The sequence below is a fragment of the Podarcis pityusensis genome, assembly GCF_964106645.2.
Source record: "Podarcis pityusensis genome assembly, chromosome: 9".
In the NCBI taxonomy this organism is placed as follows: domain Eukaryota; kingdom Metazoa; phylum Chordata; class Lepidosauria; order Squamata; family Lacertidae; genus Podarcis; species Podarcis pityusensis.
The window spans coordinates 64,374,384-64,504,091 of record NC_138034.1 but is presented as its reverse complement, the minus strand read 5'-3'; the positions used below and the strand labels follow the sequence as shown (position 1 = coordinate 64,504,091).

The 129,708-nt window shown below is 44.2% G+C and overlaps 6 protein-coding genes across 9 annotated transcripts in view; 2 read left to right on the top strand and 4 right to left on the bottom strand.

The window, feature by feature from the left end:
• The window catches only part of COQ2 (coenzyme Q2, polyprenyltransferase), a 12,743-nt gene extending 1,377 nt beyond the window's left edge, over nt 1–11,366 (bottom strand). The window contains exons 1-6 of the mRNA XM_081021250.1: nt 11,090–11,366; nt 8,026–8,192; nt 7,281–7,402; nt 6,165–6,250; nt 2,204–2,337; nt 302–490 (exon numbers count right to left, since the gene is read on the bottom strand). Coding sequence (XP_080877376.1) covers nt 302–490; nt 2,204–2,337; nt 6,165–6,250; nt 7,281–7,402; nt 8,026–8,192; nt 11,090–11,315 — 924 coding nt within the window. The 5' untranslated portion in view covers nt 11,316–11,366. The remainder of the gene's footprint in view (nt 1–301; nt 491–2,203; nt 2,338–6,164; nt 6,251–7,280; nt 7,403–8,025; nt 8,193–11,089) is intronic.
• A 2,077-nt stretch (nt 11,367–13,443) lies between these two features.
• Nucleotides 13,444–41,662, bottom strand: HPSE (heparanase). The gene is made up of 12 exons (XM_081020916.1): nt 41,396–41,662; nt 33,608–33,753; nt 30,959–31,093; nt 28,450–28,620; nt 27,116–27,287; nt 26,647–26,694; nt 25,459–25,552; nt 25,226–25,332; nt 22,221–22,335; nt 19,722–19,840; nt 18,134–18,280; nt 13,444–16,176 (listed from the first exon to the last, which is right to left on the bottom strand). Exons 1-12 carry the CDS (start codon nt 41,599–41,601, stop codon nt 16,017–16,019), a joined length of 1,620 nt encoding a protein of 539 aa, XP_080877042.1. The 5' UTR covers nt 41,602–41,662; the 3' UTR covers nt 13,444–16,016.
• An 8,195-nt stretch (nt 41,663–49,857) lies between these two features.
• On the bottom strand, nt 49,858–69,562 carry HELQ (helicase, POLQ like). 2 transcript variants are annotated; one of them, XM_081020722.1, is made up of 18 exons: nt 68,953–69,557; nt 65,836–66,586; nt 65,376–65,554; nt 64,305–64,505; nt 63,816–63,888; nt 61,720–61,817; nt 61,082–61,180; nt 60,486–60,631; nt 59,505–59,744; nt 58,252–58,393; nt 56,989–57,093; nt 56,624–56,834; nt 55,419–55,576; nt 54,465–54,563; nt 53,857–54,030; nt 52,940–53,053; nt 51,212–51,346; nt 49,858–50,476 (listed from the first exon to the last, which is right to left on the bottom strand). In XM_081020722.1, exons 1-18 carry the CDS (start codon nt 69,112–69,114, stop codon nt 50,399–50,401), a joined length of 3,165 nt encoding a protein of 1,054 aa, XP_080876848.1. In that variant the 5' UTR covers nt 69,115–69,557; the 3' UTR covers nt 49,858–50,398. The 2 variants fall into 2 exon arrangements, with proteins under 2 accessions (XP_080876848.1, XP_080876849.1); XM_081020723.1 differs by lacking the exons at nt 49,858–50,476; nt 51,212–51,346; nt 52,940–53,053 and having other exon boundaries at nt 53,863–54,030; nt 54,465–54,558; nt 68,953–69,562.
• Nucleotides 69,563–69,803: 241 nt separating this feature from the next.
• Nucleotides 69,804–75,750, top strand: MRPS18C (mitochondrial ribosomal protein S18C). Its single transcript, XM_081021291.1, has 6 exons — nt 69,804–69,961; nt 72,528–72,589; nt 74,169–74,252; nt 75,168–75,225; nt 75,488–75,547; nt 75,633–75,750. Exons 1-6 carry the CDS (start codon nt 69,871–69,873, stop codon nt 75,707–75,709), a joined length of 432 nt encoding a protein of 143 aa, XP_080877417.1. The 5' UTR covers nt 69,804–69,870; the 3' UTR covers nt 75,710–75,750.
• A 1,274-nt stretch (nt 75,751–77,024) lies between these two features.
• ABRAXAS1 (abraxas 1, BRCA1 A complex subunit) lies at nt 77,025–89,561 on the bottom strand. 3 transcript variants are annotated; one of them, XM_081020989.1, is made up of 9 exons: nt 89,328–89,561; nt 87,151–87,241; nt 86,296–86,332; nt 85,340–85,406; nt 83,676–83,869; nt 82,336–82,455; nt 80,284–80,368; nt 79,489–79,600; nt 77,025–77,496 (listed from the first exon to the last, which is right to left on the bottom strand). In XM_081020989.1, exons 1-9 carry the CDS (start codon nt 89,427–89,429, stop codon nt 77,066–77,068), a joined length of 1,239 nt encoding a protein of 412 aa, XP_080877115.1. In that variant the 5' UTR covers nt 89,430–89,561; the 3' UTR covers nt 77,025–77,065. The 3 variants fall into 3 exon arrangements, with proteins under 3 accessions (XP_080877115.1, XP_080877116.1, XP_080877117.1); XM_081020990.1 differs by having other exon boundaries at nt 89,340–89,561; XM_081020991.1 differs by having other exon boundaries at nt 87,151–87,237; nt 89,340–89,537.
• Nucleotides 89,562–98,204: 8,643 nt separating this feature from the next.
• On the top strand, nt 98,205–128,902 carry GPAT3 (glycerol-3-phosphate acyltransferase 3). Its single transcript, XM_081020884.1, has 12 exons — nt 98,205–98,790; nt 105,048–105,105; nt 108,565–108,835; nt 112,271–112,345; nt 113,049–113,138; nt 116,679–116,772; nt 118,114–118,229; nt 120,651–120,706; nt 124,024–124,109; nt 125,932–126,060; nt 126,667–126,746; nt 127,819–128,902. Exons 1-12 carry the CDS (start codon nt 98,227–98,229, stop codon nt 127,937–127,939), a joined length of 1,740 nt encoding a protein of 579 aa, XP_080877010.1. The 5' UTR covers nt 98,205–98,226; the 3' UTR covers nt 127,940–128,902.
• Nucleotides 128,903–129,708: the final 806 nt, after the last annotated feature.

The following is a 129,708-nucleotide window of genomic DNA, read 5'->3' as shown; positions in this document are numbered from 1 at the left end:
TTCAGCAGCAAGATCTTAAGGTCGCGAATATAAGTCGTACTTTAACTTTTCAGAGTCGGAATTTGGAAAAAAAAGTGTGGCTTATATTTGGGCCAATACGGTATTATCGCCATCATCATCATCACCATCACCATCCCCTCCCTGTTAAAAACGTCATTGTATACCTAGCAAGGCAAGAAATATCTTTAGTGGATACAAGACAGAGCGGGTGCTTCAGCAGGTTAAGAACTGAAGCCAAGCTGCTAAAGCATCCATCTATTTCAAGCTTCCACATAAAGAGCAACACAATATGGGATCTAACCTGCTGAGCCAAGTGGATGCCTGCCACAGTCACAGCGACATAGTATGGAAAAGTCTGATCACAATGCATTCCTGCGGCAGTAAGTCCCGAAAGCATGATGGTGCTGAAAGCACTGAGCCATGGCTTTGTGTTTTCATTGAACCGGAGTGCTGTAGATTTCACACCTATGGCAAGATCATCTCTTTTATCCTACAAGGGAAGGAGTTGTTAATGAAAAGACCAGTCATGTGGCATTTCATAGACTTAGACAGGGAAGGATGGTGATTTTACGTGGAAGTGGTCTTTGTAAGAAGAGCCTGTGAGCATGTTGATCCTGGTTAGAGACCTAACCCAGCAATAAGAAGGCCAGAGAGCTGGAGAGAAAACACCAACCAAACCACAACCCCTTGGCACAAATGGGAAGGTGTTTATCAGTTGCTGAATCAGGTTCAAGGTTTTGAGGTTGATAATAAGAACTTTGGTCAAAGGTACTTAACAGACCGCCTCCCCTCGTACAGACCAAGTTTCATGGCTGCCTCTTGGTGATTGCACGGAAATGGACTTTATCAGTGGTACTTTATCCATCCTTTGGAATATCTTCCCCTGGATGGTTCATGTGGTAGAGAAAGTAGTCAGCTCTGAATGCCTCTTCAGGTATATATGGCTACACAAAGTTTCCTGGAGTCTTATTCCTAAATCCTGAAACTTTTCTCTTTGTGTGCACTGCTCAGTTTTATCTATGGCACCAAGTTTTACTCTGTTTTCTGTAGGACAATGTACTCTGTTTTCTGTACTCTGTTTACTCTGTAGGACAATGAAAACACGAACCACACGCCTTCTGAATAGTTTCTATACAAGAGCTCTGATTGCACTAAATAATGATCTCAGGGCCAGTTGCAAGAAATAGCAAGCAGGGAGTAGGAAGGAATGAGACAGGGTTTTAGGTTATGTTATGCCTTTAATAGGTTATGTTACATTCTGGAGTATGATATGTTTTTATAGATTATGTCTGAATAGGATGAGAGTGTTGGAGATACGTGCAAATGTGTATGTGAACCCGGTCTTTGGGTGGGTGTTTGATTTTCGTTGTTGTGTATACTGTGTATATACGGACAATGACAATAAATTTATCTTATCTTATCTTTCATTTAGCTTTTAAAGAGTTTTATTTAATTCTTGCTGTATAAGAATTTCTATTGATTTCCCTCGATTTGATGTAGAGGGAGATGTTAACCCACACATTTTGAACCAAATGAGAGTAAAATATTTCCTGAAAGACAACAGAGTGTAGAGGAAAAGGATATACGAGAATGCTAGAACATGAGCCACTACCAAGTAGTTAAGAGCATGAGCTACAAATTAAGGTGTTCCCCATTCAAAGCTCAGAACTACTTGCTGAGCAGCCTTATGCAAGTAGCCCTCTCTCAACCTTAGCCTCTCATATGTAATATGGAAATAATAGTAATACAAGACTGACTTCTTTTATCAAGGTTGCTGAAGATAAATGCACCTGAAGCCTTGGTGTTATTATTTTTGGATATTCTGATCATTTTTGGATATTCTGATTAATCATTCCTAAACTGTGGAATCAGCAGCTGCCTAGCTATTATGAAAACCAAAAACAAGCATGTAAATTTATAAGCAAATATTCCAAACCTCCATGGACACTGAAATCGTTCATTTTGTTCATTTACAACCTGCTTTTGTACCCCAACAGGGTTGATAAGGGCAAGTCACAATAACCGCCATAAAAACATCAACAATGAGAACAAAGAAACTATTAACAAATAAGGAGTTGTTCAAACAAGCATGCACAGTTTAAAACCTGCTTTGGTATCCATCACCCCATAATCCATCAAAACCACTCAGCACCAGTCCCTAATTTCCAAAGCCTCCTTATTAAGGAACAGGAAGGGTATATACCTGATGAGCATAAATAGTGTCGTACATTAATGTCCAGCAAACTCCTGAGAAATACAGGGGCAAGCAAACTGACCAGTCACAAGAGCCTTGGACAGCTGACCACCCAAGTAAGGCTCCCCAGTTGAAGGTCAGGCCTGAAAGAGATATGACAAAAACTAAAACAAAGAGTCTCAAATGCAGCAATAGTCTCTATCTATTTTTCAGAAATATCTTGCTCGTTCATTTGCAATGAGATTCAACATTCTTGTGAGGCACCCCGATAGGACTTTGTTTTCAGAATGATTCAACACTCGGCCAAACAGTTTTATTTTACTTACAAAAGTATTTCTACACTGCCAATTCATACAATGTAACATGGTGATGTACAGCAATGTATACAATAAAATATAAAATGCAATAAAAGCAGTACAAAAACCACCATGAAAATGACTGGCTGATCAAAAAGAAATCACAATCCCAGAATAGTAGCCGTGTTAGTCTGGAGCAAGAAAAAAGTAACAAGTTCTGTAGGCGACTTAAGAGAAACTGGCTGACTGCAGATGGAGCATGAGCTTTGTTGGAAATGATTATGGCTTTTGCCAAAATAAGCCAGCTAGCCCCAGACTTTACTGGCATCAGAGTTTTCAACCCAAAGAGAGTCAATTGACCACAAAGTGTGCGCACTAATACTAATGCAAGGGAGAAAACCAGGCACCGTCCCCCTGACCGTGTAAGATCTGCATCGCCATCAACAGTGAGAGAATGGGTGGGAACACGAACCTGCCAGAAAGGTGGCACATTCTTGTGGGTTCTTCAGCCCATCCTGGCTAATACCATAGGCTCTGATCCCCTCCTTACAAAGAGTAGACAAAAAGATAAACAGATTTCAAGCGAAACGGATTGGTTTTGTTTATCTTTGTTTTGATGTGGAGGAATAGGAACGCAGGGCTTCCCATGTTTCCAGCACAAGATTATATTTTCGTACAAAATACACTGACTTGGCAGGAAGAAAGGGACTCCAGTTCATAAACAGATTAAACAACGAGACTCTGTGAAAGAATAGTACTATTTCTTTTATTGTATTCTACGGAAGTGAGTCAGGCAGCTCCCAAGGAAAAAAAGTATCGCTTAAAGTCTGCCCGTCCCATTGGTCAACACTGTTTTTATTCATGGCAGAAAGCTAATCTCATTCCATCTGTTCTATTCACTGTTAGTGGCCACACAAAAAGGAGGGCAGGGTGGTTATGCAGCACTGGAAATTTTGGCAATGACACCTGGCTCATTATACAAGCCATAACGATGGAAAAATTGCACTTGCCAAACACTCCCTCTTCCAGAGAGACAGGAGTCCTGCCTTCGCTCGCATCTGATCAACCTGCTGGCATAATGTTTATTAAAAGACATATGCAGGGAATATAAATGAAATGGGGGGAGGGAACTGTGATAGAAGAGTGAATAGATTAGAAAAATGAAATCCTATACTCAGAAGTAAGTATGACAGGCTTCAATGGGCTTTACTCCCAGATCTTAAGTACTGCAGCCTTAAGTTCAGCATCTTACCCAAAGACATTAGCTGGGTTTTTGGAAAAATTAAAAGACATTAGCTGGGCAAGAAGACTCGGGCTCAAAGTATATACTGAATTTATTGAACAATGCATAACCTGAGAATACCTCGTAACAAAAGGTAGGCGCCACAGTATTTCTTTCAGCTGTTATTTATATATCACTAAGATTTATAGACTGCCACTCAAGCATATTATCAGGTTTAGAATAAAATATTTTAAACTACATAAACATAAGGTAAAACACATCAGCTCTAGGGCTACAGGCCCTATCCTCACTTACCTGGGAGAAAGTCCCATTGAATTAAATTGGTCTTACTTCTAAGCAGACAGTGTTAGGATTGTGCTGGTAGTCGTACACAGAATAGACCTACTGATATCAATGAACTTAAGTCAGTCAACTTAAGACTTCAGGGGGTTCACTGCAAGTATGACTTGGTTAGAGGCAACTAAAATGCCAGTATAAAACAGATTAAAATAAAATAAAATAAAATAAAAGGCTTCAGAAAAGAAAAAAGGTATTTGCCTGGCTCCAGAAAAACATTGGACTGGGCACCAGGAAAGCTTTTGGGGTAGAGCATTCTAAGGCCAGGGCATCAATACTGCAAAAGCTCCTCCCTGGTAGCCCCCTGATAAATCAGACAGAAGGAAAACCCCAGAGAAGGGATTCTGAGGAGGATCTCAAATGCCAAGATTCAAATAACTCCTCTTGTAATTCTGGGAGCCAAGACATCCTTCAAACGTCTGCTTCTTAAACAGTATTTCGCCAACCCGCAATACTGCCTTTGAATGACCAGAATTTCAAAACAGGTTTCCAGTGTAGCATAGTGACCTGCTGTTCAAATTAAAAAGAATTCAGAAATCCAACTGGATGCGCCTTACAAGTTTGGCATGCCGCACTAGTTCCTTTGTTTCCAGCCCTTTAAATCAAATGCCAGTAAAGAAATTAAGAAGGGAAATAATTAAAATATTTCAATTATATTGATTCACATTGCAGCTTCCCATCTTTCCAGTGTTCATTTGAAACATCTGAACTCATTAGGTATTACTATCAAATTACCATACTGTTTTCACATGCTAGGTCAGGTGGAGACTAATAACACAATACTCAGAAGCGAGCCCTTTTTAATTAAATAGGGCTTATTCATAGATAAGTGGGGCTAATACTTCAATACTAATATTTCAATACTAGTAAATAGTAATAGTAAATACTAATATAGTAAATACTAATATTTCAATACTATTAAAAAATACTAATATTTCAATACTTCAATACTTACTCATAGATAAGTGGGGCTAATACTTCAATACTAATACTACTAAGCCTTAGTTGTGCTTAGAGTAGATCCACTGGAAGCAATGGGAGAAGTCAGACTAACTCAACTCCAATTACTTTCAGTAGGTCTATCTACTCAAAGCACAACTGGTTTCCACCCATTCATTTGAACTTTGCTAGCCAAACTAAACATGCAAATATTAGCTTCCCTCCTTACAAAAGACTCTCTCCATGTATGGCTACCCAGACTTTTAAGATCTTACTTTGAGGTCCTTTCTGGAATGCTCCTATCAGGTGAACTGTGGTGGGAGGGAGCTGTTTTTGTAGTGGCTCCTCAGCTGTGGAATACTGCCCCCAGACCAGCTCACTTGGCACCTACTTTGATATCATTTTAGTGCAGAGACTTCAGCATTATATTTTTATCCCCACCAGGTTATGTTATACCGCTTTTATTGTAATAGCTGTTTTATTTGATATATGTATTTTAATCATTTTGACATTCTGATTTTGTAAGCCACACTGAGAATGTTGTTAAAGGGCCAAATATCAATACTTACATTATTATGAATAAAAAAAAATTCCTTCCAATAGCACCTTAAAGACCAACTAAGTTTGTTATTGGTATGAGCTTTCGTGTACATGCACACTTCTTCAGATACCCTGCATGCACACGAAAGCTCATACCAATAACAAACTTAGTTGGTCTCTAAGGGGCTACTGGAAGGAATTTTGTTTGTTTGTTTCGACTACGGCAGACCAACACGGCTACCTACCTATAACTATTATTATGAATGAAACTGTGTCTTCACAATTGTTATAAATCAGTAAGAGCTAATAAACATACAGAAACAAAGCTTGTTATTTGGCTAACGTTTAAGTATTGCCCACGGCAAAGTTTTTTTAAATCAGGTAATTCAGACTTTGAACACTTCAGAACTGGACAGAGAGCAGGGAAAAGTTATACAAGAGGCTGGTGCTCATTAACTCTCATGTTGCGATGAAGGAAAATGAAGAATGCTTGCTCAGAACAAATCTAGTCAATTCTGGCAAACAATACGATACACTGAACAGTCTGACCACAATCCAGTGTAGAGTTAAGCCAGTACAAACCCCATCTGAAAGAAAAAGCAACTTGTGAGCTCACCCAAGAACAGCTGTGGCCAGTAAGTTATTCTCTTCATAAGTGGATAAGTCACCACAAGAGATAAAGAAGCAGCTCCCAGAGCAATACTGCAAAGGAATAATAATAAGAAGAAGAATAACAATAATAATAATAATAATAATAATAATAATAATAATAATAAATTTTATTTATATCCCGCCCTCCCCAGCCGAAGCCAGGCTCAGGACGGCTAACAACAATAAATTAGTACAACATTCTAAAATCATTTCATTACATTATAAAAGTAATTCAAATCAAATTGATGGCAACCATTGGGCCAACCATTGGAAGTGGAAAGAGCATTAAGAAGTTGCATTTGTATTCTACCCCAACCTACTTCTATCATTGCAACAATTCACATTTGAAATACACTGAAGTCAGGATTAATTAAGGCCATAGCAATTCCTTCTCAATTAATGGTTCTGAACAGAACATTTTCATTACTTACTCCTAGCCTCGTAACAACAGACGTCGTGAACCACGCCTCTCCATTAAAAAAACTACTTTATCAATTATTATGTAACACTTTCCATGTTTATGTCTCCATAAGAATGGCTCCAGAAAGCACATCCATGAAGGCAGCAAGAATATTATTGGCACAAAAATGGAAGCAAGAAGAATTACTGACGAAAGAAGAATGGAGGATGAAATTAATGGACCATGCAGAATTAGATAAACTAACAGGAAGGATTCGAAATCTGCGGGACCAGAAATTCACAGAAGACTGGTGTAAATTTACAGATTATTTGAAAAGTAATTGTGATGATCAGACTACGTTTGTAGGTTTGCAAGACGTTTTGTAAGGTGAATTATTGGAACTATTGCAAAAATGGATAAAGGGGAGGATGGTTAGTTAAGATAATTAAAGGCAATATGAATTTAAGGAATGCATAAGAAGTGGTTAAAACGGTGGATCATCAGAGGTGCTGATGGAAGTCTAAAAAACGATTGTATAAGTGGTGAAGTTTTGTGGTATGTATTCTAATTTATATGTTAAAATTAATAAAAATTATTATAAAAAAAGAAAAGAAAGCACATCCATGAAAGCAAGCTTTGTAAGAAATGGCCGAAGCAATCAACAGCTCCTGTCTAACTTACCTGTAATAATTTAAACATAATAGGATGCATAAAGCCAAGCTCAGCTGTCCTCCCAGAAAAACAAGGGACTGAAAATTTGAAATCTCTCCAGCGGCCAGTGGTCGGCTTGCTGTTCTTGTAACCTAAGCACAGAAGAGTATTTCAATGATTGAATTATATAATCATATATACATACTGTTCCCAAGCCAGAAAATTTAGGTTTTAGTCACGCACCATATTTAGTCATCGCCTTTGGTGCATCGCACCCTCCTATTCACCAGAGGGCGTGTATATGCCACGAAGGCCAGGGGGACTAAGTACCAGTGAACACAATGCGGTTCTAGGTGAAGAAGCATCATAGAGCCACCATGGTGTGCTGTGCATGTTTACTCACACTGAACCTCAATCTACCTGGCGCAGCCCATCAAGCTGGCTGACACATTGCTGGTGATATGCACTGACAACAGAGCAGAGACTGAGAGAGATCCTGGAGGTGAAGGCAATTTTTAAGTTTCTCTTCACAAGGGTGACATTAAGGGACAGTGCTTTCCAGTCTCAGCAACTCAGACCGGCCCCTTAATTTGAGATGCACTGTGCTAACATATTTCAGTACAAAATCAGGTGCATCTTAGGTATTTAAAGCCTAGGAAGCCCGCATACAGTCTTCAATGAGAATATCTTGCGGGTGGGACTTGCTTTACAAAAAGGCAATTTACTTACTTAGCAAACATTATGAGCCTGCCTGCTCTTTTCAAGTCCTCTCTACCTTTTTGTCATAGTCTTGATCCCACATGTCATTGATTGTGCAGCCTGCTCCACGCATCAGGACTGCGCCAGCGCCAAAGAGTAACAGCATGTCCCACGCCGGCAGACAGCCTGGTTCTGCTGCAAGGGCTATACTCCAAGTGCAGGGTAGGTACAGCAGCCACGTCCCTAAAAATATAAATTAGGGTAGGAATTAGTGATGGATAAATATACTGTACATATACTGTATGTTCTTCTTGATTGGCATTGACTCATCTGGGTGAATGCAAAGCTTCTGAAAACAATAACTAGGACAAATAAAATATGCAAAAGAATATAAACATAAATTGCAATACTGAAAAACCCATGAGGAAATTTTAATCTCACAGGACACACTATAACCTTAAGGTGGCCAAATGGGAACAGAGGAATTTTAAGGGGAGATTGCTTCACAAAACCGATGAATTGCAATACATCAACAGGTTCAGTGCTGACACTTACAGAATTAACACTACATGTGTTAATTGACTTACTGTGCCAGGATGCCTGTGTTAGCAGCATGTTTGTTACTGTACACCCACAGCTAAAAATCTAACTACCACATTGGTAATTTTCTACATTTCATTTTCCTGACCTCATTGTTTACTATGTGGTTTAACCCACAGCGCCACCCGTGTCCCTGTTCAGAGCATAAGGAACACCTTAAATACACATCTCTTATCATGACAAACCATCCTCATTCGTCTTAGCGGAGGAGCAGTTTCTTCCATGCATTGCTTTGGTGGGCATGTGCAGAACTGCCACTTTCGTTGAAGTAAACGTGGAAGCTTCTGAAGACAGGATAGCTCTGCATTTGCACTGAAGAAATTTCAACAACTTATGGAATTGCAGGATTGAAGAGATTACTTCTGCATTCTGTTTCTTTGTTCTGAAGGTTACATTCCCACATTTTAATAACATAATTTAGAGGTTTCACACCAAATCCAGGCCCCTTGAGCATTGTCATCTAGCTAGGGATGAACAAATCTATCTGCCATCAATGGCCCTTTAGAATTGCTGTTGTTGTTTACTTATAATTAAATTCCTATGTAATTATGGAAGCCTCATTCCTGACCACACATGATCACTGTGGAAATGCAAGAGGAAGTAAGGGGCACAGAACTGGGAAGTAAGGTATAAAGAGCCTTCTTATCTACAAGGGCTGAGAGCAGATCTCTTGCACCTTTCTTCTTGGTTTCCTGCGTTACAAATCGACAACAGTTTAATTTCCCCACAAGAAAAAAGGAGTTATCTCTAAGGTTGTCAGCTAAATAGGGGGGGGGGGGGAAACCCAGACTGCTCTTGTGCAAGCTTCTACAGTGTCTTGATGTGCACAAATAAAACTTTAACATCTCTCAACATGCAGCTAGACATTATCTGCTGCTAACATCTATACATCAAGCTACTGTCAAAGGCAGAGGCGCAGCTTTTTCAAGCAGACAATCCTAGATATACCTTCAAATCAGCTTTATGTATGGGGCATGTAAACATGTAACTAAAGAGAATCACAAACAGGGACATGTTAAATATGGATGGGCAATCAAGCAGAGTAGTATTTGCCAAAAAAAAAAGACACACACATTTAAGTTCTTACGCTTCTCTCAGGGCTGTAATTAAAGCAACAAGGGGAGAACCGAAAGGTTCAATGCAAAAACTGCTGCGCTAGTCACAGTTCACTTAAACGCAATGTTAAGAGAGGAGTGAGTTTGTATCTGCTCTCCCCATGTCCTATTTACTTCATTTGGTAATGTAAAAGAACATGTGCAGTTTGTAGGCATACGAACATACAGGGCAGTCAGCAGGCACAATCCCACTCCCTCTTGAATGTTCAGATTAACATATATACTATCAAACAGAGGGGTACAAAGCTGCCTTTTACCAAGTAAGACCATTGGTGTATTGAGCAGCAGCTCCCCAGTGTTTCAGACACAAGCCTTTCACAGCTTTATTTGGAGACACCAAGGACTGAACCTGGAATCTCAGGCATGCAAAACATGGTGCTCTATCCCTGAGCTACTACTGTACAGCCCTTACCCATTGCTGATTCCTAACCTTCCCTAACGCGAATCGCGAATCACGTGGCCACTCCGCTTACAAGAGAGGCAAGCGATCAAGGTTCATTCACAAAGAAAAGAGTAGAGCTCAACTCTGCAGCATAATTTGCAAGATAATAGTTGTGATAATTCACCCAAAGCCGTTTACTCTGAGAGGAAGTTAGAAAGGGGACTGTGGCAAGAAGAACCTCCTTTGTATAGCGACAGGATCCGCGCCCCTTGCAAAGATGCACAGCCCAGCACAATCCTGCACGTGTTTGCTCAGAAGGAAGCCCCTCTAAGTGCAACCGAATTTATTCTCATGCAAACGTGCCTAGACAGCATCTTAAAAAGCAGAGACATCACCTTGCCAGCAAAGGTCCATATAGTTAAAGCTACGGTTTTCCTAGTAGTGATGTATGGAAGTGAGAGCTGGACCATAAAGAAGGCTGGTCGCTGAAGAATTGATGCTTTTGAATTATGGTGCTGGAGGAGACTCTTGAGAGTCCCATGGACTGCAAGAAGATCAAACCTCTCCATTCTGAAGGAAATCAGCCCTGAGTGCTCACTGGAAGGACAGATCCTGAAGCTGAGGCTCCAATACTTTGGCCACCTCATGAGAAGAGAAGACTCCCTGGAAAAGACCCTGATGTTGGGAAAGATGGAGGGCACAAGGAGAAGGGGACGGCAGAGAATGAGATGGTTGGATAGTGTTCTTGAAGCTACCAGCATGAATCTGACCAAACTGCGGGAGGCAGTGGAAGACAGGAGGGCCTGGCGTGCTCTGGTCCATGGGGTCACGAAGAGTCGGACACGACTAAACGTCGTGCCTTCATCCGGATAGCAACAGGCCCCCCTCCTAGACACGTTTGCACTTGACAGCAAGTGAACCCAGGGAAGTTCAACAGGGTCAGAATCGGCCAATCAAAAGCGCCCCGCGACTTCCCGCCCTCTTCAAAACAAAAAGAGGGGCGGAGACTAAGAGGCTGCCCGATTATTGACAAGCAGACTCACCAATAGGCTTGTCCAGCCTCATGAGGCGCAGGTAGGGCTGAGCCGGCCCGGGGGCCGCTCGCACCAAACCCGCCGCCGATAAAGTCCCGAGGGGCCGCGTCTTCTGCCCGAGCGGCCTGGGAGGCTCATGGCTCCAAGTACAGCTAGCTAAGACGCGGAATGGGGAGAAGGGCCGCCTGAGGCAAAGCGGCCCGGCTAGGCGAGAGAGTAACCTCGCGGCCGACATAGCGGCTCCGCCTCCGCCTGACGTCGCGGTGACGTCCCGTTTCCATAGCGATAGAGTGTCGGCACGTTCGGCGGCTTTCCGTTTTAGCTCACGTTGTGCGTCACTTCCTGTTGCGGTTGGCTGTCGCAGAGATAAGAAACTGTAGAATAGCCCATCCAGGTGTCTGGTATGGGAAATTCCGGGTTCAGAACCGGAGTACTATTACACCTATTGCAAGCGATCTAGTGCACGTGTGACTAGGCAGCCACGTGTCTCCCCATCTACACACACGAGTCAACACCAAAGACAGGAGTTCCTGGTGTGTGTGGGTTTTTCTCCTGCCTCGTGTGAAGAAAAAAATGTAGTTTGGAAATTGTTAAAGTGAAACTTTAGTGGAGCAGAAGGTTTAAGCGTTTAACTGAGGGCAGGATTCGTGCTGGGAGCGGTTGGGAAGGGGACTATTCCAGCTGAATGCCCTTTGGTACCAACCGTGTTTCGTATGGGGGTTTTTTTGGTTGAAGCTCCAAACCAGCCTCAGTCCCCACCTCTGACCTGAAAATATTAATAGTGGACAGCCTACCTTCCAGGGGCAAATATGATTGTTTTCTAATTGTATTTTATTGAATGTGATTATCTGAACAAGACTCTATTATTAATATTGCTTTTAAGATGTCCATTTGATGCTCAGTCAGAAACTCCTGCTAGTGCAGAATGTGACCACCAAGATTTGGATGGTCGGGGACAACTTGGGTCCAGGGTACCTTAAAGATAAAGATAAAGGGACCCCTGACCATTAGGTCCAGTCGTGACCGACTCTGGGGTTGCGGCGCTCATCTCGCTTCATTGGCCGAGGGAGCCGGCGTACAGCTTCTGGGTCATGTGGCCAGCATGACTAAGCCGCTTCTGGCGAACCAGAGCAGCGCACAGAAACGCTGTTTACCTTCCCGCCGGAGCGCTACCTATTTATCTACATGCACTTTGACATGCTATCGGACTGCTAGGTTGGTAGGAGCAGGGACTGAGCAACGGGAGCTCACCCCGTCGCAGGGATTCGAACTGCCAGCCTTCTGATCGGCAAGCCCTAGGCTCAGTGGTTTAAACCACAGCGCCACCCCGTCCCCTCCAAGGTACCTTAGGGAGGGCCTAAACCCTTATATCCCAGCTCGATCACCGGCAGGAGTGTTGTTGGTTGGCCCTTGGGTTGGCGAGGCTCATTTGACATCAGTGTAAAACAGAGCCTTAGGGTCATTGGCCCAGTGCCGTGGAATGGTATGCTCTTCAAATAGACATTCAGAAGCTGCCTTCTGGTTCAACCTTTAAATGCTTGTGGAAAACATTATTCCACCTTTCATTGTGGAAGAGTGCTCCTCCATGCAGCAGACATGCAGGTGGCACTATGGTCTAAACCACTGAGCCTCTTGGGCTTGCCGATCAGAAGGTTGGCGGTTCAAATCCCTGGGATCTCCCATTGCTGTGTCCCAGCTCCTGCCACCTTAAGCAGTTTGAAAGCACACCAGTGCAAGTAGATAAATAGGTACCGCTGCAGTGGGAAGCTAAACGGCGTTTCCGTGCACTCTGGCTTCCATCACGGTCCTGTTGCACCAGAAGCGGTTTAGTCATGCTGTCCACATGACCCAGAAAGCTCTGTGGGCAAACGCCAGCTCCCTCAGCCTGAAAGCGAATGAGCGCCACACCCCATAGTCGCCTTTGACTGGACTTAACCATCTAGGGGTGCTATATCTTTACCTACCATGCAGTAACCATGAGGAAGCTAGGTTACTAGCTTTTGACACTGTTGTAGTGCACATGGGGGTCAAAACATTTGTTGTTTTTATTTTTTAAAAAGTTGGGATAATGACACCACCTGCTGGCTCTTATCTTAGCTGCAATCCCCACAGTAACTTCTTTTTCGGAGGTATGCCATCTGCTGTAAAAGGGAAAGTGATAGGATCCTGTCTTTGTGCTATGGGGGGGGGTATTAGTGTGCTCATGGGGTGGGAGTTCCTTTATGAACGTGTTCAAGATCAAGCTATATGGTTTTTAAATGTGGCACCTACATTCCTGTAGGAAACTCCTGAGCTTATTCAACAGCCCCTTTAGCACCAAGGAGGCTATGTGAAAACTAAAAAGCCAAACATTCACAACAGCAAACGCTTAATATAAATTAGTTTATTTCAAAAACGTGCAGGTACCAAAACACATGAACACACATCAAAGCGAAGTACAATAAAGTTGCCTAGAATTGCATGCCAAAATCTAGGAACATTATCCTGAGTTTGACCATTGTGCCGTCAGGTTCACTGAAGCCAACGTGTGGCCTCTAGATGTCGGTGGACTCCAGCTCCCATCAATCCCAGCCAGTGTGACCAAGGATTAGAGATGATGGAACCTGGAGACCAGCAACACCTAGAGGGCCACAGGTTTCCCCACATCTCTCCAGAGCTTCAGACAGGAGTTTCCAGCAGCTCCATGTGGGGGTGAGAGAGAATAAACTGGGCGCTGTTTGTATGCAAAGCATGGGTTCATAATCATGAGCTATAACCCTTTTGCCTTTGTTGCCTAATAGCAATCTCAATTCTCTTGACTGCAATCGCTTGTCAGGGATGGAACCACAGCTCCCATGATTCTTGCCTGTTGGCCATGCCGTCTAGGGCCAATGGGAGCTGCAGTCTGCAGTATCTGGAGGGCACCCTGTTGACTATCCCTGGCTTATATGCAGTCAAAATGACCCTACCCCCACACAAAAGGGAGTTACCTGCAGATGTGGAGGAACGCCAACATTTGCAGAAGTACAAAAAGGATTTTTCAGGCCCTCCAAAATGCCCAGGGACAACTGAGCATGCTCAAAGGGCATGAAATGTTTTGTGTGTGTGTTGTGTGTTGTGTGTTGTGTGTGTGGGGAGGGCTGGTGGGGCAAGGAAGAAATGAAAAGTTAGGAACTGGGAACAGAATGTCTGCAACCCAAGCAGGAATGTGTCACACTGTAAACATTTTGTTGTAGGTCGTATGTCTATAATGAAGGGGGGAAATGGTTTTACTCTGTGCATATTGGGGGGGGGGGGGGGAGGAAACTGGGTACCTTCCATAAAACAGCTTCCTTAGCAACAGTAGCTTCGAAGCCAGAAATACCCACAAAGTACTGTGTAAAGGGAACCTGCTGTCAATGGGATTTGTGGCTATGTTTCTCCCATGCTGATCTTGCTAGTATGTTTGACCCAGCAGATGTCAGCTAAGGGACTGGCCTGGATGAGGTCTAGTTTGCTGGTGGGCAGCATGCAAGTGTGCCAGACACATTTGCAAAAGTGCTACAACTGATTTATAAGAAATCACGAAGAGGAATCCTTCCTGATCGCTACCCTGTCATAGAATACAAGACTCCCTGAGAATGCTTGAGCTTGTCTGCTCTTTTTGGTGCTAGCCTAACAGAAGCCCCGTAAAAAATTTCCAGGCTGGCTGGCCAACAGCTCTTATATTCTGTTTCTCCTTGGCTGTGCCTGTAACCTGCTTGCTTATTCTTCTGGTGACTTCTGTTTCAGTGTATCTGAAGAAGTGTGCATGCACACAAAAGCTCATACCAATAACAAACTTAGTTGGTCTTTAAGGTGCTACTGGAAGGAATTTTTTTATTTTGCTTATTCTTCTGTTATCCTCAAGATTGCTTTTCCCTGATGTCACTCAAATGGTCCGTTTCCCTGTTTATCCTCAGATGCTCAAAGGGTTGTTGTTGGAATCCGTCTGCCTCTGGAGATAATGGAAGAGTCTCACCTTTGGGAAGAAAGTCAAACTGTTGGAGAATTACAGCACTTGGTAGGGCTGTGAAGACTGATATGGTCTTTTATTGCAGGTGGAGCAGATGAAGGCATCCGGTTGTCTTGCTGCAGGTGCACCATAGCATCTCTCTACTGGGAGCCAGTGTGGCGTAGTGGTTAAGAGCGGTGGACTCATAATCTGGTGAACCGGGTTCGCTTCCCCGCTCCTCCACATGCAGCTGCTGGGTGACTTTGGGCCAGTCACACTTCTTTGAAGTCTCTCAGCCCCACTAACCTCACAGAGTGTTTGTTGTGGGGGAGGAAGGGAAAGGAGACTGTTAGCCGCTTTGAGACTCCTTCGGGTAGTGATAAAGCGGGATATCAAATCCAAACTCCTCTTCTTCTTCTTCTTCTTCTTCATGCCTCCCAGAGGTCATTCCTTCTCTGACCACTGCTATGGATGCACAACCTGACTGTCTGTCTCCAGGCACTGCGATTGCCTGCAAAGTATTCCCACACGGTGGGGTTGATGTTGCCAGCCTTCGTGCCATGTTTGCAGACATCTTTGTGACACAGAGTTGGGCTGCCAACAGACCTAGTGCCTTAAGCCAGCTCCCTGTGCTGCACAATCCTGCCACCTTCCATTCTGTGTACATGACCAAGCCAGTGTAGACGTCGCTGAGAACCTACGCCACTAATTTTGCGACTTGATGTTTGACATCCATTCTCTTTGCATCTCTAACTGGAATCCCTCCTTAAGCAGAGCTTTCGTTCTTGGGAAACAGTGGCTGAAACAAAGTTCTTAGGTAAATGTTACAAGTGGAAAGTTAAAATAAAAATGGGGGCCAGGATGGAGGGATGTTCCCCTTCACTCTTGACTTGCTTTGTTTCTGCCACCAAACTATCTGGAGCAGCCGAATGTCTTGACACCATGTTGGCCACCAACTCCATTTTGGGAACGTGAGCTGAGTTGCTAAATGCAAGCCCGTACCTTGGCATTCCTTATTACATAGAATCCATATGAAAAAGCTGGAAGTGCAAGGCGGCTTCCTGGACTGAGCGGCTTTTCCCTGAGAGTGGGCAATATTTCATCATCCAACATTTTTAAGACATGACCGTTCAGCTGCACGGATCTGCGAGAGGAAAGAATGTATATTTTAGACACAAAATTTGTCCTCCTCAAACAATAAACCTGGTTAAGGTTTTGTTGCATTTGTTTTCAAGAGACCATTTTAAAACAAAGACAATTCTGTAATACAAAATGGTATCTCTAACTGATGAAGTTTTAAAATGTATTTTTTAATTATTTCATGAGAACGGCTTTAAATAACAGGGAACTCTACCATCTATGTATATTTCAGAGCATTAGGTTGCCTTTGTGTGTGTGTTACACAAAGAGCTTCAATCCCTTTTGAACCCTCATATGCTCTTTGTCTGTGTGCTTGTTTTTAATGCACAAGTATTTATAACGTGAATAAGCTTTCCGGCCAACGTAAGTTCATAGTGCACATGTAACACCATGTAAAGCAAGCCTTCTGCATGGAAACATCCTCACTGTTCAAGCTGAATGCTCTTTTCAAGAAAAGGAAAAATCCACATGTTTCCAGAAAGGTGGATCTGAATGCTAAAAATAAAGTTCGGCAGACACTGTCTGGCTGTCATTCCTGGCCAGCTGAAAGTTGGATCTGATCAGGGAACTGGAGCACACAAGGTTACAGGATGCAGCTTCACTTACGAGTTCATAGAGGGACAGATCATTATCATAAATTGAGGAAATCTCCATATGGATCAGGAAGAAATGTGGGCAGAATTCTTGGGAACTGGCTTCCCAGTTTTTGAGCTGAAACACAATTTCTGAGAAGTCACTTGACTTCCTTCCTAGCTGCAATGCTTTTAAGGTGGAAAGGATTTCCTTAGTACTTGGGACCTGAAACCTAAAAATGTAATCCTGATCCTGTTGTTTCTAAGAACAAAATAATAATAAGTTTATTGCATTAACAATGAACAGGAATGACAATCTTTTGTCAAATCTTGAACACTGTTTCAAGAAATAGAAGTCATTTTCAAGCTGAAGATTAAGGGCTGTGAATGTCCTAGAATCACAGAATTGTAGAGTTGGAAGGGACCCTGAGGGTCATCTAGTCCAACCCTCTGCGATACAGGAATCTTTTCCTGAATGTGGGGCTCGAACCCATAGCCCTGAGACTAAAAGTCAGAAATGTGGAGTGTGAACACATGACTGGTTGAAGCGCTTTGTTAATGTGTGGTTACAGAATGCAGTGCAAAGTAATTGCTATGCAAAATGATGTTACATAACACTTAGTGGTGGAAAGAGACATGAGCATCGCCTTGAGCTTCTTGGAATGATTGTTTCAGGAAACTCTGGATATGTACACACTATAGCTTTAAAGCACATCCTCTCCCTCAAAGAATTCTGGGTACTGCGGTGCGTTAAGGACTGCTGAGAACTATAACTTTGTGAGGGGCAAACTACAGTTCCCAGAATTCTTTGAAGCGTGTGTGTGCTTCAAAGGTATTATGCCAGGGGTAGGCTGGATGTGGCCCAATTGCCTTCTCAATCTGGCCCGTGGACAGTCCGGGAATCAGTGTGTTTTTGCATGAGTAGAATGTGTCCTTTTATTTAAAATGCATCTCTGGGTTATTTGTGGGGCCTGCCTGGTGTTTTTACATGAGTAGAATATGTGCTTTTATTTAAAATGCATCTCTGGGTTATTTGGAATTCATTCATTCCAAATAGGAATTCATTCATTTCCCCCCCCTTCAAAATATAGTCCGGCCCACCACATGGTCTGAGGGACAGTGGACCGGCCCATGGCTGAAAAAGGTTGCTGACCTCTGTATTATGAGGACACAGCCTAACAAAACTTTCCCAATCGAGGTACCTCATTTGTCCAGTATCTGCAAATCAAGAGTTGGGTACAGGGGGTTAAAAGAAATTGCTAACACCTTTTAGATCCCGCACAACATTTGAAAGTGAATGAAAAGGGTCTCCTCTGAAAATCCCAAGTTTTTAAAGCTCATATTAAACAAATAATATTTAGAAAGGCAAGAAAAGTTGGAATTGCTTACTTGGAAAGTATGCTGTCTTCTCCGTGAGGCCGTAAAAGATATTCATCTATTTGCCTGCTGGAGAAGGAAGAAGGTAACTGCAAGTGTTTTGTGCTGTTATAGAGGTTCAAGGCAAATAAGGTGATATCCCCTTCTCTGTACTTCGGGCTGGAAGGAAAACATGAAGCAGCCTGTTAAAAGGATATACTAGATAATATATAGTAGACACTCCAACATTCCTCAGATGAAAATAAGGGCATTCTGTTTGACATGAGCATTTCCTCCTGGTGAGGTACAAAAGTTGTTGTTTGTTTGTTTAATTTGTGTACCGCCCTATAGCCTGCAGGTCTCAGATGTTATCAGAGGAAATGCACAACTGCAGTATTTTAAGCACAGAAATCTTTGCATTTATGTTTTGCATTTAGAGAAGTCTGAAGGGGAAAGAAAACCCCCAATCAACAAATACAACCAGCCAGTTCCATTTTTCTAGAAAAAGAGGTGCCGGAAGTCACTGTAAACACCTCCCTTGTTCTCTTATAATGGCAACGGCACCCAATTTCGGCCTCGCACAAGGCACCGTATTGCAAAAGATTACAAAGTCCGCCCCTGCCAAGGGCCTGGGTTAGGAGGTGCCACACTCGGAGCAAAATGCATAGGGCAGGGCAAACTCCATTCTCCATCCATGGGGACACTCTGGGTGAGCAATATGTGGGGCCGTGCTTCACACACACGTTTCCTGCCTTAGTGACAGGCATTTTGCCAGCATCTGCTAAAAATTGCCCCGTGAGTTACCAGGATCCTAGCCTAGAAAATCATTTGCAAAGCGAGGATTCCTAACTCCTTTTGGAATTTGGGGGGGAGACTTCATGTGTCTTCACTGCCATCCTTCATAGCTGTCAATTTACAGATTTGAAAATAAGGGACCAGCAGCCAAAATAAGGGATTTTCCCAACACAGGTATGTTCAAGTTCTGAGGTCCTCCAAGCCAAAGGCAGAAAGCCCAGCCAGCAGCCAAACGAAGCCTCAAGCGGTGGTTCTCACAGCGCAGCAACCCGGCAAAGGGGATGCAGCAAGGAAAACCACCGTCACCTCTCCGCTGGGAAGTGCTGAGCAAAGGCGAGTCCCCAGGCAACGCGGCCGATTTGATCGGCACAAGGCATGCAGGCTCCACCCCCCAGTCGTTCTTAGACTCCTTATTGGGTGAGCAACACAGCCAAGCAACACAGTTGGAGCCTCCCTCCTCCCTGGCCGGCAGGGAGGGAGGGAGAGGAGCTGCTTCCTTTGAAACCCGGGAAATTTACGGGATATCATCAATCCGGGACAGTAGCAGGACATGGCACTGGGATAAGGGAGTTTCCCGCCAAATAAGGGACGGTTGACAGCTATGCATCCTTTCATTCTGCCCCACTTTTCTTTATCTACACTCGACATGTACAAAGCTTCAAATTCTTTGGTGCAATTGCACTAGCGTGTTTTGCTGCACCAGAGCTAGTGTACCAGGGCCCTTGCACCTTTTCCAAGCCGTCTCTCCCCTTAAGTGAAAGTACAATACTGGGTTACTTTCCCAAAAGGTCTTCAGAGTCTACTAGGCATTTGCCTGAATGCTTACTGGTGCTCATTTGTACAGTGAAGATACACTCGAAGCCTCCTTGGGTCTTCACCCGACAGGCTGACGTGCAGGACTTTGGCGCCCACTAGTTTCTTGTATACCAGAGAAAGCCAATAATCCTGTTTACATGGGAAAAGAAGACAGCTTTTATGCATAGCAAAAACATGTTAAAGAAACGTAACCAGCAAAGAGTTGGTGGATAAGCAGGAGCAAGATGGAATCAAAAGCACAGAAGGCAATTCGCCCCTATTAGGTACCCAGCCTTTTCCTTTTCCTATCATTTATTTTAAACTGCTTTGAATTTTGAATTTAAATTGCCATGACCTGACTGCCTCGAGAGCTTATGGTGAAAGGCAGTTAAGAAATTGAAAAAGTAATAATGGTAATAATCAGTGGGATTATTTTATTTTATTTTTTTGAAGCAAAATATGTGTTAGCATGCACCATGCCACCCAACCCTGCCGTCGCTGCTTGCCACCCACCCACCTACTCCCTCCTTGCACCTTTGCCGCTTCCTCTGCCGAGGTATACGAATTGCTATCGACATAAGATAGTATCACCAAGGCAACTATCTGTAAACAAACAATGAACGTCCATAAAAATGGCAAAAGTCCCATACGTTTCTGTGCATCAGATGAGGGTTTATTTTTTAAAAAAATTATGTTAAAAATTTGGGGTTGTCTTATACAGTGGTACCTCTGGATGCGAACGGAGCCCCGTTTGCATCCTGAGTAGAACGTAACACGCGACTGCACGTCGCGTTTCCCCGCTTCTGCGCATGCACGTGATGTCATTTTGAGCGTCTGCGCATGCGCGAGCGGCGAAACCCGGAAGTAACGCATTCCGTTACTTCTGGGTCGCCGCAGAGCGTAACCTGAAAACGTTCAACCTGAAGCATATTTAACCCGAGGTATGACTATACATGGATAGTGCATGTGGGGACGTGGGATTGGTTGCTGCCGCGAATCGGAGATTGTCAGCGGCTATTGGGCGTGTTATTGGTGGCTGCAGCAAGGGCTGGTGCTGATTAGCTGTTGCTGTGGCAATTTGGCGGGCGATTGGTGGCTTCTGCTGGCACCCCCCCCCCAAAAAAAACCCCTCACCAACTCTGGGCAATCTTCCCCAAAAAAGCTCAGCAACTCTGGGCAATCTCCCCCCTTTTCCTTACTTTTGGAGTCCTCCAAAATAGGGGGGCGTCTTATACATGAGGGCGTGTTATACACAGAAATATACAGTAATTTCTTTCCCAAATAGGTTTTATCTTAAACAACAGTAGATAAAGAGTTCACTTGTAATAAATATATCAGTGGCTCAGTGCTCATTTCTTCCCTTTCCAAAATAGATTTTATGTTGGAACAACTGCAAATGCAGTAATGAAGAGTCTACTTGTGATAAACAGTGGTACCTCTGGTTACGTACTTAATTCGTTCCGGAGGTCTGTTCTTAACCTGAAACTGTTCTTAACCTGAAGCACCACTTTAGCTAATGGGGCCTCCTGCTGCCGCCGCGCCACTAGAGCACGATTTCTGTTCTCATCCTGAAGCAAAGTTCTTAATCCGAGGTACTATTTCTGGATTAGCAGAGTCTGTAACCTGAAGCGTATGTAACCTGAAGCGTATGTAACCTGAGGTACTACTGTACCAGTGATTCAGTGCTTGGACGTTGTTCTGGTAATCCGACGTTTCGTCACTGAAGAGCTTAGTCATCAAGCTTTGTAGTAAAGAATATACAAGTGAAGACTGTATGTAAACAACTTAAAGCACAGAAAGAGGGATGAGCGTAGAAAGAGGATGATGTCCTCCATTTTGCTAAACCTCCTTGACGGATGCTTCTCCTGATGGAAAAATGCAGATGGGGACAGAGATGCTCCTGCTTTAAGTCGTTTACATGCTGTCTACATACTGTTACAAACGTATTTACTGTGTTTGCTATTGTTTAAGATAAAACCTATTTGGGAAAGAAGCTACTTTTGCCATTTTTATGGACGCTTATCGTTTGTTTACAGATACTTGCCATGGTGATATTATCTTGTGTCGATTGCAGGACTCATTGTATCACCACCCTGTTCATTGTTTTATTCACTGTTCATTGTTGGTGCTGACCTTTAAAGGCCTAAATGGCCTCAGTCCAGTATACCTGAAGGAGCATCTCCACCCCCATCGTTCTGCCCGGACACTGAGGTCCAGTGCCGAGGGCCTTCTGGCGGTTCCCTCATTGCGAGAAGCAAAGCTACAGGGAACTAGGCAGAGGGCCTTCTCGGTAGTGGCACCCGCCCTGTGGAATGCCCTCCCACCAGATGTCAAAGAGAACAACAACTACCAGACTTTTAGAAGACATCTGAAGGCAGCCCTGTTTAGGAAAGCTTTTAATGTTTAATAGGTTATTGTATTTTAATATTCTGTTGGAAGCCGCCCAGAGTGGCTGGGGAAACCCAGCCAGATGGGCGGGGTATAAATAATAAATTATTATTATTATATTTATTATTAGAGGTATACGTACTGGCAAAGGTTCAAAGCTGGCGTTCACCAGATGATAGCTTCCTGCTCCAAACAAAACCTGTCTCATCACCACGTCAATGCCCAGTTTGGCAGACAGACCAAGTTTGTCCAGCCACCTGTGTAACAAAAGTAGAGGGGGGGAGGAGCAAGAAATAAAGAAAACTTCAATTCAAGCAACCTGAAAAGAATTGGGAGTGGCATCTGTTCTAACTAAAGAGGTGTGATGTTTTGTTCTACGTGCAAGGCAGAAACAAGAGCTGATGCAAACATCAGAAGTGGTGCTTAAAAAAAAATTAATACATTCAATAGTTATAAGGTCAGAAAAGGCAGGTGTTTTTTCTGGCAGCATTGTAACCATGACCTTTAATAAGTAGTTGAGAGGAGCAGAGAGAACGCTGTAGAAAAGCATTCTCAGTTCTTGGCAGGGACATGAGAGGTCCTTAAATTGAAGTGCCTGTCCTTCAATACAGAATTTCACAGCAGTATGCAGACCCATAGCTCCCAAATTCCCTTAGTGTGGTTTTTTTCCCATAAGAGAAACAAAACAGATGATGAGATATCTAAGCAGACCAGCTTCTGTTACTGTCACCTTATGAAACTTTCTCAGTTGCACAGCAGTTCAACATGCTGCCATCATAGGTCCTGGGTAAAGGTAAAGGGACGCCTAACCATTAGTCCAGGTGTGACCGACTCTGGGGTTGCGGCGCTCATCTCGCTTTATTGGCCAAGGGAGCCGGCGTACAGCTTCCAGGTCATGTAGTCAGCATGACTAAGCCGCTTCTGGCGAACCAGAGCAGCGCACGGAAACGCCATTTACCTTCCCACCGGAGCTGTACCTATTTATCTACTTGCACTTTGACGTGCTTTCGAACTGCTAGGTGGGCAGGAGCAGGGACTGAGCAACGGGAGTTCACCCCGTCGCAGGGATTCGAACCACCGACCTTCTGATCAGCAAATCCTAGGCTCTGTGGTTTAACCCACAGCGCCACCCGCGTCCCTGTCAGGTACTGGGTAGGGTAACACAAAAAGCTTGATTCCTCATACAGGAGGATAAATGGGCTCCACAATAGGGGGGGGGGAGGATTTGGGTTTGGTCTTAAATAAAATGAGTCCTGGTATCTAATTCGTCTCCTTTCTGATTCGCCATATGGCATGGTGAGTTTCTAGAAGCCAGGTGTTGCTGGTCGATGCCAATGTTAGGGAACCTCCAGAATGTTAGCGTTTAATGGGAGAGATTCAAGCAATTGCTAGGAAACTTGGGTGAAAAGAAACTGACTTTTTGTGGTTAGGGAAATGATTGGGAAATATGAACAAATCTGGATGGATTCAGGATGAACGCTCATGGTTGTACAGGCAACAACCTATTGGCGCATAATTGTGCACATGCGCATGGCACCGGACCTGGAAAAGACCCTAAAACACCACTAAAGGGTGGAGCGGGGGAGAGGCAGAATGTTTTCTGTGGTTCCCACTGATGTGTTGGGGGGGTTGTGCAAGCAGATCAGGACGTAAGAGGAGCCTGCTGGCTTAGATCAGTGGCTCATCTGGTCTGGCATCCTGTTCTCACAATGGCCAACCGGATGCCTCTGGGAAGCCTAAAAGCAGAACCTGAGCACAAGAGCCCTCTTTCCTCCTGTGGTTTCTGTGGGACTCCTTTACTGCCCTTTCTACACGAACTGCTGTGCAATTCTGATTGATTGCTTTACTCTTGGCGTCCGGCACGCTCCCCTGCACTCCTCTGCAGGTCGTAAAGCAATTAGCAGAATTGCACAGCAGTTCGTGTAGAAAGGGCAGTAAAGGAGTCCCACACGTTTCTTCTTTCCTAATAGCACTTTATTTGCTCAAAAGTAGCATATTTACAATCCAGAAACACCATCTGATTGAAGCTGCATTTTGCGTCCTTCTCTCAGCTTGCAGCTGTGTAACAAAACTGCTTTCACTTTTCACTCACACTCACAGCATTCCAAGCTGCTTTCGTCACGTCCTGGCTTACTTCCCTTGTAAGCGCCTCCTCTCAGCCTCGAGACACAGAAGGTTAACCCTTCACTACACCCAACAGTTTCCAGCAACTGGTACTCAGAAACATTACTGCAGAATATAGCCACCATAGCTACTAGACATGAATAGCTTTATGGGCATCAATGATCACAACAGCTTCTCCTGTTTGATCAAAGGAAGGGCTTCTAGGGCATTGGTAGAGAAATCCGCTCCACTTCCCAGTGGGGAGGAGTTGCGGTGGACCACGTGGCCACCCACTCCCCACCGGGGGATCTCGGTCATGTCAGAGCCCGGCCAGCCAATCCGCTGGCCGGGGGTGTGTGGCTGGGACTGTTTAAATCAGAGGTGCGAGCCAGAGGGCTTCCTCTTTGGCTCTCTTCCTCAATCACCTGCCCTCCCTCCCTATTTTGCAGGTTTAGGCACTGGCCTTGTTGTGGACCTCGCTTGGTCGCCATTGAGGGGCCTGGTAGGAATTTTTCCACTTGGCAAATTGGCACTGGCCATGTGGTTTTTGCCTACCTCGTAGCAATCGTCACAACTTTGTTAGGGTTGCTGTTAGGCATTGTTTGACCTTGTGATGGGGGAGGGGAGGTGTGGCCATCACCTGCCCCTCCAAGCTTAAGGGTATTCCGTTAAAGGAATCTGGGGGTGTTGATCTTGTCCAAAGCCCGGGTCGGGGGCTAGGGCCATGACACAACCCCGACAGGAACACCAGGGGGAGCTTGAGTTGGTCTGCATCGACAGGGCTCTCCCTTCCGGTGGTTTACCCTTACCGGACTTCCTGCGCATCAGGCAGGAGTCAGATATAGTCGGGTCCATTCAATGCCTAAGCCAATACAGCTCACATTCTGTAATCAATAAAGTTGTGGCCAAATTTGCCCAGTAACATAAACCTAATATCCGTGTCCTTGTGCAAGGGGGTGGCTATGGGGTCTTGACACGCAACAAGATCCTGGTATTCCACAGAAGGAAAGCAGAGCTCGTGGGAACGTATATTATTTTACTTACATAAAACCAGCGAGATACGTATTGGACAGCTGAGGAGCACCCCCTCCATAGGCTGAACTAGTTTCTCCCAGCCAAACTTTCTTGCCTGGGACAGTGTCGTCAACAAGCTAGAGAATGTGAAATCAAAGCATAGAAAGGTGAGTCAATTCAGGGACTTGAGCCTGGGAGATTGGCAACTTTAAATTAGGAGGAATAGATGAGCTGCCCAGCCACCTACACAGACTCCCGATTACCTGGAGTTCTTCTTGTACGGCTGTAATGAAAGTGTCCAGCACATCAGGGCTCAGGAAATCCTCTCTGGTAGCAGTTCGGCCATTCAGATAATAGCTGCAAAATCGAGATATTTGACATAAGTCCACCCATAATTTACACCGGTGCTGGAAAAGGCTCTTGTGTTGATACAAGAAGTCCTGCACAATTTGGGTGCATAAGTCCTATTAGAGATCACCCGGAAGAGAGCTGATAGGTGTCCATTTTGTTACAGAAGCCCAAATTACCTCAACAAGAAGTCGGGCATTTAATGTCACGGTGGAACACTCTCCTAGCACAGAAGTGACAGCCACCCTTGCTTTCTGACTTTCAAGCATCTGTCATGGATGCTTTAGCTGAGATTCCTGCATTGCAGAGGGGTGGACAAGATGACCCGCAGGATCCCTTACAATTCTATGAGTCTATTCTATGATACATTCTTGAGTAGCCAGTCATTTCAATTATTGTTCTGTAGTGCTTTTAATGGTTTTTTTATGTTTTAATACACTAGCCTGATATTTTGTGAGGGCAGCATATACAGTATTTTTCGCTCTATAGGACGCACTTTTTCCCCTCCAAAAATGAAGCGGAAATGTGTGTGCTTCCTATGGAGCGAATGCAGGCTTTCGCTGAAGCCAAGAGAGCAAGAGGGGTCGGTGCGCACTGACCCCTCTCACTCTCCAGGCTTCAGGCAGCTATCCGCAAGCCTTTGGAGCCCAGTGGGAGTTCCCGCTGCACTCGGAAGGCTTGCGGATAGCTGCCTGTTCTGGGGGCTGGGGTTGGGGGAATATTTTTTTTTCTTTATTCCCCCCCCCCCTAAAAACTAGGTGCACCCTATGGTCCAGCGCGCCCTATGGAGCGAAAAATACAGTACATACTTTTAGAAACAAACAAAAACAAAATGGTTTTCCTCCTGGTTTTCTTCATATTTTCTCCGCAGTTATCATCGACTTAATATTTCTCTGAACTAGGCGTATGCTAAGAAAAGCCCTGCTGGATCAGGCAAAGCATCCATTTTGTTGAGCATCTTGCTTTCAAAATGGCAGGACAGTTCCCCCAAAAAGACCTGAGCACAACAGCACTGTTCCCTCCTGCAGTTTCTGGTAAATGTTTTGACACATGCTGCCGTAATGCCTGGGTAACGAGTTGCTGAATATGAACTCAGTACTTACTGATGCCATGTGACAGAATCAATTACTTTTCCTCCTGATTTCAGGAAGCTGCAAAACAACAAGGGTTAAATTTACTACCTCCTCTGCTTTTCCTCAAATTCTAAGGGAGCTACAAAACTGTGGGAACTGTAATCCAGCAAAACAGACGTTGGAACATATAAATTTAGGAAGCTGCCTTAGAATGATTAGCTATACTCCGTATTATACTTTTTAGACATCCAGATCAGTATTGGGTCTGTGGTTTTGCTGCTCTGCTCTACTGTAACCTTGTCCATTTTGTCTCAGAAACAACATTTTATCTAAACTGCAAAGAAAATTGCGCCCTGCCCAGGCCTAGCGATCTCAATCAGCATTAAGGCAACAAATCACGGCTAAAGCCAACAATGGTTATTTGTTATGTTCTGAAGTGGGGCAGAATATTGCATTGTTGATCTATCAAGTCAAATGATGCTGGTGATTTTATTTTTACCTCCTTAGCAACTTCTGAGTATGCTTCCGAGGTTGACCTACATCAGGCCCATAGAGCTTGGCATTTCTGTAGCTGCTGTAGCTGTCCAACAGCTGACGTAGTTGTATGAAGTCCTGTCCTAGCTGGGAGCCATCGATATAAATGCCAGACTTCTTCCTGAAGCTGTTGGGCTCTGTAGAAAGCGTAAACATCCTTAGATGGCTCTCAAAGCTGTGTGACTCATTCAGAATTTGCACAGTGGCAGTAATCAACCAGAAGTACAGAATGTTAAATATCAAACTTTACTATTCCAAAGGAACATTTGGAACTAAAGATATGTGAGACTCAGTTTTATCTAAGGGGTAAGGCGGTATCTCAGATTACCTGAGCATCTAAACTGTGATGGATTTTTTCCCTTTCTTTCACTGAATTGCTTTCCATTAAACCAGAGCTTTCCAAACTGTGTGTTGAGAGACATTAATGTGTCCTCCCAGGGCTAGAAATGGGTTAGTTTAACCTCCGGTTTGCTAATAAAACTGAATTACAGTGTCGCAAAATGATGCTGAGACCATATAATAGTGGTTCTGAAAGACCTACATTGGCTCCCAGTACATTTCCGAGCACAATTTAAAGTGTTGGTGCTGATCTTTAAACCCCTAAAAGGCCTTGGTCCAGTATACCTGAAGGAGTGTCTTCACCTCATCGTTCTGCCCGGACACTGAGGTCCAGCTCCGAGGGCCTTCTGGCAGTTCCCTCACTACGAGAAGTGAAGCTATAGGGAACCGGGCAGAGGGCCTTCTCGGTAGTGGCACCCACACTGTGGAACACCCTCCCATCAGATGTCAAGGAAATAAACAACTATCTGACTTTTAGAAGACATCTGAAGGCAGCCCTGCTTAGGGAAGTTTTTAATGTTTGATGTTTTATCGCTTTTTTAATTAATATTCTGCTGGGAGCTGCCCAGAGTGATTGGGGAAACCCACCCAGATGGGTGGAGTATAAATAAATAGATGATGATGATGATTATGCATGTCTAAAAAGTGTATCACCAACATGAAATGTTTGGAAAGCTCTGCATTAAACATTTCAAAGCGATGTAACAATTTATTTTGTTGTTGCTGCTGTCTTCTGTCCTGGAGGCATCACTTCACAAAGCTGTGAGGGGTGCATAAAATCATTGTGTTAAAAAAATAAAAATAAAAAAATAAAAAATAAATCCTTGACATGGCATGTAATTTTGCAGGGCTGAATTTAGGGAAGAGGAGCTTATGGGTTTTCTTCCCTCTCCCCCTTTGCCCCCCCAATATGTATTTGCGTACTGCCAACACAAGAGCACGCTCAAATCTGAAACCTACCATTCCCAAGTTCCCAATCCATGTCGTAATTCTGGGATTCAGTATAATTCAAAATCAGCTGGGCGTTTGAGCTGTCCCACTGGTTGCCTCTCCTCAGCAAAGCGTTGAGTCCAAAGATCAGGTGCAGATTGGCGCAGCGTGCAAAGTCGTACAGAATATCCACTGTACTTCCTGTGAGCAGGTGGGAAAATAAGGACAAAGGGTCATGTTACGAGGAGGAAATCCCAGGAAAAAACTCCTCCCCACCGGAATCCTAGGTCAGAAAAATCATCTCACTGGAGAAGGTCCACCAGCGAAGATGAATCACAAAATCATAAAAATGTAGAGTTGGAAGGGACCTACAGTGGCTGCTTAAAATAATAAAAAAAATTGCACGAACCACAGTTATACATTTTTCTTATCCTCTAGTTTGGCCCAAGTTCGCACAGTCTGAAACAGCATCTAACAAATGTGTGGATATTGGGGTGGAAGCAGCAACTGCGAAGTTCGTTATATACAGTTGTGAAAAGAAGATTAATGCATAGGGTTACATGTTGTAAAGTTTAATTGCAGTCCAGAGTCCAGAAAAAAAGTATTTGTAATTTTCTGCTTGTTATTCTTTTTTCTCTTAAAAAAGAATATCTTTTGTTGCAGATTGGGGGAGACCCAATTATTAATTAAATTAATAAATGGTAGGATTTCTGATTATGTGGAGTATTGAAGGGAAGATTGCAGGCCAATGGGAAAGCATAGGCTAAGCTTCCTTTTCAACCCAGGTCTTCTCCTGGGATTGAGGCGTTAACATGACAAAAGGTGTTGATTCCTGTAAGAGCAGGGTGGCCAACTCTCAAGAGACTGCGATCTACTTTCAGAATTAAAAACTACCCCTTACATTTACAGAGCAAAATATCCTCTTGAATTACGTATATATCCAGCACATGGAACCTTACAAAAGGACAATGTGAGTGGACTCTCCATGCCCTTATCACAGCAAAAAGACTGATACTGATGAATTGGAAAAATAAAAATGCGGCTCCCTTCTACGATTGGATTGAAGACTTATACAAACTCACAACATATGAACAACTTGCGAACAAAAGGCAGACTTGCCATGGACAAATTCAATGATATTTGGAATCCGTTCTTACAAATACTGTACAGTGGTGCCCTGCAAGACGAATGCCTCGCAAGATGAAAAACCCGCTAGACGAAAGGGTTTTCCGTTTTTCGATGCGCTTCGCAAGACGAATTTCCCTATGGGCTTGCTTCGCAAGACGAAAACGTCTTGCAAGTCTTGCGATTTTTTTCACTCCCCCCCTTTTTCTAAGCCGCTAAGCCTTTAATAGCCGCTAAACTGCTAATAGCGCTAATCCGCTAAGCCGCTAATAGGGTTGCTTTGCAAGACAAAAAAACCGCTAGACGAAGAGACTCGCGGAACAGATTATTTTCGTCTTGCGAGGCACCACTGTAATAGGCTAAGATCTGGCGAAGCACAACAACTTTGTAAAATATACAGTTTTGGGTTCCCACACCCCTCCCTTTATTTTCCCTTCTACACAGGTTCTGTTTCTCGTTTTATTTCTCTCTCTTTTATTTACGTCTCACCATGTTTAGTACACATATATTTATGTACTTTTTGAATTGTCAATAAAGATGGTAAACAATAATTAAAAAGAAAGATTCAGGAGACACCTACCCCAAATGAGCTGGTGCTATACACAAAGCTCCACAAGAAGATTGCCACAAGAAGGTTTCAAAGAGCAGCTATTTTGTGCTCAATAAACAGGTTCTCTGGAAGCCTCCAGATCCAGTTTTTTCCTTACACTCAACAGCTACTCATTGTCTTAGCCCTGTTCTTGCAGTTTTAGTACCATCGTCGACTTGCATACATAGATGGTGCCTCTTTTCCTCTCCATTAGGAGAGGGGCAAGAACCAGAGAACCCGCCATTGCTGCAGGAGGGTATTCAGCAAGGGAGGACATGACAAGGAGGCCCTTTGGAGCAGCAGTTATGCCAGGAGTCACATGTACTCCTCTTGTTATTGGTTTGCTTATCCCTAAAGGTAAAGGTGGGGTGGGTGGTGCTGTGGTCTAAACCACTGAGCCTAGGGCTTGCTGATCAGAAGGTCGGCAGTTTGAATCCCCACGATGGGGTGAGCTCCCGTTGCTCGGTCCCTGCTCCTGCCAACCTAGGAGTTCAAAAGCACGTCAAAGTGCAAGTAGATAAATAGGTACCACTCTGGTGGGAAAGTAAATGGCATTTCCGTGCGCTGCTCTGGTTCGCCAGAAGCGGCTTAGTCATGCTGGCCACATGACCCGGAAGTTGTACTCCGGCTCCCTTGGCCAATAAAGCGAGATCAGTGCCGCAACCCCAGAGTCATCCACGACTGGACCTAACGGTCAGGGGTCCCTTTACCTTTAAATGTAAAGGTAATTAGCAGAGCTCATTAAGTTTCCAGACCCCGTCATTTTCAGCAAACAGCGAAGAGAGAGACCTTCCAATTAGCGCGTGGTGATTGCAGGCGTCTTACGCGTAATGGTTGTGTTTCGGGGCCTCTTCCTGGATTCCTCCCAGAGGATGACCATTTCCTGGAAAGGCCACTGAGACTGCAGTTGCTCTATGACGTCCATAGGCGTCGATCTGAATCCACAGACATCTGCAGCATCTGTGGCAGCAGAGAGAGAAGGAGAGAGAAAGAAAGAAAACACACAACAGTGATCAGTGTTTCAGGGCGATAATCTCACCAGCAGGAACAGGGAACCTTTTGAAGTCCAAGGGGCGTATTCCCTTATGAGGAACCTCCCAGACACCCCAGAGCTTGGTGTTAAAAACACCAAGGTCACAGGTTCGATCCCTGTATGGCCCACTTGCATATTCCTGTATTGCAGGAGGCTGGAATAATGACCCTCAGGGTCCCTCCCAACTTTAATAATAATAATAATAATAATAATAATAATAATAATAATATAATATTTATTATTATTATTATTTATTATTATTTATACCCCTCCCATCTGGCTGGGTTTCACCAGCCATTCTGGGCGGCTTCCAACAGAATATTAAAATACAATAGTCTATTAAACATTAAAAGCTTCCCTAAAGAAATATATAATAATAAGCGTACGTTCATTTGTAAAAAAGGAATATACAACAGGATAGACAGGAAGTCTAGTGTGTTGGTATGTATATGATTTGGGGGGGATTGTTTTTGTTTTTTCTCTTTGTTCTTTCTTTTTTTTGTTTCATTTCCTTTCTAAGTATATAAAATTTGTATATAATTTTTGTATACATGTTGGAAATTATATTATAGTAAGTCCTGTAATGTAATATGACATTTACCAATGTAATAAAAGAATGTTAACAAATAAATAAAATGCAAATTCTAATTTTTTTTAAAAAAAAATAAACATTGAAAGCTTCCCTAAACAGGGCTGCCTTCAGATGTCTTCTAAAAGTCTGGTAGTTGTTTTTCTCTTTAATATCTTGTGGGTGTTTATTACTTATTTACAGTTCTATGAAATGCAATCGAGTATTGGAACGCTGCAATAATGTCAAAAAAATTGCAATTTAAAAAATCGATAGATCCATCGACTAAAATCTGACTCTAAACTCATCAAAACTTCTTTCAGTTCGCAGTCCTATCCAATATGGATTTTCCCGAATTCTTCGGGGCAAGACCATCCCCTAGCAAAGAGTATCAGTTGCCTGATAGTCTTGGAAAGAACCAGCAGCACTGTCAAGGATTGTGTTAATTTTGCTTTATCTCGTGTGCAGAGTGCCTGGGGGAGGCCCTTGCAAAAGACGCCAAGAGGCCCTGTGTAAGAATACAGCCTTGTCAGCAGCTCCCAGTGCCAGAAACTGGATGAAATTGACATTTACAGTTAGTATAATAGGACTGCTGACACCCATCTATGAAAAGCCTGTGCAGAGGTTCTAGAACAGATAATATTCCCCCCCCCCCCACTTGGCCTCACAGATTGATAGCAACCATTAATGCCACTAACAGAGGGAGCCTGGCTTTTGTTGTTTCAGCCAACTCAGGAGAGAGCAGGTTTTCCTGTGCTCAGTTTTCCTTGCGGAAAAGCTGCCTCCCTAATTTCCTAAAGCGAAAGGTGCCGGGTGTCGGGGTAACCTGAAAGCCAAGGCAGGCCTGAGGAGCCTATATCTGAGTCAGACAAATGGTCTCTCTAGTTCAGTGTTGTCTACTCTGACTGGCAACAGCTCTCCAGGGTTTTAGGTACTGTTAACGGAGAAATCTGAGGGCTCCCTTGGACAAAAAACAAGGACACCAGCCAGGAATACCAGAGCAAAACAGCAGCCAGTAGGCTTGGTCTTTATTGAAGACTGTCGCGACAGGACTCCCACCTGCCACCAGGTGAAACAAGATGGAAGCCCCGAACAAAAGAGAACCCAGAAGGTTGACGGTTCAAATCCCCGCAATGGGGTGAGCTCCCGTTGCTGGGTCCCAGCTCCTGCCAACCTAGCAGTTCGAAAGCACGTCGAAGTGCAAGTAGATAAATCCAGGTCCAGTCGTGGTCCAGTCGTGGTCGACTCTGGGGTTGCGGCGCTCATCTCGCTTTATTGGCCGAGGGAGCCGGCATACAGCTTCCGGGTCATGTGGCCAGCATGACTAAGCCGCTTCTGGCGAACCAGAGCAGTGCACGGAAACGCCATTTACCTTCCCGCCGGAGCAGTACCTATTTATCTACTTGCACTTTGACGTGCTTTCAAACTGCTAGGTTGGCAGGAGCAGGGACCGAGCAACGGGAGCTCACCCTGTCGCAGGGATTCGAACCGCTGACCTTCTGATCAGCAGGTCCTAGGCTCTGTGGTTTAACCCACAGCGCCACCCATGTCCCAACCCCCGCAACCTATACATACATTTTGATACCTACATGTATCTACATTTTGATACCTTCCTCTTGTGTAGAGGCAATACCATTGAGACTGCATAATGATCCACACTTGGAAAATGAATCTGCTTTTTGCATAGAGGATGGTGTCAACTAGTTTTTATGCTGAATATTCTTCATGATCTATCACTCTTTCATCTCTGAAAATCAAAGGCATTCATAATTGCTTTTGCCACCCAATGCCCATCTACTCTGACTCTGTGCTTGGGTGAGACTTGCTCATGTGTAAGTGTGCTGCAGCTTGCAACCTTTTGGCTCCAACCTACCTTGTTTAGCCAGCAAATTCTGACAAACCTCTTCCTCTGCCGTTGGTTTCTCTTCAGGATCAAAGATCAAGAAGTCTGTCTTGGTGCCGCCAAATCTCACGAAGCCAGGAGATAAACCTCGCGCCAATGTGCGCAGTTTCGTAGAGCTGGGAAAGTGAGAATGCAGAGAAATTGAAAGGAAACACCTTTTCATCCTGTTGGCTTTGATTTGTCATCATCCATTCAGCTCATTCAGTTCATATCAGGCGCTTCTAGACTGTGGCAATTTTGGGTGGGGTTCAATCACAACTTGGTAAATTAAGGCAGTGCAATTCAAGCTGATTTGGAGCTTTCGTGAAATGAACCTGCTTCCCCAAACAATTAGAGTTTTTGTGATAAGGAAAGCAATGGAAAAGCAAGCTGGAAAGTGTAGGATAACACCAAGTTTGACACAACATCATCTAACCTCCCCAGAAACAAATCAGAATAAATGCTCAATAAACAGGCCAACCAGAGGTGCCCTTATTCTCTGCTCAGTAGTTCCAGAAACTATGTGTGGTACCCAAGTATCAGCCTACCGCTCCACAGTCTTGGTGCTGCACGTGTAGAATTCAGCTGGGAGTAAGATGGGGACAAAACTGGAATGAGCTGTTTGCCATTAGCTCTGGCGCCATCTGCTGTTGGCCTCCCCACCTTCTGCCCTATCAGTCGCCTATGGGACCAGTTTCCTCTGTGTGTTAGAGAGCTGGGAGGGAAGATACGCCTGGAGATCCAGTCTTAGATCTCCCACATTGTGTGTGGTTTGGTGCTGAGCAATCTCCTCCAGTCTGAAGTGTTTAATTGAACACGGCTGTTGGAACAGAAAGCGAAGAGAACCACTAGGAGGATTTCCTTTGCCAAGCCTGACACAGCAGTGGCCTGTGACTCATCATGTGTTCAACTTTCTTTCTCTTTTGCCCATGTGCAATATTTGTAACTCTAAATATAAAGACGGCATACAGAAATTTTAAGAGTTTCAAAGCTTGCGCCAGCAATTTGAGCATCACATGAAAGGCTCTCTTCAAAGCAAACTTCTTGTGTCTGTTTAAGAAAGGAAGAGCAGCAAAATGCAGACAAAGTTTCAAGCTCTCCTGCCTGCTATATTTACTGACAATATACCACTATGGGTTTGATGTCTTTTAAACATCCCTGCTAAAGATATTTCCTCTCCCCAGGGCTTAATCTGGATCAGGATTCAGCAGAATTCAGCTCCAGAATCTGTTTCTATCACCAGCGTCCAGAGTATCTGAAAGAATAACAACAAGCAATGCCTCTGGGCATGTGTGGAGTGCACTTCCCTTCGCTGCCAGGTAACTGCAGCCTGGTCTACTCACTCGGGATTAAGAACCATGGAGCTAGGCCATTTATTTGAACTATATTAGAGATTCTCTAATACTTTGTCATATGGTAAAACTGTTACTGGACTGGAGTAGATTAGTGGTGGTGGTGCATTGCATCAGGCACAGCTGTCAACTTTTCCCTTTTCTTGTGAGGAATCCTATTCGGAATAAGGGAATTTCCCTTAAAAAAAGGGAAACGTTGACAGCTATGGCATCAGGTGAGATCTCTCCTGATCCCTACGTGATAGGAATTTTGAGGTCTTAGATATATGTTAAATGTTCATAAGTGTACCAACCAAGCATGTACATAGACCAGCACAGGAAGACCAACCTGAAACCATTTTTGATTCCCAAACTGACCAAATGTTTTCTCTGCAAGGTCAAAGGAAAATGGAAAAGCCTCCCCATTGTCTTTTCCTTCACAAATCCTGTCTTAAGATATGAACAGGGTGTGAGGCTGTGACCTGGACTCAGGAACTAAGACTGGCCAGGCTCCCCAGGCAATCCAATCAAGTGACCATTAAACAGGTAACCTGTCAGACGAGATAAACAAGTCACTTAGATTTCTGCTGTAGACCGCCTTTTCTGTGATGTAGGTATGATGTATCTGGGGGTTATGGTCTTGGGTTACACGCCTTCTGTGATGTATGTATGATGTTTGGAGGGGTGGTCTTGAGCTCCAGGGCAGGGAATTTAAAATGTCTATATAAGGCCTTGCGCACCATTGTTCTAGGTTCCTCCTCCCTCCTGCATGTGGTGAGGGGAGCACCCTGTTGCAACAAATCAATAAAGATGAGGCTTACTAGCTGCTTTGCTTCTCAATATTCTCTGGTTGGCCTCTGTTATTTTTTCCTACCAATAGGGAACCTACATAAAGGACTCTATATGGGCTCTTGGATACCCCATAAAGGAAAAAGGGCAGATTTTGTTTACAACACCTACACACAGAAAAAATAGCATATCAAGGACAAAGTTTTGCAAGAACCCTTTTTCTAGTTTTCCCTGTTATTTTGATGTTTGAATATTATGCTGAAAATGAATGAAATGCAGCTAAAATATTATGTTCGTTTTTCACATGGTGTAGTCCTTCCCCTGCCCACCCCACTAATATTCTTAAGAGGATCTCTTTTCCAGTCTTCAGAGAGCAGCTGGAAGTAGGGAGGCAGAAAAAGGGCCTCCTTTCCTTCCACTCTGCAGTTTTGATCTGAAATTTTCAGCGTAGTACTGCGCCCAGAGCTCAGAAACTGCTCTCGCTAATGAAATTCCCTGTCACAAAATGCGCCCAGAATAGTGGGAGTTTCAAACGCTGCTTGTAACGTTATAAATGAAATATATATATTTTCTTTCTTTTGTGGGATCAAGCACAAGGCATCAGATATGCGCCTCTCATCAGCTAAATGGCAAATATACAGCAGCTCAGCAGCCACCAACAACTTCCTGGTTGGAGCTGATAAAATACCAGAGTTAAATAAAGGACTCGCTTGATACAAGCGATAACAAGTTTGTTTCTTACTCCACTTTTCTTCTGCTTTTGAGAGCCAAGGTTCAAAGGGCGCCCAGCGAAAGAACATGGAAATGAAAACTATTTCCATTGTACACGAAGAAATGCTAGGAGGCTGTGTAAAATTGAGGAACAAAGATATAAGGAGTGTGCAGATTCATTACATAATATGAAATACAGTTTGACATATTTGGCATGTTTCTAGACCTCAGGATGGTAAATGGGAGCATAATAATCTGTAGCCGATGTTACAGAAAGGGGTGATCCCCAGAGTCAATACTCAGAGTAGACCCATTAAAATCAAGGAGTTCAAGTTATCAAAGTCCATTGATTGCAATGGGTATACTCTGGGTATTGACTCAGTTGCGTAGAACACAATACACGGATATTAGTGATTCTGCCAAAGTGGAAATAACAGACTTGGCATATGAATTCTCACAGTATTGAGCTGTATTCTGAGCTGAGATCCTGAAATTTGTACTCTGTAATTAAACTGGAGACATGTTAGCATATATGCCAGTTTTGTTCCTGTGTGGTTGGCTTTCATCAGGCTATGCTTCCAAAGCCAGTAGCCACTGTTAGCACATGCTCAGAAGCTAATCGTTTTAACTCCTTCCTTTTGAATGGGGGGAAAAAACTCCCTTTATTTACTTTCCAGAAGGGGAGCTGTGTTAAATCTCTTGCAGCAAAAACTAATAATAATAATAATAATAATAATAATAATAATAATAATTTATTTATACCCCGCCCATCTGGCTGGGTTTCCTCAGCCACTCTGGGTGGCTCCCAACAGAACATTAAAAACACAATAAGAGATCAAACATTAAAAACTTCCCTAAACAGGGCTGCCTTCAAATGTCATCTAAAACTCAGATAGTTGTTTATTTCCTTGACATCTGACGGGAGGGCGTTCCACATGGCGGGTGCCGGTGCCATTTCCCCATCACATCATCGACTGCAAAAATCCAGTTATAATGTTTCTAAGTGAATTTTTTTGTGCTAGAGTGACAGAGTGCTTGAATCTACTTCAGTTGTGCAAACCTAAATTCGCAGCATGTGTTCTTGAATCCCTCCTGCAAAAGAGTAACTGTCTGGAGGCACCCAGACAGATGCCACAAACCTTCTTCTAAATGTGCTTGAAATGTTAAAATTGGAATGTTTTTGGAGAGCAATACCTGGGTTCCTGTTGGAGAATCAATTGGCTTGGAAACGCCATGTCTTATCTGTGTTCAGCTAGCACAGCAGTGATCTGTCCAGTGTGGCACAGTGGTTAAAATGTCTGACATTTGAGACATAGGATGAAATCCCCATTCAGCAACAAAGCTCAGTGGGAGACCCTGGGCCAGCTGGTATCTCTCAGTCTAGCCTACCCCACAGGGTTGTTGAGAGGAAAACCATGTACACTACACCCTGAGTTCCATGAAGAAAAGCCAGGATAAAAAAAATAAAACAGAGTAAATAAATATCTTTGCTACCTCTGCCTCTTGTGAATCCTGCAGCCAGGAGATTTCTCTGGTGGTTACCAGTAATGTTTTTTAAAAAATAAAAACCATGGCTTATTTGGCTTTGCATGTATGAAAACCTCCTATCCTGTACTGCTCATGGCTTGAAACTCTGCTCTGGGAAATACAGTAGGGTTGCTATACCTCCGAAATTTCCCGGACATAGCCAGGATTTGGCCATCGGAAACAGTGTCCAGGCAGAAATCCCAGTAATGTCCGGGGAAATCTGGATGTATGGCAACCCATGTCGTAAGTGTAAAATTTGGTGGTTGTTGTTTTTTTTAAAGTGAAAAAGTATTTTCACTTTTTGAAATATGGCAACCCTAGAATACAGCGCCTCTGCTCCAACCACCCCTTTACCCCTTTACAATACCCAAATTGCACTGAAGAAGAAGAGGAGTTTGGATTTGATATCCCGCTTTATCACTACCCTAAGGAGTCTCAAGGGACGCGGGTGGCACTGTGGGTTAAACCACAGAGCCTAGGACTTGCTGATCAGAAGGTTGGTGGTTCGAATCCCCGCGACAGGGTGAGCTCCCATTGCTCGGTCCCTGCTCCTGCCAACCTAGCCGTTCAAAAGCACGTCAAAGTGCAAGTAGATAAATAGGTACTGTTCCGGCGGGAAGGTAAACGGCGTTTCCGTGCGCTGCTCTGGTTTGCCAGAAGCGGCTTAGTCATGCTGGCCACATGACCCGGAAGCTGTACGCTGGCTCCCTTGGCCAGTAAAGCGAGATGAGCGCCACAACCCCAGAGTCAGCCACGGCTGGACCTAATGGTTAGAGGTCCCTTTACCTTTAGCTTTAAGGAGTCTCAAAGCAGCTAACAATTCCCTTTCCCTTCCTCCCTCACAACAAACACTCTGTGAGGTGAGTGAGGCTGAGAGACTCCAGAGAGAAGTATGACTAGCCCAAGGTCACCCAGCAGCTGCATGTGGAGGAGCGGGGAAGCGAACCTGGTTCACCAGATTACGAGTATACTGCTCTTAACCACTACACCACATTGTATGAATTAATGTGCAAAAAATATTGCAAGTCAACTGAGGACTCTTCCTTTTGAGAGAAAAAAGAGCATGTGATCTTCCTTTTGAGCCTCCGACACTTTGGTGCTTTGCAAGCCAATGTTGACATCACCAACCCAAATCAGAGGCGGTTGAGCAAGTGGCCAGGCAGCCCCAAAATCTATACAGTGCTTTTAGCTGCTCCAAGGCTAACTACAAGAAGGTATATAGGCTGCACTTAACAAAAAACAACAACAACAACATATGTCTTGATGCATTTTAAAACTGCTGGAATGCAGCTACGTGTAGCAGAAAGAGATGTCAGCTATCTCAGCAGCAAGGGGAAACAGGATTCTCCCGGCATATCTCACCAGCCAAAGCACCCGGAGCGAACCACAGGAAACGTCAAAGCGAAAATGGTCAGATAATTAAAAGTGCATTTGAACTCCTTAATCCCATGGATGCCAACTCATTCATCCTTGCCACCCTACAGCCAGAGGGTAAAGTGGCAACTAGGAAAGGACGAAAGTGTCACAGGTTGAGTCTTATAAAGAAAAACAATGACAATGTGCCTATAAAAAGGCCATGGAAGGCAGGGGTCACATGTGCACGATAGAATCCTAGAGTTGGAAGGGATCCTGAGGATCATCTAGTCCAACCCCCTGCAATGCAGTGTGATAGGAATTTTGAGGTCTTGGACATATGTTAAATGTTCATAAGTGTACCAACTAAGCACGTACATAGATCAGCACAGGAAGACCGACCTGAAACCATTTTTGATTCCCAAACTGACCAAATGTTTTCTCTGCAAGGTCAAAGGAAAATGGAAAAGCCTCCCCATTGTCTTTTCCTTCACAAATCCTGTCTTAAGGGCACATTTAAGATATGCATAGGGTGTGAGCCTGTGACCTGGGTCAGGAACTAAGTCTTTATCATTACAAAAGACTGGCCAGGCTCCCCAGGCAATCCAATCAAGTGATCATTAAACAGGTAACCTGTCAGACGAGATAAACAACGCACTCAGATTTCTGCTGTAGACTGCCTTTTCTGTGATGTAGGTATGATGTATTTTGATGCAATTATTTTTAAATGGGTTTTAGCAACTGCTGTGGTGGCAAGTGTAGGATTCCACATTAATTAACCCTATTTATCTAGTGAGATCTAATGCGCTCTAAGGTTACAATTTACAATCCTAAACTCTGAACCTTTAGGATCAAGGTCTGCAGGCTACAGAATAAATATACAGCCCTGCCAACTCAAGGTTGGGTCAGGCCAAGGAGGGGCCCTTCTGAATCCCTGGGTTCACATCAAGTACCCGACCTGGCTGACTGCTGGCACAAGGCCTGGAGATAGACCTCCAGGTTTATACAGTCATTACGGGGACCTTTCTAAGAAATCCTTTGCTGCCGCAGCGAGAAATTGAGAAAGAGGCAAGCATATAGCCCAGGGGTAGGCAACTTAAGGCCCATGGGCCGGATCCAGCCCAATCGCCTTCTCAGTCTGGCCCGTGGACGGTCCAGGAATCAGCGTGTTTTTATATGAGTAGAATGTGTCCTTTTATTTAAAATGCATCTCTGGGTTATTTGTGGGGCATAGGAATTCGTTCATTTTTTGCCCCACAATATAGTCTGGCCCACCACATGGTCTGAGGGATGATGGACCAGCCCACGGCTGAAAAAGGTTGCTGACCCCTGATACAGCCCACTGGAGGAACAGTTTGTAGGCAGGAGGAGAACCTGGAAAAACTCCCACTTCAACAGCACTTGAAATCTTGGCAATGTCTACATCTCTTTGCTTCAATTGAAGGACCAGAGACGTCATATTTAAGATGATGTATTGTTTCTACACTGCCATCAGTTTATATGGAATTTTACAGAGTTTCCTAAGGGAAATGTCAAGTTTAGGTCTCTGCCTGCGAGGAGCTTATGTTCTAAATTTGACAGTGCGGTTAGAGACCTTCTGTGCCTCTCATTATATACAGAGTGCCTTTTAACTCTGAGAAAAACAGGCCCCCTCTTCCTAACTAGGAATTATGGGCAAAACTTAGTGCAGAAAGTATTAGCTCGTGGCTGGCATGTTCAGACTTCTATAGCCCTTTAGTTAGAAGAAATTTGGACAAAGCATTTCAAAAAGGGAAGTTTCAGCTGCAGGCAAAAACCAAGCAAGAGATTTTTCAGCTTTGAAACAAGTTTTCACACACCCTCACACATGCAAAACTTCAGGGAAAACCCAGCTTGGGACTTCCATTTTCACTCCCGAACCCTGCACCGAGCTCCGGCAACTTCATCCGCGGCAAAGCAGGCAGCAGCTCGCCAGGTGCAGCTTCCCCCGTTGGTAAACAGCCTACTCGTAAGGCGCAGCGGGCAAGATCCCGCACACACCCCAAAAAGGAGGGCGAAACCAGAAAACGGCGAGCCTGGCGTGACCTACCCCAGGAAAGTGATGAATCTGGGATCCGTGGCTAGGTTGGCATCGATGGTGAGAGACAGGAAAAACGGGCTGACCTCCCTGGCTGGCTGCTCGGGCAGCTGAAAGCTCAGCACGGCCGCCTCGCTTTGGCCGGGATCCGCCCAGGAGCCCCTGATCAGCGGAGCCCGGCAGAGAAGCGCCAGGATAAGTCCCAGCAGCGGCAGCATCCTGCGTCCCTACGCGCGCTTGGAGAGATCGAGAGAAAGGAGACCCTCGCCGGCGCTTGCTCCTCCCGCTGCTATTTCTACTACTGCCACTGAATGCCTGCCTCTGGGAGGTGGTGGAGGAGGAGGAGGAGGAGGGAGCGCGCATTTCTGCGTCCCAAGCGCTGTCCTGCCTCCTGTTGCGGCGTTTTGGGAAAGGCAAGAAACGATCCGCCCTCCGATTCAGTCACCCGACGCGCAAAGACGCGCAGAGGGGACTACCCAGATCAGGCGGCAGAGGCAATCTTGGAGGTGGATGGGGAAGAGTTCCCACCTTCAGGGGGATCCGGCATCAGTCCCCACCCCCCCACGTGCACGCGCGCACGCACACACTCTAGCGAGACCTTAAATGGCTCGCCACCCCCAGGGGACTGAGCTTGAGGATATAGGTGCCATGGCCACCCAGAACAGAGTGCCTCTGGGCATGTACAGAGTGCAGCCCTCAGTAGCAGACTAGCCAAGGTCTAGCTTCACCTGGTGGTGGTGGTGGGTACCCACATACAGCACCCCCCCACACACCTGCAGCATCTGCCCCATAGGAGCCAACTTCTGGGGTTGAGGTCCCTTCAGCCTCCCCCATAAAATACTTGAGGGGAGCGTTTACCCCCCCCCCCAAAGTTGTTGGGCATTGAATGTTTGGTAAGGCATACTCCCAGGAAAACAGGTTTAGGATTGCTGCCTTTTGGAGGGATCAGATTTGGGGCCTGAGGGCAGCCTCAGGGTTGTGAGGATAAAAGAAGACCGCCATGAATAATACGAATAATACCCTGAGCAATTTGGCAGGCAGGTGAGATTAGACACACACACACACACACAGAGAGAGAGAGAGAGAGAGAGAGAGAGAGAGAGAGATTTGCTGCCTCTGCTCATGTTGCTTGCCAGTCCTCCCTATGCCCTCCCTCAATGCCTCACCCCAATATTGTGATTAGGCACCGCAAACCTTCCAATGGGGGCTGTGTGATGACAGCCTTACATTTTTATGAATATAGGAAGATAAACATACAGCATAACAAAAACTGTCTTGGTGGGCCATGATATGAACGCTGGACTTGCTGGCTCTCGAGTTGTGCTGCTCCGTTTTTCATGGATAGGGTTCAAATGATGTTGGAGATAGAATTAATAGGCTTTGAAGCAATCCTATTTATGTTTGCAATTGACTTTTCCCCATGTCCGTTCTCTTCCACGTTTTGTCATTTTCTGTTTCCCACAAGCCACCTAGTTATTAGCAGAGCGAGCATCAGATCTGAATGATAAGACTACAGAGAAAAAGCCTGGGAGAGTGACAACCACAAAGTATGTGTGCATCATATTTCCCCTACACACTTCCTCCAAGGAGATGGTATATATACATGGCTTTTCCTCCTTCCCACTTCATCATCACGACAACCCTGGAAGGTAGGTCTGGCTGAAAGAGTCACTTGCCCATGGACACTGTCTGAACTCTCTGGCTGAAGAGGGACTGGGGTCACCACATCCTAGTCCATGCTACTAACAACAACAGGGAGCGAGGAAAAACGGTTCCCCTTTTTTGCTGCAAATTCTAGTGACCTTTTCAAGAAAACAGGAACCCGTACTTTAGCTCGCATGCATTCAAGTAAAACTTTTGTATGTATCTCCAGGAAATCCACATCCTGTTGACTGGGATACACCTTGCAAATCAGAGCAATTTACATATTTCAGAGCATGAAACAGACTCCTCCTTCTAGTTTAGCATCCTGATTTCAGTGTTTGAGCCTATGCCAGAGGCAGAATGCCTCTGAAAATGCCAATTACTGACAAGCATGGGTTGAGGAGAGTGCTGTTGTGCTCAGGCACTCTTTGCGGGCTTCCAATGAGCATCTCTTTGGCCACTGAGAGAACAGAGTACTGTCACCTGTCAGTGTGGTGTAGTGGTTAAGAGCGGTAGACTCCTAATCTTCGTGTCTCCGCTCCTCCACATGCAGCTGCTGGGTGACCTTGGGCTAGTCACACTTCTCTGAAGTCTCTCAGCCCCACTCACCTCACAGAGTGTTTGTTGTGGGGGAGGAAGGGAAAGGAGAATGTTAGCCACTTTGAGACTCCTTCGGGTAGTGATAAAGCAGGATATCAAATACAAACTCTTCTTCTTATGTCCTTGTGCCTATGGGAAGCCTGAAAGCAGGACCTAAACACAACAGCACCCTCCCCTATTGCTGTCCCCAGCAGCTGGCACGCAGAGGCATATCTTACTTGTGATAATTGAGGCAGAACATAGCCATTGCAGTTAGTAGCCATCGATAGCTTCCTCCACTCATAAATTTGCCCTATCATCTTTTAAAGCTACCCAGGTTGTCGTCCATCACGACATCTATCTGGGTAGCAAAGTCCATAGTTTTAACCATGCACCGTGTTAAGATGTACTTCCTGAATAATGTCTGGATCAAGCCTTATGAGGAATGGTTGAGGGAGCTGGGTATGTTTAGCCTGGAAAAGAGGAGCCCGGGAAGAGATAGGATAGGTAAAGGTAAAGGGACCCCTGACCATTAGGTTCAGTCATGGCCGACTCTGGGGTTGCGGCGCTCATCTCGCTCTATTGGCCAAGGGAGCTGGCATACAGCTTCCGGGTCAATTGGCCAGCATGACTAAGCCGCTTCTGGCGAACCAGAGCAGCGCACGGAAATGCCATTTACCTTACCGCTGGAGCAGTACCTATTTATCTACTTGCACTTTGAGGTGCTTTCGAACTGCTAGGTTGGCAGGAGCAGGGACCGAGCAACGGGAGCTCACCCTGTTGCGGGGATTCAAACCGCCGACCTTCTGATTGGCAAGTCCTAGGCTCTGTGGTTTAACCCACAGCACCACCTGCGTCCCTAGGAGATAGGATAGCCATCTTCAAACATCTCAAGGGCTGTCACTCTTGTTTTCTCCTCCTCTGGAGGCTAGGACGGGAACAACTGTCCGACAGTGGAAAGGTCTCCATGGGGAGGTTGTGGAGTCTTCTTCCTTAGAGGTTTTTAAGCAGAGGTTGGATGGCCATCTGTCACGTATGGTCTAGTTGAGAGTTCTGCATAGCAGGGGGTTGGACCACATGATTCTCAGGGTCCCTTCCAACTCTACAACTCTATGAATCTCCCAACATTCAGCTGTTTGTGGCAGAGGAAGACCCTTTGGATTCATGTTTCTGCTGCCTACAGAAACAGAGCTGGGCTGGGGCAACAGCAGATGTGAAGCAGGGCACCAGCAGCACTGATACTAACCTGGCACGACTGTTGACCTTGACGTCGCTCACGGTCAGCCCTGCCCTTGTCAGCAGCAAGGACGCCCAGGGTTGGTAGCGCTGCTCTGCAGTTCCACACTACCATATGTAAAAGGTAAAGGACCTTTGGATGGTTAAGTCCATTCAAAGGTGACTCTGGGGTTGGGGCGCTCATCTCGCGCTCTAGGCTGAGGGAGCCGGTGTTTGTCAGCAGACAGCTTCCGGGTCATGTGGCCAGCATGACTAAGCCGCTTCTGGCGAACCAGAGCAGCGCACGGAAACGCCGTTTACCTTCCCGCCAGAGCGGTACCTATTTATCTACTTGCACTGGTGCACTTTCAAACTGGTAGGTGGGCAGGAGCTGGGACCGAACAACGGGAGCTCACCCTGTCGCGGGGATTCGAACCGCCAACCTTCTGATCGGCAAGCCCTAGGCTCTGTGGTTTAGACCACAGCGTTACCCGTGTCCCCACTCTCTCTAAACAAGTGCATAATTTGGAAGTGCCCCTGAATCCTGCTCTGCCACGCGAGGCAGGAGTGTCTTTGATGGCTAGCAGTGCCTTTTACTGGCGACAGCTGTTCCTGGATCAAGAGAGCTTGACCACAGTTGTCCATGTACTGTTAAACTAAGGCTGGATTACTGCAATGTGTTCTATGTGGGGCTACCCTTGAGGTTTGCCTGGAGGACGCAGGCTGTTCGGCGCATGGCAGCTAGGTTTATTGTGGGTGGGAAGAGCAAACTACCACCAGCATCTTAACACCTGGCTGCCACCCTGCTACAAGGCCACGTTTCAGCTTTTGGTACTTAATGCCTATACAGTTTGGACCAGGTGACTTGAGACCACCACACCCCTTACGTGACCCGTAGGTCATTGTGTTCTGTGTGTTCTGCAGGAATTTGTCCTTTCAGCCCCCAAAATATCAGAAGCTGGCTGCACAGCAAATCAGAGCAGGGCTGTCAGTGGGGCCGCCTTGTTTTGTGGAATAGCATTCCTGTTGTTGGTGCCTACACCCTATGCTTTCCAAAAACAACACTTTCTGTTTTGACACGTTTCCCCTACTGGATGAAAGGTCTCTGCCTTGGATTTTCATTTGGCATTGTTTTAAAGCTTCTTCTCAGTTGCTTTTTGTACAGTCTTTTAGCTGTTCATGTCTGCAAATCACCTTGAGAGACATATTTAAGCAGAGGATGTTTTGTAAGTTGTCCCTCTCTGCAGAAGTGCATCTAACACCTTCATTATACATGATACCTATTTACACTGGGTTTTGATGCTTGTGATGTATGTTTTTGGCACAACTTATTTTTGTGACCCTAAGTTGTTTTAAATGGTTCTGGTTGCTGTAACCTGCCCTAGGGCTAGGGCTGGGCGATAGATGTTTTTGAACATGGCGATGTCTCACTAGCTAAACACTGTGATACGCCAATATGTCGCAGTGTCTGAAATAAGGATGGAGCTATATAGAGGCATTGGATGGTTTTATGGTTTTTCCTGCATTGTGATTTTTGCTGGCACCTGCTCTTGTGATTCACTGCACCCCAGCATGAGGCAGGGGAGAGCTGAGCTGGCAGAGTTAGCAGAGGCTGCAGAAATTGAGAGAAACATTGGCTGGCTTCATGGTTTTTACCATAAGGCGAGTTTTGCACGCTCACACATCGTGATTCGCGATATATTGTCAAGTCAAAAATTACGAAACTGATATCACGATATAGACTTCAAACCAGTTTTGGACATGTTTAAATCTAAATCAAACAAGTGTTGGAAATGTAAAGAAAGTTATTTTTATCATATGTGGTGGTCTTGTAGTAAGGTTAAAGCTTACTGGGAAATGATATACAATGAATTGAAAAGGATGTTTAAAATAACCTTTGTAAAAACAAACAAACCAGAAGCTTTTCTTTTGGGAATTATAGGGACAGAACTACCTAAACTGTGTAGAAATTTATTCATGTATGCGACTACAGCAGCAAGAATGCTACTCACCTCAAAATGGAAAGAAGCAGAAGTCCCAGCAAAGGAAGAATGGATACAAAAACGGTAAGAAATGGCAAAACTTTCTGAAAGAATAAGAAATCAAGGTAACAAACTTTTTATAAAAGAATGGAAATGGTTTATTGAATATTTACAGATAAATTACAAACAGATAAAAACATTGGCAGGATTATTGTACTAGCCTGCAGTTTCATAAGAGTATATATTTTAAGTAGATAATTAAATGAGCAAATTAAATGAATTTGGATATGCTGATATTTGAAAAATTAATTTAAGGAACCGCAAAAAGAGGGAAAAGGAAGTCAAACTCTGAAATGTTAAAATGATTGTAAAACTAATGAAATGTGTAAATTTGAAAAGTATAAATAAAAACTTAAAAAAAGAAGAGTGTTTGGCATCTTCACTACCTTTCAGCGAGTGCTGAGGACGCACCTCTTTAACCTGGCCTATGATATCTCAGGTGTGTGTTTTCAGAATCTACCCTATTCCTGTGACAGCAATCTGTTTTAACTGTTTTAATACTGGATTTTAAAATTCTTGTAAGCTGCCCTGGGTCCTGCTGGTGAAGGGCTGATAATAAATTAAACGCTCATCATCCCTGACCATTAGCTGTCCTGGCTGGGGCAGGCAGAAGTGGAGTGCAGTAACACCTGGAGTTTGGCTATCCCTGATCTAAGGCATCTATTACTATTTTTGCTGCCAGGTCCAATTTGACTCCTACTTTGGAGTTCTGGAAATGCGGCAATAGGAATTTGAAAAAGCCACCTGTGTTCGCACGTGTTTTCAATGCAAAAATTGCAATTTCTGCTTCAGGCACATTGACAACACCAGCACATCTGTTCCGAAGAAAGGTGTGTTTTCAAATTAGCTTTCGTGCCTCCCAAGACTTGTCATCATAAATACAGGAAGTCACAGTTTAAAGGCGGTGGCACATAAAGAAGGAGTAACCTGCCAATGAGTCAGCTGTTCCCAGGCAATCTCCACCCAGCAACAGGTTTTTCTACTTTAATCAATCACAGAGCCAAGTGGGGCCAAAGTGACCAAGTAAATTGAAATGACACAGGCTATTGAAACATACCTTCTGCTAATATTTTAATGTTTGATGTATTACAGTATTTTAATATTTTTTTTGGAAGCCGCCCAGAGTGGCTGGGGAAGCCCAGCCAGATGGGAGGGGTATAAATAATAAATTATTATTATTATTATTATTATTATTACTCTTCTATCTTTCCCCACACCTCAAACCAATAATACTTCTTTTCCAGGCTCACAGGAAGACCTCCTCCTCCCTTTGCTATTATGATGCATGAAAATAACCCAAAGGCAAATATTTCAACAGAGTTCTCATGAATCTTCGGACCGAGGCTTGCTCAATAATTCCAATGCACAACACACATGAAATTAGGCTTGTTGTTGTTTAGTTGTGTGCGACTCTTCGTGACCCCATGGACCAGAGCACACCAGGCACTCCTGTCTTCCTCTGCCTCCCGCAGTTTGGTCAAACTCATGTTAGCTTCGAGAACACTGTCCAACCATCTCGTCCTCTGTCGTCCCCTTCTCCTTGTGCCCTCCATCTTTCCCAACACCAGGGTCTTTTTCAGAGAGTCTTCTCTTCTCATGAGGTGGCCAAAGTATTGGAGCCTCAGCTCCAGGATCTGTCCTTCCAGTGAGCACTCAGGGCTGATTTCCTTCAGAATGGATAGGTTTGATCTTCTTGCAGTCCATGGGACTCTCAAGAGTCTCCTCCAGACCATAATTCAAAAGCATCAATTCTTTGGCGATCAGCCTTCTTTATGGTCCAGCTCTCACTTCCATACATCACTACTGCAAAAACCATAGCTTTAACTATACGGACCTTTGCTGGCAAGGTGATGTCTCTGCTTTTTAAGACGCTGACTAGGGTTTGTCATCGCTTTTCTCTCAAGGAGCAGGCGTCTTTTAATTTCGTGACTGCTGTCACCATCTGCAGTGATCATGGAGCCCAAGAAAGAAAAATCTCACTGCAAAGGTGGCAGGTTCTCCAGGTCTAGGGAAAACAGATTGCTGGACTAGATAGGTCTTTCAGTCTGATGCAGCTGGCTCCTCTTACGTTTATATGTAAAGGACAGAGACAATCACCTAGATTTTTTAGGGTGGCATTGCCCCAAAAATGGCAATTACAATTTGCAGCTCTCTTCTGTGGAGCTTCTTACTTATGTTGACGTTTGACCATCCAACTCGCTTTGGTTTCTGAACCTGCTATGTGCCTTAAGTGTCTGCACACACCTGGTTAGACCTTGCAGTATTGCCATCAGTACATGGTAAGTGGGTTTGGTTGTCTATAACACTAACTACACTCACCCAGCTGCTTCCACTATGGCCTCCTCCTGTTGGAGAATATCCCACCCCACCTAGTTCCCTCATGGACTCAGCAACGGGACCAGAGAAAGGAAGAGGCAATGAAAGTGGCAAATAAGCAACATCCCTGCACCCCAAGAAATGATGGAATACTTGAAGCAGTTTTCCTGTCCCCTCCTCTCTGGTCCCTTGACCAAAGCAGTTTGCCTCGTGGAATAAGTTACAAAAGGCCCATAGGGTTTGTTCCCCAATAAGTGGAAGCTGCAGTGGGAATGCTGTAGTATAGACACAAGAGTTCCATTTGTTACTACACTACAGACACATTAAAAGAGAGTGAAATATACATTCACCAACCTGTGAGATTTTTTGTTGTCTGTTTTGGCATCTTGTCAATGTGCCATGGTGGGACATAGAACCACAGAATTACAAAACTGTAGTCGGAATAGGGTGGATTCTGAAAACACACACCTGAGATATCACAGGACAGGTTAAAGAGGGGCATCCTCAGCACTCTCTGAAAGATAGTGAAGATGCCAAGGGTCATCTAATCCAACGCCCTGCAATGCAGAAATCCCAGCCCCTAGAACATGCCATAGGGACATGTAGGTACAGCTCTATACATGTTTACGCAGAATAACTCTCACTATGTGCATAAGATTATTGTCTAATATACCAAAGTATATTTTAAAATAGTAACTTTTATTAATCCAAAATCAATAAATCATAATTCATAATGATTTTGTAATCCAGGTATTAAAGAGGCATGTTTATTGGATAGTTTCTTCAGTGCTGGCAAATCATGATTAGGTCTATACAATTTTTATGTTCTGAGTAGCCCAAGAAATTGATCTTTGCTTCAGAACCACAATCCCGTTCTAATTTCCTAATGTGGCCTTATGAAAGGCATTGTTTACAGAGACGAAGCAAAAATGATTTTCAAAAAGAAAAGAAGCACTTTATAACAGAAATAAGCATATATCCATAGCAAATGATGATGCCACTAATGATAATAAGAGGTGTGAAAGATGATAAATAAATTTCAGCTTTGCCAAAGAACATCAGTTTCATAATGTACTGAGCAGGAAGTATAGAGAATTTTTTTTGGAGCTTTTATTAATAGTGAAATAAGCTCAGGTACATGTATAGCAAACTATAAATAATTAGGGTAGAAAAATAATTGTTTGATTCTTGATTCACATGCTAGAGTGATTAGGAAGCCTCAAGTAATGTCTTCAGGTATTCTCAGTAACTCTTCCACTTCTTCTTGTAATGCCTCGGCCTTTTCAGTCAGGAGCATCTGCATCCAAAAACAACCATGTAAAGTCAAATAAACCTGATACAGTATAAGAAACATTTCTGAATGCATGGGGGGGGGGAGTTGACAGTTCTCAGGATGATGTATATTTCATTCTCCTGTAGCGGAAAGAGACTCACAAAGACATGACCAGTCTGATCCCTATAAAGCCTGTATCACACACTCACACATGCCAGTTTCCAACATGCTGGCACCTATTGGTAAAAGCCAAAACAAATACAGAACCAAGAAAGGGGTTATGCAGATGAAAGGGCAGGGCTTGATTCTCAGTGGCTATGGTCTCCAGGACCAAGGGCTAGACTTGACCCTCACTCTTACGGCATCTCCAACTATATCTCTTTACTTTCTCCCATTTTAGTGAAAGCTTACTGTTCATAATGACTTAAGAAGAGCCTGCTGGATCAGGCCAGTGGCCCATCTAGTCCAGCATCCTGTTCTTACAGTGGCCAAACAGATGCCTGTGGAGAAACCAGCAAGTCGGATCCGAGCACAAGAGCATTCAGTCCTATGCAAAAAGCAGACGCTCATTTTTAGGCACCTTCCCCCAATTTCTGGTTAGAGAACTGCATCGCAAAATTCAGAGAAGTGCAAATTTAGAAGGATAATTGTGTCTCGGTTGGCATATTGGTTTGAAAATGTGCAGATTAGACCGTTCCCCATTAAGATTCACAATTTTCATCCCCATTCCTGTCGATGCTTTTCAAAAATTTTACTTGCCTTTGCAGATGAAACTATTTGCCTAGCTTGGCTTCTGGACAAATGCTCAATAGTCTTCACCAGGACGTCTGGATTTGCATTAGCCAAGTGTGCTAAAGTTTTATAACCTGAGTTGTAGAGTTGCTTGGCTCGAGCCTGAGAAAGTGGACAAAAGGCTAATTAAAAAAAAGAGGTGGCAACAAATCTATTCATCACCACCACCAAACCTCTAGTCTCTACCAACCTGTCATATTTCTAGCTACCGTTTCTGATCACTAAATCTTTCATCAAAACAGCCCTTTTTGTATATTAGCTCTGTATATTGATCAAGATCTTTCACCACCTCAACGCACACTAGCCTCAGTAAGTTTTATTGGGGACTATGATAAACACAGAATCAAACGTGTTTGTTTAAAATTCAGGGCTTTTGGAAATATTTTAATAATAATAATATATTATTTATACCCCGCCCATCTGGCTGGGTCCCCCCAGCCACTCTGGGCAGCTTCCAACAAAACACTAAAATACAATAACCTATTAAACATTAAAAGCTTCCCTAAACAGGGCTGCCTTTAGATATCTAGATATATTTAGATATTTATTGTTATTCCCATGTACGAATGCTTTGTGGTTTGTATTTTGAGCACATACACCTGTACTAAGAAGATATTTAAAATATTGCACCAGCCACTAAGCTTTTAGCTTTTCAATCCAGCATTTTATGTGGGGTTGCAATATCACTCCTGTATAGAGATGATGCAGTAGGTCTATTTAACAACAAAACTTACTGAGGAAAGCTTTCAACTTTAGAAAGCTCAGTTCAGGGCCATCTCCAGTCTGTCTAGTCAATTTCCATAAAAATACTTTCATAAAAAATGACACCAGAGAACTTTGGCTCCATTGGCCAAGTTTATTTTGTCCTCCATCTTGTACTGAAGATGTATTTGCTGCTCAGGGTGCTTTGCAACCCATACTCCACAATCATACTGCAATGGTACACAATTTACAATTCCAAGACACCCCTTTTACTTAGTGCATTTCTATACACCCTTTTAAATATGTATCCCAGGGTGGTGTTGACAGCTGTGCAGCTACAATTAATGGTGCATAAAATAACCAAAAGAACACAGAGTTTGAATAACTTCCTCAGCAAAAACCGCAATCATTCACTATGACATATCAAACAGCAGCAAAAATCTGTTCCTGGACTGACCCCTCCCAAAGGAACATCATCTCAAAAGCTAACATGGCAAAATGAGACTTGCTGGAGCGATGGGGTCAGAAGCATAGGAATGCAAAGCAGGAAACTTCTGCTGCAGGAATTACATTTTTTTCAGAGCTTGCAAATGTGCTGCTCTTTTGCTGGGTAATAAAACCCTGCTTCCCTGGAAAAGAGAAAGCTGTACCAATCTCAGGTAGTAACAGTTACTTTGAGGGATTTTTTACAAACCATCTTTAAATTCTGCTTGGATTTGTTTGGTGAAAGAATACAGTCGTACCTTGTTTGCGACTGGGATCCGTTCTGGAGCATTGGCTGCTAGCCAAAAAGGATGCAGGGCAAAGCGCCGCGTCTGAGCATGTGCGCGGAGTGGTTTGCGCTTCTGCGCATGTGCGAGCGGCAAACCCGGAAGTAACCGGTACCGGTATTTCCAGGTTTGCCACGAACGTTTGCTGGAATGGACGCTAGACAAGGTGGATGTTCGCGGAGGTATTACTGTAGTTATTCTGGTTTGTTACGCATATACTGACCTCTAAAACTCCTGCCACCTCCATAAGAGGGATAAGCTCTGCCTTAACACAGTAAGTTAGTCTCTTGGTAAGTTCTGTCAAGAGAGCTTTATAAACCCAAAATTCATTCAGCTCCTGTAAAAATAAAACATAATTTAAAATGTTAGGAAACCCTCATCGTTCAGTCTGGACACTGAGGTCTAGCTCTGAGGGTGAGAAGTGAGGTTACAGGGAACCAGGCAGAGGGCCTTCTTGGTAGTGGCGCCTGCCCTGTGGAACGCCCTCCCAGCAGATGTCAAGGCAATAAGCAACTATCTTACTTTTAAAAGACATCTGAAGGCGGCCCTGTTTAGGGAAGTTTTTAATGTTTGATGCTGTATTGTATTTTTAATATTCAGTTGGAAGCCGCCCAGAGTGGCTGTGGAAACCCTGCCAGATGGGCGGGGTATAATAATAATAATAATAATAATAATAAAAAAACTTTTGTCTGTCCATTTTTGTCAAAAAATTGTCTACCAAAATCCTGCCAAATTTCTGGAAGAGGAAACAGTGGAAGGTCACTGGAACAGATTCCTTGGGTACCATCTTAAAATGCAATGATTCAATAGCAATAGAAGGAGCTAACAGCAAGAAATCCTTTGCTTCTAGTTGACTAATTTCAATGTGGTCCTTTTTAAATTGATTTTTTAATTGAAACATGTATGAAAATACTGTCATAAAAGCACAACGAACTGGTTATTTATTCTCAGCTTCTCCACATGCAAGTTAAGTAAAACAGAATGTGCTGAATGTGGACTATTTTTAAGAAATGCAACTTTAATCAGTTCTGGAATTTGAAAGGGAAGCTGCGTGAACAATTTGGAAAATCTGAAGTAAAAGAAGTTTCTGAGCAACATTTCTGTGTTCCATCAATGAAGTATTCAGCTACTATACATTACCTCACAGAAATGTAGAACTGAGGAGGAGAACGAAGCAGCTGAATTAAGAAGGGTTTGAATGAATCCTCGTGATATGTTGAATTTTTCTGCCACCTCCCATACGTTGTTCACTTTTAACAAAGCATGAAGAACCAAGGACAAGTAGAGTCTACTGGCTGTGCCAATGTCCACATCCTAAAGGAATATGGAGTATAATTAGAAACTGAAGACACAATCCAATGGAAAAATTGTTTGAATCTTTCAAGTTATCTGAAATAGTGGAACACTCTTACAATTTTAAATTCATCCATTTCTGAGGCTATCTAAACCATGAAATGCAACATAAGAGGCCACACAAGACAATTTCCAGCTAGGAATTTCAGAAACAAGTAGTCCCAAATATGACAACAAATAAGCTTTAGTATGACTCTAATATGATGCTTTTCCGCCATTCATGTGCAACTAATTTCTGATCTACTTAATGTTAAGGTACTCAAAATTTTAATCCAATCGTTTATGACCAACTCCAAGAAAGGAATCACAGAAGCTCCCCTGAATTCACAATTTTGATGGATAATCCATTCCCACAGTTATCTTTAGACACCTGAAATAAGAAATCTTCCTCTTACCATTCTGACAGCTTGTCCAGAAGCCTTTTTGGTAATAAAGCTCTCCGGAACACCAACAATCTCTGCTACTTGTTGTTCTGCTGGACTTAGCTGACTGTACTAAAAAGCAGAATTAATCTCAGATCTAAAGGAAAGTTACATTCTGCAGAAAACACAGGGCATGCTCTGTGCCTTGTGAGAGACATAGGAGAGTGGCACTGGACTCAACTGTACAGTGTTCTCCTCCCACCACCCAAACTTAGCATGAGAGCAGAGATATGTGCACACTGCATCACCGTAGGGAATCTCTGGGAATGAGAGGTCCCTCCATGAACCCTCCGAGTTCTCTTGTCTTGCCTGGGTGCAAGTTACTCAAATCATGCACGTGCTGGGCTATGGGAAGAAGAGCCCCGTGACGTTAATTTCTAAAGGCAGATGCTGCACGCGAAATGAAAAACTTCAGACGTGTAACAGATAAAACACTCTTGAGGTATACTGCAAAAAATTCACTAGCTGCACATAAGTTTCAATATCTGCCTTGTAACAAATAATAATAATAATAATAATAATAATAATAATAATCCCTCCCCAGCCAAGGCTGGGCTCAGGGCGGCTAACAACCAATAATAAAAAACAAGTTGAATGAATACAACTTAAAAAACAAGATGAAAATACAACATTAAAACATTAAAATGCAGCCTCATCACAGGAGGAGAAAGGAAAAAAGAAATGCAAAAAGAAAAACCCAGGAGTTTAATGTTAAAAGGTCTGGATCCTGCATGTATCTCAGCATAATTTATTCCCTAGGATATTTAAGACTCCATGTGCACAAGGAACAACTCTAGCTGTTCCACTGAAGCTGACAAGAGAGCCTTGTGCTTGCTAAGTTCAGAAAAAGAGAGGAAGGCTCCCAGGGATGCTATGTAAAGATATAAAAATCATCTTCTAGTTGGTTTTTTTTAAAAAAAAGGTTACCTGTCTAAAATAGATCATCCAGTTTGGGCTACACTGCAAAACCATACTGTACGGTGTTGTCAGGTAGATTAAATGTAGGCAACTTTCAAGGATTAGCCCTTCAAGGCCTTTCTTCAAGTCTGCATAGAGCGTGTCACAGTACGCCAAATCGATAGAACCTAAGATGTAATAAAAAGGTAGACATCATACAATGGCCCACATTGTACAGATCTGATCTTCAGAATTTGATGAGACATTTCAGCATGTCAACACGTTGGAAGACTGTTAAATGCTCACTACCCTTTCAGGGTGGCAAACCACTTGCTCTTCTTAGCAGGAAGCGCTGTCACCTCAAACTCCATATTTGATCCCCACAAACCAGGTCCAGCAGAGCTTTCCTTGATTCAAGGGGGCATCAGTTCTGTGGGGAAGTAGCCTTTCCTTATGTCTATGACATTCCACACTAAACTCATCACTATCATGGACATTGTAGAATACACAGTGTTGCTTTGTCTTTCCCATACCTATCTAGTTGGCTGCTCTGCTTGAAAAGATTGCTGAACAGAATGCTGGATGAGATAGGCTTTTAAGTCTGATCCATGTAGCTTACATGCAGATTGAATTTGTGGAGTACTGGGAAATTGCAGTTCCCTTGCAATACGCACCAGGAACATGTTTTACCTATTAATGTTTCCTTCCACCCCAATCTGACAGTCGGACAAGGTCTGAATGTGATTAAACTACAAAAGGAGGATAATATTTGGGGGGGGGGGGCAGAAATGAGAAGCTAAAGAGATACTGGATTTATTTTTATACATCCATACAAAATCAGTAGTTGAGCTGGGAACTGAGATCCATCTTGGCCAGGCTAAGACATTTTGATGAGTGAGGTGAAAATCGAATCGAATCGAATCAAATCCCTTTTCACTTCAGAAAAAGATACAGGCAGCAACCATTTTGCATGGAGGGTCCATTTTTTGTCCCTGCATGCGTTGGCAGAGTGAGCATAAGCCCAACCTGCCCCATTCTTCCCTCTTCCGGGTCCCGTGCATCAGCAGATGCACACAAAATGGTCGCTATCTGTAGCTATAAATTAAAATTATGGAGATTTCCTGCCCCCTAATTGCAGTCAGAATCCGATTCAAGGTAGCCACTTCATTCTGCCTGCTGGTAAGACTGGCCTTGCGTGACTGTATTTTAATAGATCCCAGAGGGAGGTTTTATACCTTTGTAAGTGGCTTGACCCAACCTAGTGATAACTAGAATTTGTCCACCATCGCAGCTTGTATTATCTTTTAGGAGTCCATTTTGTTTCAGCCCTTGCAATACTTCCGTAGTTACATCCCGGAGGCTCTTTCCTTCAGGCAGAAGCTGTGGCTGGACACTAAACAAGGTTAGTTGCATGAACTGGAAAACCTCTTCAGGACTGGTTGCTATCTGTAGTGGAACACAACAGGACAAACGAGAGTATACAAAGACTAAAAAATACTAAAAAAAAAAGAGTTTGGTGTTTCGTTATTCTACCTGAAACTTTCCCTCCCCCAATCAGTCTTCTTAATACAATCAACCAGTTTTAAGGTTTCAAAATTACCTTTAATCCAACCAATGATAAGATTAAACTCCGGATACCCTTGTTGAACTCAAGCAGGAGATTGCTGTAACAGCTTTCCAGAGGGCTGTATACTAACTTTTGAACCTTAAAAAAAGAGCAACAGCTATGTGAATGCAAATTATAAAATATGGCTTATTTGTACCTAATGTTCCTAAAAGATTATCTTCTCCATTATGTCCTAACAAGATCTCCCCAAGATCTGCACTGCTTTAACCACTGCATTAACTGTGAATCAACTGCCCTGTTCTGTAATGCCTTACAAATCAAGTCATTTGCAGCTAGGAGTAGCATCTTCTCCGAAACTTCGTGCTTATGGAATGACCTCTTTCTCGGGGAGTGGCTGTAACTATATAATGTCCATCTATTAATGAAACCTTTGGGCAGTAACAGCTCTTGGCTCTTTACAACTCCTTTTGAGTTTTTAGGATGTATGATAGTTTGCCCTGTCTTCTGCTGTTGCATTTGCATTTTAAAAATTGTGGGTTTGCTCTGCTTGACTACAGCTTTAAATGCTGGTTGTAATCTGTCTTGAGCTATTTTGGAAAGTTATAAAAGTTTTAAATAAAAACAAACAAAAAGGATACAGAACAGAGCTATTCTCAGAGGATGCTTCCCAGATCTACAGATCTATTCCTCTTCAAATTTACTGGGGATAGTTTTCAATGCTAGTCCTACTCAGAGTAGATGCATCGAAGTTAATGGACATGATTAACTTGTGTTCAGTAATTTCAGTGAGTTTACTCAATGTAGAACTTAGCTGAATACGACACTGAGCCTTTTTCAGTGGTGACTTAAGACTACAATTTGGCATTTGTTTAACAGATAAGAAAGCAATTATTTCAGCTGTATATACCTTAACAATGCCTATGTTTCATATTTTAAATATGTGGATTTATAATCAGTATTTTATTTTTTCATATATCACATTTTTGTTTTAGAATGCTATCTACCCAAAGCCCATGCAGGCAGGCAGTTTATCTTATAAAACATTTTCTAAAGTCAGTATGTTATGTTACTGGGTGGTGATGCTATTTTATGATGAGATATCATTGGTTTTCAAGATGAGGTACTGGCCTTGCTTAACATATAATAAAAGAAAAAGGGCCTTTAAATATACTTCCTAAAAGGATGATCAAATTATTTCAGAGCACGCTTACATTTAAAAATTTGACCATCACCCCATATTACGCAATTGACTTATACTGATAAGTGTGAAAATCAAATTTTTTTTGCTTAAGTTACCAGATTCCGGTCTTTCTCTTGCGCGATAAGAATGCTTTCACCAGCTTTGTCAATACCGGCACGGCCAGCTCTGCCTATCATCTGTTTATATTGGTTTTTCTTCATGAATTCTGTTGCAACATATGGAGCTCTTAAAATGACCCTGTGGAAACATTGAGAATGTGTTTTAATTATCGTATATAATGTTCAAAGAATTTGATTTTTTTTAAAAGTATTACTAAAATGAAGAAAGCAAAATGCATCAGATTGTTGGAACCCCAACATTCCTCAGAATTGTTACAGTGCATACAGTTATACAAATTTTTACACCACAGCAACTTTTGACTTTGGAGCACCTTTTATTTCTGAAATATGCTCTAAAGGCATGTAAGAATCTGGCCAACACTGCATGCAACAGGGGACACAGCAACAGTATCCTTAATAGCCAAACTCTAGAATTCCGTTATGTTCTCTGCCTGCTGCTACTGAGAGAATCAAGAATAGTTAGACCAAAAGACAAGTATGCTACATCCAAGTACTGTAACTTGATTTAGATTTAATCATAGAATTTTGTAGTTTGAAGGAACCAAGAGGGTCATCTAGTCCAATCCCCTTGCGATGCACGATTTGTCCAACATAGGGCTCAAACCCACAATTCTGAGATTAAGTCTCATGCTCTACCGACTGAGCTATCCTCAGAATTAATGAGTAGGCAGCAGCTGAGCAGCAAAGGAAACACCTGAACAGTTCCTTAAGGGACACTAAAATCATCAAGACTAATCCTGCAAATTCCGTTCCTTCTTCATCATGGCCAGAAGTGCTTCAAGGAGGAATCATTGAAGAGTGAAATGAGACTGGAAAGGGAAGTTGCTCGCTATCTCTAGTACTATACTGGTCATACGTGAGCCCATGCAATAGGAACTACAGAGCATCTTCACACCAGACCCTGAACGCAGGCCTAGTACATACCAACAACAAATAAGGGGGTAAATCTGTCTCTGCAAATTATCACTTCAGACTCCTGCATTTCTTTTGTGTATGGGAGGAGGGAAGGGGGCTCAGAGGACAAAATGTTCTATGTAAAAACATTTCCCTGCATACAGAATGCTAGCACGTCAGGAAAAGGTCCCTGAGCTCTCGTTTTCTGGTCAGCTTCCGATGCCCTGCTGGACCCCTGCCTCTGGCTTCATGCTCCTGAGTGAAGGAAATGTTAAAATCTGTTCCATGCTCCACATGATAAAAACAGAAAGACGCAACATTTCTTAAAGATTAACCTTCGAGCTGGCAAGTTAACCCCAGCAGCAAGGGTAGAGGTGCAGGTAAGGAGACAGAGGATTCCTGAAGAGTAAGCTTCCTCTATTCGTTTTCTTTCCTCACTGGTAAGGCCACTATGGTGATAGGAGATTCCATATGGAATTGTTTGCTTCAGTACTGGGCAAAGTCTTCCATTGCAGATGTTTCTCAAATCTGTAAGAAGATCGCGTTTTTCTTTCTCCTTCAACTTTTTATAGTCTCTAGGAAAGAAAAGTACACTTAGATTATGTTTGCATACCAACCATCTTGGCTATTCCGCCTGACTTTCAATTTGAACTTAGCCTGATCTTTTATTCCCCTTCCTTCCCTCCCCCTCCCCCTTTTATGAAGATTACCCGCTCTGGGATCCCACAGCTAATTCTCCCCTGGTCTCCTTGCTGGCCCAAATAGGACTAATTTAGCCAGCTAGCCCTGGTGATCATATAATGTTTATTGGATGGATTTCCCCCCTAAATTGATTTTTGAATTCTGAATTTATTGTTATTCACGTTTTATACTGTATTTTATGCTGTTTTCTGTTGCATCAATTAAGTGTTTTAAATTTGTTGTTAGCTGCCCTGAGCCCGGTTTTCTGAACCGGGAAGGGCAGGGTATAAATAAAAATTTACTTATTTATTTATTATGTGTCACACAGTGCTAAATTATTCATAGTCTCTCCCTTTCTCCATCAACATTGCTGCCACAACACAGAATTATATGGTACTTCAAAGGTTGTTATTCTGGACACAATAGTACCATCACACCCTGCAGTACTCAACAGTTTGCTTAAGCTGCAGATATAATCCTACAGGGTTATACATGATCCTGTTTGATCAATGCATACCATTCTGATCACTCTGCTTGCAAAGGGAAGAAACAGGCCTCTGCATCAACATTAGTAAATTCCGAGGTTAATTGTAAACATGCCAATCAAGTAAGTATATTGCATCCAGGAAGCATACCTGTTCAAGTGCTTGCAAATCATTTCTGCTACGTTTTCACAGTTCTTTTTAGTGGGACAGAAGACAAGGCAGGAGTACTTTGGAATAACTTCCGTCACCAGTGCAATAAGGTGATCAGGGTCAGTCTTCTGCAGACCAGTAGAATACTAAAAGATAACACAGTTTTGTTTCTGTTCTGGATAACTTTGTTGTGCCTCAGTTACCGGTAATCAAAATATTCAAACAAAACTTCAATGTATTTGACGTTACAAACTTATCCATGACTGAAGCCTCCATTTTAAATTGTTGCTTTAAATGAAAAAATAATAATACAAAAATAGCATCCATTTCTTTTGTCATTTTAGTATCCCCCACCTAAGGATACTAGAATCCGGACCATACATTCTCTGCTGGTAAAATACACACATATCAAACATTATCTGTAAACAAAGTAAGCAATTCTATTACTACTACTACTACTACTACTATCTAGACTGATTTGCATTTTTAGAGCCAGTTGTTTTTGTTAGACACAAGGAAGAACATGTTGAAGCATATTACTTTAACTGGCTATGGATAAATGTTAAAGAAAAACTTTTAATGCTTATTGACATTACCTTGAAATTAAGAAGACGTGAAAATCTAAAGCCATCTTCCGCTTTGTTATCAACTTCATAGATCGTGTCTCGTATTTTTACATATTCTTTCAGTTCGACCTATATTTTTTCAAATGTACATAGAATAATTAGATTATGACTTCTATTGAGAAAAAGCCATACTGCGGATGTAATGTGGAAGGCATTTGAAAAGAGAAGAGTAGCTTATTTTTTTTCTTAAAAAAAAATATGCATTATTCTTTTTGCCTTTCCTAAAAATCACAAATACTGTAAATTGAAACACTTTCTTGAATTATGGTGTCTGTGGCTTTTACGTTTTGTAAGGTATTTTCCTTATGACTTGTTTTACAAAGAGGAATCCGTAAACTCATCTTTGCCACAATAGTGATTAGAAGGTAACATATTTTAAAGAAATTTGACCATATAAAGCTAAACATTTGAAAGGCTAATAATGAATGCTATGTTCACTGTCAAATTAAATGCCTGGAAAAAACAACAAATACCACTTTTCACCAAATTAAATGCCTAAAAAGCTCAGAAAGGAAAAATGCCTTCTCATCCCTTCAGTTAGTTCAAAATGGTCAATATGCAACATTTACCTCTAAGAAAGTCAACAAGTTCTCTAGTCAAATACATACTGGTCTGAAATTACTGGTGTAATATTCCGCTTTCAGGAATTGCTGCAGATCTCCAACGTTATTTAAAGTTGCACTCATTCCAATGATCTGAGTGGTTTCTATACAAAATATAGCAACATACTTTGAAATATTACCCTCAATGTATCATAGAAGAATAGTAAAGAAAGTCATAGTATCCCATATTTCAAATAGAACAAGACAATCACTTTCTTCATTAGATAAATAGCAAGAGCAGCATCAACCTCATAATCACCCTTTTTGACTAATTGCACTGGATATTGTTAAGACTGACCCACAAAATGCAGCCCTGGATAACTCTAAGCTGAGGTGGCAAAACTTCCTAAGTCTACAGTTACATAATAAAGTATTTGTATATCTGAGGCTGCAATGGTACCGTATTTTTTGCACCATAACACTCACTTTTTTCCTCCTAGAAAGTAAGGGGAAATGTCTGTGCGCGTTATGGAGCGAATGCCTGCGGGTGGCGGGGGGGGGGGGATCTGCTGCACTCGTGAGCGGAGGATCTACGGTTCCCCTTCCTTCCCTCCTCCGTGGTTACAAAGCATGGATCCACATGGATCCTCAGGATTTTTGCATTGGGCTACTCCAAACTCACTGTCAGATCACATGTCTGTGGCCACAGCATGAACCACAAAAATCATATATCCACTATTTCGTTTAGAATATTTTTTTTCTTGTTTTCCTCCTCTAAAAACTACGTGCGTGTTATAGTCTGGTGTGTGTTATAGAGCAAAAAATACGGTATTCAGATTAACTGGGGAATAATTTCAGTGGAAATCAGTGGGACTTGCTGCCAAAATAAGCAGACAAAACAGAGCTATCCCTATCATGAGGCAGAGTGAGGCAGCTGCCTCAGGCAGCAGTGGCTGTTCTTCCTAAGACCCATGGCCGTACCTTTCTGTTGAAGGAAAGAGCTCTCCTTGCTACATAGCCTGTTGCCTCCCATGCTCCCTCCATCCTAGGGTGTAGCTTGAAAAGGTGAACAAAACAAAAGATAAAGAGGGTACTTTTTATCACATGTGGTGGACCTGCCCCAAGGTGAAAGACTTCTGGGAGAAGATTTATAATGAATTGAAAAAAATGTTGAAATATACATTTACTAAGAAACCAGAGGCCTTTCTTCTTGGAATAACAGGTTTGGAATTGCCCAAGAAAGATGTTAAATTATTTTTGTATGCCACAACTGCTGCTCGAATTTTATTAGCTAACAAGTGGAAAACACAAGAAGTACCAACAGTGGAAGATTGGCAGATGAAGACGATGGACTTTTTGGAGCTAGCCGACCTGACTGGAAGAGTTTGTGACCAGAAGGAGGAGGATTACCAAGAAGAATGGACGAAATTTAAAGACTATTTAGTTAAATATGTTAAGTTAAATTAATTGGAGAAGCTTGCAAATACAGATAGGCTTAGGATTTAATCAGGTAATGGGATGAATTAGTATGTTTAATACTGAATTGGAAAGGAAAACAAAAAGATGTTAAGTGATTAAGTTAATTTTATAAGAATAGTAGTTTTGGAAAACCATTAAAATGATATACACTGAAATTCAACCAGGGGGATACGAGGAAGTCACTTAACAACGTTACTAAGTTTGGTTTAAATACGGTAGAGATTTATGTTTATTTATTTATTTGTTTGTTTAAAAAACATTTGGAAAATCAATATAATTTTGGGGGGAAAAAGAAAAAGTGAACAAAACAAACCTCAGTATATACAAATAGGCTACTTGATTTGTTTAATTTGTATTTCTCTTTACCATCTTGAAATAATTTTAAACTTCATGTTGCCAGTGTTATTTGATGTTTTATTTTGTATAGCTAACAGCTGCCAACTAACATGCTCTCTGAGTGGCTCACAAAAATTAAGAATTAAATACAAATAAAAAATACAAAACAATACAAGTGGAATATATTTTATGCTTCCTGGGCTCTGGGGGCTTGAGATGAAAAATAAGCATTTAAAACACTTTACATGTTGAAATATACTATTACACAGACAAATTACATACGTTTTTAGAAACGGCACAATTGATGTAGCTATTATTTGAGTCCAAGACGTGCAGAAATTACTTACTGCTTGTATAAAGAATCTTTGCAAGAGTCATTTCTAGAACAGCCCCACGACTTCCTTCTCCAACCATGTGCAACTTCAATTAAAGAAAGGTGTAAAGAGATTATGAGAGTAGGAAAGAATCAGAACCCAAGAACACTATGAACGTTAAAATGGAGATCAGATTTCTTTGGTATACGTGCTGCATTTTGACCCACCTCCCTCTTTAAAGCTATAGGCTTGGTTCTCTGGCATAGTGTGGGGAGACCAATTAATGTCAGTCTTAAAACACATTTTTATATTTTGTGTTGGTTACAATTGAATCCAAGTATGTGTAATATTACTAGTTACCAATACAGAATCTTGAATATATTTCAACCAATTAGGGATTATTTAAAAAGACAAGTGCCCATTAATATAAATAAGTAGCACAGTGCAACTTCTACAAACAAGTTTGAATTTATAAATAAATTAAAAGCATTTTAAAATAGTTTCAGGAGTTTTATAACAAACCTCATCAACCACAACTAGACCCAGGTCACCAATTCGCTCGGTTTCGATCAAGGAATTCACTAGGGTGTGCCCTCTTTCAATAGTAGCAATGTACAGAGATTTCTTAAGCCTTCTTTTGATTGGAGGAATCCTTCCTCTACTTCCTGCATATTCTTCAACCAGAAAACCTAGTTCCATTCCAAAACCCGACAAACCAGCAACCTACCATATGCAATAAATAAACAATAAAAACACAACTGAGAATTCTTTTTTTACAAGTATTATCAAAATTTTATACCAGTAACATGTTTGCAAGCAGCTTATAATAGAGACCAGCTGCTGCAGGCAAGCTTTATTTCACAGCTATTTTTATAAGGGTTCAGTGGCACTACATCTCAAAATCAGTAAGTAAAATATCAACTGTCAAATGAAGAATGCCTGTCCAGTGCTGTGCTCATTTCCTCAGAAGTGAATCCCACAGAATTCAGTAATTCCAGTTAAGGAGACCTACCTGCATAAAAGAGCTTTAAAACAGCTTCCTTTAATTATCTGCTCCCTACGGCTCCCACACTTCATCTTTAGACTGATCACATGCAGACGCCCGCCATTTAACCACCAGCCAGTTACCATATTTTTCGCTCTATAAGACACACTTTTCCCCTCCTAAAAGTAAGGGGAAATGTGTGTGCGTCTTATGGAGCGAATGCAGGCTGCAAAGCTATCGCTGAAGCCTGAACAGCAAGAGGGAGAGCTGCACAAAGCCTCTTCAACATTTGATTCAGAATATTTTTTATTCTTGTTTTCCTCCTCTAAAAACTAGGTGTGTCTTATGGTCAGGTCCTATAGAATGAAAAATACAGTATTTCCCCCTCTCCCACTCGTTTTGTTTATCACTAGCCTGATTAAGAGTACTGGAGAAAGCTTGCACACTATTTGGGGGCATTTTTATTGGCCTGATCATCCTAAAATGGATTTTGGAACTCCCAATTAAGTGTGCACAGGGTTGCAGCCCATCACTTTCAGAAATTTATGCAAAAAAGTTGAAGTATACTACAAGGATGCATAAGGATAAAAAGCCTATTATTTCCACACCTTCTCCTGGACTATAGCCACGTATGGTAGGATCATTAAAACATCCATTTGTTTGCAGAGTAATTCTTGAAGAATTAAAATTTCAGCTACAAGTGTTTTTCCACCGCTGGTTGGCAAAGAGTATATTAAATTCTTTCTCTGCTGCAGGGATTCTAACGTTAAACAAGCATGCTGCCAGTCTGTAAAAATAAGAAGACAGGTGTTACCCTTCTATTCAGTGATTAAAGATCAAAATAAGAGTCTTTTGGAATTCTGCAAATTGTTCACTAAACAGGATCATTATTGGTCAGTTTGTTAGAGGATGGTGCTGATAATTCCAAGGTTACAGGTTCAATCCCCATATGGGACAACTGCGTATTTCTGCATTGCAGGGGGTTGGACTAGATTATCCTCAGGGTCCCTTCCAACTCTATGATTAGCACAGAATTTAATACTACAACAAGCAGTACAGTGGTATTACCATAAAGTTTGTCAATTCCTCTGAACTCTGCTAGCAGCTCCTTGACCTTGGTTGGCAATCCATAAAATGGACCAATGTCAACAAAGGAAGCACTGTGAGTTCTCTCAGCAACCCCAATCTCTTCAGATACAACAGCCTCTTTGAGTTGTTTGCTTTTAGACACCAGTGAAGCAGGAGCTCTTGCATTTTCAGTCATTGCACTTTTGAGATGATCTTTGAGACTCCTCCTCCTTGGTTCAGACAAAGAACTTGTAGATGGTTCACTATCTTTTTTAACATTGTCTGTATCATGACAATGAGGTACATCTGATATCTTATCAGGACTTTGATTCTGGTGATAGGCTCTTTCTTTTACATTTGCCACTTTGTGAGGATGAATCAAGCATTCCTCTGATTGTTCAAGAAATAAAAGCTGTGATGATGGCAGGTTTTCTAGACTATCACCATGAGGATCTAGACTGCTATCCTTCTGCTCTTTCATAGTGCTTAAAAAATCATATTTTCTTCTGCTTCTGGAGTCGGTGGTTGATTCTGGAATTGGCAATATCTGTTCTATATTCTTAGCATTTTGGAGCTGAACATCTCCACATACTGGCTCGACATAAGTATTGCAATCTAGGTTTTTAATATCCAGGACACCATCAGTGGACTTCATGCATCTTTGCTCTAGGTCATGTACTTCAGCTAACAAAGAGTTGTTGCCAGAAAAACTGTCATAATCCCCAAACAATTCAACTTCACTGTCAAGATACTGCAAGAAATAAAAATCCGAATGAGTTTTTATAATATTTAGCATTTACATTACCTTAGAGAGTTTAATGCACTTCAGACACATTATCTCAATAACCCTTATGGCAATCTATTAAGGTAGAAGAGTAATATTATTCTCACTGTTCAGAAGGTGAACTAAGACATAATTTATCAAGGACCATCTAATGAGATTTTGCATGAGACAAGTTATTGTTATTGGCTCTGTGTCATTAACAGCATTCAAAAGTGGGAAATTAAACAGCGAAACTTTCCCTGTCTCATGCTTTAAAAGCTTCCTCTGTTTAGCTTGCTTCAGGTTATTTTTAGAAGAGCATAAAAATGATGGCAGTTCTACTAAGATTTACAGGACAATGAAATGTGACTCTGGTTCAAACACTGACAAAATTCATCTAAAATTCACTCCAACAGTAAAATGCACAGCATAGGTTTGTTTCATCTGCCAAAAAGCCAATTAGCCTCCACAATCACTGTTGTCAAAATTTCTTTACAAGTCTCACAGAGCGGGAAGGGCTTGGAAAACATTACTCTGGATTCCTTTCTACATTGGAAGCTGGCTCATACTGAATTGCAGTCCCTTGGCAATTCAGTATTACAACTGAAAGGCAGTGGCTATCCAAGATTTCAGAAAGAAGCCCTTCCCAGCTCCACCTGGAGATGTCAAAAGATTGAAGTCTGCATGCAGAGCAGATGCTGTACCACTGAGCAATGGCCCTTGCCCTCTGGGGAAACATCCCAGAAAAGCAAACAGGAAGACAACACAGCAGATCCACCTCCTCGGCTGGGCTCCCCCTTGCCAAATCCCACGAGGGCCACCCCTTCCTGCTGCACTTCTGCGAAGGGCCACATGCACTGACAGCACAAGAATTCATACTTCCAACCACAGTGCCGCTGCGCCTAACAGGTGCATTGCGCTGGGTGGGAATTATCCCTGAAGTCTTGAGTATACTCTGTGAAAGGCAGCAGGGAGCATCTCCTTTTGCATGCAGGTGGTCTCAGGTTCAAATCCCAGGGAGGGCTTGGAAACCTTGGAAAGCCAGTACTGGTGGGTGAAGGTAATATTGAGCATGACAGACAGGCAGATAAATCCCTCTGCTCCTAAGCCCACAGGGGAAGGGCTGCAGCTTAGTGGGGCTCCCACTTGTGGGGTGCCTCAGAGTTCTGTCCTCTCCCCCATGCTTTTCAACATCTACATGCAGCCACTGGGAGAGATCATCAGGGAGTTTGGGCTGGGTGTTCATCAGTATGCGGATGATACCCAGCTCTACCTCTCTTTCAAATCGGAACCAGTGAAGGCGGTGAAGATCCTGTGTGAGTGTCTGGAGGCGGTTGGAGGATGGATGGCGGCTAACAGATTGAGGTTGAAGCCTGACAAGACAGAAGTACTGTTTTGGGGGGGACAGGACGCAGGCGGGTGTGGAGGATTCCCTGGTCCTGAATGGGGTAACTGTGCCCCTGAAGGACCAGCTGCGCAGCCTGGGAGTCATTCTGGACTCACAGCTGTCCATGGAGGCACAGGTCAATTCTGTGTCCAGGGCAGCTGTTTATTAGCTCCATCTGGTACGCAGGCTGAGGCAACCTGCCCGCAGACTGTCTCGCCAGAGTGGTGCATGCTCTAGTTATCGCTTGCTTGGACTACTGCAATGCGCTCTACGTGGGGCTGCCTTTGAAGGTGACCCGGAAACTACAACTAATCCAGAATGCGGCAGCTAGACTGGTGATTGGGAGCGGCCGCTGAGACCATATAACACCAGTCTTGAAAGACCTACACTGGCTCCCAGTACGTTTCCGAGCACATTTCAAAGTGTTGGTGCTGACCTTTAAAGCCCTAAACGGCCTCGGTCCAGTATATATGAAGGAGCGTCTCCACCCCCATCGTTCTGCCCGGACACTGAAGTCTAGTGCCGAGGGCCTTCTGGTGGTTCCCTCGCTGCAACAAGCCAAGTTACAGGGAACCAGGCAGAGGGCCTTCTCGGTAGTGGCACCCGCCCTGTGGAAAGCCCTCCCACCAGATGTCAAAGAGAACAACAACTACCATACTTTTAGAAGACATCTGAAGGCAGCCCTGTTTAGGGAAGCTTTTAATGTTTAACAGACCATTGTATTTTAATATTTTGTTGGAAGCCGCCCAGAGTGGCTGGGTGGACCCAGCCAGATGGGTGGGGTATAAATAATATATTATTATTATTATTATTGGCAGCACAAGGTCCCAGGTTCAAATCCCCCGCGGCTGTTCTTTAAGGGCATAGGCTTGCAACCCTGGAGATGCTGCCAGCCCGTGTAGGCAATACTGAGCTCGATGGATCTGTGGTCTGAGAGGAGGATGGGGCCCAGAGTCAATGTGGGTACCTCATCCTCCGCTTCCCCGGTGCTCAGCTTCTTGGGAGCCGGCGGGGAGCGGGAGGAAGTCCGGCTGCAGCTCCCCTTTTCTTCGGCAGGCTCGGCTCCCGACCGCTGCCTTTTCTGCCGCCGCTCCCGCGCCCTCCTCACAGCGACCCCGTCGCCCTCCATCGGGCAGCGGCATAGCCTAGCACCGGGCTCCCCCGCCAAGCCGGCACCGGGCGGGCGGGCGGCGGAGGAGCAGAAGGAGAGAGCCGTTTCCCGTGAGGGTAAGCCCCGGCTCCATCACCTCCCGTTTGCCTTCACCCCTCTGGACACAAATGGAACCGCCCAGCTCGCCTCACAGCCGCGTTCTTGCCCCTGGGAGGGCGATTCCAACTGCTATAGAAAGAGGGGGAAAGGAAGAGATATAGTTGACCCGAGGAGCTCCGCCTTCCCCCTCAACGGCTATTGTATAGGACATGGCATTACGGCGGCCTTCCGCCGCACCGGTGCCCTCTTGGACTACAACTCCCATCAGCCCCAGCGGAGGGCAGTTGTAATTTGTATCAGGGCAGTTGCAGTTTAAAATCCCCAATAGGCAAAGGCTGTGAGGGCTATTTGTGTGTGATTGAAGGTGTGTGCAGGGTGTTACGTCACTTCCCGTTCATGAGCCCTTTGAGGAGAAGCTTAGGAAACGGAAATGTGGGTATAAGAAAACTCGACCCAATGACCGTTGAGGGAAGGCGGGGCAAGGAGTGAAAGCCGTGCTACGATTGGACTCCGTGTTTTGTTGACAGTTCGCACTGGGGGCCCTTGCGGCTTCTTCCCGGCGCGGCGCATGCGCGAGGCCTAAAACGTGTCACGGGACAGGAAATGTACCGAGAGGGAAGGATTTAGGTGCTGCTCTGTGCGTTTTCCGCAGCGGAAGCTTGGAAGGCGGAAAACATGGCTGCCTTGGCGATGGCAGCCAAGGACTCAGGGCGAGTTTTCTGCCTCTTCGCTGGCGCAAGGAAGGGCGCTGTTTCCTCTGGTGCAGGTAAGAGACGGAAGGTCCCAGGGAAGGAGTTTGCTTCTTTCGCTAAGGCATAGCCTGCCTCAGGGCCGGATTTAGGTTTGATGAGGCCCTCAGCTGCTGAAGGTAATGGGGCCCTTTATATGGTCAGCTGTCCTTTGTCAACAACAAATTGTCACTGTTTTTTGTGTTGAATATATGTTATATGGTAATTTATGGACCTAATAAGTATCTAAAACCATTTGGACATGTTGCCTTGCAACCAGTCCATGCAGAATGTAAGGTAAAGGTAAAGGGACCCCTGACCATTAGGTCCAGTCGTGGCCGACTCTGGGGTTGCGGTGCTCATCTCGCATTATTGGCCGAGGGAGCCGGCGTACAGCCGGTCATGTGGCCAGCTTCTGGTGAACCAGAGCAGTGCACGGAAATGCCGTTTACCTTCCCGCCAAAGCGGTACCTATTTATCTACTTGCACTTTGACGTGCTTTCGAACTGCTAGGTTGGCAGGAGCAGGGACCAAGCAATGGGAGCTCACCCCGTCTTGGGGATTCAAACCGCCGACCTTCTGATTGGCAAGTCCCCTAGGCTCTGTGGTTTAACCCACAGCGCCACCCACGTCTCTATGCAGAATGTAGGCACGCTATATATAGAAGTGTGCAAACCAGTGATATTTTAGGGAGCAGGCTAGCAGGCAGGGCCCATTAATTACATCATTGGAGCCTACACAACATAAAACACTGTTGCTGTATGTAGGTTTTATTTTATTTGTTTTTTAACTTATATTTTGGAAATGTACATCCGGTTTTTTTTCCCTTTAAAATTTTTGGGGCCCCAAGAAAGTGGGGCCCTAAGCTATAGCTTGTTTAGCCATCCAGCACTGGCCTGCCTTGTGCAGGCTGGGGGAACGGATAATAGGAACACCTAAGAGCTTTAAGCTTGAATAAACAAAACAAATGGGCATTGCAACATAGTAACATGCAGCACAAAACCTATGTACGTTTATTGCTAGGGAGTAAGTCCTGCTTGTCGTCAATAAGTGGGCACACTTTTGAAGTGTTAAAATAACTGCTTCATATTTCTTCAGAAGGGACGCGGGTGGCGCTGTGGGTTAAACCACAGAGCCTAGGGGACTTGCCGATCAGAAGGTCGGCGATTCAAATCCCCGCGACGGGGTGAGCTCCCGTTGCTCGGTCCCTGCTCCTGCCAGCCTAGCAGTTCGAAAGCACGTCAAAGTGCAAGTAGATAAATAGGTATCACTCCGGCGGGAAGGTAAACAGCATTTCCGTGCGCTGCTCTGGTTCGCCAGAAGCGGCTTAGTCACGCTGGCCACATGACCCGCAAGCTGTACGCCGGCTCCCTTGGCCAATAAAGCGAGATGAGCGCCGCAACCCCAGAGTCGGTCACAACTGGACCTAATGGTCAGGGGTCCCTTTACCTTTTTTTATTTCTTCAGAATAGCATGGGTGTAAGTAGCTCGAGCTAGGCTTAAATTCCTTATGCTTTACAGATATATTTAGGAAGAGCAGCTCCTCAAGCAAACCCTGAACCACATTATATATTAACTCTATAATTCCGTTCATTACGGCACTATTTGTAGATGTCCAAGGGTCCACATAACCCCCTTGTGAAGCCAGATGTCTAGACTTACATATGCATTCATTGGCTCAAGGGCTGAAGCGGCTCAGCTTTTTCATAATGCTCATCAGTGTTGTATTTCAGAGTTCTGAACCTAGTGGAACTGAGGCTGATTTCACTAGAATCTGCACTTTGGATTTGGCTTGGTCTGGAATATTTCCCTTGTGCGTGTTGGACCTTACAAAAGCCTTTAGAGAGAGCCTGTGTCACAATAATGTGTTGATGACATTGACTTGTGCTGATCCCTAGTAGGTACCATCCACACAGGTTGTGGCCTATGCACTGCATGCTTGGCTCTTTCCATCTTTTTTTAACTTGGTGTGCATTGTTACCCACCCATTTTAGCAGTGAATGCAATTAATTAGAAAATCTACTCTGAGGGATTTCCCCCGTTTGATCATCTTTGCATCCAACTGTGTGTCGTGGAATGCCAAAGCTGGTGATTGGGAGCTTTCCTTAGCCTGTGTGCACTCTTTCTGAAGTAGTTGAAATCAATAGTATAGTACTGCTTGCTGAATTCAATAGGAACACTACATTGCACCTCCTCCAGCCCACTTGGCTTCTGTGCTTGCTGTGGAGGAAGGGAATTTGCTTCCTCTTGAGGCTAGCATGAAACTAAGGGGGCTGAAAGAGGAGAGTGATCTGTTCCTCCTCTACCAGCCTGCTCATTCCTCTGCATGGATTTCCATACAGCTGCCTGCATGGGACTCTTTCTCATGTGTGGTCACTATGTTAAATATAAACACAAAACCTGTGCTAACATCAGGGGTGGGGTGGGGAACCATTGCTGGTATATTAATGCATATCTGTTGGGTTATGATAAAGCTCCACAAAAGTATTAAAAAGGGGAGATGGGCTTTGGGTACTTTAACATTAATTCTTTGCTAGCTTTAAATTTCTTGTGAATACTTAAAAACATGTTGTGAGTGTGCTTTGTTACATATGTCTTTTCCAGTTGCATCATGGAGACGGGAGTGTAGTTCATATAGTGAACAGTTGTCCAGTAATGCAGATATGGTAAGAAATGTGTGTTACAATTAACATTCTAATCAGCCTACATATTTTTGAAAGTTTTCAAACTCAGAACATAGGATGGTAGTGGTTTGCACAGGTTGTACAATGACAATAAAGGTATTATTATTATTAAAGAAAATGTGTTGCAACTGCACTTTTTGCTGTGAAACTGCACAGGAGTCAGTATAAAATATATAAGAGCGTAATCAGGTATTTCTACTTTAGTTAAGGCTCATTATCAACTGTAGACTGTAAACATAGAAGACACCTTGTTGGGAGATAGCCGAAGTAAAAATGAGTGTTTCAAAATTAGTGTTTACAACAGTCTTAATTTATTTACTCTGAAAACTGTGACGCATAAAATACAGAACTTGTTTGGCAAATAATTAAAAGAAACTTTGTGTCAAGTTGGAAAGTGGTGCCAAAATTACCAAGGAAGAATGGCTAAGGCTGTCAGTGGTAGCTAGCCACAACAGCTAGGCCTATGAATGCTTGCCTCTGGGATTGACAGGTGGGGAGACTGCTGTCTCGCTCAGGTTCTGCAAGTGGCTTAGGCATCAGGTTGACAACAGGCTGCTGGCCTAGAAGGTCTCTTGGTCTGATCCAGCAAGGTCCTTATGAATCTCCCCAGGTGATCTTAGGCCAATCACTGCCTCTTAGCCTATTTTATTTATTCATTTATTTCATAAAAAATTATATACTGCTTAATTGTAGAAAAACCCCCTCAAAGTGTTTTACAAAAAGGAAAAAAACAATAAAAAACTACAACCATAATTAAAAACATACAGAAGGTTAAAACCACAATATAATAGATTAAAACAAATCAAAACTCACACAAACTTTCTAAACATCTGGATAGGCTTGTCCAAATATGAATGTCTTCAGTAGGCACCAAAAAAGAATACTGTGAAGGTGCCTGCCTGATATTAAATGTTTGACCACAGCCTGGTATAAATTACACTAGCCAATGCATGTAAAACAAAGTGCCAGAAATATGGTTAAAATTTCTACCCCGCCTTTCCTGTACTAGGATGGTACACAAGGGATTGAGATGTAGCAACATTTTATGGGCTGAGTACATATATACGAGGGGAGACAATCAAGAAGATTGATCAATGACGGATTCTGTTCTTACATTTAAAGTTTAATATAAGAACTATGTGGCAATTTTAAGATAAGTTAAAAAAGTGCCCAGAAGCAGCCTTTTGCTTTTTTTAGACTATTCTATAAAACAGTTCTAACTAGAAGCCCCATTTGGTGGGTCAACCAAGTAGACAGGTACCATATATCTATGCTAGAGTCCAACCTAGGGCTGATTTTTGTGTAACATTTGCAAGGCACTTGCCCTGTATGATAGTATCATGTCTGCTTCAGCACTTAAGCCAGCAATTCTCAACCTGTGGGTCCCCAGATACTGTTGGACTACAGCTCCCATCATCCCTGAGCTCTGTCCTTTCTAGCTAGGGGTGATGGGAGTTGTAGTTCAACATCTGGGGACCCACAGGCTGAGAAGGGCTGACTTAAGCAGTCAGTACTAAAAGAAAGTTGAAAGACACTTCTGCTAAAACTATTTCTGTTTCAGCCTGTGCCAATGGACAATCCCTATAAGGAACCCCCTAAAAAGTGTGTCTTGTGTGGGGTAGCTGTTGACTACAAAAATGTACAGGTAAATTCCTCTGTATTTGTTGTGTTTGTTGTCAAGGTGTACTAAAGAAGGCTGAGCAAAATCCGGCCTATGCTTATCAGAGGAGATCATACTAGTTCACTTGTATACACTCCTACGTGTTACAAGAATACTGCTTCAGGGCGGTACTTTTGCAACATTTCTGTTCCTTTCATGTGGCTCCGTTCACCTAGGAGTGAATGCCACTGGCACTAAATATGTAAAATTAAAATTCACTCTTTTAGAATACACTCAGGAATACATGCAACGAAAATATAACAAGATCAGTTGCATGTTGGAAATCCAAAGTATGCCTTGGACACATGCCAAATCCCCACGGTTATTTGACTTAAAGGTGCGGAGGCAGGATAATTGCAGGAATGCAGAATACTGTGCTTGCCCAGCACATGTGGTTGATAGGGTGTCACCTTGCAAGTACAATAATTCTACACCTAATAACCAAGAGTAGGAGGTGTAAAGCCAAGTCAAGCAAGCATAGAAACAGGATTGCATTTGGAATAAAGTATATAACATTGCTGCATCTCTTAACCATGGCTATATCAGGATTATCTTGTGGGCTCATGTGCTTCTTCTCTTGCATACAAAATAGTTTCTATACCTGTGGTACAGTGTTAAGTTTCACCCAGTCTTAAGTGCACGGGGCCTCTACTTTGGTTTATCCTACCAATCCTCTGGTCTTCCTTTGGATTTCCACTTTGCAGACTGACTGGCCATACAAAACAGAAACTACATTTTAAATTGTTTTCTGCTTGTGAAATTTCAGTACTTAATTTTCTTTAAATATGGCATGATTGGTATGTTTAAGTGAACTGTGGAGATTTGCTACAAATATGTAAAAAAAAAAAGAAGAAATCAAAATGTTGCTTAATATTTGTTAATTTTTTCCTCCTTCAACAGCTTTTATCACAGTTTATTTCACCATACTCTGGTCACATTTTTGGAAGGCATATAACAGGTATGTGAGAGATTTAGCAGTATTATATTGAAGGTAAATGCTTTTCACTAATTAATTTTAAGGCTATTTAAATAGCCAGCCACCTTTGACCTGTGTATCATTCTGAATTATATTGAATTTGGTTTCTAAAACTTAAATCGAGACCAGTCTTGAGTGCTTATATTTTTAAAAGCCCCTTATAGGTTTAATCTGCATTGATAAAGGAATTGATCTTTTGATGTTTTCAAATGAAGTGGCTTTTTAGGATTTTTTGATTTTACAGGCTTATGTATGAAGAAGCAGCAAGAGGTTGCAAAAAATATTAAAAGAGCCCGACAACTGGGTGAGCATCTTTTTAAAATATGGAGGTACTTAGATGTTTTGCAAATTGCTTTGTTTCTAAAGCTTCTGAATTTATTATGTTGCAGGATTTATGTCGGTTACATATAAGGACCCAACATTCCTCAGCGACCCTAAAGTATGCAGTATCAAATATCCAGAATGAATTATGTTAAGTGTACTTAATAAAACTGATTTTGTAACTGATTTGTAGTCATTCCTGGTACATCCTTAATAAGCAAACCACTAGCACGTCAGATACGATCCTGTTAATTCTGCTGTATACAGAGTACAAAGGATTGCCATGTGAATGGCAGAATGCTTCTCCTCTGTGCTAATAATCATGTCATTCTTCAAATGGCTGTCATTTTGTATGCAAGATGGAAAACATGCTGTCATAAAATGAAATAAAAACTTAATAAAGAAGAAAACACATGCTGTCATGCCTAACAATAAAAATACCTACTTGGAAGCAAGTATCTATGTCTAATGGGGCTTACTCCTAGGTAGGTGTAGGCTTGGCGCATCTGTGTGCTATATTACTATGTAATATATTGCTCCGTGTGGAAAATGGAGTAGTGGAACACAATCAAAGGCAGTATCATGAATGAAAAATTTGTATTAAGGTCTTGCCCATTTCTCTGTAGGCTGACATGAAACCATGTTTAGCCTTCAATTCAGCTGCTTCGCTTTCAAGCACAGCATGTTACTTAATGGGTTATAACCATTTTGTATCCTACTGCTGACAGAAGACTCTGATCCAGTGGAGGAGGAGATTTCCCCCTGCTTTCCTCTGCAGACCTGTGCACCACCCCCTTCTGCTCCAGAGGGTTGGTGGACCCTTTGGAATTACCGTATTTTTTGCTCTGTAAGACTCACTTTTTCCCTCCTAAAAAGTAAGGGGAAATGTGTGTGCGTCTTATGGAGTGAATGCAGGCTGCGCAGCTATCCCAGAAGCCAGAACAGCAAGAGGGATTGCTGCTTTCACTGCGCAGCGATCCCTCTTGCTATTCTGGCTTCTGGGATTCAGAATATTTTTTTTCTTGTTTTCCTCCTCCAAAAACTAGGTGCGTCTTGTGGTCTGGTGCGTCTTATAGAGCAAAAAATATGGTACATGGGAGGCAGCATGAGAACCTGAAGAGGGGAGGAACTAGTGAAAATCACCTCTCCTTTCCCTCAAGAGAAGCCTCCACTGGATCAAAGAGGAACAACTGGATAAAAGCCAAGAAATATTGTTGCATTCTTAGTCCAAACATGGTACTATCAGTACAGTACATTTTATGCTGAAGTCTTCCACCAGGGATAATCCCTGTGGAAAATAAGGAATACAAAATCTACTGAGGAAGAAACTAGACTATTTTATTTCCCCCCCAAATTGTGGGGATTAATGCTGGTTTAATTTTTGATGGGTGAGTTTTCATAAACAAGACTCCCCCCCCCCCCCGAAACCATGAACAAATGGAGAATTATATAGGCAATAATTTCTGGGGAAAAAGAAATCCTTTATCTATACTGAAAGGGATTAAAAACTTGGAGATACTCTGCGTTCTTCAGGCTCTTTTGTAACATCCTCATCAGGTTCGGTGTCACTGGTTGGAATGTTTGTTTCTTGGTCACTGTTCTTTTGATCCTCCCGAAATAGATTTCGACGAAGTTTGAAAGATCGTAGCCTTTTGAATGGCTTTGGTCCACTTGTAGTTACAGTAGCCTTTCGCTTAATTACCTGCCTTGTCTCAGCTTCAGGGAAACTATTTTCTTTGAACGTTAAGGTCAGCCAGTCCATTATTCTTGTGTTGTGGTCAATGTTGCAGCAATGCTTAGAAATCTGTCTTCCTTTTAAAGTAACACTGCTTGACTGCAGTCCAGAATTTGGGAAAAAGTTTTGCAAAGCTTGACAGAGGAAAATATTTTCTTTCGATTCATCTGGGTGACTTTTCTTCGTTTGGGTAACTTCTGAAACAGACAGAGGGTATTTTCTTTTGATACAACAGCTACATCAGCCTACAAGATTTCCAACTGCGTAGAATAGCAGCTGCTTGACTGGTAACTATTTAATGAGCAGTCCTAAGACTTTGGCAAGCCTCAAGTCCCTTGATTTGGATGACGTGACAAACTATGGTTAAGGAAAGGCAAAAGCATGGGGCCTGAGACTTGCCGAAGCCTTTTCATATTGTGCGAAACTACAGCTTAATAAAACATCCCACCATAGCATATGTGAAATAGCAGCTCATACATTCTAAATATCTGAACTATTTGCTTAACATGCCTTTTGCAACATCAGGGTCATTTCTAGACAAGTAAGTATCAATAATAATAATTTATTATTTGTACCACGCCCATCTGGCTAGGTTTCCCCAGCCACTCTGGACAGCTTCCAACAACAATTAAAAATACATTAAAATGTCACACATTAAAAACTTCCCTGAACAGGGCTGCCTTCAGATGTATTCTAAATGTCAGGTAGTTGGTTATCTCTTTGACATCTGATGGGAGGGCATTCCACAGGCGGGCGCCACTACCGAGAAGGCCCTCTGCGTGGTTCCCTGTAGCTTTGCTTCTCACAATGAGGGAACCACCAGAAGGCCCTCAGCGCTGGACCTCAGCATCTGGGCAGAACGATTGGGGTGGAGACGCTCCTTCAGGTATACTGGGCTGAGGCCGTTTATATATCTATATCAGAGGTAGCCAGCCTGGTGTCATCCAATTGGCTGTTGTATTCCTAACCATTACCGACCCCTGCCAGCATGGCCAGGGGTCAGGGTGGTGAAAGCCGAAGTCCAATAACAGCTGTAGGGCACTGCGTAGCCTATTCCTGATCTATGCTCTTGATTCCTATTGTAGAATTCTTAGTGCCTGATTAAGTGTGTAAGCTCTTTTTACAGGAGCAAAGGCTGACAAGTAAACTGAAGATGCCAAAGGTAAAGGGAATCCAGTGACAATTCATAAGCGCACCCCTGCTTTAGAATCAGAACCAAGAGATTGAATTTAAGATCCTAGGACAGGTATTGAAGTAGGAACCTGTAAATCTTATTCTTCTGTCTCCTACATTTCTATGGAGCTTTCACTAAAAGGGAATGCGGGTTCCTATTTCAGCTCTAGAAAATTACGTACCCTGTAAGTTTAATGACATGTGTCAGGGGTTCAGGGACAGAGGCACAGGGTAGGCAGGAGATGGAGAGCGATGGGGATGAATCCCAGGACAGCGAGGAAGAGGATGACAATGACTCAAGAGATTCCATGAGTCTTTCCAGCGAATCAGAGGATTCCCAGAAGGGGGCGCCGGTGGTCAAGGCCAGGGGAGCCCCAGGGGGGACGTGTCAGGAGCAGGGGGCCAGCGGGGGATCCCAAAGTGGCAGCTGGGCGTCAGGACCAGCCTCCCCGCCAGAGTGCAGCAAAGGGGGTGGAGGTTTCAGTGTATCAGGGGAAGCGGCTCCGGCAGCAGAGAAAGGAGGGAGGTCGGAGCAAGCCACCCTCCTGGAAGGGGAGGGGAGTAGTGAAGGGAGTAGTGTAGCTGTCAAAAGGAAGGTTAGAGGTTGGGCGCGCGCGCCAAGTTCAAATGTAGAGGCGCGCGGAAGTACAGGGAGCCCGGAGGAGGGGCCAGGTCCCAAAGCCCGCAGGAGGGGGCAAGAGCAGTCTGATTCCGCATCAGAGGAATCCAGGAGGGGCGAAACCCCAGCGGGCAGAAAGACCCTGCGGAAAAGGAAAGAGAGAAAGAGGTGGAGCAGCGCAAGCCTCTTAAACTGGTGCAGGGGAGGGACGGATTCAGAGGGGACTTCAGCGGTCTAAGCCTAGCAGACGTAGGGCTGCGCGCCTCGGATGTGAAGCAAACAATGAACTGCAATAAACACTTTTGTATATAAGAAGAGATAGGCGTTGGTCTTTTGTGAGCTGAGACTTGAGGCAGCCCTGACAACATGGAACAGAAAGTTAGGTGTTTTAAGTTACCTGCAGTTTGCATCTGTTCTTTTTTCCTTCGTACTTCTTGTCTCAGTTGATCTACTTCTGCTAGCAGATTCTCTACTGATCTTTCACTATCTGCTACTTTACTGCCTATATTCTAGGAGAGAGGGAAAATATGGGACACCTTGTAGAATAAATTGTCATCTTATCCGTATACAAATAATTCATTAAAAAGCTTAATCAAAATGTTTAACAGCTAACTGATGATGGCTATCCTCTACCTCCACAGTTGGAAGTAGCAAGGCTTCTAAATACCAGCTGCTGGAAATCACAGAAAGGGAGAGAGTTGCTCTTGCACTCATGTTCTGCTTACTGGTTTCCCACAGGCGTCTGGTTGGCCACTGTGAGAACAGGATACTGGACTAAATGGGCCACTGGCCTGATGCAGCAGAGCTATTCTTATAAAACTGAGGCACTCTCTATGTGTGCTGTTGGAGACTAGATAATGCTGTCACCGAACACTTAACTTCCTGAATAAAAGTTGTGTGATTAAGCTTTCAGGTGACCCCAGAACAACAGGTTTTTCTGGAATACAGCCTAAATAAGCGTAATTCTGCACATGGCACTCATTTCCCTACCTATGGTTATTTCTAGGATACACAATAATATTATATCTGCCTGGTGCACAAGTTAATGGGGTTTACTTTTCCCTAATTTCCAGCTTCAGGACATTTTGCATCAACATTTCTTCATATAGATTGTGTTGCCAAACACTTATTTCAAACTTTGTGTTACTGGTTAAAAGGTGCGTGAGAAGTTTTCCAAAAGCATGTAACTTACCTCCATTTCCTCCTGCAAGGTGGCAGACATTTCAGCAGTCTTCAGAACCTCTTTTAGAGACCCATCTTCATTAAAAAATTCTGACCTTTTGATACAAAAAAGAAAATATAGAATGTACTATTTCCATCTGCCATTTTATGTGAAGTGGCTTTTGAAATCTCTAAATTTTGGCACTGACAATTGAACACAACCTTTAAAAAAAGGTAAAGGACCCCTGACAGTTAAGTCCAGTTGCAGACGATTCTGGGGTTGCGGCGTTCATCTCACTTTATAGGCCGAGGGAGCCGGCGTTTGTCCGCAGACAGTTTTTCTGGGTCATGTGGCCAGCATGACTAAGCCGCTTCTGACGAAACCAGAGCAGCACATGGAAACGCCATTTACCTTCCCACCACAGTGGTACCTATTTATCTACTTGCACTGGTGTGCTTTTGAACTGCTAGGTTGGCAGGAGTTGGGACAGAGTAACGAGAGCGCACCCCGTCGCAGGGATTTGAACCACTGACGTTCTGATCGGCAAGGCCAAGAGGCTCAGTGGTTTAGACCACAGCGCCACCTGCGTCCCTTAGCTGACATGAAAACCTATAGGAATAAGCAGGAAATCTCAAGCACTAGGGCATTTAGGAGACAATGCTCGCTGATGGAATTGCTGGTTAAAATAAGACAAGTTTGTTTATAGCAAGTTAAAAGTCAAACTCCAGTGTAGTGAGTGGAGTTCTTAAAATAATGCAAGTACATGTTTTTCCTTAGTAAACATCAGACAGTCCAGCTTTCTAGGCTGAAGCCTACCATCCACCCCTCTTTTTAAAAATTACTTATCCCAACAGTGAAATTGAGCCACTGATAAATAAGAGGGGAGAATCCTGAGGTTTGCAGAATTAAAACAAAACAAAACTTATTAACACCGCCAAAAGAGGAGCAGCACTTAAAACAAAACAAAAGTCCAAAGAGGACTGAGCATGCTCGTAAGATACAAGCAGGCACAGAATGCTGAGTGTCAGGAGAAGAGAAAAATGGAAAGCCAAAGGAGGAAGGTGAATTGGCTTGCTTGGCCCTCATTGTGGTCTGGTTCACATATAGCACTAAGCATAAATGCACAAGCTCACAAGTACTTGCAGCAGAAATTGCAAGCACTTTGCTCCTGCCTGAACCTGGGTTTGTGGTTTGTCTCACTTGACAAACTGCAAGCGATAGCCAAGGTTTGCTCTTGGCTCACTGTCCAGTGTTTGTCGGAGGGAGACAGACCACAAGGCTGAGGTTTAAATACAACACTATGCCAAACAATGGCTTTGTTGCAGGTAGCACAGCACCATGAGGACTGAAGGAGCAAAGTGGCCACTATTTCTGCTTTGATTACCTGTGCACTCACGCTTAGCTATGGTTTAGCTTGATTTTACATGCATACTGGGCCAATTTGTAATATCCAGGAAGAGGCCATAGCTGGAACAGCAGCACTCATATTAGGGGAGATGAAGACACACTGTAGTATTTTAAAATACTTAAAAATGGAAAGCGTAATGCTGGTCGTCAACAAAAGGGGTTTAAAGACTGTCTCAAGGCAAATCTAAAAAAAAAGTAGTATAAACACTGACAACTGGGAAACACTGGCCTGCGAGCGCTCCAGTTGGAGAACAGCCTTTACCAAAGGTGTTGTGGGCTTCTTTGAAGGCACTCAAACTCAGGATGCAAGGGAGAAATGTGCTAAGAGGAAGGTATGCTTGGCAAATCCACACAGTGATCAACTCCTGCCCGGAAACCAATGTCCCCACTGTGGAAGGAGGTGTGGATCCAGAACTGGCCTCCACAGTCACTTACGGACTCACTGTTAAAACCGTGTTTATGGAAGACAATCTTACTTGGCTATGAGCCAAAGAAGATGATGTATTTGTGTGTGTATATATGTGCATATATACACACGCATACAAATATATATATACAAACACACACACACACACACACACACACACACACACACACACAATCTATGCTGCTAGCTGGCAATCATTTGGAGTCACCAAAAACACAATGCAAAAAATTAAAACATCCTTTTCATACCTGTGTTTTGCAACTGCTCTACAATAGCCGGAAGAAATACATGAACTGGACGCTGTATGATATCCGTGCTCTTCTGCCATTCTCAGATTGGCAATAACAAGAGGAACTTTCTGAAAAGGACTTTAGAAAAGGATAAATAGAAGAATTTAATATAACTACAATGGGAAGGTTTACTGAGTGCACAAAATAGTGCCATTCCATTATTAATTCTTAAGACAACTTACCGTATTTTTCGCCCTATAGGACGCACTTTTTCCCCTCCAAAAATGAAGGGGAAATCTGTGTGTGTCCTATGGGGCGAATGCAGGCTCTCGCTGAAGCTTGGAGAGCGAGAGGGGTCGGTGCGCACCGACCCCTCTCGCTCTCCAGGCTTCAGGAAGCTATCAGCAAGCCTGGGGAGCCCGCGGATAGCAGCCTGCTGCACGGAGCGCGGGGAGCGCTGAAGCAGAGCGCCCCATGCTTCGGGCAGACATTGGGCAGCCCCACAAGCTCGGGGGACAGTGGGGAGGCGGAGCGCTGCCATCCCGCTGTTCCCCGACCTGGTTTGGATTCCCCGACCTGGTTTTAGGGGGGGGGGGGGAAATAAAGGAAAAAAAATTTCCTTTATTTCCCCCCCAAAAAACTAGGTGCGTCCTATGGGCCGGTGTGTCCTATGGGACGAAAAATACGGTACTTTTAAGAATAGTTGTATAGGATTGCTTTGTGCGTCCCACTAAGTTCAATGTGGTTTACTCCCAGGTTTCCAGCCTTACAAAAAAATCTTATACATTCTTACATGGGAGTTAAGTCTACTGAGCCCAGAGGAACTTACTTCTGAGAAATCTTGTTCAGAAATATGCTTTTAATATTTTAAGATTGAGCACTGCTCAGACACAAACTAATCCTGTGGTTGTCTTGGAACTTACGAAGATGGTGTGCAATGCCTAGTGCAACTGCTATTACCGTATTAACTAGACTCTAATGCGCCATTGAATCTAATGTGCACCTTAATTTTCGCAACGTGATTTGGCCAAAAAAGATGCGCATTAGATTTGAGTAAATACAGTATTATGCTTTGTGACAGTTTGCTATCACTTGCACCACATCAGCTCTCAAGCTTTTTGTGCTAATGTGATGTTGGGTCTCTCCCGCACATTTCTGTAGAGCTAACACAAGTCTAATTATGTGCAAGATTGCAGCCAATGATATCAAGAGTAAGAAAGCGAAATTTCAACAGAAAGAAATGATTTCCATTGCAAGATTACCTCCAAATTTCAAAGGAAAGGGATTAACCCAAGAAAGTGATTAGCTATATTTCAGTGAGTTACAGAAGTACACTAAAGGATAATGAATCTACTTACCCTTTTTGCGGTTTATGTAAGGCATATTCAAGTTTGTAAGTGGATAAATTTGAAGACGTTGGGCTGAAAGTCAGTAACAGAAAAACAAGGCCCTGATTTGCCAAGTGTGACTGTAAATGCTTATGAAGAAGTCGCTCTCTGAACGTCATTGTCTGGTCAGTATTACGCCTGAGTTTGTACCAGCCCACCACAGTCTGGAAAAGAAATGGCAATCTGAAAATTAGATACAGCTTCTTTAAATAACAACAACAACAACAACAACTATTTATTATTCATACCCCGCCCATCGGGCTGGGTTTCCCCAGCCACTCTGGGCGGCTTCCAACAAAACACTAAAATACAATAACCTATTAAACATTAAAAGCTTCCCTAAACAGGGCTGCCTTCAGATGTCTTCTAAAAGTTTGGTAATTATTTTTCTCTTTGACATCTGGTGGGAGGGCGTTCCACAGGGCGGGTGCCACTACCGAGAGGGCCCTCTGCCTGGTTCCCTGTAACTTGGCTTCTCGCAGTGAGGGAACCGCCAGAAGGCCCTTGGCACTGGACCTCAGTATCCGGGCAGAACGATGGAGGTGGAGACGCTCCTTCAGGTATACTGGACCAAAGCCGTTTAGGGCTTTAAAGGTCAGCACCAACACTTTGAATTGTGCTCAGAAACGTACCGGGAGCCAGTGTAGGCCTTTCAAGACTGGTGTTATATGGTCTCGGCGGCCGCTGCCACTCACCAGTCTAGCTGCTGCATTCTGAATTAGTTTTAGTTTCCGGGTCACCTTCAAAGGTAGCCCCACACAGAGCGCATTGCAGTAGTCCAAGTGAGAGATAACTAGAGCATGCACCACTCTGGCAAGACAGTCTGCGGGCAGGTAGGGTCTCAGCCTGCATACCAGATGGAGCTGATAAACAGCTGCCTTGGACACAGAATTGACCTGTGCCTCCATGGACAGCTTTGAGTCCAAAATGACTCCCAGGCTGCGCACCTGGTCCTTCAGGGGCACAGTTACCCCATTCAGGACCAGGGAGTCCTCCACACCCGCCCATCTGCTGTTCCCCCAAAACAGTACTTCTGTCTTGTCAGGATTCAACCTCAATCTGTTAGCCACCATCCATCCTCCAACCGCCTCCAGACACTCACACAGGACCTTCACCTCCCTCACTGGTTCTCATACCTCTTACATAATGACTGAGAGTCACCCTATTGCTGGTGCTAAAAGGTGATTTTACCTGGGTTCCCTAAGACTCAGCTTAGCTTGTCTTCTGAGAGGCACTGGAATTTCCACCAGCCAAGGTACTAGGCCATACTTAAAATGTCTCTTTGGTAACAACCTTGGGCCCATAATGTGAAAAGTTGAAAAACCATGTCACTGCCAGAGCAACTGTTTGCATGTTCGCTCTGAAGTATGGTCCATTGTATTCAATTGAGCTTTTTTGCCAATAAGTATGTGGAGATAGCAGTCAAAAGCTGCAATTCTAGACACATTTATATTTACTTGGAGTAAGCCCACTGAACTCACTGGGACTTACCTAAAAGTAAAACCTGCCTGTACATGTCTAATAAGAACCAGTCTGTAGGATATTATGCATGCATTTAAACAAGAATATAGTAGTAATCTATAGTGTCCATACATTTCTGTTTTGTGAAGAGGTTAGTTCTAAATGCAAAATACCTTTTTGCAACTCGACAATATATTATTCAGCAGTGGCTCATTCAATTCTCCTGCCGAGTTGTAAAAGCTGGAAAAAATAAGAGGAATCCCAAGGGCAACAGATGCTGAATCAAAGACATTTCTAGAGTGGCATTGGTTTTTATTACTAAGCTTCACACATTTGCTCATACAGCAAATGAACACAGGGTATAATGATAATTTCAATAAAAATACAGAAATCAAATTCTTTGGAAGAGAAGGAAGTCATGAAGAAAATCATGTAACATCTTCTACCCTAAAATAAAAATCACTTTGATTTACTGACTCTCCATATGTATTATTAAACATCAATTGAAGGCATATTTATTTACCCAGGTTTTTGCCACGTGATGACCCTAGCACCAATAAGTATTCAATGATTGGTTGCTAAAATTGGTGGTTGATTATTTTATCCTTGTTTTTAAATTTTGGTTGGTTGTACATTGCCCTGAACTCCTATGGAGGACATGCAACTAATAAATGCCCTGAATAAATAAATAAAAATACAGTGGTACCTTGGGTTAAGAACTTCATTTGTTCCGGAGGTCCGTTCTTAACCTGAAACTGTTCTTAACCTGAAGCACCACTTTAGCTAATGGGGCCTCCTGCTGCCGCTGCGCCACCAGAGCACAATTTCTGTTCTCATCCTGAAGCAAAGTTCTTAACCCGAGGTAATATTTCTGGGTTAGCGGAGTCTGTAACCTGAAGCGTATGTAACCTGAACTCTCTAAACATGCTTCCCTTGCTTACTTAAACAGCAAACATTTATCTGTGAGCAAGCCCCACTGAAATAAGTTTCCTTAGGCGTGCATATTCTGTTACCATGATCCAAGGCTCTGACTGAATCCAACGCATGAAGTGCTACATGTGAGGGTTTTACTATCCCCTTGTATGAAACAGAATTCAAGTTTCTTTCTGAAATAGGGCACAGCACTTACCTGAAGGGTTGGTAGCATGGAATGTGACTTTGTATATCTGAAAATGAAACGACATCTTACTTTCCCCTGAATGATTGTGTACGCATAGCTCTGCACAATGTGGTCTGCTGACAGTAATAACTGAATTCTGTGTTCAGTCACAACCTTACAAGATACTCAAATACTTTTAATATTTATTACATCTGCTAGTTGCTTTGTACAAAAAAAGTCTTAAAGTGACTTAAGATGAAGTACTGCTAAAATCAACTAAAAGTCAGAAAAATTAATAACAGCGTACAATATAAAATTCCTAAAATGCTCGCCCACATTCCATTTATATACTTCAAATGGTGGATAAGCGAAAATCCATGTGACTAAAGAGCCTTGAAAAAGAAGTATGCAGCTGGGTATATCCACTAAAATCACACATCATAGGTATTTTCTCTCATGTGTATAATGACACACAACCTACTACAGTAAATTTGAAGATCTATGTAATTTTTCTTCCTCAAAAACAAAGTAGACAGGCCTTTGACCACATTTGTTCTCTTTCTGCTGCTCTGAAGAGATAGGAGTCTCAAGGGAGCATTATGAAAAGCTGTATAGAAATAAAAGAACTACACAGCCACAGGACAAACCTGGAGATAACACTATTCCTTGTGGGGGAGGAAAGGACCAGTTGCGGTATAAAATAGATTCTGCTGCTAAACACCATGGAATCCCACAGAATGACTTCACAGCAGCTCAGAAGCAATGCAGTACCATCACCGCATTCAAATATACTGGTACACTCAAGCACTAGTAATAATATTTTACAAGCGCCACATAATGTTCATTCCGCCCCAAATGAAATGCATCAGTTGGTAGCTGACTTACCAATTGTATACACAACTTCAGCACCATCCATCTGAGAGTCAGTAATGATGTCCTTGGCTTCAGATTTCACCTCCCCAAGGAGGAATCCTTCCTTTGCAATTGAAGAAACACCATAGTTACGCATCACTCCACTAGCAGGAGCTGTATAGTCACTATTATTATTGTTACTGTGATCCACGCGGCGGTCACCTCCAGACTGGATTATTGTAACTCGCTCTACGTAGGGCTGCCCTTGAGACTGACCCAGAAACTCCAGCGGGTGCAGAATGCCGCGGTGAGACTCCTCACGGGGTCCTCGCTGCGAGATCACATTCAGCCGGTGCTATACCAGCTGCACTGGCTCCCGGTGGAGTACAGGATCAGGTTTAAGGTGCTGGTTTTAACCTTTAAAGCCCTATACGGCCTAGGACCCTCGTACCTGCCAAGGAGTGTGGTGGAGTCTCCTTCTTTGGAGGTCTTTAAGCAGAGGCTTGACAACCATATGTCAGGAGTGCTCTGATGGTGTTTCCTGCTTGGCAGGGGGTTGGACTCGATGGCCCTTGTGGTCTCTTCCAACTCTATGATTTTATGACCTACGGGACCGCCTCTCCTGGTATGTCCCACAGAGGAACTTACGGTCTTCAAACAAAAACATCTTGAAGGTCCCAGGCCACAGAGAGGTTAGGCTGGCCTCAGCTAGAGCCAGGGCTTTTTCAGCTGTGGCTCCAATCTGGTGGAACGCTCTGTCACAAGAGACTAGGGCCCTGCGGGACTTGACATCTTTCCGCAGGGCCTGCAAGACAGAGCTGTTCCACCAGGCCTTTGGCCAGGGCACAGCCTGACTCCCTCCTTTGGCAATCTTCACAGAACTCTAGCACAATGGTTGCCATCAATTTGATTTGAATTAATTTTATAATGAAATGATTTTAGAATGTTGTATTATTTTATTGTTGTTAGCCGCCCTGAGCCAGCTTCGGCTGGGGAGGGCGGGATATATATAAAATTTATTATTATTATTACTAAACCATGTTATATTTTGAATAAAAAAATCTCAAAGCGGTTTGCAGCCTACATTAAAACATCAAATAAAACAATCCCGAATAAAACATTACTGAAGAAAGTAAAATATAATGTATACATCCAAAGTAACAAAATGAACAGGAATCTAAAATAATAGATTTCAAAACGAAACATTACAAAGGAGGTCAACTACAGAATGCATATTTAATGCAGCAAAGTTAGCAAAAGAAAGCAGAACAAAACAAAATTTTCAAAAGAAATCATTACTAAAGGAAGTCAAATATAAAACGCTCATTTAAAACAGCATAATTTAAGGGCTGGGCCTGGGCGGAAGTATTTGAGTCGTCTCCCTTCAAAAAGCAGATAAAATCACACCCTTTGCCACTGACTAGTCCCAAACTTTAGCAAATTTGGAAGCATATTCTAACATTAAACTAACTATGGATGCTTCCAGGTGACCTGACCATGAAGCAACCATTATAGCTGTTTTGCAAGGAGGTTAGGCGACGTTGTGTCAAGCGAGTAGTGGCTATGGAGTGTCAGACTACGACTAGGACCCGGGAGATCTGCGAGGAGGGAAATTTGAAATACATATATCTCAAGCACGCCCAAGACACAGCGGAGACACACAGCAGCATTTTATGGAGACGTGAAATCTTCCTGGGGAGGAGGGGAAGCTCAATTTAAGCCGTGCTTTTAAGAGGGGTCGCAGAGAGGGTCCCTCTGTTGTTACAGACCCACGCAGGGCACCGGGCTGGCTGCGCGCACAAAGCACTCGGGTTTGGGAGTCACACGAGACGCGAGGCAACTCTTCCCAAAGTGGTGGAGAGGGGGGTCTGCGCGCGTTACAGCTCAGTCGCTGTCTAAAAGTGGGAAATGCACACGTGCATATATACACGCATGCATACAAACATATAACCAGGAGTGAAACTTGGTGCGGGAAGGGGCAGCCACGGCAGGAGATGCGCTCTCAATTGGCCTCTGCACACACACACACACACATACACAACAACAACACATCCTGGCTCCCTTTTACGCATAAAGCACCCGTTCTCCCATTAAACAAGGACAAGAGGTGCCGGAGCGAAAGCACTTCCTCGGGGTAACCCGAAGGCACCCCCGTCCACTCCATGCGTAATGGCGAGGGGGGATGTTAGCCAACGCGGGGCGAAGGGCACCTTTTTACGCACAGTGTCGGAGCCGCTGTTGACATGGTGGAAAGCGAGCGCGCCCACGAAGGCGCCCGAGAGAAGGGCCGTCGTGCTCTCGGCGGCTGCCATGGCCGGATCCGCGCCCAACGGGCCTGTTCAGCCGCGCGGCGGAAGGCGGGAGAGGCCGGCGGGGAAGGAAGCGAGGCCGGCTGCGAGAAGAGCAATGGCCGCGCCCGGCCCTGGAGACCCGACGAGGGAGGAGGCGGAGACATCGCGCGCCCAGAGGAAAAGAGGCCGCCCACTGGCACACAGAGAAAGGGATCTAAAGGCATCTATATTTGTCTCCGTCGATCGAAACCAAATAAAGACACGTGTGTGTGTACATAAGGAATCAGTACACACATGCACAGCGTTTATCTGGTTTTTATTAAGATACACGCGAGAAACAAGGAATCATTGCAGGTGTCTTTCTTTGGCTTTTATTAACACACAAACAATAAACATAAGGAAACACACACACACACGTGCGTTTTTGTTCGGTTTTTATTAACAAACAAACCTAAGGAATATATGTATATTGCACACCTTTATCTGGTTATCTATTTATTTTGGTTCCCTTCCCCCCCATCGTGGTCAGCACAGTGAGTGATGATAGGAGCTGTAGTCTGAAAACAAATAAAGGCATCTAGGCACAATTTTAATTTAAATAATTTAATTTATACAGCAGTGTGAATAAGGTTTTCCTTTCCAGTTTTTAAGCATCCTTCTTGCCTGCCTCAAAAGTAGTAGATAATTCAGTGTATACAGATGGGGGGGGGGTATGCGCACTCCCAAATAGTTAAAAGCCAAAAACCTAATAGGAACTTTAACCAGTTATTGAATTAACCATTGCACTTTGGGTTTGAGGTTAAGGAGGAGCATTCAAGAGTTACAAATTATTTTTGACTGCTATGTTGTGCAACTATAGCAGGTTGACAACCTTCATTTCAATAATAATACATACTATAACAACACACATCTCAGGTTTCTTGTACTTATAATGGTTGGGGAGGGGACAACTCATGGCACAAATACATTATATACCCTCAAGCACTGCCTACTAGTGTGGATGGGATTTTAGAAGCATAAAATTTGAAAGTGAACACTGCTAATATGTTTATTATAACCATGTGCATGGGAAAGGTGCTGTCAACTTCATGTCGGTGCTAATCTGCTATATATTTTGGAAACCTGTTCATTCTCTGTGCACCTGGGAACCTCTTAAGAAACCGTAACCAAATTTTGCATGGTGTTCTGGAGATGAGGAGCAGGCTTTCATCTACATTTGGGGTGCCATTTTGAATCAAGATGGCGGAATGAACCTTTCAAAACGGCACTGATTTTACCCACTGATCTTAAAACTGCATTTATTTATTTTTTGACTTCTTAGAATTCCAAAGCATTGCTGAGTACAAGGCTGCTGGTATGATTTATTTCAGTTTTACTCTGCAATGGGTTCATTGAACAGGTGGTGGACTCTGAGGCACTGTAAGAAAACCTGTAGGAACTTTTTTTAAAAAAAAACAGTCCAAGGTTCAGAAATAGCAGTTCTTTGGAGTCAGCATTTCCCTCTCACCTAATTTAACAACCAGTTATTATATGATGAGAATGCAGACAGTGCGTGGACAATGACCTTTAGCATCTTTTATGGCAGAGTTTGCCAATAGTTGTGTCATTAAAAGAAGATCACGATTAGGCACATTTTTTTTATAGCTGAATGATAATTACCAACAAGGTTAGAACAATTTTTAAAATTCCACACTGCCTTTACACCTTATACAAGTTTTCTGAAGCAGTTTAGCATACAAACCTCTGCATGTTACTTGGATGTAAATTCAGCTGTGTTCAATGGACCTTACTCCCAAGTAGCGCGTGTTAGGTTTGCAACCTGAGCATAAAAATCCAACCGAAATAAGTAATGATTGTAATCACCGTGAGCTCAGCTTAAGAAAGACAGAGATGTTTTAAATGAACAAACATCAGCAGCAGACGACGCTAGCAATAATTTAAGATGTACAGTGAAAGTAATTGTAACCGGCTAGGCTTCTATTCTCTGCAGAGCTGTTGTTGTTGTTTAGTTGTTTAGTCGTGTCCGGCTCTTCGTGACCCCATGGACCAGAGCACGCCAGGCACTCCTGTCTTCCACTGCCTCCCTCAGTTTGGTCAAACTCATGCTGGTAGCTTCAAGAAACTCTGTCCAGCCATCTTGTCCTCTGTCGTCCCCTTCTCCTTATGCTCTCCATCTTTCCCAATATCAGGGTCTTTTCCAGGGAGTCTTCTCTTCTCATGAGGTGGCCAAAGTATTGGAGCCTCAACTTCAGGATCTGTCCTTCCAGTGAGCACTCAGGGCTGATTTCCTTCAGAATGGATAGGTTTGATCTTCTTGCCATCCATGGGACTCTCAAGAGTCTCCTCCAGCACCATAATTCAAAAGCATCAATTCTTCGGCGATCAGCCTTCTTTATGCAGAGCTAGGTATACAGAGCTAGGTTTACCTGCAGAGCTAGGTATGCTTAAATTCATTGATTTTTAATGGGCTCAGGTGCAGCTAACTCCGTATAGGATCGGGTGTGCATGTTAAAATACTACGCCTGATAGTTGACGCTAAGCATGTTATAGTGCAGGAACGGAGAACATATGACTCTCCTCATGTTGTCAGAAGTGCAACAGCAGAGATCATTCTGTGGGTGACTGAAGGGTTAAGTCAGTTAATCAAGGGGTGGGTGGGTGTTGTGTTGTTTAGCAACCAAGCAGAGTGGCGTGTTCTTTGCTGAGTTAGTGTGTGCTCTGATTGGCTATGCAGTTCTGCAGTTGTCCTTTGTATGTTTGGTTGTTTGCGACCCAACATAATTGACACATGCTGCCAAAACACTTCTCCTGGGTCCCATCTGCACTAAACATTTAAGATAGTACCATACCACTTTTAAGAATCATGGCTTTCCCCCAAAGAATCCTGGGAACTGTAGTTTGCTAAGGGTGCCAAGAGGAGATCTCCATTCCCCTTGTACAGCTCCAGTTCTTATTGTTGACATCCACCTGTCTTGAGAGACAATGGTGTGAACCTCTGGTGGCAAAGTCAAATTGCTGCATTAGCAGAACCAAGTGACCTCAGGGTGCAAGCCTGGGCAGTGGTTTAACAATACAGTTTTCTCCCCAAGACACTCTAGCATGGGCGTAGCCAAGGGGGAGCAGGGAAGGGCAGTTCCCCCCCCCAATCAATAAAAATAAATAAAAATACATAGCAAACTGAGGTTCTTCTCCCCCCCCCCACGAAAGGCCTGCCCCCCCCCCCCACAAAAATCCTGGCTACGCCTATGCATCCTAGGAATTGTAGTTCAGTGAGGGGAATAGGAGTCTACTAACCAAACTCAGCATCCTTAAAACTTCAGTTCCCAGGATACTTTAGGGGAAGCTATAACAGTTTAAAGTGTTACGATACTGCTTTAAATATACAGTGCAGATGTGAATCTGGTTGTGGCGCATGCCTTAAGTGCAAGTTAGACCATAGCTGTCAACGTTTTCCTTTTTTTAAGGGAAATTCCCTTATTCCAAACAGGATTCCTTGCAAGAAAAGGGAAAAGTTAACAGCTATGAGTTAGACCTTTCCAGTGCTTTTTTCTCCTAAAAAAAAATGTTTAGGGGTTACTCTCATTTTCCTACTCATATCGAAATACTGGCCTCCAATGAGGCCAAACCTAGATTCACAAAATGTTTAGGGGTATGTGTACCCCTGCGTCCCCCTAGGAAAAAAAGCACTGGACCTATTTGTGATCTTGCGGATCATAAAACTTCATATTGCGATGCGGAAATAAAACCTGCTTTCAACTGAGGTCATTTCCTTTCGTTTCCTGCTATTATTTCATGTCCCTCAAAATACCTTTCCCTTCCCTTCCCTTGACTAATAGAAAACTCTCCCCAGCAGCTCTGCCTTTGACAAACAGCACAGCTGTTTAAATAAGTGAAACCTGAGCCATGGTAGATAAATATCTGCAAGGCAAGGTGGTTTCCCCTGACAAAGATGTGGGGGCCTTGAAATGTGTCACTGCACACAAGCACAGCAAGGAACACATAGGAATACTGATGGCTCACTGCGGATCAGAGCATGTTTCTGTGACCTTGAAAAGGGAGCTGGTATAAAGTTACATGTTCTCCTCTCTCCCACCCTGAGAAGTGTGAATGGGCGCTCCATTGTCCAGGGGAGTCTGCCCATACTACAAATATTGGATACGTACACATAGAAGAATAATTTATTTTTCTGTCACAGACCAGTTCCAGCCCACATACAATATCAAGGAAATCATAAAACACAATAGGGATACAAGAAACGCCATACACATCTGGACTTGGGATCAGAGACAGTGCTCCTGATCCCCCAAACTGAAGGTGTGTGTGAATGAATTTTATTATTTCGGTCACAGACCAGTTCCAGCCCACATACAATATCAAGGAAGTCATAAAACATGATAGGGATACATTTGAATTTGCAATTAGGTATAACAGGGACACTACAGATATAGCAACAGTTTAAAAAATATATAAATTAAAACTTAGTCACTAACATATAACCTAAAATTATCATTTAAAGCCTTAATCATTATGATAGCACAGCTTGTTCCCTAAGTTTTAATGGCAATCACACAGAATTTGGCTACCCTTAATGTGATCTCAGGATCCTTGTCCTTTACCAGGGATTTTAGACATTGAAGTTCGGATTCATACATACACATACCATATATTTAAAGCACGAGACTTTCCCAAAGAAGAACTATAGTTTACCCTTAACAAATTACAGTTTCAGGATTATTTGGTGTGCATGCATTCTTCATATGGTTTATTAACTGCTTTACCTATCATGTTTGCAGAGAATTCTCGCCACTCAATATTCCACGACTACTGAGCACGCTTAAGCCACACCAGAATTTTATTTTATTTTTGAGCTGCAGGGGGAGGGTGTGTGTGGGTTGTCTGCTTAGTTGCTGGGGTTTTTTTGGGGGGGGGGGTAGATTTGCAAATCGTTGAATTCCACTGAAAATGCTACTACCTCTCACATGTTTCTCAGTGGGGCAGTTCTTGTTGCAATCCTGTCGGCTGGGACTTAACTACAGAAGGACTTACTATAACGCAGTGGGTAAAATGATTGTAATCAAGGCTGGCCCCATATCTTGCACTATCCACACCCTCGATACTTAAAACCACTTCTTTAGTCTGACTGATGCAATAGTTACCCGCATTCATCTGTCACATACTTATGTAATGCGTTAATGCGAGATGTGAAACCCTGCCAATTGCTAGCGTTTCTATTTAGATTGAACTTTGCAACAAGTAAGCACCTAGCCTAGTTCTCCAAAGGGGATGGTTACCTTTTGAACTCTCTTACATATTTAGCGGAGAGGTAGCTGGCTGTTTTAGCCGCTTATTTTGATTTCCCAGCCTCAAAGCCTCTTGGTAGGAACAGGGTTTTCTAGAGGAATGAGGAAAGTCACATTAGCACAGCTGAGCCAAGCAGTTGCTGGACTGAAGCTTCAAAACCCCCTGTCTATTGGCCATATCTGTGATATAATTTTCGGGTTCCGAAGAACGAAAGAGAAGCCTGCTGAATTAGGCCAGTGGCCCATCTAGTCCACCTCCTTGTTTTTGTAGCCGCGACCCAGATGCCCGTAGGAAACCTTCAAGCAGGACCCGGGCACAAGAGCACATTCCCCTCCTATGGTTTTCCAGCAAACCAGCGTTTGGAATCGTACAGCATTGGGAGAGAGAGCATAGCCATCATGGCTAGTAAGCCATTGATATTATCCTCCATGAATTTGTCCAGTCCTCTTTTCAAGCCATCCACGTCAGTGATTACTACTGTCTGCTGTGGCACAGAGTTCCATAGTTTAACTATGTCAGGGGTCGGCAAGGTTTACCTCACCTGGGCCGGTTCACTCCAGCGGAGATGTTGATGATGATGATGATGATGAGCATGATAATTTATTATTTATACCCCACCCATCTGGCTGGGTTTCCCCAGCCACTCTGGGCGGCTTCCAACAAAATATTAAAATACAATGGTCTGTTAAACATTAAAAGCTTCCCTAAACAGGGCTGCCTTCAGATGTCTTCTAAAAGTCTGGTAGTTGTTGTTCTCATTGACATCTGGTGGGAGGGCATTCCACAGGGCGGGTGCCACTACCGAAAAGGCCCTCTGCCTGGTTCCCTGTAACTTTGCTTCTCGCAGTGAGAGAACCGCCAGAAGGCCCTCGGCGCTGGACCTTTTGCTCATCCTGAATCTTCTAACATTCAGCTTCATCGAATGTCCTCAGGTTCTAGCATTATGAGAGAGGCCCTGACCATTTTCTCCCTCCCACCGCACGTGCAAAATTTTATACCCTTGGAAGGGGAAAGGCCACAGCTCAGCAAAGTGATGGATTATAACCCGCTGCTTGTCACTGATAAAGATACAAATGGCTTCCTCCTTCAGTGCTCTAGGATGACCAAATCAAGAAGAATCCAGGATCACCTAACTAGGTTAGAGCTCAGGCAGTACAGAAAGGCATTTAAATGTTCTCATACCTGCAAGAGTATGTCACCGATCATTTTAAGTCAGCTGTCCTGTGTTGCCTAATCATGTTCTTTCAACCATTTCCTCAGATGACACCTGGAGTCAGAGAGCCAATATGCGCCTGAATACCAGGTGTAGGAGGGAAACCAACAGGAGAGTGTGCTGCTGTGCTCATTAAGCATCTGGCAGGTGACAATGGGAATAGGATGCTGGACCAGATGGGCCTTTGGTCTGATCCAGTAATGGTTATTTTTGTGTTTTTATGACAGAGGCAAATCTAAAATTACAGTGAGGTCAAGTTCCTGGGTGACAATACATTTCCTTAAAAAATAGGATTAGACAAATTCATGGGTCATAAGGCCATCCATGGGGGATGCGGGTGGCGCTGTGGGTTAAACCACAGAGCCTAGGGCTTGCCGATCAGAAGGTCGGTGGTTTGAATCCCTGCAATGGGGTGAGCTCCCGTTGCTTGGTCCCTGCTCCTGCCAACTTAGCAGTTCGAAAGCACGTCAAAGTGCAAGTAGATAAATAGGTACTGCTCCGGTGGGAAGGTAAACGGCGTTTCCGTGTGCTGCTCTGGTTCACCAGAAGTGGCTTAGTCCTGCTGGCCACATGACCCGGAAGCTGTATGCCAGCTCCCTTGGCCAATAAAGCGAGATGAGCGCCGCAACCCCAGAGTCCGTCACGACTGGACCTAATGGTCAGGGGTCCCTTTACCTTTACCTTTAAGGCCATCCATGGCTACAACCATTGTAATTAATTATTATTATTATTATTAAATTTATATACTGCCCTATACCTGGAGGTCTCAGGGTGGTTCACAGAATAAAATCAAAATATAAAAACCACGGAATACATAAGCACGACAATCTATGTGAAGACCAGTTGTTGGGAATCTCAGATGGGCAGGGGCGGAATGAGTTGCTCTGGCACCCAGGGGTGGAGTGAGCGTCGAGTGTCCCGGAAGGCGGCGTGGTGATGTCATCCCCCCTCAGGGATGACACCCAGGGCAGGCCACACCCTCAGCACCCCCTTCCTCCCCCAGTGCAGGTGGGGAGACTTGCTACCTCAGCAAAGGCAGTGACGGTCCTGTGTGAGTGTCTGGAGGCAGTTGGAGGATGGATGGTGGCTAACAGAAGTACTGTTTTGGGGGGACAGGAGGCGGGCAGGTGTGGAGGACTCCCTGGTCCTGAATGGGTAACTCTGCCCCTGAAGGACCAGCTGCGCAGCCTGGGAGTCATTCTGGACTCACAGCTGTCCATGGAGGCGCAGGTCAATTCTGTGTCCAGGGCAGCTGCTTACCAGCTCCATCTGGTCCGCAAACTGAAACCCTACTTGCCCATGGACTGTCTCGCCAGAGTGGTGCATGCTCTGATTATCTCTCACCTGGACTACTGCAATACGCTCTATGTGGGGCTACCTTTGAAGGTGACTCAGAAATTGCAATTAATCCAGAATGCGGCAGATAGACTGGTGACTGGGAGCGGCCGCCGAGACCACATAACACTGGTCTTGAAAGACCTACATTGGCTCCCAGTACATTTCCCAGTGTTGGTGCTGACCTTTAAAGCCCTGAACGGCCTCGGTCCAGTATACCTGATGCAGCGTCTCCACCCCCATTGTTCTGCCCGGACACTGAGGTCTAGTGCCGAGGGCCTTCTGGCAGTTCCCTCGCTGCGAGAAGCCAAGTTACAGGGAACCAGGCAGAGGGCCTTCTCGGTAGTGGCACCTGCCCTGTGGAACGCCCTCCCACCGGATGTCAAAGAGAACAACTACCAGACTTTCAGAAGACATCTGAAGGCAGCCTTGTTTAGGGAAGCTTTTAATGTTTCATAGACTATTGTATTTTAATATTTTGTTGGAAGCTGCCCAGAGTGGCTGGGGTATGTATGTATGTATGAATAAATAAATAAATACTATTATTATTATTGTTGTTGTTGTTGCTACTGCATTTAGGGTGTCTGGTTGGCCACTGTGAGAACAGGATGTCAGATTAGGTGGGATGCAGTCGGCTTTTCTTCTGTTCTCCAGGACATGTTGCTGAATACACCTGCAGCTGGGGGGGGGGGCTGACAGTAGTTCCGCCCCCTGCCGCCGGTCTTACTCGCGGCCCCCATGGGTGCCAGCTTGAATAATGGGGGGTGCGACAGGTAATCCAGATCCCGCCCAATCGATCACAGGACGGGGCGCACCCACACTATTTAAATGGCAATGACTGTCAACTGGGGCTAGGGATGGCCGCCTCAACTATTCTATTGGAGTTGGCTCCTATGCTGAGATCACAATGTGGCCGTGAGCGAACAATCGAAGGGGCGGGATCCCGCCGCGCGCCGGAGTTGCGCCTCGATGGCGCGCCCCCAGGAGCCTTCGCAGGGAGACACCCACGCCGCTCATGAGATCGGGGAAGCTCGTCTCTTGCGGGGCTCGGCAGGAGCTCCGCTCCTCCTTGACCAACCCGAGTCCCGGCTCCGAACACGCCTTCCTGGACGTAGTCTCCCTCCTGCCCAAGCGCTCGCCCGGCGGCGACAGCACCCTCGCCAACAGCAGCCTTGCGCCTTGGGCGCAAAGGAGTTAAGTGGGTGGAGCTGCGCCGCGCGGAGAAAGAGGCGGCCTCTCCGGCGCTGCTCTTTGCCCAGCCTTCCCCCGGCGAGCCCGCACGGACGGCTTCCCCCTGCCGAGGCGGGGCGCGGCGAGCCGGCGTCCGGCTCAGGCGCTGCAGCGAGTAGGGCGTCTGGGGAAGCCAGCGCGGCGCCCGCAGCCCTCGGGATGGAGCAGCTCCTGGATCTCCTGCTGCGCCTCTTCGGCTTCTGGTTCTCCGCGGTCTTCCTGCTCATCGTGCTGCCCTCCATCTTCGGCGTGTCCTTGGGGATCTCGGAGCTGTACCTCAAAGTCCTGGTGAAGACCTTGGAGGTGAGTCGCGGCTCTGCGCTGCCTGCGCAAAGGGCGACGCGTGCCGCCCCCTCGGGGCTGCCTCTCCAAAATGAGCAGCAGAGCTTTCCTCCCTCTTTCCCGATCCCCCCCAAGGTAACGCTTCGCCGCCTGCTTTCTCCTTGCTGCGCTTCCCCCCATTCCGCCCCCCCATGCCATAAACAACAGCTGACCTTTCTTGCGTGATTCAGCGGTTTGCAACGCGGAGGAGGGCGTGGACGTCCTCGCACCCGCGATGCTTTTTATTTTTATTTTGCACTTCAATGAAATGGGCCTTTGGGAAGCCCCGAGAGGGTCTTGGACGCGAACAATGGCAGCTCTTTAGGGATCCCCTCCCTCCCTAAAAATCCTAGATTCAGTTCTGCGGAGGAGCGAACGCGAGGCTGACCTCCAATTCGTCGCTGCGCCTGTCATTCAGTTCTCCCAAAAAAATCCATTTTCGCGTTGCATCCCCGGCGTTAGCCAATCGGGGAACGCAGATACGCGCACACCCAAAGATAATAAAGGGCTATAGGCTCGAGAGATGTCTCCTCTGTGTTGTTCCACCGACAGGTTAGTGCATTTAACCCGCCCCGCCCCCATAAAATACGCTTTATGCTTATTGATTCTGCTTTGTTGTGAGATTATGTTGGCTTCACTCTAGAGATGTCTGCAGTGCCTGGGATAGTTTCTTCTTATGGGGGAAAAACGGCCTACTGGTCTTATTTAAAAGCCTGAAGGACATCCGTTCTCCCCCATGCAGAGCATCTGGGATGCATCCTTCCCATTTAGTGCCTCTACCTCATTTTTGTGTGATTTCTGGTTTCCTTGTTTTTCTAGAGGTTGGTTTTATCCTTATCCTCCCTCCCTGATGGTTTGGGCTACAGCTCCCATCACTGCTGGCTGGGGCTTATGGGAGTTGTAGTCCAAAACATAGGGAGGGCACCAGGTTGGTTAAGGCTGGCTCTCATGATATATATATTAAATGCTTTGGACACTTATATATATACTGACACACAATGGCAGAGTCAAGCCAATAGAAGAAAAGATTGATGGTGAGCCTATTCATGGAGCAGGTAAAGAAAAACCTTGTCTCCTCTTAACAAAATGCATAGTTGTTGCGATGGTAAATTCAGTCGCTTGCCAGAGCCACCCAGCCTATTGTCAGCAGCTCCCAAGGCCTGTTGACATCCAACCACCATGTGTAGAATGCAATTGCTCTCCAGAGACTGAAATCTGATCTTCAGGAGCACGACTAACTCAGCGTCCTCTTCTTAAACCGTCTTGCTTGCCTTTCATCGTTGGAAGATGAGTTATGGGATCTTGTTTTATTTTGGACTTGCATCTGGCTATTAATGAATCTTGTTTGTTGGGCAACAAAACCAGGAACTTAAAGGAAAAGTGCTTAAAGCAAAAGGAGAACAATTTAAGGCTGGAGGTGGACATAAAGAGTTGCCCTTTGGACTCCACTTACTGACTCATGGTGGAATAGCAAAATACTGTCCTGCAATATTTTTCTTCATCCGAAGCAGGTTTTAATTAACAGTGCTGGGAGAGAGAATGGGCTTTATTGTCCTTCTCTCCCTGTATAAAGCTGCCATTCAGTTGCCTTAGACCCAGAATCGTGCTTATACTCTTGCGATGAAGTCCTAATTCATCATGCAAAGGGGTTATGCCCATAGTCAGTTTTGTTCTTGGTAAATAACGCAAAGGATGCTTCCAGACTGTCGCTCCTTTTGGGTGGGATTCAGTCACATACTGGCCAATTCAGGTTGTGCAATGAAAGCTGATTTGGAGCTCTCTTGACAACAACACTGCTTCCCCAAAAGGCTGGTCATTTTGCAGTGAGGGCATGGTGGGAAAGTGTGGGATGAAACTTGCTTGATCTAATCTCCCCGCAAATTGTGATGACTGCACAATAAACAGGTCATCTGGAAAGGGACCTTGGAGTCACAGCTGTGGTCTGCTGTGTGAAGTTAGTATTGCAAGTTGTGGCATTTCATGAGCATAACAACTTCATTGCACTGAATCTTTCACTGAAGATATAGGGTGCCTTTGTCTTGCATCAGCTGCAGCATACATAAATATGCCTTCAAGAGCATCGTTCAGAGACCATAGGTAAAGGGAACCCTGACCATTAGGTCCAGTTGTGACCGACTCTGAGGTTGCGCGCTCATCTCGCTCTATAGGCCGAGGGAGCTGGCATTTGTCCGCAGACAGCTTCTGGGTCATGTGGCCAGCATTACTAAGCCACTTCTGGTGAACTAGAGCAGCACATGGAAACACCGTTTACCTTCCTGCCGGAGCGGTCCCTATTTATCTGCTTGCACATGATGTGCTTTCGAACTGCGAGGTTGGCAGGAGCAGGGACCGAGCAACGGGAGCTCACCCCGTCGTGGGGATTCAAACCGCCGACCTTCTGATCGGCAAATCCTAGGCTCTGTGGTTTAACCCACAGCGCCACCCACGTCCCTTCAGAGACCATATTGCTGTACTAAACTTCTTAACATTGCTAAACATCATGACATTGCTGGATCTGAAGGCCTTGTCATGGAACAGTCATAATTAAATGCATTCAACCACTGTCACAAGTTGGAGTTTCCACACCCTGAAACCATTTATCGACTAGTGCTGGGACATTGTGATCCAGGCCTTGGACACATAAACATACATAGCTGTTCTGTTGAGATCAGTGGGGCTTTCATTCAAGTCAGTGTGCTTAGGATGATTATGAAGATGATTAATTTTGTATACCGCCCTTCATCACAAGGTCACAGGGCGGTTCACAACATAAAAATACACAACTGTGTTGGAGGTGACAAGAATTAGCCAGATGCTGTTCATCACAGGGTCGACTATGAATAGTAGAGCCTTAAAAACAATCGGCTGTCTCTGTTTACTTTCTTCATGGGGTTGCTATGAGGATAAAATTAGATAGCTCCATAATAAGCATCCCTGGGCTCCTTGGTGGAAGAAAAGTAGCGGATACTGCTTTGATTCCAGGACTCAACACAGCTAAAACAAGCTAGCTGAGAATGAGGGCGAGACGGGGCATGTCAGTGCAGAGGGGATCCTTGCTGGATCGTGCCAAAGGTCCAACTAACCCAGACTTCTGCTCCCCAATAACCAAGGAGAAGCCTCTGGAGAAGGACACAAGCAGGGTTTGTAGGACAGTAGAATAGGAGGCATGTGATTGATTAGTAGAGCCACCTCCTGGTTCACCAAGAAGAGGTGAGGTTCGCAGGTTGAACCCCTAATATCGCCAGGTAAGAGGTCCCCTGCTGAAATCCTGGAGGAATGCTACCTACTAAGCTCGATGGAGATCGCCGAAGAATTGATGCTTTTGAATTATGGTGCTGGAGGAGACTCTTGAGAGTCCCATGGACTGCAAGAAGATCAAACCTATCCATTCTTAAGGAAATCAGCCCTGAGTGCTTACTGGAAGGACAGATCCTGAAGCTGAGGCTCCAGTACTTTGGCCACCTCATGAGAAGAGAAGATGCCCTAGAAAAGACCCTGATGTTGGGAAAGATTAAGGGCACAAGGAGAAGGGGACAACAGAGGACGAGATGGTTGGACAATGTTCTCGAAGCTACCAGCATGAGTTTGACCAAACTGCGGGAGGCAGTGGAAGACAGGAGTGCCTGGCGTGCTCTGGTCCATGGGGACATCACCCCACACAATGGTGGGTAGCCACGATGGCTGTGTTGTACCTCCACCATTGGAATACCAGGATTTGGGAACTGCAAGGCAAGTGAAGAGAGTGTTATTGTGCTCAGGAACTGCTTGTGGGCTTCCCACCATAAGGGTTTGGGTAGCTATTGTGCGGGACGCAGGTGGCATTGTGCCAATCTAGCAGTTCGAAAGCACATCAAAGTGCAAGTAGATAAATAGGTACCACTCCAGCGGGAAGGTAAACGTCGTTTCCGTGAGCTGCTCTGGTTCGCCAGAAGCGGCTTAGTCATGCTGGTCACATGACCCGGAAGCTGTATGCCGGCTCCCTCGGCCAATAAAGCGAGATGAGCGCCGCATCCCCAGAGTCTGCCACGACTGGACCTAATGGTCAGGGGTTCCTTTACCTTTAGCTATTGTGCAGTGTTCAAAATTTGGCAAGCACATTTTACACCTGGCTTTCGACCGCTTGTGGCCAGGTGAAGATGCCTGGGTACCAGCATGGCGCCTGACATCTCCACCATCTGGGGATCATTGGATCTGTTTTCACACACTAATACCCCATCCTATAGAATTCTATCAGTTCTATTTTATCTGCACAATCGGAATGAATTTCTGAATCCAAAATGCTTTTTCTGTGCAGCCTGAGCAGGAGCAGTCACCATTAAGAAAAAGAGGTCAGAACAGGCCAATATATATATGTAGACTGTCCCTGGATCAAGTAGCTTTTCTTCTTTTAAGTTCTTAAAACTCTTAACCTAGCTCAAGGTTGTCATCGGAACTAGCCTAGCCAGATGTTTAACTGATAATCACAGTCAGTCAACCATTTGAAAAATAAGAATTTAGAGCCGTCTTGCCCCAAAATGGCAACATCAGTTTTAGTTGAGTTGCTGAAACCTATTTGATTGGAACTGGTTTGCGTCATCTGTTCCTGTGTACTCTGTGGTGATTAAGTTATTATAGGTGTTAGGTGTTACCTTGTTGAAGTAGTCTGTTGTTTGAAAACCAGTAAGATTACATATTACTACTACACCTTAAAACCTGTAATTATATTATACAGTTAACAGGGATGAGGATCACATGTTACAATCTGCATGCAGGTTTCAGATTAATTTCTACTGAGAAATGCAATCAAAAGATGTCCAGATATTTGCTTTAAAAACTGCCAGTGAGGAAGGAGATTCCAAGCAGAAGTGTTGGTTTCTCAAGAACATCTTTCTCCCTCCTGCTCTACTTCTTCCTCTCCCCAAAACATGAACATATGGGAGTTGTTGGCGTGTCTTTCAATTTATCATATCATTGTTGACATACATGAGCGGGAGAACCCTTGAGTAGGTGCTGCTGGCTGTTTTTCAAGCTCTTTCCTCAAATCCATTTATAGATCCATCTTCAGACTATTTATCTTGGACTGGTAGTTTAGAGCTCATACCTGGATTGCAACCAGCCATGCCGCAACTCCCTGTCCCTATAGGTGATTGGAGCAAATACTGTTTAGTGCAGAGGGGTAGGTTCTTCATTAGAAGGCTTGAAGTTGAGGCTAGATACCACCTTTTGAAGATGCAGTAGAAATTCCTGGACCAACAGGAGGTTGTTGCTAGCTGCCACAACTTTGATTGGTTGTGTAGTGCTGTCACAGGCGTGTGATCCAACCGATCTATGTGGGAAGCAGATTTCTGCTGGCTGCGATGCTCTACTTGCAGAAGTTTCTTTTGAGTTGGGCTGTGGTGACAAGCCTATAGATAGGAAAAGGCAGTGAGCATGAGCTGGGGCTGAAAGAATTGTTTCCTATGAACCTGGCTTGGCATATCTACCTGGGGTGGTGGTGGGAGGAGAATGGCTCTTAATGTCAGAAGAATGCTGCCGGTTCAGGGGCAAATGCCCATCTAGTCCAGCACTTTGTTCTTACGGCGGCCAAGAAGATGTCCATGGAAAGCCGGCAAAGAGAACAAAAAACTTAAAAGCCACATTGACAGGGCTTGAGCTAGATGACCCTTGACTTCTCTCTAATTCTTTAATTCTGTGGCACAGTAGCAATTAGAATATGATTGAAGGTGTGGTGCTGGTTTTTTTTTTGTATGGAAAACTTGAGAATGGGGAACTGAATGCTCAAGTACAGTAGCTATTAGCGCATTACCAATACAGTATTAATTCAAATAAGTATATCTCTTAAGGCAACTCTTAAATGGATAATAGTCACCATAAAAACATACATACAGTCATACCTCGGGTTAAAGTAGCTTCAGGTTGAGCGTTTTCAGGTTGCGTTCTGCGGCGACCTGGAAGTAACGGAACGGGTTACTTCCGGGTTTCGCCGCTCGCGCATCAAAATGATGTCACTTGCATGCGCAGAAGCGGCGAATCCAGACGCGCAGACACGGGTTGCGTTCTGCTCAGGATGAGAATGGGGCTTCGGAACGGATCCCGTTCGCATCCAGAGGTACCACTGTACCAATAAGATGTTAGAAATGATAAAAGGATCTCTTGCGAGCATCTCTTGCAACAACAATATTTGGATCAGGAAGATGAACTAAATCAGAATTAATACTGCACATTTGCCTTATCTGTCCCTTTTCTTCTTTACAAAACAGTGGGCCACGCTGCGTATTGAGAAGCAGAGAGAGGCACAGAGGCTTCCTTCTTCAAATGGTAAGGGTTTTCTTAAAAATTAGAACTGTTGCCCCATTATAACAAGAATGGCTGTTTGGAAGGGGGGGGGGGAGAAATGGTCCTGAAATCTGATGTAAAAATCTTACAATACTTGGCTGTCATCTAATGGTAGAGACACTCATGTGGGTCCATCAAGGGTGTTAAACCAAGTCTTCTGTATGGGGGTCTTGATGTGATAGTCCTGGAACCCTGATTGCCTGACCCACAACTGCCTGTGTTAGTCATTTGGGACGCATAAGTGTGGCTTTTAAGTAAAACAACTTTTGCAATGTTTTCCTTCCTGGATGCTTAGAGGAGGTTCCTTCTTGCCCCAGGTGGCTGTTTACAAGCTTGTGCGGATCCATTTGGTTCACGTTGCCCAAAGACAGTGGAAATTTTGTTCACTAGTTGCCCTTCCTTTTTATAATTTTGGAAAGTGATGCTGGATTGCAAACTGAGCCCATGTCCCCTTTAGTAAATAAGGCCTCTATGTCAGGTTTGAGAAAGAACAACTCACTTCATCCCTGACCATTTGGCATGCTGGCTGGGGCTCATGGGAGTTTGGAGTCCTTCAATATTTGGAAGGCTCACAGCTTAGCCACCTCTGATGCAGATGCACCCACTGGGTTCCAGGTAGCTTTAATTAGGAGATTAATCAATCAAACAAACATTTTGTTGATTAATTGGTGTGGTAGGTGTTAAGGTTGGGCTCAAGCAAACATAATACAAAATTATGGTTTCGGCACTACATAGACTAGCCTTGGGGGACGCGGGTGGCTCTGTGGGTTAAACCACAGAGCCTAGGACTTGCCGATCAGAAGGTTGGCGGTTCAAATCCCTGCGACGGGGTGAGCTCCCGTTGCTCGGTCCCAGCTCCTGCCAACCTAGCAGTTTGAAAGCATGTCAAAATTCAAGTAGATAAATAGGTACTGCTCCAGCAGGAAGGTAAACAGCGTTTCCGTGCGCTGCTCTGGTTCGCCAGAAGCAGCTTAGTCATGCTGGCCACATGACCCGGAAGCTGTACGCTGGCTTCCTCAGCCAATAAAACGAGATGAGCGCCGTAACCCCAGAGTCGGCCATGACTGGACGAAATGGTCAGGGGTCCCTTTACCTTTTTAGACTAGCCTTGAAGAATTTGTGTGCTTCTTGCACAAAGCAATTCCCAGTCTTGGTCTCAGGCAAACCATAGTTTATTTTTTCCAAATGACCAAACTATCGTTTGTGCTTGCCTGCAAACCAAGACCACAGGTTTGTCAGTTTGGTACAGAACACAGTTTTGCACTAGGAGTGGAGAGATGCGGATTCGAATCCCCGCTTGGCTGTGAAGCTCGCGGTGTAGCTTTGCACCAGTCACCTTTTCTCAGCCTATCCTGTCTCATAGGGCTGTTGTGAGAATGAGAATTGGTGTGGCAGAGAAGAGCCATAGATATTCCCTAAGCTCCTTTGGCGGGAGGGTGGCATTTTTTAAAACAACAACATAGTAAGTTGATTAAATCTGTCCTTTATCCGATTTATTTTACTTGCTCTGGTATCTTTAGTTGCAACACATTTTCCCCCCACTTGATTCCTTTGCACTTAAGGAAAGGTGGTTGCTTAATACAACTTCCATTTAACCAAGATTTTGAAATTGTGGTTTCAATGCTCAGCGGTTGTCAATAGGCCATGGTTGACCGGGTGGAAAAGAATTACGCTGCTTTTACTTTTGTCGTCACTAGCTTGAGGTTTTGAAGACTTCTGTTGTTACTGCTTGATATCCCTACCCCACCCAGAAGAGGATAAAAGGAGGGTGGATTCACTTCTCTGAATGTTTCTTTTACCCCTGTGCTGTCTTTGCTTCCTGCTTCCCTGGCATCCCTTTGAGGCTTGCTCCAGTTCTCTCTGCGAATGTGACCCCTGCTTTACTCAGTGTTGCACCTCCTTCTTCTATAGCGCATTGTTAGCTAAAACGCCGCCCCGGGCTTGCATAATTCATCACTGTCAGGCCGGCCTCGAGGAACAAGATCTGTGGGGAGTCTCTTCCCTTCACCAGCTGTTGACTTGGAGGATTGTATTATTCTCTTGAGACCACAGAAACAACTCTTTCATTCCCCCCCCCCGGTGCATTGCATTGGGGACCTCGGGTTGTTCCAGAGTTGCCCTGTTATCTCTCCTCCGGTTTGGGTTCCAGCGCACTGGGCAATGGTGCGGCAGCCAGAAATCCAGCCCTTCCTCCTGACTCAGGAAAGATAGTAAATATGTAGTTATCAGGAAAACAAAAGCTTCACTTGCTGAAGTGAATTTTCCCAATTGCCGCAGGTAGATGAACAGATGGGGAAGTGGGTGGGTTCTGCTTGAAGCAGCCATGATTTTACCCTGGGGGAAAGCAGCTGACAGGTAATTGAGGGAAACACCTTGTTGTTGTTTAGTCGTTTAGTCGTCCGACTCTTCGTGACCCCATGGACCAGAGCACGCCAGGCACTCCTGTCTTTCACTGCCTCCCGCATTTTGGTCAAACTCATGCTTTTAGCTTCGAGAACACTATCCAACCTTCTCATCCTCTGTCTTCCCCTTCTCCTTGTGCCCTCCACCTTTCCCAACATCAGGGTCTTTTCCAGGGAGTCTTCTTTTCTCATGAGGTGGCCAAAGTATTGGAGCCTCAGCTTCAGGATCTGTCCTTCCAGTGAGCACTCAGGGCTGATTTCCTTTAGAATGGATAGGTTTGATCTTCTTGCAGTCCATGGGACTTTCAAGAGTCCCCTCCAGCACCATAATTCAAAAGCATCAATTTTTCAGCGATCAGCCTTCTTTATGGTCCAGCTCTCACTTCCATACATCACTACTGGGAAAACCATGGCTTTAACTATACGGACCTTTGTTGGCAAGGTATAATTATTATTTATTTATTAGGGCCACAGCAGAATATGCCCATTTTCAGGTCACTGCCTCTGATATTCTGTAGGGTGTGGCGTCATGAGTAGAATTTTCCCAGATTATCTAAGTAATCTTACAAGTCTACACAGGGGCAGGTGGTCTTTTAGGTAGCCAAGCACACTGGAAGTGCAATCCCCACTCAACGGAGCAAGCCATTAATGTAGGACCAAAGCATCACCTCTACCTCCACACTCCCAATCAATTTATGCAATTGGTTATTTGAAAGCTGGTATAGCAGATGTGTTGCAGAAAGCTGATGATGGATGAAGTAATTCCAATTGGTTTCAGCCAAACCACATGTGGGAGCAAGGCTTTCCCGCCCAGGGAGTCACCGGGCTAATGGGACTTTGGCAAAATTATTTCCTGCTGATCTCTTAGATAAAATGGTGACGCCCGATCCCTTTAATGGCAGGTATAAACTGACCTTGTGGAAATGGTACCAGGTGTTGCCTGGAACTTGTGTTGCAGATAATTGACCTGCCTACTGCCTGGCTTCATTTTCTCATTGAGCTATAATGTGCTTTTTATTTATTTATTCCCTACCTGAAGTTATCATACAGAGGGACCAGACCACCATGGAGAAAGCCATTGCTGGCCTGCGCCATGGGGACTTTGAGCTCTCCGATGTGTTTTACTTCTGCAAAAAGGGGTATGAAGCGATTGTGGAAGATGAAGTCACCCAGAGGTTCACCTCGGAGGAGCTGGTCTCCTGGAACCTCCTCACCAGGACCAACGTCAACTTTCACTACATCAGTTTACGGCTGACCATCGTGTGGGTCATTGGCGTCTTTGTGCGCTACTGTCTCCTGTTGCCTCTTCGGTGAGCCTGTCTCTGTGTGTGGACGTAGGAAGCTGCCTTTAAACAGAGTCAGGGCGTGGGCCCATCCACGTTCACCATTGTCCACACCTTGAGTAGCCAGTGGGCAACCTCTCCAGACTATCTATCTATCTATCTATCTATCTCATCTAAAATTTAAAAAAATCAGTGAAAAAATAATGTGAAAGAAAAGAAAGATGAATAATGTGAAAGCAGGGTGGATTTGATTTAAATCAAATCAATTTACAGTGGTACCTCTGGATGCGAATGGGATCTGTTCCGGAGCCCCATTCGCATCCTGAAACGAACGCAACCTGTGTCTACGCAGGTTGTGATTTGCCGCTTCTGCGCACGCGCGTGAAGTCACTTTGAGCATCTGCACATGCGCGAGCGGTGAAACCCGGAAGTAACTCGTTCCGTTACTTCTGGGTCGCCGAAGAGTGCAACCTGAAAACGCTCAACCCGAAGCTACTTCAAGCAGAGGAATGACTGTAAATCATGATTTAAATCGTGGTTTAAATCACTAGTTAGTAAGAGAAGCCAAGTTACAGGGAACCAAGCAGAGGGCCTTCTCAGTAGTGGCACCCACCCTGTGGAACGCCCTCCCACCCGATGTCAAAGAGAAAAACAACTATCTTACTTTTAAAAGACATCTGAAGGCAGCCCCGTTTAGGGAAGTTTTTAATGACTGATGTTTTATTGTATTTTTAATATTTTGTTGGAAGCTGCCCAGAGTGGCTGGGGAAACCCAGCCAGATGGGCGGGGTATAAATAATAAATTATTATTATTTAAATATTTTTTTTTTACAGAAATACTCATTCTTGCTGGGATAATCTTAATGTTTACAACAAGATGAAGGTCTCATTTTTGGAATAATAAATTTTCAGAGTAGTTTTTTCAGTTATATCAGAAATTACTGATTTGGTTATGCTATTAGAAATACATAGACAGATAACTTATTAAACCTCACAATAATTTCATAATTAACTGTTTATATTTGGACAACCTTTCTGCCGTACTTTATTAGAAGGAGAGAAAAAATTCATTTCCTTAATAACAATTGAAACTATTTATTTAACAAAAACTGATTCTGTGTATATAAATTTGCAAAGGAACAATGGGATTAAGGTTTTTCCTCAACTCTGTTATGTTTATTTTATAACATTTTTCCCGTGAAGGAAAGGCATGTTATCTCTGCAGACACAAATCCACACTTTTGAGTCTTGCAAAAACAAGCATCTGCGATAATATTGTTTCGTTAGAAAAACTGCCCCAAATAACCTTACAGAAACCTCTGGAAGAGCATGACATTGTGAATGGATCAATGGAATTCATTTACCAAAAAAATTAAACATTGCATATAAAGTCTCATGCTACATAATTAAAAACAAACCCTTATTTCCTGATGAATAGCCTTTGGGCTATAATGTAAATTAACTAGAAAACTATCTTTAGAAAGATTTTCCCTCCAAAAGCATTTAATTTTAAGAAGTCGGATTTAAATTAAAAAATGAATTTTTGGATATATGTATTTTTAAAATCATTTATATTTATCCACCCTGTGTGAAAGGAAAGAAAGAGAAAAATCCTCCCATTTATTCAGAAGGAACCAGTCGAGCTTTAGCAGTTTTAAATGAGCAAGGGCCTGGTGCACAAACGCTGTTCTCTGCTCAACTAGCCCCTGAGAACAAGCCCAAACTGCATGCCAGGCTGAAGGTTTATGTGCAAACCAGCACCGGTTTCTTTTTTAATAGAGTGGATTAACAAGCCTAGCTGCGACTTAATGACATGGCACGTCTATTTGGCAAAGGGCGGTAGCTCAGTGGCAGTGCACTTGATTTTCCACACAGGCGGTTTCAGGTTAAACGCCTGGGCTGGAACCATGGAGAGCAGTGGCCAGTCAGTGTTACCAATGGCCCAATGTGGTATAAGGCTATGTTGTCCCTTGGCTTTCTGGATGATTCCTCCTGCTGGCCTCTGAAGCCCGGCAAATGCTCTCCTTTGCTATTCTCTGTCACTGGGGTTGAGCTGAGATGGACCCTTGGACTCTGCAGGAATGCTGCAAATAACATACAAGCTTGAGTTAAGTATTATTATTAATTACACTAGTGGCCAAAATGGTGGAAACCTTTTGGGAAAAGTGTATTTCTGAGGTTTGATGGCTCACAACACCACTTTCTTTTTGAGTAACACCATAAAATTATATATCAATGGAAAGATAATTTAATGAAGAATGTAATGCAACAAAGTTTGCTCAGTTATCTGTATTCTATCAAAAGTTATAGCCAAATAACCAGAAAAAGGAAGCATAAGTTGCTTAGGTTGATATGCAGTATATAACCAATGAGTATGAGTGTTTAGAGAGTCAATCGGGTTTTGTGAGCCATCAAACCTAGCAATGCTTTCCCCAAAAGGTTCCCACAATTTTGGCCACTAGTGTGTATCCCAGCTTGCCTCCAAGAAGCTCAAAGTGACAACATGGTCCTTTCCCTCCTCATTTAATCCTCACAACAACCTTGTGAGGTAGGTAAGGCTAAGACACAGTGACTGGCCCAAGGTCACCCAGTGAGCTGAGTGGGGTTTTGAACCCTGGTCGCCCAAGCCCTACTCTGACACTTGGTGTTTCCTAAATTTGGGCCTTCAGCTTTTTTTGGACTACAGTTTTCACCATCCCTGACCACTGGTCCTGCTAGCTAGGGATCATGGGTGTTGTAGTCCAACAACAGCTAGAGACCCAAGTTTGGGAAATAGTGCTCTAAGCACTAATCCACACCACAATACGTGACCCAAGCCCTTGCCTGAAGACACACGATGCAGTACTTTGCTGTAGCCAAGGTGGTCAGTGCCTGGATGGGAGAAGGATGATGATGATGATAATAATAATAATACTACAGTGGTACCTCGGGTTAAGTACTTAATTTGTTCCGGAGGTCCGTTCTTAACCTGAAACTGTTCTTAACCTGAAGCACCACTTTAGCTAATGGGGCCTCCTGCTGCCGCCGCGCCGCTGGAGCATGATTTCTGTTCTCATCCTGAAGCAAAGTTCTTAACCTGAAGCACTATTTCTGGGTTATCGGAGTCTGTAACCTGAAGTGTATGTAACCTGAAGCGTATGTAACCCAAGGTACCACTGTAGTAGTAGTAGTAGTAGTAATAATAATAATAATAATAATAATAATAAATATATTATTTATACTTTGCCCATCTGGCTGGGTTTCCCTGTGAACCCAAGTATGCTACATGGTTATGGATATAGTTACATTTTAAAAACTCATCAGGAGACCACAAGTATGCACTTTAAGGAAGTATTTCTCTTCCGATCAAACTTGTTTGTCAGGATTTCCAATTGCAAATTATCTGAAGGTGCTCCAAGTAGGATCTGACGGTCTTGAATGGATAATGCATTTTGGATTTTCCCTTCTGTTTTTCCCCCCCAGGGTTACCTTGGCACACATTGGGATCCTTTCCATGATTTGCGGCAGCACGCTGGTAGGCCAGCTTCCAAACGGGGAGTAAGTGGATATCCTTTGCATCAGTAGCTTTGGGAAAAGAAGAGGTTACGAAACAGAAAACAAAACTCCACCTCCGCCTTGGGCCAACCTCTTGCGTCAATGCAAGCTGTTTCTTAGAATTATTGGAATGCCTAATTGGCAGCTGGGATTCGCATAACGTTGTGCTGTGCGAAGCTTTATAATCTTGTGGGAGCAAGTTTCATTATGCGCTGTGTAAAACTAATGGCCCATCAGTTTTGCCAGAAAAGTTCTTATAAACATACGTGGCTGTGTTTATAAGAGGGAAAGCAAAGGGGCAATCTCCATTTACGGAGACATTGAAATAACAAGCAGAGAGATGGGAACCAACTGGCGACAGAATCTTAGAGACTTGGGGTGTAAAAGTAATTGATAAGGGGAGTGCGAGAAGAGTGAGAACTAAGTGGGGAGCTGCTGGATTTTGTAGAGAAGAGGGTGTCCATTATTTTTGGGAGGCCACTTTCCCAAATCATCCATTTTCTCAATATGTATCTTTATAGACAGAGCTACTGAACTGTTTATTCTTCAGCTTGTTTGGAATGCTGACTCCTCTTTTGCTATCAAGAAGTTGAAATTAGGTTGTGATGTGTAAATAACCAGTGCTGCAACTCTTAGATTCTGGAAAATGTGGACCTAATTTAGATTTCTAAGGCTGCTGTTACACCCAGTTTTTCCTGTTTTGCAGAACGAAAGACTGGCTGAGTGACCTTGTCCACCTCACCTGCTCCCGGATCCTTGTCAGAGCACTTTCTGGCAACATTTATTACCACAACAAGTGAGTGAAAGAAAACAAAACCCCTTCTCAGGACAGAAGTTAGATAAGTTCTTTTCTGATGGTGCCAGGTAGATCAAGGTGTATTTTGTTGCTGCTGCTGATGTACACATCAGGCAGAATCAAGTGGTAGAATGAATTGTACCACCAGAGTTTACAAGTCCGGGATCACATCTTTTTAACATTCTGTTGCGTAAAAAACCAAAACACCTCTGCAAGTAAACTGCTAGCACAGCAAGGAATGGATGGCGCTTCAACTCTTTTAAGCTGAAGTGCTGTTTGCTTAACTTAAAGTAAGTTTTGTGTGTGTTTTTGGGCCCCTCCAGACAGGTGTGTTGTTTTTGCAGGTACATTCTGCACTACTTCTATGGTACATCAGTAGTTCCCTAGTTAATGGTGGGTTAATGCTGGGCTGTCCACACATTCCTTCCACTTGTGCAATGCATTATTGTACTGCATTATTGTACTTTTGCGCTGGAGCACAACACATCTGGGACAACCTGTCCATCCGTCCCCAGTACATTTGTGGTCTAAACAGTTACAGAATTTTTGTGGGAAGCAAAAGGGCAGCCACCAATTTGAAACAAAGAAATTATGTCCACCCTAAAATCTTTGCAGGCTCAAATGGTATGCAGAGTGGGATTGCACATAACTGCCCCTGAAAGCATCATGAATGCACAGTGAAAAGGACGCTTGGAAGGGCCTGTTGTGTTTTGTTGTGAGATGGATTCAGAAACTTCATTTTTCCCCAGCTGTCTCAAGTGGTACAGCCTACTCTGTCATCTCTGGGCTCTGTAACCTGCATGATGCTTCTGCCCAGTAAGAAGAACAGGGCTTATCTGGGCTTATCTTTCCCTTCTCAGATGTCAGCATCCTCTTCCGAGTATAGTCTGTGGTCCTTTGGAAGGGGCAGTGGGTAGTGACATGAAGCAGGGCCTTTTTGGTGGTGATGCCTTGACTTTGGAATGCTCCCAAGGGGGGGGGGAGACTTACCCAGTAGCTATTAATAACTTTATCCCCCACGAAGTTGTCTGAACCTCTTTAAAAGCCATCCAAGTTGGTGGCCATAGCTACTTCCCGTAGGAGTAAGTCCTATAGTTGTAACTATGCACTGTGTGAAAAAGTGCTTTCTTCTATCTGTCCTGAATATTCAGCTTCACCGGATGCCTGAGGATTATGAGATAGGGACAAAAACCTTTCTCTATCCACTTCCTCCACAGCATACTTAATTTTATACAAGTTTTATCATGCCCCCTCTTACTTGACTTTTCCTTGAGCTGAAAGGTCCCACAAGTTGTCTGTGTAGTGCCTGTGTGTGGGCCTTCTGGGGGTTAAAGACCATTAAAAAAATGCCAAGTCCAGAATACAGAATACAGTGGTACCTCGGGTTAAGTACCGGAGGTCTGTACTTAACCTGAAACTGTTCTTTTTTTTTTTTTTTTTTAAATGATATTTATTAAGATTTTCAAAAATACAGAAAGTAAAGATTAAAATACATTCAAAGCCTTATTTTCATACATCCACTTTCCGGGACTCCCCCCTTCCCCCACCCCTACCATATTCTCCTTTCATATTGTTGGTTCCACAAGCTCTCAGTTCTAATTGAAACTTAATTTGTTTAGACCATTATTCGAATTTAAAATTTATACACTCCTCATCAATACCCCTAATAAAAGACAAAAGTTCTCTCCCCAGGGCCCACCCCATTTTCATTCCACAATTTCCCTTTTTTTAATGATAAGGACACCCCACACAATAGAAATATAAGAAATAAGAAATAAAAAGTATAATAGATGAGAAAGAGCTCATTCAGAAAAAAAAGTTGACAAGCCTTTGGATTTTAGTTCTCCCCCCCCCTGTCCCCGGTTTAATTTCCCCCTGACCACCAAACCATGTTATCTGCCTGGAATTCTTAAAGTCCATAAATCACCTATTTCCCCCAACTCCTTGCTGGCTTTTTCTTTTTATAATTATTTTTTAAAACATTTAACTTCAAATCTTTAATAAAACTCCCCCCATTGTTCTTTCCAAGTTGTAGTCCAGTTTCCTCTTGTTCCGCTGCTGAAACGTTCTAATTCAGAAGCTTAGTAACTCTGCAGGGATTATTGTTATTCAGGAACAAAAACTTGCGTTCAGTCCCTTCCTTTCTTCAATAGAAAATTCTATTGTCTCCTTTAGCTGAACACCCTGTAGACAAAATATTATTTCCGTTTTGCAGCTTTCCCAGAAGATAACCAGTCCTGTAAAATTCCAATGGTATTTTTCCACTTACGACCATCTTTGTAGTGTCCCGAAATTCCTCTAGGGGGATTGTTGTAACTTTGTTTTCTCTAGTCCAAAAGTCCGATTGTTATCCATGTTTTCGCCATTTTGTATCCAAGTTTTAACGGGTTATAGCAAATTGTAACAAATTTAACCAGCAAAGTTCTCATAATAAAATCCTCTCTGCTTTCCGACTTTGACAGCTACTTTGACAGCTGTCAAAATCTCCGACTCTTTTCACCAGGCTCTCTCTTCAATCACCCCGGTTCCCAGGGGGGGGGGGTTACATTTCCCTTCTCCCTCAATTCTTCCTCCAGCACAGTTCTTGTAGTTCCCCATCGTGGAATTCTTAGTTTTTATCAGCAATACAAATCTTTTTGGACCTTGGTTTCCCCATCCTTGTTTTGGAAGGTTTACAGTAGGGAGGGGGACTGACTTCCTTTTTGGATCCCCCCCCGCTCGTGTCCAATCCGAAAAAAAAAAATTCTTTTTTTTCCTCCTTTTGAACCCGGTTTCCAAATTACTCACGGGTTATTGTTAAGAAGTCCGAATTTTCAATGGAAGAAGTCAGCGCTCTCCGCCGGATGGCATGCGGCTTCGCTCGGCAGGGATAGCAGAGGACTCAAAGCACCACGCTTCTCCCCGGCACCCGATCCGTAGCCTTTAAAAAGGCTCCTTCACGAGTCGGGAGGGCGCTAGCGGTGCCAGCCGAGTCTCCATGTCCACGGCCCCCGTGGCCGTGGTTTTTAAGGGTCCCCGCATCGCCGGTGCGGTAGGACCCAGCCCCTGCCGAGCAGGCTCCCTCCGGAGCTCGGAGGGAGTCCGCCATTCGGCGATGGCGCCAACCCGGAAGTCCAACCTGAAACTGTTCTTAACCTGAAGCACCACTTTAGCTAATGGGGCCTCCTGCTCCTGCCGCGCCGCCAGAGCACGATTTCTGTTCTCATCCTGAAGCAAAGTTCTTAACCCAAGGTACTATTTCTGGGTTAGCGGAGTATGCAACCTGAAGCGTATGTAACCCGAGGTACCACTGTATGCTTTTTAAAGTCTGTGCGCTGCTTTAAATGTCTTGCTTGTGGCTGAGAATTGCAGCTTAGAAATGTTAAATGTTGACAAAGAATGCATTTTCTTTTGACTTTTAAATGGCAACACTGCTCATTAAGCCTTTACAACGAAGAATACTCACGTGTAACATGCGGCAGGTTTATGGGCATCTCGCAGCCGCTCGTCCCCTACTGCAAAGTTGTGAAAAACTTGTGGTGTCCTCCTGTCATTTTGCAGGGAGAACAAGCCTAAGAAAGGAGGAATTTGTGTTGCCAACCACACATCCCCAATAGACGTCATAATCTTGACCAATGATGGCTGTTATGCAATGGTATGTCTTAAGTCTCATGAGTTTTGCAATTGCAAGGACTGAGAGTTGTAAAGACCTCTGTACATGAAGCCAGCGTTGAACTGTAGCTACTTCCTAGTTGCTAATAATTGAAGCCATTGCTTTGTGTTGAGTTGAGAAAACTCTTGATGCAAAAAGGAAGAGGAACTGGTGCAACTGATTTAGCTATGCAGCTGCACAGAAGCACTTTTCATAGTTTTCACCTGTCAGTGCTATCAGTGTGGATAACACTTGACATTGCTTAAGAAAGCAGGTCTCTGTCCTGAGGAGCTTACAGTTGACACTGAGAAACAGAGAAAGAAGAGGCAAGGGTAAATAGGGAAAGAAAATGAGGAAGGTTTACTGCTATAGCGAGGCACATATTCAAAGGCTGTGTCTTACCTGTGTGTAGGGTTTCCAGAAAAATAGCTCCCCATGCAAAACAAAAAAATATTGTTGACATGCTTGCCCAATTCACTGCCACGAAGGCTTTGTTCAGTGGTGTCCAAACTTTTTTCAGAGAGGGCCATATTTGATGAAGTGAAAGGCCATGAGGGCCGATTAACCAAAGTTGTTAACCTTTGAACTTTTTAAAGGATTTTACCCCAGGAAATAAATTGCCACAGGGGCCAGATTAAATTGACCAGTGGGCTGAATTGGGCCCCTGAAATTGTCTTTGGACATGCCTGGCTTTGTTAATCAAACAAGTGGCAAAGGCCCCATCTGCACCCTGCCTTTAAAACAATGTTCCATTACGTGGAAGATGGAGCAAGCTTGCTTTCTCCTACTCTGGAGAGCAGGACCAAACCAATGGATTCAAGTTACAAGACAAGAGATCCTGACTAAACATCAGGAAGGGCTTTCAGACAGTAAGAGCTGTTTGACAGTGGAACGGTCTCCCTCAGGAGGTTGTAGACTTTCCTTCCTTCGAGGTTTTCAAGCAGAGGTTGGACGGTCATCTGTCATGGATGCTTTAGCTGAGATCCCTGCATTGCAGGGGGTTGGAATAGATGACTTAAGGGGTCCCTTCCAACTCTACAATTCTATGATTCTATGAATAAGGGAAGTGACAGTAACGTGCAGTAGGAAGTGTGAGATAACCACCTCCCCGACACAACGTTGTTAACCTCCCAGCAAGCAGAACAGAATGGAAGCTCAAAAACCAGATTGTGGGCACTTAAAGATGACATAATCATGTCCTTCAAGAATGACATCACTTTCAATGCATGGGGGGGGGGATCAACTCCACTCGCAAGGCTCCTTTATAGTTTTAAAAGGGAACTATTTTGAAGGAACTCCCTGTTGATTTGATTTTGTCTTTTTTTTGGTGGGGGGACCTTACAGGTGGGCCAAGCTCATGGGGGCCTAATGGGTGTTATTCAGAGAGCCACCGTCAAAGCCTGCCCACATGTTTGGTTTGAACGCTCCGAAATGAAAGATCGCCACCTGGTGACGAAAAGGTATGGGCTTTGTTGTTGTTTTACCCGAACACCAAGAGACAAATGGCTGTGGGTTGCTCTAAAGCAGGGGTCAGCAAACTTTTTCAGCAGGGGGCTGGTCCACTGTCCCTCGGACCTTGGGGGGCGGACTATATTTTTTTTGGGGGGGGGATGAACGAATTCCTATGCCCCACAAATAACCCAGAGATGCATTTGAATTTGAATTTGAATTTGAATTCATTTTATAATGAATTGATTTTAGAATGCTGTATTATTTTATTGTTGCTAGCAGCTCTGAGCCCGGCTTCGGTTGGGGAGGGCGGGATATAAATAAATTTATTATTATTATTATTATTATTAAATAAAAGGACACATTCTGCTCATGTAAAAACACCAGGCAGGCCCCACAAATAACCCAGAGATGCATTTTAAATAAAAGGACACATTCTACTCATGTAAAAACATGCTGATTCCCGGACCGTCCATGGGCTGGATTGAGAAGGCGATTGGGCTGGATCCGGCCCCCGGGCCTTAGTTTGCCTACCCATGCTTTAAAGCTAACATATTTGTACGCTTCTTATTTACTGCACGGGAAAGTGTGGCGCTCCTTGTGTTAACTGACATCGGGGATTAGAAAAGTAAGGTAAGAAAGAGGGCCAGGCTAATGGTGTTCAGTCTCTCTGATATGTCATTGCGTTAGTTCTGTCCATTCATAACCTTGCAAATGCAAATAAAGGTATAGTCTGCCTCAGGGTGGATTTGATTTAGCTCAAATCAATTTAAATCACGATTTAAATCACTAGTCAGTAAAGCTTAATTTAAATCTCTTTTTTTTTTGCAGAAACACTCATTCTTGTTGATATAATCTTAATATTTACAAACAGATGAAGGTTTCATTTTCGGAATGATAAATTTTCAGAGTAGTTTTTTCAGTTATATCAGAAATTCCTGCTTTGGTTATACTATTAGAAATACATAGACAGTTAATTATGAAATTATTTTGAGGTTTAATGAGTTAACTGTGTATATTTCGACAATTTTTCTGATGTACTTTATTGGAAAGGGGAAAATAATCATTAGTAACAATTTACACAATGCATTTAACTAAAACAATAACATTATAGCATATGTATCCATGTTTGTTAACTGATGTGGTTAAACAATTTTTTTTTTTAAACTGAGTTTTAGCACACATGAAAAACGTAAAACAAATCCTTATTTCCTGATGAATAGCCTTTGGACTGTAATGTAACTTAAATAGAAAATTATATTTAGAAAGATTTTTCCTCCAAAAGGATTTTATTTTAAAAATAAAAAAAATCTGATATATATAAACATTGTTTTTAAAGCACCCTGGTCTGCCTTATCTCTGGGCAAAACTGCCGAAACGGCCTCGGCCCAGTATACCTGAAGGAGTGTCTCTGTCCCCATCGTTCTGCCCAGACACTGAGGTCCACCTCTGAGGGCCTTCTGGCAGTTCCCTCCCTCCAAGAAGTGAGGTTACAGGGAACCCGGCAGAGGGCCTTTTCGGTAGTGGCGCCCACCCTGTGGAATGCCCTCCCATCAGATGTCAAGGAAATAAACAACTATCTGACTTTTAAAAGACATCTGAAGGCAGCCCTGTTTAGGGAAGTTTTTAATGTTTAATGCTATATTGTGTTTTTAAGATTCGGTTGGGAGCCGCTCAGAGTGGCTGGGAAAACCCAGCCGGATGGGTGGGGTATAAATAATATATAATATTATTTATTGCTTGTTCAACTGCTGGCTGGAGTGAAGCAGCTGCAAAAGTGCTTTGCAAACCCACATGCAGCTCCTTGAATATCCCAGCTTACTAAACCAAACCCCTCTGGCAAGTCCATGCAGCTGCTTTGCAGCCACTGCCAACAATAAAAATAAAAATAAAAATATTTATTTATACCCCGCCCTCCCTGGCCAGAGCCGGGCTCAGGGCAGCTAACACCAGTAAAATTACAGTAAAAACATAATAGGAAAAAACCCAATTTAAAATACAGGTTAAAATGCAATTTAAAACCTTACCTTCCTTCTGTTGGTAAAATTTCTTCCCCACCCACACCAAACTGAAATGATGCTTTGAAGAGGAGGACCTTGAAAGGTACCTCCCGATCTGAGAACCACTTGGCCTGCTTGACTCTTAAATATTTCACTGCACAGCACAGAGCTAAGGTGTGCAATTTGCTCCTGCAAGGTGTTGCCAATGGCCTCTGGCTTGGATGGCTTTGAAAGAGGATGTTGCGATCAAAGGCTACTGCTTGTGGGCTTCCCATGGTGGCATGTGGTTGGCCACTGTGAGAACAGGATGCTGGATTAGACCTTTGACCAGCAACCCTCTACTTATGTTCTGAGTTATTGGAAACAGATTAATTCCAAGAGACCCTCTTGAGTACTGAGGCAAAGACTGAAATATTTCTCCTTTTCTTTCAGGTTGAGGGAACATGTTGCGGATAAGGAGAAGCTGCCCATTTTAATTTTTCCAGAAGGTAAAACACACTCTTCTGTTCCCTCATTTGTGGGTTAATAACAATTACGATACGATACGATACGATGCGATACAGAACAACGAAATTGAAAAATCTACATCAGACATTCAAAAACCAACACGCCTGCTAACCCAGCTATCCCAGCCTGGTTAACCCCCTAAAAACTCTGATACCCCATAATTAAATACAATATACTCCCATAGAGACTACCTTACACTGTGTTTAAAACCAAAATCATATTTGGATAGAAACTGTTTCTCAGGTGGCTAGTCCTAGTCTTTATAACCCTGAACCTTCTTCCAGAAGGCAGAAGCTGAAAGAGATCATTTCCGGGGTGCATACTATCCTGCACTCTCTCTGCAGCTTTCTTACGGCACCTGGAAGCATAGATTTGATCCAAGGTGGGAAGAGTGCACCCAATTATTCTCTCCGCAGTCTTTACAACCCTGGACAGCATTGTTTTTCCCCTGACCGTGCAGCTCCCAAACCACACACACAGACCATAAGTTAATACTGTCTAAGTCGCGCTTGGACTCTTCCCTCGCCGTGAGGCGTTCCCCTCAGGTTGGTTACATCAAATTCCTGTGAGAACATCCTCTCTTGTGACAGTTTTATGGAGGAAAACAGCAGTATATGACTGTAAACAGTGAGATCGTAATACGAGGCCCGTGTGCCTCCTCCATGAGAGGTCCGGAGGGTGGCTACACAAGAGCAGGCCTTATCTGTGGTGGCTCCCCGTTTGGGGCATGCTCTCCCCAGGGAAGTTCAACTGGTGCCTTTCAAAAGCATTATAACCAGGCCTTTGGCCTAATTTAACTACAGTGGTGCCTCGCAAGACGAAATTAATTCGTTCCGCAAGTTTTTTCTTCTTGCGAGTTTTTCGTCTTGCGAAGCACGGTTTCCCATAGGAATGCATTGAAAATCAATTAATGCGTTCCTAGGGAAACCGCTTGCCAGGCTGGCAGTGCGGAGAAGGGCTTTTCTCCCCACCGCAAGCCTTCAGGACAGGTACGGGAACAGAGGGGAAGGCGCGCAGCGCTTTCCCTCTGTTCCCGGGGCTTGCGTGGGAGGAGGGTTTTTCCTCCCCACCGCCAACATTCAGAACAGCATTCTGAATGTTGGCGGTGGGAAGGAAAACCCTCCTCCCACCCCAAGTCTTCAGGAAAGCCATCCGAAGCTGGGCGGCGGAAGAAGGTGTCCCCGCCCCCCCGCCCGGCATCGGAGCTTCGTTCCGATGCCGGGCGGCGGGAGGAGGCGTCCCACCCCCCGCCCGGCATCGGAGCTTCGTTCCGATGCCGGGCGGCGGGAGGAGGCGTTCCCCCCCCGCCCGGCATCGGAGATTCGTTCCGATGCCGGGCGGCGGGAGGAGGCGTTCCCCCCCCGCCCGGCATCGGAGATTCGTTCCGATGCCGGGCGGCGGGAGGAGGCGTTCCCCCCCCCCCGCCCGGCATCGGAGATTCGTTCCGATGCCGGGCGGCGGGAGGAGGCGTTCCCCCCCCCGCCCAGCATCGGAGATTCGTTCCGATGCCGGGCGGCGGGAGGAGGCGTTCCCCCCCCCGGCATCGGAGATTCGTTCCGATGCTGGGCTGCGGGAGGAGGCGTTCCCCCCCCGCCCGGCATCGGAGATTCGTTCCGATGCCGGGCGGCGGGAGGAGGCGTTCCCCCCCCCGGCATCGGAGATTCGTTCCGATGCCGGGCGGCGGGAGGAGGCGTTCCCCCCCCCGCCCGGCATCGGAGATTCGTTCCGATGCCAGGCGGCGGGAGGAGGCGTTCGCCCCCCCGGCATCGGAGATTCGTTCCGATGCTGGGCTGCGGGAGGAGGCGTTCCCCCCCCGCCCGGCATCGGAGATTCGTTCCGATGCCGGGCGGCGGGAGGAGGTCCGAGGACAGTGGGGAAGACGCGCTGCGCTTCCCCGCTGTCCCGGAGATTTCCCTATGGGCTGTCGTCTTGCGAAGCAAGCCCATAGGGAAATTCGTTTTGCGAAGCGCCTCCAAAACGGAAAACCCTTTCGTCTAGCGGGTTTTCCGTCTTGCGAGGCGTTCGTCTTGCGGGGTACCACTGTATCTGTGGCCACTTAGCAGCGGGCCACAGGCATCCCATGCAGATACATGAAAACCAAGAGAAATAAGTTGATTTCTTATTTTCTCTTGGTTTTCACGTGTCTGCATGGGGTGTTTTTGTCTGGGTGGTTGTACGTTGCTTTAGTTAGCCCTGGGCAAGGTAATGCGACAAACAATTCAACAAATAATAATGATGAATACATAAATAATAAAGGCGATGTAGCTGAGCTTCTCTCTGGCCTTGCCCCTGTCCTGCCCCCCGATACGTGGATTGGTATCCATCATATACCCCTTGTCAGGGGAGTCCTTAGCGTATGTGCCGCCGGGGTGCAAAAATCCACCCAGCGCCCCCAAATTTAGTTTAGCCCCCAAATTAACTTTTACAGTGGACGCTCGGGTTGCGAACATGATCCTTGCGGGATGCACGTGCAGGTTGCGATTCGGTGCTTTTGTGCATGCGCAAAGCGCAATTTACTGCTTCTGTGCGTGCGCAACCTGAAACGGCTGTAACCCGAGGTATGACTATTGTGCTTATGTCAGACACCATGCTTACGCCTTATCTCTTGTTCACGAAAGAAGGGAGGAAAAAGAAACAAACTGTATTTTTAAAATTTATTTACTAACAAGCGCCGCCATTTTAAATGACAAGCGCCGCCTCTGGCACGGCGCGTCTTTGGTAAATGAGCGCACAAAGTCGAAAGTCCTTTAGTGAAGCAGGTACACATTTCGGTAATACCTAGGTATATATGTATTTTGTTTTTCTAGTTTGATCAAAATTATTTATTACTTCATAACAGGTAGATAAGAGCTTAGGCGGCTTCAGCAGCGGGCCCCTGGCGCTCCCCAGAATTGGGCGTCCAGGTGCCCCTCACCCCTGGGTAAAGATTGCCCTGTCCCTTGTGTAGACATTAGTGAGCTGGATGAACCCCTGGCCTGGCTTTGCATAAGGCGGCTCCCTGTGTTCCATTGTCGTTCACGGAACGACTCTGGCTTGCACAATGGAAGTTGCCCTCCCTCTTCTTCCCCAGCTCCCCACCCCCAGCCCGCAAAATAAAAATAAAAATAAAATAAAATAAAAATATGGTAGGGATGTAAGGAGAGAATAAAGATCCATTGAGCAATCAAAAGTTCTGGCATGATCGGGTCAACTTAGTTCAATACAGCCTTCTGCAACTCAGGACTAAGGCGAATAATGCTCCATCTGGGGTTTGTGTTTACTGATTGCTCTGTCTTTTATTTATTTTTAAAAAAACCAGGCACTTGTATAAACAACACCTCGGTCATGATGTTTAAAAAGGGAAGCTTTGAAATCGGTGGCACAATCTACCCAGTTGCTATCAAGGTAAGAACACGCAAAAATGTTCTAGGTTCTAGAAGGTTTTCTAGCCAATTCAAGCCGGTTCCTAGGACAGCTATTCCTAGTGCCCTTTGGATGTGTTGAACTCCACATCCCATCATCCCTGATCACAGGCTATGTTGGCTGAGGCCACTGAGAGTTGGAGACCAGCAACATCTGGAGGGCAACAGCTTCCCCATGTTTTCCCAGCAAGGTGTGGCTGCTGCTGGATCTCATGGATTCCAGCGCAGGCATGGAAGTCTGGAGATGCCTCCAGACAGGTTCAAGATACATTAAACTGGACGAAGATGCAAGTGAGAGCCAGCAGCAGGAAGCTTAGCTTCCTCCATCCCTGAGCATTGCTAAAAAGGGACTAGGCAGAGGAATGAATGAAACGCAACCAGTCTTTTCCTGTTCTTACATCTGAAAGCAGATTTGTCTCTTTCAAGTGTGCCATAAACCCATGGCACCAAGTCCAGTACAGTGGTACCTCGGGTTAATTACTTAATTCGTTCCGGAGGTCTGTTCTTAACCTGAAACTGTTCTTAACCTGAAGCACCACTTTAGCTAATGGGGCCTCCCGCTGCTACCGCGCTGCCGGAGCACAATTTCTGTTCTTACCCTGAAGCAAAGTTCTTAACCCAAGGTACTATTTCTGGGTTAGCGGAGTCTGTAACCTGAAGCATCTGTAACCCGAGGTACCACTGTACTAACTAGCTACAGACTACAGTCAAACCTTGGTTGTCGAATGTTATCCGTTCCGGAAGACCGTTTGACTTCTGAAACGTTTGAAGACCGAAAACTGAAAGTGGAAGCCTCAATACAATAGGGCGGCTTGAGTATAATTAGCCAGCTCCCCACCACTCTTTTCCTCCCCCAATTTTTTTATTCATTTTATAACACAACTAAACAACACAAACAGAAAAAACAAACAATACAAACAAATTCTTACCTTATCCTTATTTTTTCTAAACATTGTTAGGTGGGCTTCCCCAAGTCCCCCCGTCTGATTTTCATTTTACCTTATCTTTCGCAGTTTACATATATCATAATTTTTAACCATTTTTTTTAATCATGCTTACTTTTACCATAAAAATCTTCACATTTTATCACTTACAAATAATACTGTTTTAAAATACACTATCTTCTACTTCTAACTCTACAGCCTATATCCACTTCCAAAGCTATTCTAAGATTTAAATACAGTGGTACCTCGGGTTAAGTACTTAATTCGTTCCGGAGGTCCGTTCTTAACCTGAAACTGTTCTTAACCTGAAGCACCACTTTAGCTAATGGGGCCTCCTGCTGCTGCCACGCCGCTGGAGCACGATTTCTGTTCTTATCCTGAAGCAAAGTTCTTAACCTGAAGCACTATTTCTGGGTTAGCGGAGTCTGTAACCTGAAGCGTATGTAACCTGAGGTACCACTGTATTAACATATTTTTTTCAGATATTCTTTAAACTTTTCCCAGTCTTCTTCCACCGTCTCTTCTCTCTGGTCTTGGAGTCTCCCAGTCAGTTCAGCAAGTTCCATATATTCCATCATCTTCATCTGCCAGCTCCCCACCACTCATGAATGCTAACCTTGCAAGCCAAATGGGGGGAGCCTGCCGGACCTCATTGTGCCCATAGGTGAGAGGTTGTCTCACCACTGGCCTAATGGTTGCCCCCCCCCCTCACCCTTTGAACTCTTGGTTAACTTCTCACAGCCCTACACCGTTTGGGAATTTCTGCTCCCTTCCAAAAATGCTCCTTTAACACGGCTTGTGAAATGGCCCTTTTCACGTTGGCCGTGAGCGTGACTCTCAAATGCTGTCCTCCTCTTGTAGTACGACCCCCAGTTTGGCGACGCTTTCTGGAACAGCAGCAAGCACGGCATCGTCAGCTACCTTCTGCGAATCATGACCAGCTGGGCCATTGTGTGCCATGTCTGGTACCTGCCGCCGGTGACGAGAGAGGTATCTGCCCTTTTTTGCATTGTTGGCGGGTTGGCACAGACACTGCCGTTTAAGAAGCAGGAGGAACGGCCCATATTGGTGCCTTTATAACTTTTGGGGGCAAGCTAACCAGGGATGCAAGGGACGCGAATGGCGCTGTGGGTTAAACCACAGAGCCTAGGACTTGCTGATCAGAAGGTCGGCGGTTCGAATCCCCGTGACGGGGTGAGCTCCCATTGCTCGGTCCCTGCTCCTGCCAACCTAGCAGTTCGAAAGCACGTCAAAGTGCAAGTAGATAAATAGGTACCGCTCCGGCGGGAAGGTAAACGGCGTTTCTGTGCGCTGCTCTGGTTCGCCAGAAGCGGCTTAGTCATGCTGGCCACATGACGTGGAAGCTGTATGCCGGCTCCCTCGGCCTGTAGAGTGAGATGAGCGCCGCAACCCCAGAGTCAGCCACGACTGGACCTAATGGTCAGGGGTCCCTTTAGCTTTTAACCAGAGATGCTGTTTTGATTGTCAACCCCCTTCTCTCCCTCTCCTGGCTAAACTTGAGAAGCCCGCAGTTGACTTCCTTATTGCATTTATATGTGGGTTACAGACAACTGCGTTCTGTTTCTTTCTTTGCAGGAAGGAGAAGATGCCGTTCAGTTTGCTAACAGGGTGAAGTCTGCTATCGCTCGTCAAGGAGGACTTACAGAATTGCCCTGGTGAGAAAAGTTAGACTATATCCAAGAGAGGAGAGAGAGAGAGAAATTAGAGAGTACTCTGCAAAAATTTAGTGCCTTAAATTTCAGCAGTAGGTGGTAATGACCTAGAATTCAGTTTGCCATTTGTCTTGAATGCTTTAGTTGAGATTCCTGCATTGCAAGGAGTTGAACTAGACGACCCTTGTGGTGCCTTCCAGCACTACAGACCTATGATTCTAGAAGTAACAGTGCAGGCCTAACCAGGTCTGCTCAGAAGTAAGCCCTAATCAGTTCAATGGTGCTCACTCCCCAGTAAATGGCACTTAGGATTGCAGTCTTGATCTGCTCTGAGCACTGCCTACAAATGCAATAAAGGTAAAGGGACCCCTGACCATTAGGTCCAGTCATGACCGACTCTGGGGTTTCGGCGCTCATCTCGCTTTACTGGCTGAGGGAGCTGGCGTACAGCTTCCAGGCCATGTGGCCAGCATGACTAAGCCGCTTCTGGCAAACCAGAGCAGCGCATGGAAACGCTGTTTACTTTCCCGCCAGAGTGGTACCTATTTATCTATTTGCACTTTGACGTGCTTTCGAACTGCTAGGTTAGCAGGAGCAGGGACCGAGCAACGGGAGCTCACCCCGTCGCGGGGATTCAAACCACCGACCTTCTGATCGGCAAGCCCTAGGCTCTGTTGTTTAGACCACAGCGCCACCCGCGTCCCTAACAAATGCAGTAGTGTCTAGCTGAACAGATCTGCGATTGCAATGACTTTTGGTTGTGCAACGGCCTTCTCCTTTCACCTCTCTCTCCACATACCCCTTTAAGTTCCTGCAGTCCTTTGTAGCATACCACCTGGATAGCTCAGTTGGTTAGAGCGTGGTGCTGATAATGCCAGGGTTGCAGGTTCGATCCCTGTGTGGGACAGCTGCATATTCCTGCATTGCAGGGAGTTGGCTTTCAACCCTCCAATTCTATGATTTGGGGAGAGAAGAGGGAGACGTTCTGTTGGGAATCCTTGCGCTAGCCAGCCTTCTTAGGAGTGCCATCTTTATTCTGCTTCATACATTTCCCTTTCTGCCCTGTTCTTTTAAGGGACGGAGGTTTGAAACGAGCCAAAGTCAAGGAGACTTTCAAGGAAGAGGAGCAGAAGAACTACAGCAAGATGATAATAGGAAATGGAGCCTTGTCGAGTCGACCAGCAGACTCTGACTGATCTCTTCTGGCGGACGCTTTCCATGCCTCATCGCTATAGAAATGTGTGGATTGTTTCCCCCCCATTAGAAAAGAGAAGAAATCAAAGCACCAAGTATGGGGAGAGCCAAGGCATCGCTTTGTTTTCCCTTCAGCTGTGGCTTGTTGGTTTTGCCACTGTCCGCCGGTGAATTCTTGCTTTTGATGTCTGGGAAAAGAGGACTGGATTGAAGCAGAATGGAAAAATCCCAGGCAGCAACTTCTGAATGTTTGCCCAAGGGGGATTGTAGATAATGATTATAATAATAATAGTAATAAAAATCGAGCCCAAGTTATGTAGTTTGTACAAATAACAGTCAACGTTGTTTAAGTGGTTATGGAAAGTTTGGAAAACTCCTCTACGGTCACTCTGATGGATTGCTGTGTGTTGATTGTTTGAATAGGTGGTCTAACATTTCGATGGCTTGTTTTCGATGGGTGTATTTTTGTTGTTGCCGAGAAGTTTTTAGCGAGGAAGTGAATGTCATTTAGTGTTACCAGGATGAACAGCTAGCAAAATGAAACCTTGACTGGTGGCTATTCTTGACAGTTGCAGTGAGGAACAAAACAGCCTGCAGACATTGTTTTTATTTTTGTTCTGTTAAAAAGGTTGCTTCTTATAGAAATCCCCTCCATCTTTCAGAAGAACTGTCTGGAAAAAATGTTTGATCCAGTCTGGGGGGCCTCTGTCCCACTGCTCGCGGAACAGAGAAAAGCAAGTGGTTCAAATGCTCAATTTAAAAAATAAATAAATCACTGCTCCCTTTGTAATAAAACGCTAAAAAGTTGGAAGGGGAAAAAATAGTGGAGGTAAACAGTGTCTGATGAAATGCACTTCTTCCATGGTCTGTGTTGGCAGCAGCCCTTTATGTGTATCTGTCACTTCCTGTGTGAGAAATGTTATGTTGCCTTATTGTAAATTGAAATAAATTCTATATTTCTACTAGTGGTAGCATTAGCCCCCCCTTTTTTTACTCATCCCCCACAGCTGTGCATAGTCCGCACTTAAAATAGAAACCTGGGCCAAGGTCACCCAAAACATTCAGCTTGTATGAATTATGCACGTAAAATACCTTTTACATAATCTTGTCGTGAGAGACCAGAGAACTAATAGAAGCTCCTGGAGCCTCAGCCCCTATCAGTGTCAATTGTATTTCCCTTGTGGCTTTTGAGAGTTTGCCCCTGTGTTGCCACTCTCAAACATATCTCCGTTTTTTAAAAAACTGAAGATGAGTTTCATGGGAAGCTGATTTCTGTAATCAAGATTGCATATTGTTTTGTGCTCATTTTCCCTGCCCCTGTTTTCTCCCATTTACCCCCCCCCCCCCCGAATGAAGACCTGTACACACAATACAGGGAGAGACATCTGATCACGGAGGCAGGTTTTATTTTTATTTTTTGTATTCCCACCCACCCCATAATTTCAGTTTGAAGATCTCCCAGAGTGGCTTCCGGCTCCGCAACCAATGCAGAAGTGATGGCCACACACTCTCCCTTTCAAATCTCTTAGTTATTTGATCAACATATTTTTGGAGAGGCAGTGGGCACCTTTTAATTGGATTGTTTTGCCACCTGGTGCTCATGGGAAACACCTGTGTGTGCTGATGACCCATCAATCATGTGCACCCACCCTTCACCAACAGACGCAAGGTTCTCCTTTTTTGACCCTCCACCTGCAAACAACTTAAATGGGGCGAGGGTACCGATGCTGTAGATGTGCCAGCGTATTGGCCCTTCAGGCTGTATCTCTCT

Coding starts and splice junctions, on each gene's coding strand:
- HPSE (XM_081020916.1), bottom strand. CDS start 41,601: ATGCTGCCGCTGCTGGGACTTATCCTGGCGCTTCTCTGCCGGGCTCCG. Junction 25,553..26,646: donor GATTCTGTCACATGGCATCA/GTAAGTACTGAG, acceptor TCGATTTTGCAG/CTATTATCTGAATGGCCGAA. Junction 22,336..25,225: donor ACGTATCTCGCTGGTTTTAT/GTAAGTAAAATA, acceptor TTTGTTACACAG/GTGGCTGGACAAACTTGGTC.
- MRPS18C (XM_081021291.1), top strand. CDS start 69,871: ATGGCTGCCTTGGCGATGGCAGCCAAGGACTCAGGGCGAGTTTTCTGC. Junction 75,226..75,487: donor TTTTGGAAGGCATATAACAG/GTATGTGAGAGA, acceptor TTGATTTTACAG/GCTTATGTATGAAGAAGCAG. Junction 75,548..75,632: donor TAAAAGAGCCCGACAACTGG/GTGAGCATCTTT, acceptor ATTATGTTGCAG/GATTTATGTCGGTTACATAT.
- HELQ (XM_081020722.1), bottom strand. CDS start 69,114: ATGGAGGGCGACGGGGTCGCTGTGAGGAGGGCGCGGGAGCGGCGGCAG. Junction 54,564..55,418: donor GGATGATCTATTTTAGACAG/GTAACCTTTTTT, acceptor TCTGCTTTTTAG/TACAGTCAGCTAAGTCCAGC. Junction 51,347..52,939: donor AGGTGGCAGGAGTTTTAGAG/GTCAGTATATGC, acceptor CCACTTTCTCAG/GCTCGAGCCAAGCAACTCTA.
- ABRAXAS1 (XM_081020989.1), bottom strand. CDS start 89,429: ATGGCAGCCGCCGAGAGCACGACGGCCCTTCTCTCGGGCGCCTTCGTG. Junction 82,456..83,675: donor TTACATAAACCGCAAAAAGG/GTAAGTAGATTC, acceptor CCTTTTCTAAAG/TCCTTTTCAGAAAGTTCCTC. Junction 80,369..82,335: donor AGAGCAGTTGCAAAACACAG/GTATGAAAAGGA, acceptor TTGTATCAAAAG/GTCAGAATTTTTTAATGAAG.
- GPAT3 (XM_081020884.1), top strand. CDS start 98,227: ATGGCGCGCCCCCAGGAGCCTTCGCAGGGAGACACCCACGCCGCTCAT. Junction 108,836..112,270: donor TGTCTCCTGTTGCCTCTTCG/GTGAGCCTGTCT, acceptor TTTCCCCCCCAG/GGTTACCTTGGCACACATTG. Junction 112,346..113,048: donor GGCCAGCTTCCAAACGGGGA/GTAAGTGGATAT, acceptor CCTGTTTTGCAG/AACGAAAGACTGGCTGAGTG.